At 41.9% G+C, this 141,278-nt stretch overlaps 11 protein-coding genes across 26 annotated transcripts in view; 6 read left to right on the plus strand and 5 right to left on the minus strand.

Annotated features, from left to right (window-relative positions):
- Positions 1–5,576: 5,576 nt before the first annotated feature.
- Positions 5,577–10,232, minus strand: nek12 (NIMA-related kinase 12). Its single transcript, XM_072664090.1, has 3 exons — positions 8,679–10,232; positions 6,882–7,070; positions 5,577–6,702 (listed from the first exon to the last, which is right to left on the minus strand). The coding sequence occupies exons 1-3, from the start codon at positions 9,826–9,828 to the stop codon at positions 6,545–6,547; spliced, it is 1,497 nt and encodes a 498-aa protein (XP_072520191.1). The 5' UTR covers positions 9,829–10,232; the 3' UTR covers positions 5,577–6,544.
- Positions 10,233–11,039: 807 nt separating this feature from the next.
- pin4 (protein (peptidylprolyl cis/trans isomerase) NIMA-interacting, 4 (parvulin)) lies at positions 11,040–14,327 on the plus strand. Its single transcript, XM_072663567.1, has 4 exons — positions 11,040–11,165; positions 11,582–11,652; positions 12,705–12,824; positions 14,000–14,327. Exons 1-4 carry the CDS (start codon positions 11,129–11,131, stop codon positions 14,156–14,158), a joined length of 387 nt encoding a protein of 128 aa, XP_072519668.1. The 5' UTR covers positions 11,040–11,128; the 3' UTR covers positions 14,159–14,327.
- An 85-nt stretch (positions 14,328–14,412) lies between these two features.
- Positions 14,413–29,175, plus strand: acsl4a (acyl-CoA synthetase long chain family member 4a). Of its 2 annotated transcripts, none has more exons than XM_072663012.1 (15): positions 14,413–14,527; positions 19,919–20,424; positions 20,588–20,765; positions 22,637–22,746; positions 22,934–23,072; positions 23,281–23,431; positions 23,532–23,655; positions 23,793–23,864; positions 23,969–24,108; positions 24,694–24,863; positions 25,482–25,556; positions 25,760–25,951; positions 26,194–26,308; positions 26,414–26,571; positions 27,256–29,175. In XM_072663012.1, the coding sequence occupies exons 2-15, from the start codon at positions 20,074–20,076 to the stop codon at positions 27,411–27,413; spliced, it is 2,133 nt and encodes a 710-aa protein (XP_072519113.1). In that variant the 5' UTR covers positions 14,413–14,527; positions 19,919–20,073; the 3' UTR covers positions 27,414–29,175. The 2 variants fall into 2 exon arrangements, with proteins under 2 accessions (XP_072519113.1, XP_072519112.1); XM_072663011.1 differs by lacking the exon at positions 14,413–14,527 and adding an exon at positions 15,655–15,715.
- nxt2 (nuclear transport factor 2-like export factor 2) lies at positions 29,078–32,165 on the minus strand. 2 transcript variants are annotated; one of them, XM_072663013.1, is made up of 5 exons: positions 32,089–32,165; positions 31,741–31,824; positions 31,562–31,648; positions 29,735–29,879; positions 29,078–29,564 (listed from the first exon to the last, which is right to left on the minus strand). In XM_072663013.1, the coding sequence occupies exons 2-5, from the start codon at positions 31,753–31,755 to the stop codon at positions 29,380–29,382; spliced, it is 432 nt and encodes a 143-aa protein (XP_072519114.1). In that variant the 5' UTR covers positions 31,756–31,824; positions 32,089–32,165; the 3' UTR covers positions 29,078–29,379. The 2 variants fall into 2 exon arrangements, with proteins under 2 accessions (XP_072519114.1, XP_072519115.1); XM_072663014.1 differs by having other exon boundaries at positions 32,113–32,131.
- Positions 32,166–35,533: 3,368 nt separating this feature from the next.
- On the plus strand, positions 35,534–37,538 carry psmd10 (proteasome 26S subunit, non-ATPase 10). The gene is made up of 5 exons (XM_072663617.1): positions 35,534–35,791; positions 35,942–36,040; positions 36,389–36,535; positions 36,681–36,847; positions 36,961–37,538. Exons 1-5 carry the CDS (start codon positions 35,678–35,680, stop codon positions 37,112–37,114), a joined length of 681 nt encoding a protein of 226 aa, XP_072519718.1. The 5' UTR covers positions 35,534–35,677; the 3' UTR covers positions 37,115–37,538.
- Positions 37,539–39,875: 2,337 nt separating this feature from the next.
- On the minus strand, positions 39,876–40,571 carry LOC140541554 (uncharacterized protein C21orf140-like). Its single transcript, XM_072664242.1, has one exon. It carries the CDS (start codon positions 40,569–40,571, stop codon positions 39,876–39,878), a length of 696 nt encoding a protein of 231 aa, XP_072520343.1.
- Positions 40,572–43,647: 3,076 nt separating this feature from the next.
- Positions 43,648–48,653, plus strand: xiap (X-linked inhibitor of apoptosis). Of its 2 annotated transcripts, none has more exons than XM_072664020.1 (7): positions 43,648–43,764; positions 45,010–45,828; positions 45,933–46,032; positions 46,263–46,341; positions 46,831–46,870; positions 46,988–47,164; positions 47,396–48,653. In XM_072664020.1, the coding sequence occupies exons 2-7, from the start codon at positions 45,030–45,032 to the stop codon at positions 47,587–47,589; spliced, it is 1,389 nt and encodes a 462-aa protein (XP_072520121.1). In that variant the 5' UTR covers positions 43,648–43,764; positions 45,010–45,029; the 3' UTR covers positions 47,590–48,653. The 2 variants fall into 2 exon arrangements, with proteins under 2 accessions (XP_072520121.1, XP_072520122.1); XM_072664021.1 differs by having other exon boundaries at positions 45,013–45,828.
- Positions 48,654–51,860: 3,207 nt separating this feature from the next.
- Positions 51,861–73,075, plus strand: stag2b (STAG2 cohesin complex component b). 5 transcript variants are annotated; one of them, XM_072663610.1, is made up of 35 exons: positions 52,235–54,272; positions 54,374–54,666; positions 54,756–54,903; positions 57,540–57,676; positions 58,267–58,345; positions 58,641–58,784; positions 58,902–58,998; positions 59,126–59,202; positions 59,321–59,525; positions 59,833–59,984; positions 61,211–61,284; positions 61,561–61,684; positions 61,789–61,887; positions 62,252–62,331; positions 62,450–62,557; positions 63,485–63,596; positions 63,787–63,904; positions 64,082–64,185; positions 64,345–64,437; positions 64,586–64,675; positions 64,805–65,008; positions 65,280–65,350; positions 65,444–65,531; positions 65,625–65,705; positions 65,787–65,879; positions 65,981–66,155; positions 67,166–67,305; positions 67,403–67,504; positions 67,611–67,759; positions 67,871–67,999; positions 68,169–68,374; positions 68,608–68,869; positions 69,091–69,204; positions 70,588–70,714; positions 70,816–73,075. In XM_072663610.1, the coding sequence occupies exons 4-35, from the start codon at positions 57,633–57,635 to the stop codon at positions 70,936–70,938; spliced, it is 3,864 nt and encodes a 1,287-aa protein (XP_072519711.1). In that variant the 5' UTR covers positions 52,235–54,272; positions 54,374–54,666; positions 54,756–54,903; positions 57,540–57,632; the 3' UTR covers positions 70,939–73,075. The 5 variants fall into 5 exon arrangements, with proteins under 5 accessions (XP_072519713.1, XP_072519709.1, XP_072519711.1 ...); XM_072663612.1 differs by lacking the exons at positions 52,235–54,272; positions 54,374–54,666; positions 54,756–54,903 and adding an exon at positions 51,861–52,057 and having other exon boundaries at positions 70,816–70,893; positions 71,180–73,075; XM_072663609.1 differs by having other exon boundaries at positions 52,235–54,666; positions 54,756–54,842.
- An 814-nt stretch (positions 73,076–73,889) lies between these two features.
- tcerg1a (transcription elongation regulator 1a (CA150)) lies at positions 73,890–93,365 on the plus strand. Of its 6 annotated transcripts, none has more exons than XM_072663103.1 (21): positions 73,890–73,944; positions 74,567–74,780; positions 75,910–76,068; positions 76,413–76,713; positions 77,867–78,103; positions 78,673–78,735; positions 81,274–81,462; positions 81,651–81,757; positions 81,877–81,965; positions 82,435–82,595; positions 83,951–84,029; positions 84,912–85,050; positions 85,977–86,066; positions 86,315–86,433; positions 87,294–87,444; positions 89,177–89,341; positions 89,572–89,754; positions 90,297–90,476; positions 90,591–90,674; positions 92,009–92,109; positions 92,199–93,365. In XM_072663103.1, the coding sequence occupies exons 1-21, from the start codon at positions 73,898–73,900 to the stop codon at positions 92,398–92,400; spliced, it is 3,060 nt and encodes a 1,019-aa protein (XP_072519204.1). In that variant the 5' UTR covers positions 73,890–73,897; the 3' UTR covers positions 92,401–93,365. The 6 variants fall into 6 exon arrangements, with proteins under 6 accessions (XP_072519204.1, XP_072519207.1, XP_072519206.1 ...); XM_072663105.1 differs by having other exon boundaries at positions 73,894–73,961; XM_072663104.1 differs by having other exon boundaries at positions 73,898–73,944; positions 74,570–74,780.
- Positions 93,366–93,806: 441 nt separating this feature from the next.
- Positions 93,807–96,655, minus strand: gpr151 (G protein-coupled receptor 151). The gene has a single exon (XM_072663639.1). It carries the CDS (start codon positions 96,570–96,572, stop codon positions 95,247–95,249), a length of 1,326 nt encoding a protein of 441 aa, XP_072519740.1. The 5' UTR covers positions 96,573–96,655; the 3' UTR covers positions 93,807–95,246.
- A 2,268-nt stretch (positions 96,656–98,923) lies between these two features.
- The window catches only part of LOC140540721 (serine/threonine-protein phosphatase 2A 55 kDa regulatory subunit B beta isoform-like), a 60,171-nt gene continuing 17,816 nt past the window's right edge, over positions 98,924–141,278 (minus strand). For 2 of the 4 annotated variants that reach the window (XM_072663138.1, XM_072663139.1), the window contains 8 exons: positions 113,182–113,279; positions 111,600–111,765; positions 110,072–110,184; positions 106,284–106,461; positions 105,376–105,540; positions 101,737–101,906; positions 100,768–100,859; positions 98,924–100,013 (listed from right to left, as the gene is read on the minus strand). In XM_072663138.1, the coding sequence (XP_072519239.1) occupies positions 99,734–100,013; positions 100,768–100,859; positions 101,737–101,906; positions 105,376–105,540; positions 106,284–106,461; positions 110,072–110,184; positions 111,600–111,765; positions 113,182–113,279 (1,262 nt within the window). In that variant the 3' untranslated portion in view covers positions 98,924–99,733. Of the gene's footprint in view, positions 100,014–100,767; positions 100,860–101,736; positions 101,907–105,375; positions 105,541–106,283; positions 106,462–110,071; positions 110,185–111,599; positions 111,766–113,181; positions 113,280–114,956; positions 115,213–129,121; positions 129,763–141,278 lie in introns of those variants that run through there. The other 2 variants (XM_072663140.1, XM_072663141.1) reach the window with 2 other exon arrangements.

Genomic DNA, 141,278 nt, shown 5'->3' on the forward strand with positions numbered 1-141,278 from the left:
AGTGCAACAGTTTAATAGCTGTTCAGTCTATAGCAGTGCAACAGTTTATTAGGTGTTCAGTCTATAGCAGTGCAACAGTTCATTAGCTGTTAGGTCTATAGCAGTGCAGCAGTTTATTAGGTGTTCAGTCTATAGCAGTGCAACAGTTTAATAGCTGTTCAGTCTATAGCAGTGCAACAGTTTAATAGCTGTTCAGTCTATAGACTATAGAAGTGCAACAGTTTAATAGCTCTTCAGTCTATAGCAGTGCAACAGTTTAATAGCTGTTCAGTCTATAGTCTATAGCAGTGCAACAGTTAATTAAGTGTTCAGTCAATAGCAGTGCAACAGTTTATTAGCTTTTCAGTCTATAGCAGTGCAGCAGTTTATTAGGTGTTCAGTCTATAGCAGTGCAACAGTTTATTAGGTGTTCAGTCTATAATAGTGCAACAGTTCATTAGCTGTTAGGTCTATAGCAGTGCAGCAGTTTATTAGGTGTTCAGTCTATAGCAGTGCAACAGTTTATTAGCTGTTCAGTCTATTGCAGTGCAATAGTTTATTAGGTGTTCAGTCTATAGCAGTGCAACAGTTTAATAGCTGTTCAGTCTATAGCAGTGCAACAGTTTATTAGGTGTTCAGTCTATAGCAGTGCAGCAGTTTATTAGGTGTTCAGTCTATAGCAGTGCAACAGTTTATTAGCTGTTCAGTCTATAGCAGTGCAACAGTTTATTAGCTGTTCAGTCTATGGCAGTGCAACAGTTTATTAGATCTTCAGTCTATAGCAGTGCAACAGTTTATTAGGTGTTCAGTCTATAACAGTGCAACAGTTCATTAGCTGTTAGGTCTATAGCAGTACAGCAGTTTATTAGGTGTTCAGTCTATAGCAGTGCAACAGTTTATTAGGTGTTCAGTCTATAGCAGTGCAACAGTTTATTAGCTGTTCAGTCTATAGCAGTGCAACAGTTTAATAGCTGTTCAGTCTATAGCAGTGCAACAGTTTATTAGCTGTTCAGTCTATGGCAGTGCAACAGTTTATTAGATGTTCAGTCTTTAGTGCAACAGTTTATTAGATGTGCAGTCTATAGCAGTGCAAAAGTGAATTAGGTGTTCAGTCCATAGTAGTGCAACAGTTTATTAGGCATATAGTAGTGCTGACTTCTATTCAAACAGCAATTTAGCTTTGGCTAATACACAACCAAAGTCAACAACAAGGCAATGCAAATTTATTTGTATAGCATGATTCACACACAAATGTTGTTTAAAGTGATATACATTAAGACCAAACAAAACAGAAAACTAGAGATGACCTAGAACATAAAATACAATACATAAAATAAGCTTACATAATATTTTATTTATAGGACAACATTAAAAGTAAAGTGCAGGAGAAACAAAAAAAACAAAAGCCCAAGTTCTACAGTTGTAGGCATGGGTAAAAGGTGCAGGCCTGTGTAAAACCTGCTACATCTGGTGCAAATCTTAGATGTTGTGGTTGTTAGTTCCAATTGCGTGTAGCACAGACTTGGCTTAGACTCTTAAAGCAGTTTACACATGTATTCTGGAGCCAAGACACTGAGTGATTTATAGACTAGTAGCAGAATGTTAAAATCTACTTCAAAGCTCACTGGACGCCAGTGTAAAGATTTTAGAACGGGGGTAATCTGCTCTGTACTCTTGGTTCTAGTTAAAACAGAAATGTTTTAAGTCAGTTGGACCTGTTTAATCCGCTTTTCATGAAGTCCAGTTAAAACAGTGCTACAGTAATCAATCTCTGTCAACTGTATCAACTGTATTTGGACAAAAGTATTGGGACACTTGCTCATTCATTGTTTGTTTTCTTTCTCAAAATAAAGGGTATTAAAAAGAGTTTAGTAGAGTTGGAGTAACTGTCTCTATTGCACAGGGGAAGGCTTTCCACTAGATTTTGGAGCATTGCTGTGAGGATCTGATTGCATATGGCGACAAAGGCGTCAGTAAAGTCAGGATGTTGGATGATCACCACCTTCCCAAAAGTGTCCCAAAAGTATCCCAAAAGTATTAGATGGAGCACCAACCATCACTCCAGAGAACACAGTTCCACTGCTTCACAGCTCAGGTTCATGTTTATCTGCTCCAGAGAGTCCTATTCCATTGGTAATACTTGCATACTTTCTCCACAAGGACTAGACAAGCTGTGTGTCTGTGCACATTTGCACAGCTGTGTCAGCAATGAGTTAATGACTTAAAGTAGCTGAATGCATTCGTTAGAAGTGGTGTCCACAAACATTTGGACATATAGTATAGATCTTGTTGGCACATTGAACCTTATGGATTATGGATTACATTCATCTGCCTTTGCCATCTTCTACAAGTTGTCTGACTACCTCAGAATCACTCTCTGTTCTAGGATTGAATAGTCTCAACACTATAGCCTCACTGGTCCAGCATGGCATCTACTGTTTAGTACACATCTGTCTTCCTGCAGTCTTGCAAATGTGAAGCTTTCACAGAATAACTGGGCTGCTCGCCTGAACAACCCTGCTTATTTTTTATTTGCGGCAAAGGATCGCATTTAGCAGCATTCTCTATACTTCGTGACTGTTATATAATGTTGATGGATGATGGAATATAAGTGATAGAACTGTTGCAGTTTCATTTTTGTTTCCCTTTGATCTGTTTAAACCCACAAGTCTTCAAACTGCCTTCATTTACTCCCCTGATGTTTCTACTTCATGAACTGTATATATAAAGCATTTAATACATGGACTTTGAAACTGGGAAAAAAAAGTCTCTTTAATCATAAAACTGTTCTCGGTACCAGCAAGCTTTAAGAGCTTTACATAACTGAAAGTAAAATTCGTACTTGAGAACAGAAAGATACAGAAACTGCCCAGCAGCTCAGGGTGAAGGAGATATTTTTCAGCTTGGTAAAAGAGAAGAAGAACTGCACGGCGTGTCGACAGCGGGCTGTTATGTATTCACCGCTCTGGAGCGACTGGGTCTGACTGAGTGTGAGTGAGGAGAGCTGATGGAGAAAACAATGGCGTGGAAGTGTTGGGCACTCATGCAGAGATCAGTCGATGGCACATCACATTTAGCACGTTGCTTTCGAAGCCCAGAGAAACGAGCGAAGGGCTTTCTAAGTCATTAGCCTCACGATGGACGAAGTATTGACCAACCTGGAAGTGTCATACACCAGGCCATCGAGTGATAACATGGCTGATGGGAATGGAAACAGTTTCACACCAACCTCCCTTTGCAGCACCATCCCACTCTTCCAGCTCAACAAACCGAAATGCACACAGGGATGAATAACGCAGAGTGGACCCTCCATCAGGCTCATGCATTTTTTTTTTTAAAGGCTCTATCCTGAACTAGTCCTCAACTGCTGTTTCAACCTTTCTCCTCCCGCGAGAGTGTAACCTGGAGAAAAGAGCTGTGTTTCGTGGGATTGCGTTTGAATTTTTTATGGGGGGGAGTTGTTTTTCTCTTTAGTCGTGACCCGCTCTTCTTCAGTTCAAGTGAAGTGCAAATTTTCGTATTTGTTCTGTGGGACTTTATCTAGGCCCCGGGGCATTCTACGTCTATTTCTTCATTTCATTCTCTTTCAAATACAGATTGGATGGGGCACCAACACAGAAGACTAAACTTCTGAAGTCATTTTCAGAGTTTCTCTTGCTTGCTTTCAATGCATTTATAAAGAGTCTCATTGCTTGCAATGGAAAGGCACTCTAACCATTACAGCTGCCCTATAGAAATATACACTACATGACCAGAAGTGTCCAGGAACTGCTACTAATTAGTGAATGCTCAGCTACTATGGTGCACCCATTGCTGACACAGGAGTTCAATTGTGCACACATAGCTTATACAGTAGAATCTCCATAGAACAGCATTACCAATGGAATGGGACACTCTGAGCCTAAGGGCACCATTTTCCGTGCCAAGCACTGGCCAAGAGGGGTATAAAACCTCCACTGAGATGTGGAGCAGTTTAACTGGGTTCTCTGGAGTGACGGAGCACCATTTCAATCCCTTTGTGATGGGTTGGATTGGCCTTTATGATCCAGCACTAAACATTTGACATCAGTACCTGTTCTCACTAATGCTATCAATTTCTCACAGTCATGTTCAAATATCTACTGTAAATCCCAGAAGAATTTGCTGTTGCTGCAGCAAATAAAATGGGATTTTGGAAGAAAGGCTGGATGAGTATGCATATACTAACTTTTTGATCTATATATATGGATATGCATATATCTGCTCAATATATTAAAAAATCATAATATCATCAATTATGGAGCATCTTGTAGAGTTAAATTATAAAAGAGAAAGGTCATTCGTTGCTCGTCAGAAGACGTTTTGTGACCAGTAATCCACTGTTGGGAAGGCCCTGCAGTGCTGTGAGGACACATGGCACCATTACGAGAAAGCATTTAGAGGAATGCCAATTAAATACACCCCTAGTGTTTCCAGTCTGTTAGCAAGAAAACACAATGCTCGGTTACCTCACATTCTTGCTCCTGCCGCTAAGGTCATAAATGACTGTTCTGTTGGGCAAAGCACTTGCTGCTAGACGTGACCATTTTCACTCACAGCTCATTGCTTCATCTGAGACGATGAGATCGAATATTACTCCTTCATTTTTAAATGTCCATCGCACTTTGTTGTTTGTCTATGAGGACCTATGATATGCTGATTATTTTGTTTTCAAACCAGACTATGAGCTTATATGGTCTTTTTTTCTTATTTCATTAACCAACCTTTCTTTAACCTTTCCTAAGAAAAAAACAAGATGTTTTTGTTACTGTGCCTTTAAGACTGCTATAAGTAGACTTGTGGTCAAAGGTTTAATTCTGAGGAGTTTCTAAAACCAACATAGGGTTAGGATTATGCATACAGGGTCAACAAATATACATACAGCAGCATTTTGCTAAATGACTATTAATAAGTTCAAGTATAGCCATCAATAAGCTTTTGAACAATATTTAACGAATTCAGGTGGAATATTTGACCACTCTTAGAGAGTGTGAGAGTAGAGTCCAATTTAATTAGTTGGTTTTAAGCACAGTCCATGTGTTTTTGATAGGACAAGTCAGCATTTTTTTAGGAAGCCTTTCCAAAAGCTTAATGTTAGCGAACCAATTTCCTCTCAGCTGAGGGTGACAGTTTGGGTCTTGGCAAAGTGGCTACAACTACCCAACATCTTGTACATCTTATGTTGGAGTAACTGTTTCTACTGTCCAGGGAAGGCTTTCTACTAGATTTTGGAGCATTGCTGTGAGGATCTGATTGCATTTGGTGACAAGAGTATAATGGTGAGGTCAGGATATTGGCTGATCGCCACCCCACCTCATCCCCAACTTATCCCCAAAGTATTGGATGGATCACCATCATTCCAGAGGACACGGTTCAACTGCGAGCCATGGAGCCATGGAGTCCTATTCCACTGGCAAGGCAAGCTGTGTGTGTGCATTTGCACATTTGTGTCAGCAATGGGTGCAACTTGAAGAAGCTGAATTCCTTCATTCAAAGGGGTGTCCACAAACATTTGGACATATAGTGCATGTTGACTGCTTGAACAAGGTAAGAAACAGTACATTTTGACACTAGGTTAACAAATACTACCAAAACTCTCTTAAGGAAATTTAGGGGAAAAAATTTTATGATGATACAGGACCTTTAAACGAACTGCAATGTACAGTGCTCACATGTGCGACACCTTTTTCCCATCTATTGATGTCATTTCCCTTTGGGACGAGTGAGGAGGAGGAAATGTATGTGGGAAGGATCAGCAGCTGTAGCCCATCAATTTACAAATGCACAAACCGTGCTCTCGTTCCTGCTTTATATTACAGCTCAAAGGAGGGAGACATGGCCAGACATCTGGTGCACTTTCGTCTGATGTACAGTATTTACTCAGCCGTACTCAGATGATATGACCATTCCCAGATCAAGGGAACTATGTGGAGCTTGTCAGTTAACAACATGTATATTTCTCTTGTCTTGTTGTGTTGTTTTCTTTTATTAAAAACTCATAATTGTTGTTACAAATTTCCTCGTTGTAACCCTATCTGGCAGTATTTCATTTACGTTCTCTCTCTGTCCCCACCACTACTAATCATCATCATCTTAATTACAATCATTAAATCACCACCATCTGCAAATCATCTTAATGTATGATTGTCATTACACCAACACAATGAAAGTACTAAAAAGAAATATATAATATAATAAGAATAATTAAGAGCAGCACACAATAAAAAAAAGCCTGCATAATTCCCTTATTTTCTTTCTACTTCATTTTCTAACTGTAGACTGCCATCTACTGGTAATGCAGTGTAGTGCATAGGAGGAGGAGCTGTCATTCTAATAAAAGCACACATAATTACTTAAATGAAAATATTAATCCTTGAAATATCCCACTTCTTCACAAGCATGAATCATGATACATTACAAAAAAGCATGCAATAAATGATACAGCAGAAGGACTGGTCTTCACTAAAACGCTTTGATCAAATTTATTAGCATGGTCTGCCAAAGTGACCTAAAACAGATGTGTATATGGCGTAAGAATTACGCCTGTTCAGCACGTAGCCTCCTGGTCAATGTTGAATATAAGATAGCAGGTCTCCAGATGGTCCGTCCCTACCGTGTGCTGGAACTGAGGCTGCAGGTCTTCTGGTCTCAGGCCGTTCAGAAAGTGCCCACTGATCTCCTCATATAGCAAGGGCCCAACATCCTCTGCAAAAGTCAGGATCATACCATTTAAGTATGTTGTTATTCATAAGTTTTTTTTTTTTTCAAAGTAATAATAATTACTTGGAATGTAACTAATAATCAATATGCTTAAAATTAGATACTTATTACTACTAAAAAAAGGGCTATAGGCATGTTTTATGAACAAAAATCTGCATACTGACCAATGTACTTCTCTTTCAGAGTTCTCATGGTGATTGACAGGCCACCAGAATCTTTCAGTTCCAGGGAATCATCTTCTGAGAGGGACTGAATGACATTTCGAGCACAGCTCACCACTTCAGCCAGCTCCTCCTCCTCAGCATCCTCAAAGTCATCTGGGTACTCCATAACATCCACATCATCCGGAGGAACTGCAACCACAATATGTACCACAACATGTACCACACATGTGTTTACAGGCAAAACATGCTCTTCATCCCAAAGAAAATTTTGATGAAGGTGAGTGTTGATGTAGTTCGTTTCCCACTTACACCAGAAGCAGTTGATCATCTAAGACATGTCTGGTATGTCTGGTTTAGAAGCTGCTAGACTAACATTGAATATGTACTTTTATATACAATTTATTGGTTTTCAGCACAGTCCATATATTTTTAACCCATTTCCTCTCAGCTGAGGATGACAAGTTGGGTCTTCTGCCCGACCATGCCAAAGTGGCTACAACTTCCAATACCCAGTACTTGCGTATAGTTGTTTGAAGTGATGATCTTAGAATCACAACATTTCTGATTTGTGTTAATCGATGATCATGTCTCAGATCTGCACTAGGCTAACACTGGAGCTACACTGTCACTAATCCCATCTCTGTAAGACTCTAAAACATGTCTCAACCCTATTCAAAAGCCTCCAAATCTTCATTTCAGAAAAATCGATGTGGTTTAGAACACGGTACGACTTACTTCAGTCTCTGAACTAAACAAAAAAGATGGCAGTCTATGACCGCAATCACTCAAGCTGCATTTCTAAGCCCAGGCTAGTATGTATGAAGTATTCCCTTCATATACAGTCTAGAAATGCAGCCTCTTCGTTCTAAGCGATTTTGAGGACTCGACTGATGTATCCTTCCTGGTTCTTGGTTACCCACAGTTCGCTGTGCACATATACAAAGCTTAGAACCACTGAACCACAAAAATGGTAGAAAACACGGCCTCCGGAGAAGAGTTTGTCCCAAAACATTCATTTCCATAAAGAAATGAAAAAGCAAGAGGCCGCAATTGAAGGAGCAGGACCTTTCTGGTGATTCCACCACACTGCCTCCTTAGACTGTTCCAGTTGTGTGACTAACAAGCTACTAAGAAGAAGGAGTCTTTTTAGGACAGTCCTTCCAGGGAACCACCCTGCCGGGGCCGCAGCCTAGGCTTTGGAACACAGCTATTCTGGCTTTCGCCTAGTTTCTTCTCAGGGGTGGAGCAAAATCAGACGATGGTTGGAGCTCCTGATTGGAGAAATGTAGTCATAGTCATTCAGTGAGCAGCTCACATGAACTATTTGGCTAGCTAATTTGGCTTTTGCAGCAGCAATTAGCAGATCATCTGCTGTGTTTGTGTTGTTTCCTGTGTTACCATGATATTTTCCATTCAAGCCAACCAGCTCTTCACTTACATTTGGTGGGACTGTATCTTAAACCCAGTGTTTGGTAGCAATGTTAATCTAGGATGTCCCATTATAATCTCTAGATGAGCAAGATTAGCATCTAAAAAGTAGGCTATCATGCTCAGCTATTCAAACACTCTATTACCTACACAGCTAACAACATTACAGCATAACAATCAGACAGTGTGTGTGCTGTTTCAGATCACATTTGTTTTAGAATTTGAGTCATTTATTCTTTCCCTTGAATACCCATTCCAGCATTTCCTGCTGATTTCCCCATACCTGGTATCTGATCTGTGTCATTTCTAGTGGCATGACGAGCCTGTCAGTGCATATCAGATGATACGTATCTCATCTTCTTGGCTTACCATGAGTCTCCTCAAATGGACGCTCAGGACTGAAGGAGGCATCCTTCTTTGAAGTACCTTCAACAGATGACACGCTTTCATTTTCTTCAAAGTCTTCGGAATAATCAGACTCCGTTGTAGCGTGGGCCATCTCCTCATCCACTACAAGAGGCGCCTGATCGTCTCCTTCCACACTTGGTGCTTCTTGCAGAGTGGGCATTTCCACATAAACAACAGTGTCCTTCCAGGTCAGTGTTGCTTCTTCATTCTTTACAGCAGATGTGACCTCTGTAACACATTCCTCTCTTGTCTGAGGCCTGGGCTCTGCATTAACCTTGGTCAGTTCTGTCTCTTGATGCTCAATGAACTGGCCCAGATGTTCTTGCACATAGAACATGCCCAGGATGCTGCTAGCACTCGGCCTGTTCTCAGGAACCAAGCACAGCATTTTCTCGATGAGTGAGTGAAGGTCATCTGAGTACTGTCCTGGCACTGGGCTGTATTCACCCTTTATAATCTTGTAAAACAAATTCAGCAGATTTTTTGCCCAAAAAGCTGGCCTGAGTGCGCAAAGTTCATACAGTAAGCAGCCAAGAGCCCATATGTCGGATTTTGTGCTGTATGGGATGTCCTGGCACAACTCAGGGCTGAGGTAGCAGGGTGTTCCTACGCAGGTGGAAGCCATATCCAGAGTGTGGTTCATTATCTTTGATATTCCGAAATCTCCAAGCTTGATGGTTCCCCTCTTGGTTAACAGCACATTGGAGGTTTTAATGTCTCTGTGAAGGATTTTTGTACTGTGAATGTAGCTGACTGCCATGAGCACTTGCACGAACCAGTTCATAATCACATGTTCGGAGAAGTACTCCTCCGCCTTTCTCTCTTTAACCTGGTCATCCAGTGTTCCCCCGTCACAGTAGTCCATAGCAATGTAAATGTGCTCGTTTGCAGCGTCATAGAAAGTGTCACTCCACGTCACAATGTGGGGGTGCTTGAGAGTCCTCAGAATTTCAGCCTCTTGCAGGACAGCTTCTTTGGTCTTTGTCTTTCGAGAGTTGTCAACCTGGATTCTTTTGACAGCATAAAGCTTCTTTGTGTCTTTGTGTCTCATCAGCAGGACGACACCTGCTCCTCCACTACCAAGTGGTAGAATTTGGTCGTATTTGTCCATGTTGTTCTCCTCACCTAATAGTTAACTGGCTAGCTGACTTATTATAGCCTAAACTGACCTGCAAAGCTCATTCATCCACCCTACTGTGTATTTCAGTCTAATTTTCCTAATTCCTACGTAGTGATAAATTCACAACCCATTGCCACTTTCCTGTCGTTTAACACCCCCCTGATTTATTGGCACTACATACAGAAACCTTCGTGAAAATAGACAAATGCGTCGGCTTACTAGCACATTTTCACGTTGGTTTTATTTTCGAATAGCACAAACATAGCGTTGGATTTGAAATATAATTAGCTGAATATAGCAGAAGCTGTTTGTAAATTAAATGTCTGCACAAAACGATCTATCTATCTATCTGTCTGGTTTTCTTACTTATTCAGCTGCTAAAACTGTCATCTCCGTCCTCGGTTTGTTGTGGTCTAACCAAGTCATTTCCATGGCAACACAGACGTGCTTGAAGAAGCGGGCTTCTGATTGGCTAAGAGGACGAACCGCTCCAGACATGCTCCCCATCCCTCTGCAGCTCTACGCTTTTCACACTGACAGAAGCTCAGGGCTCAAACTGTAACGTTGCCATTATTTCTAGACACATCAGCCACTGCTTGCAAAGGAGCAAAAATGCAGATTATAGATAATTATACCATCGTTAGCATTATAGATTATAGATCATCATCTCGTACATTCCTTAATGCGTATTTTAATTATTTAAAATTAATTATTTCATATATTTATCTTTGTGTTTATAATTCTATTGTTAATGTTTTTTATATTTCTTGATATTTTTTGTTTTTTTGTTTTTTTTTTTGTATTTCTTCTTAAATTTCCATGTGACCGGACAACCATGCAAGCATTTTACTGCTGATGTTACTGTGTTTGACTGTAAAATATATATATATTTATATATAATAGTGGTAATAATCAATAAGTAATCTCAAATAGTCTTAAATAAATAAATCATATTATTATAATTTACTATAATTTACATTAACTATATCTAAATTTTAATAGAATTGTTTAGTAAAGTTTGTAAAGTTTTTGTAAGGTTTTGGCCATTGCATGTAATGCCTCGTTTTAATGTAGTGGTTCCTTTTTTGTTATTGTATATATACCTTTTGCCTGTTTTCATTTCTAAATATATTATCAATGTCTTGTGAGAGAACACATTTATCAATCTGAAAAATAAGGTCCTCCAACACGGAGCAGGGGGAGCTGGAGAGAAACACTTGGCAACTTGGGTGCTGTGTGTAGTCGCGCTGGTGCAGGGCAGGAAGCTAGCTTTAGCTAACTGCTAACAGAAATGCCACCAAAAGGGAAGGGTGGCAAGGGTGCAAAGGGTGAGCGATGTGTTTTAATCGCAACTGATTATTTCTAGTAATAAACTGCATTTATTTCCGTACTTTAGTGAAATATCTTGCACAGAAGGCTAGCATGCTAAACGACTCTTGACAGTGGATTTGGGTTAGCTTGAAGCTAGCTAGCATTAGCAAACCTGTCATCGTATTTGTGCATTAAGTATTATTAGCACTAACTAACCATCGCTGCAGCTGAGTTTACCTACTAAGCAGTTGTTGGGTACGAATTTACTAGCTAGCTAGTGCTAGATCATTTGTGTCAACTTGAGCTGAAGTAAGCAGATGTTGCTAAGCTATTGCTAAGTATGCTAGCAAGCAGAGCAGTCATGTGGTAAGTTTGCAGATGTTAAGCTTGTATCGGGTCTGTTCTCTTTTAATGATTACGGATTTGTCTGCAGGAGCTGGTGCCTCCGGCAGTGGAGACACCGATAAGAAGGAAAAGGCCCAGAAAGGAGGTACAGCAGTGAAGGTAAATAAAGCACATGCCTATTTGCTTCAATGTTAATAACTGGTACATATTCTGACCTGTACATTTGTCTTCACAGTTAGAGGCTCTGACCCTGTTAGTGATATTGGAAGCCCCTGCAACCATTTATGCTGTCTGTATGCTGTCTATTTTTACTGTAGTTTTCATCATAAAGCCACCAGACACATAAAGTATTGCATATTCAAAATTGTGTACTGATCTTTATCGCTACACTTTTTGTCGAAAGGTTTGTGACCACCTTCTAATCCAAGGTGTCATCTCAAATGAAGGGTTTTAATAGTAAGTTTCTCCCACATTTCATCCCGCAAAACAGTCTCCACTTTGTTGGTATGGCTTTACTCTCGAAAGTTTCTGTAAGACCTTGACTGCAGTAGCAGAACACTGGATAGTTCAGGATCTCCTACGGCATGCCATCCCAACCCAAAGATATATAATAGAGCTCGATCACTGTAGTTTCACTGCTCCCTGGCACACTGCTGGAGGGAGCTCTATACCCATCCTGGATGACACTTGCTATTGTCCATGGTGAACTGGCAGATGGACCAAAGCGGCTCATTCTATTGAAATTCTGTTACTAGAACAGAGATCTACACATTTGGACGTAGCTTTTATATATATATATATATATATATATATATATATATATATATATATATATATATATAGCTTAGTTTAGAGCTTATATTCCATCACAAAATACAAAAGTGGAGCTGTCTTTGACTTCACTAGAATATTCTGAACTGAACCAGGTATATTTGTCTTGAGTGGTCACCCAATCTATGTATACAGAAGTTAATAAAAGGATTGCTTCACTGTAGTCAAATTTACACAATTTTCACCTTCCCCGGAATCTGGTCAACTGGTGTCCAAAGTTTTGCTCCTTTACTTCTGCACTGAACCATTCTCTCAATAAATAAGTATTCTGTTCAAGCTGCATGCTGACTCGACACATTCTTCATCTCTACCTGTGAGTTAAATGATGTTAAATTGTAAATTGTCACTTGAATTGATGTTCTTGGATTTCAACCTCACAGGTTCGTCATATACTTTGTGAAAAGCATGGGAAGTGCATGGAGGCGATGGAGAAACTGAAGTCTGGAGTGCGGTTTAGCGAAGTAGCATCACAGTACAGCGAAGACAAAGCTAGACAAGGAGTAAGCAATACTTTTATGACATCCGTTCCATAAATAATGTGAACTAGAAACACAGGCTACAGCCTGGACCCCCACTCATTACTTTTGCCTTTAGTATAGGTAAAACCACATCAGCAGTACAGTACAGCTCTGTGCCTTTCCTGTTCAAGCACCTGATTGTACACATAAGGCGGTTTAGAATCAATCTGTAGGTTGACTAGGGTATGTTGTATCAGTTGAAAGTGCTAAATGCAGTGATCAGGACCTGTAGTAGATATTGGTGGATCAATCCTGACAGATCAATTCTTCTGATGCTGATGTTTTAAAGAATTGATTCTCAGATGAAAATATTGATACTGGGTGTTATCTGTAGACAGTACACTGAATGTGCTGGAGTTGCATGGACTCCACAAGTTTGTACTAAAGTCTCTGATAAGTAGATGAAATCCACATGCCCTGGGGGTCGTCTGGACACGAGCTTCAGTGAAAGAGATAAGACTGATTGATTTATTGAGGTTTTTCTTGTTATTTCCAGCTTGAAAAACAAATGTGTTTTTCAGTATGGTTTCAGACCTCAGAGACCTTTGTAATGCCCATATTTAGTAGCTTTCGCTGCCCTTTTTTGCACAATAAGACTTTTAGAAGTATTAGCAGTGGATTTGGGATATTAGTTTGGGTCTTGGAGAATCCCTTTATCTCTACCCTCTAGGACTACAGTTAAAAACCTATATTGTGTGTTGAAGTTTCAGTTGTTCCTGTTCTTCACCAGTAGATGGCAGAATCACACCTGCTTTGATGCACCTTATTGGAAAACGCTCTCGGACAGAATAGAGAGGAATCTTGTCTCATTTGTGGTATAGATTTCTAAATTAGGTCTCTAATGTGAGCGTAAACGAGTGTGTCAGTATTTAAGCTTGGCTTCATCTTTGTCATATTAAAATGTTAACCTTAAAATGTGGTATTTTTGTAGAGTTTTTAACACATTAGGTTCCATGTATTGCTTCCAGACACCATTTAATGATTGCAATTATCTTCCATCTATGTATATATGATTAAACATTTTGTTGGTATGAATGAAATATGAGTTTTTAGATTGATTAGATTAAAAGACCAAATAAATGTCATCTGGGCAGGGATCAGATTTCATTGCTGACCTGCCAAAACAAGCCTAAGAAAGTTTGCTTTGCATTTGGCAGGGTGACCTGGGCTGGATGACTCGAGGATCAATGGTGGGACCATTTCAGGATGCTGCGTTTGCACTACCTGTCAGCACAATGGATAAGCCAGTGTACACGGATCCTCCAGTGAAAACAAAGTTCGGATACCACATCATCATGGTTGAAGGCAAAAAGTGACCCCTGATCCGATCATGCCACATCATGTGGGTTTGCTGATGGCTTTTGTTTTTTTCCAGTTGCTTTGCTGTAACGTGAGCAGCAAATTATTTTGTAACACTGGCTGATTTTTTTTTTTTTAAACCATGTATATATCAGTTAATAAACACTGAAAAAGGTGAACTTTTAATGTGAGTGTCTTGCGTTCTTGTCTGTGTGAGACACAATGCTGCAGTGACTTGTCCACAGAGTGGGCAGTGTTGAGTCAGCCTTGTGGCACCATGTGGGAATTCATGACTTCCCTTCGCCATGATAGAGAAGACAAAGGCTGAATATTTCAGACCAAAGGAGGCCATGAAACGAGGTTAAGAGAAAGCGTTTGATCACGTGGTCAGTAATAACCCCTTTGTGTTCCCTCTATGATCAGGAACAGTGCCGCTGCTCTGGATGTCCTAACGTGATTAAGTCATAGCCTGTAGTCTTTGATGAACATCTATCAGCCTATCTTCACACATCATGTTCTGTGACTAACTTAATTTACCATAAAATATAGATTCAAGCTTGTTGCGGTAGAATGCGCAGTGACCACGTGACCAAAATAATCAGCTTCATATTAGTGTAATAAAATGTTTTATAAAATATTGCGTTTGACAAGATTATTTATGTTCACAGAAAAGTGGGAAGACAAAGACATTAAAAAAAACATTAATATTAACATTAACTTTAACATAAGCCTTAAAGCCGGTCTGGTTGCCCGCGTGTATAAACCTGTAGAACTGAGGCCAATGAGAGGCCAGCAGGCGCTCGAGCTCATGAATATCTACCACCAATCTGACGTTCACTCGTCATTGTCTGTGGCGTATTTGCTTATTCGCCATTAAAATGGGTTGTTTTGTGCTACGTTAAAAATACTTAGTGGCCGCGTGAGCATAATAATCAATTAAATGTGACTCCGGATCAGGAGGTATGAGTCAGAGGTGAGTTAAAAAAAGGGTTTCATCCCCTCAGCTTTGCCCCATCTGACGTTCATACACGTCATTTTTCTAGAACTCATTGGTTCGCCATCAAACATGACGTTATGACTTTTTTAGATTTAGCCAAATGCCGACTTGTCATCAGCAGTCCCTCCCTGGGCAGGTCGATGTTTCGTTAAAATTGTGGTAAACTGTGGTCACGTGCGTGACCAAAAGAGTCCGCTTGACACTTGAACTTTATTAAAACATTAAAAATACGTTTTAGGCTTGAATTATGTTGGCTAGCACGTTCACGGGGACACGTGCACCACATAAGGACACGTAGGCAGTCGTGAATGTCTTCAGACAAGGACATTAAGAGTCGAGGAAGTCGTGGAGCTACATCTGCCTCCGAGGCAGGTTCTGTTGTTAGTGGGTTTAAAACGGAAGAACTGAGGCAAATGAGAAAGGCCACCAGGGGCTCGAGCTTCTTCTCTGCGCTGATTGGCTGAAAAATATGGAGTCAGATGACGCAGAGGGTTCCGGGTTTTCTCCGGCTGATGAAGGTAACTATCGGTCAGACTGAAGGGAGCGAGGCGGCGGGCAGGTTGGAGCTTTACCGGAGGTAAGGATGTCGTTTATGTAGCCTTTCAGATAAGCTGGGTATCGCTCTCCAGCCACATACAGTAAGCCTGTTAGCGGAGTAATCTGTAACGAGATAAGGGGAACGGCTTTACTCCAGTATTTACACGCCGTTTGCGCGGTTGTGTGGACGGGGACTGGAGGGACGTCTCATGTTAGCTAGCTAACCCGGCTAGCGCTGATGCGTACCGGGCGAGAATTTCACAAAGTCTTCGTGGACAGAGCGAGCTAAAATAACGGGCTGAAAAAAACGTGCTTAGGGCTAAATGTGTCAAGTTCAAATATGATCCAGTGGATTTTTACACCCGCACCACAGTGCAGTGTTTTTACGCACGGTGTTGAGGAAATGATGCGGGACGCGTGTTCAGGCGCTCGTGATGGTAATGATGCTGTACCGACATAAAGAGAGGCGTCATGGCGAAGGGGGGTTCACTTCAGTTCAGGGCGGGTTTTTAGGAGCCGGCCTGCTTCACTGAGGCGACTTGGGGCCACTAACACACGGTTTATCAGTCGGTACCGGCAGCTGTTCTCGGCTTTCTCTAGGTGATAAGACTCTGAGGCGACGTCTTTACGCAGCGTCCGGAAAACATCACCAGCCACGATGCGGGTCACTGATCCTTTTTATGATGGTTTAATTATTCATTCGTTTTAGGGGACATGTGAGTGGGCAACAGTTAGTCGATTAATTAATTAACTTTTATTTTCACTCAGTTTGGCCTTTTAGCATTCACAGTAAAAATGGATTCATAGAAAAAATATTATGGAAACAATCATGAAAAAAAATCCAGAAATATAATCGAGATAATTGAAGTTGAGTATAAAATAACCAAATTAAGACTGAAACAAAAAAAAAAAACTAACAAATTATGGTGATAAATAAGCAAATAAAACATAAAAGACATAATAATAAAATATAACTAAAAGGTAAAATAATTAAAAATGAGGTAAAGCAGTTACAGGCAGAGTGGAGGTGGATGGAAATGTAAAATTTAATAAGTTTAAAATTCATAATGCGAATATATAAATATGTACATTTCTATAACTATGATTCTGTCAAACCCAGCTGAAGAGCTATGATGACAGGGAGTGATTGAACCCATTGATGAAATATCTGATATCTGAAATTGACTTATGTTTTGTATGTTTTCTTAGCTTAACATATCACAAAGACTTTCTTTCCTCTAAATATGAATAAAACTGACACTTATTACTGATTTTCTCATTAAATTCAAGTCTTTTGGTCGCGACTGTAACAAAACAATGGACAAAACAACCCTAACCTTAGCAAGCCATATTTGCATGCATGAAAATGACATGTAACAAACATTCAAATGGTTCATTTGGCCACTCCATCCATGGTATATCTATATGAATTATAAGTACTATAGACATACTAACAACAAGACGACACCCTGAGGAAACTAATATACCATGTGTTTGACATGACTGGGATAACTGGTTTGGACTCCATTATATCGTTGTCGGCAGTGGGTCAACAGTGGCACGTTTCTACGTCACTCATTCAGTAGTAAACGGATCACGGGGATTGTGTTAAATGATAAAGCCAGTAACCCTCCAGTGCCTGGATAATGGGATCACTTTCCCGGTTCGTTCAAGCCCGTCCCAGCTCTATGTATAGTAAAGCTGTGTGTCCACCTGGACTGGCTGAGGATGTGGTCAGTGTGTGGGGTGAGCTGAGGGGCTTGTCATTGGCTCTCACTGTCACCCTTTTATACTGACCACTCCAAGGACGCAGGGCTCGGATTCTCCCAGATCAGGGCAAATACAGAAACGACTACACCTTTAGATCGTCATAACCTCTCCTACACACACAGACTTGTTTGTACTAGTTTATGTCTGTGAGGTGATATCTAAACAGTATGATATGATATGATCGTAATACCGTCAACACACTCACAGGATCTGATAAAGGATGATGGTATGTGTCTTGCATATAGCATAGCTCTTGTCTTTTTGTAATGGTGTCTCTGTGATGGAGGATTTTATAAGGTAAGCTAGATTTTGAAGAGTTTTTTTTATGTGGAACAAAAAGTTTGTGTTGTCTGCTTAGGACATATTTCTGTAGGGACACTGGACCCCTATTTTGTGTCAGTGTCATAGTGTTCTGTAAACAGGGTGGAGTGTTTCATAGCCATAGCGATCGCAGCAATGACTTAATTGACCTCAGGACGTCATCCAGAGCAGTTGGAGAAGAACAATATAACTGCTGGAGTCAGTAGAGTAGGGTGATTCTGACCTACTATCCCTAGGACACTTCATGCCTGTGCATGCTGAAACTAAGGCGTGACCTTGATTAACCTCAGACTACAGGAAGCATTGGTTTCCTTCTTCTAGAGTGGTTGAGGACAAGTTTATGAGGAAGTATTTCAATATCAAAGTCTAGGCGCAGTGTATTGCCATTGGCATATGCAAAAAATATGAAAATACTTTCGTGCGATTTTGAGTGAGCTTAAAGAGCTTGAATTATTCTACTCCAGTAGGGGTAAATTTGTGAATGATCAGTGAAGATACTGTATGTTGTGGATTTCATGTGAAAAAACGTTTTCCGTATTTTTGTTTTTTGACATCACCTGATTTTTTTTGTTTGTTTGTTTTTTTTACATTGTGTCATTTTCATAATGGATGGACAATTCGAAATGCCTTAAAAGCGCTGCCACTATGATCCGAGAATCACTGGTTGTGCTGCTTGCTATTAGCAGCCAGAGTCCGAGAAAGCACAATTGGCCTTGAGGCCTTGAGTGGGTAGATGGCACTTCCTCCCTACATCACTCCTAGTGTGTTGTTGGTCAGCACAGGGGTCTGTTGGAGAATGTTAGATCAGAACTGAGGAGTCACGCTTTCCTCAGAGTATGCTGGCTACCTAGCGATGCCTGCTGCATCAGTGGCAGTTTGAAAAAGAGGCAGAGGCTGATTTCACATCGGAGTCTTCAGACTCGTAGTGTTGGGACGTTGCTAGTAATAGGAGGAGTTCACATGTACAGGGATTGCATAATTGGTGTAGAAAATGTGGTAATATTAGAAATAAATAATAATAATAGAAATGCTCCAAAAATGACCTGGAATTATATTCTATCCTATTCTATTAAAAGTTTTTTTCCTTCTTCTATAAAGTTGCCAAGGTTTTGCCTGACACCGCAGCAGTGTGTCTTTCCTCTCCTCATGTTATTAGGCATAGACATGTGATTAGAAACAGCTCTTGCTTAAGCAGACAGGCGTCATCACTCAACAAGGTGGAGAACCCAGAACATCTGCATAGGTTATTATAGGGCGACAGCTTTCAACATAATTTTAATAAATAATAATAATTTTTATTGCCTAAATCAAAGTCTCATTCAGAAAGTCTTTGCTCATTGTTGGGCGGTTTTAGGAGTTCACTGGTGGGTTTTTTTTTTTTTTTTAAAGCTGGTTCAGGTTTATCTAATCCTGCACACTCACAATGTCATGGTGCATGTGACTAGATGTGGTCTCTGTTCAGTGATCTGGAATGCATCTTATAGCAGGCACACCTGTGACTGCTAATAAGCCCTGCTGGTATCGCTCATGCAGAGGGAATGAATGCCCACTCTGTGACTTTCCATGAAAACGTGGGAGCTTTAATCATACCACTGCTAAGAGAAGATGACCTTGCTTCAGTGGATCTGCTCTAGGCATGTACTTTGTACATCTTGATTATGTACAAAGGAGTCTCTTCCTTAAGCTACATGTGTCTCTTAGAGTGTGTGTTTGTTTCTGAGGATGACAGGCATCCTCTTTTAGTGGCACTGAATAACTGCCTGTATTATGAAGGTTTAAACAAATGATAAAGAAGCAACAACAACTGGTCTATATCTATAGCAATAACTGGATCTATAAGCATATGTAGGCATAGGCATGGTAGTTTATGCAAACACTTAATAAAAAAAAATCATGGCCTACTTTTTTTTTTTTTTTATGTCATCATGTATTGGAAACAAGGGCGCTGAGAGAAATTTTAGGCCCTATGAAAAGATATTACACTGGATTCCACAATTTAAACAAATTTAAGTTCTGCCAACGTACTTGTTATATTTTAGGGACCCTCTTTTAAACCCTTACAATCGTCCTAACACCACCCCTCTCACCATCCATCACTGATTGTGAATGTGTGTATCTTAATGTTATTTTCCTTCTTTTCGCCCATCTTTAGGTTACACATTCTGGAGAGGAGCAGTCAATCAAGCACTACCTAATTTGCACCATTTGAACTTTGAACCCACATAGAAGAGTACCACAGAAGAGTCTTTCCTCAGGCCTGGCCTGAGCTCTTCATCTCACAGTCCCCACCTCAGCCTCTCTGCAAATATGATTCTGAACATGGATCTCAGCACCCTTCTCCTGCTCCCAGTCCATGTGTTCGTGTGGCTCTACTCAGTCCTGAGCTTTCTACCGTGGTACTTCCTGACTGAAGCCAGCAGCAAGAAAGCCCTGGCTAAGCGAATCAAGGCCAAATCCATCAAAGGTCAGCCAGAAGGGCCCTATCGCTCCGTGGACCACCTCGACACTCTGGCCTACATGGACTTCCCAGGAAAAGACACACTGGACAAGCTGTTTGATTATGCTGTACAACGCTTCGGCAAAGAGCAGTGTCTAGGAACACGGGCTGTTCTGAGTGAAGAGAATGAAACCCAGCCTAATGGGAAGGTCTTTAAAAAGGTAGCTGTCAACACACATGCATGTTTTATCTCAATCAAGTTCACAGTACTTAAAACACACAGCTTATTTAGTTTTACTTGTGAACTGACAAACTGCCACAATATGTTTCCGGTAACTGACCAGTAATCTGTGTTTGACTGACGAGGAACTTCTTTTATTGTAGTTGATTCTTGGTGATTACAAGTGGTCTACATATGAGGAGCTGGACGTTGAAGTGAATCTGTTTGGAAGTGGCCTGGCTGCGCTGGGCCAGCAGCCCAGAAACACCATCGCTGTCTTCTGTGAGACACGGGCTGAGTGGATGATCACAGCCCAGTCTTGCTTCAGACGCAATTTTCCATGTATGCTATTTTTATTTTTCCTTCTGCCCTAGTTGAGCTTTTTAAAACACAAAAAAACCAAATTCTTTCTCATGTATGTAACCCTCCTATCATATCAGGTGCAAAATTGACCCTTTCTCTAAAATACCACATTTTTCATGAGACTCATCAAAAGCAGCGGTTGAAATGAAGAAGTGAAAAATGATGACGACCAACTTGGCGAGGATTGGCAGTTGAGAATGTGGCAGATTGGGAAAACAGAGTGTACATGCACAGTTCATGCCCCTTTTTTGTACTGCATGTGCACGCAGTGTTTCTCTTTCACACACAGACACACTGTCTTGAACTACCATCACTCAGAAACCTTGTATCTCCAAAATGGCAACTACTGGAGAAGAAAAAAGCTTCTTAACTTTCAGTGGAAGTTGATATAAAAATATTTAAGTCATTGTGGATCAAGCATTTCTGTTGGTCCATTCATCATGAAACCCTGCCCTAATAAAAAGAACATCTGCCAGATTCAAATTACTCCAAAAAGAGGAAAACAGCAAAAAGTGGAGAGACGAGGTTTTTGCCTGAAGGTGACGATATATAAAGCATAATCTAGGCCGATCGTTAGAAGGGCATTTTATAGTGCCGTTGAAGACTATAACCTGTTGTATTTTGCGTACACAAACAGCCCAGATAAAAAATAAATAAATAAAAAATCCATGCTGGTCTAATCAGGTTTATGCTGATGATCAGCATATGAGCTTCCATTGCTCTTGACCAGCATACCAGCAGTCCCAAAACAACATGTTCTGGCTTATGCTGGTCTTGTGTTGGTTGACAAGCAAACCAGTGTTTTAACACAAGATATTCTGGTTTTTGCTGTTTTGGTGATGGTTGACCGAAATATCGTTGTTCAAAACACAACATATGCTGCTTTTTACTGGTGACTAGCTGTGCTGGGTTTCTTATTTCAGCAGAAGCAGGCAACAGAATCACACACAAACACAGGGGCTCTGTTTTGTTTCAAGGGGGAACAAAGCAAGTGCATGAATACTCTAAATTTGGCACCTACATCCAAAATGGTATCTGCAGAAACCAATACCATCCTTTTTCCTTTCTTAACCCTTAGACCCTTTTCAATTATCAATTATGTGTGTTTTAAATTTTATTTATTTATTTATTTAGTTAGTTTGATAGTTTGACGTAACTTTATTCGCTTAATATTCCAAAGAAGTTATAAGAGACAATCACACATGCCATGTTATTTTCAGGAGATTCCAGGCTACTAATTTAAAATATTTTGGATATTTGTACAAATTGGACCATGTTTTGATCATAACTTTACTGCACGCCTGCAATTGGAATTGTTACTTGTAAATATGCATGTAAAACCATGGTTATATAGGGCAAGGATTGCTGCTTGTTATGATATGTATATCTGTCTGTAAGTTCCACTGATCCTGAGTTATGAAACCTAGAATACCAGCATGTACGTTTGAGCTATGTAACGTGATCGTTTAGGGTTGTTGTTGACATGTCAAATGAACATTAGTAACAGATGTTTTAGGACATTTACATTTATGGCATTTAGCTGACGCTCTTATCCAGAGCGACTTACATGGTTACTCATATTACAGAGGTGGGCCAATGGAGTCTTGCCCAAGGACTCTTATTGGTGTAGCGCAGCATAGTCACCCAGACTGGGAATCGAACCCCAGTCTCCCACATGGTGTGGTAGCTCAGTGGCAGGTAGTGGTGTTATCTGTTGCGCCACACCAACCACAGTTTTGAGGTGATGTTGCCAGATTTACAGGGTTAAAATTTGGGACGTTATAGGAGGGTTAATGAGTAAGAATGATTGTTATGTGTTGTAATATGTTTACGTCATGTGTCTGTTTCAGTGGTCACATTTTACGCAACTCTTGGAGAGGATGCTGTGGCCTTTGGACTGAATGAGTGTGGTGTGACTCACTTGGTTACTAGTGCAGAACTTCTGGAAACTAAGTTAAAGGTGAGGTCAGATCATCCCGGATAGTTGTGTATCAAGTAGAGTGTAGTCATTAATCATTAATAATGTCATTAGTAAGCTCTGCTTAGTTACACTTTGAACCCTTTCGTTTTTCTAACACACTTTTTTATTATTATTTTCTTTTTATAATATTCCATTATATTAATATATATAATATGAATGTGTCCAGAGCGTTCTTCTCCAAATCCCCAACCTGAAGCATATCATCTATGTGGACAACAAGAGCATCAACACTGCAGGATATCCAGAATCCATTCAGATTCACAGCATGCAGTCTGTAAAGGAGCTGGGAGCTAAGCCTGAAAACTGTAAGTGCAATCTGAGCACCAAAATACCTGTTTGGGCTGCAGCTTTTTTATTTATGTGTATATATATTTGAGTATTTATCTAAACAATGTCTTTGGTTCACTCTCAGACCTTTTGATTCGCTTTCAATAGCGATTTGTGCTAAAGAAACTGTAAATCAAGCCTTTTACTGTCACTGGAGAAGAAAACAATGTGTGTTTTGTGTTTCAGTGAATAGGGAGATAGTGAGACCCATCCCGTCAGACCTTGCCGTCATCATGTACACCAGTGGCTCCACAGGCCGCCCAAAAGGGGTCGTCATTGTTCATAGCAATCTCATTGCAGGCATGACGGGCCAGTGTGAGAGGATCCCGGGCCTGGGGTGAGCGTGGGCAAAGAAATGTGCCTTAAGTTAAATGGCCTTGCATGTATTTATATTGAAATTAAAAACAAAACTTGACTGTAGCTCTGTGTTGTTCTAGCCCCAAGGACACATATATAGCTTATCTGCCCTTGGCCCATGTGCTGGAGATGACTGCTGAGATCTCTTGTGTAACCTACGGCTGCAGGATTGGCTACTCCTCCCCACAAACACTCTCTGATCAGGTAAAGAACTTGTAGGTTATTTACTGACTGTGAATGGACTTTAATTGTGAATGGATTTTTTATTTATTTTATTTTTTTTATTTTAACGCCATGTTTGTTTGTTTTTTTTTGTTGTTGTTGTTTTTGTTTTTTTTAAGTCCACTAAAATCAAAAAAGGCAGCAAGGGTGACAGCTCCGTGCTAAAGCCTACCCTGATGGCAGCTGTACCGGTAAGTTGACTTCACTAGCAATTTACCCTTAACATTACTTATAGTGTTAACACCATTTTTGAAGTTATTTTATTTTATTTATTTATTTATTTTCAACCCACCAGGAAATTATGGACCGCATCAATAAAAATGTAATGAGCAAAGTGCAGGAGATGAATTGTGTGCAGAGGACCCTATTCAGACTGGCCTACAACTACAAGCTGGAGCAGATCAAGAAGGGTTACGATGCTCCCCTTTGCAACATGTAAGAGCAGATGTATCACTGCAGTGTTACTGATGTAGTAATTTGTATATGTATCTACAAGCTAATGCTACTTAATTGTGTGGATTTTGTGTGGGGAAGAGAAGGTCTGCAGCAGTTAAGGCCACATTTTTGCTACTTGAAAAAGTTTTTCTCATATTTAGAATTCCTTCTCCAGTCACTTTATTTTTTTGATGGTGGGTAAAAAAAGGTTAGTTTTTGTGAACAATCAGCAAACAAGCTTTTTTTGTCTGGAATATATGTAGAGCACTCTAATTGAGATGAACTGCTAAATGTTAGTCACATTGTCACATCGAAAATGGCAATCGTCTGGGACCAAGCACCCCATGCCATTGTGGAGCCAGTAGTGACTGGTCTCTAATAGCCACTAATTATAATGTATGTGGGTCTCAAAAGGAGACATGGGCATGACTTGAATTTGCAAAGATTCCACAGCAGTTACCCCCAGAGTGCACCAGCATTGCAATGTTAAAATCACAAATGTTTTACTCTTAAGAACAATGCTGTCAGACCCTGTTTTTTCCCCTTTTTCCACTATTTATGTGTTTCATGTCTGTGTGGTTTTAGACTGTTTAAGAAAGTGAGGGCTTTGCTGGGAGGAAATGTACGCATGATGCTATCTGGAGGAGCTCCTCTGTCCTCTGCCACGCAGCGCTTCATGAACATTTGCTTCTGCTGCCCTGTTGGTCAGGGCTATGGCTTGACTGAGACCTGTGGAGCAGGAACCATCACAGAGGGTGAGAAGATCATGATCTCTAGTGAGACTGAATATATACATCAAGTAGGGCTGGGCAATTATGGTTAAAAATACCATATCACAATATTTTTCATGATACACAATATTTATCATGATGCATGTCATCATAATAATCACAGACTGAATACATCAGTAGCAACAACTATGTCAGAGACTCTCCTGTACTGAACACAGTGATTTTTATTCAACATCTGCTGAACATCTAATTACACTGTTTGCAATGAAATGTGCAGTTGATCCATATTTATTAAACACAAACAATATCCTCCATCTGTCTAGAAAAGCATATTGTGTATCTTGGTAACATTTTTTAATAATACGATTTTATACAATAAAATATTCATCATTCGTCATTTTGCCCAGCTCTAATAACAAGCCATGCAGAAATGAAAAGTTCACTCCAAGTGTGTGTTTATTGCATTTGTTTGGATTTAGGTTTTTAATCAGTGGTAGTTGTAACAAAAATATGTTTTACAAAACAATGTTGAACATATCTGTGAAAGGTTTGGACCACAAGTAACGCCTGCTTTCCAAGCTTGATATTAAACTATTTTTAGCTTGTGGTGATGCTCACATATCCTGTTCTTTTGGCATACAGTGGCAGACTACAGTACTGGACGAGTGGGGGCTCCCCTCATCTGCTGTGAGGTCAAACTCAGAGACTGGGCAGAAGGTCAGTGGGTATGATCTAAATGGCAAGAGTGAACTGAAGTACATTTAGCCTCTTATTACGGTGTACAATGCTATATTCGTCAGTGCTGGTCGTGGGAACACATTTGTTATGAAGTTCTTTTGTAAGGGCCTTGAAGAGAAAAATAACATGAAAACTTAAATAAATATCCAGTAGAGACCATAAATGCAATCGTTTTTCAACAGGTGGATATACAAAGCAGGACAAGCCTCATCCTCGGGGTGAGATCCTAATTGGTGGTCCCAATGTGACCAGGGGCTACTACAAGACTGACTACAGTAACAGTAGTGAGTTCTTTGTGGATGAGAATGGACAGCAGTGGTTCTGCACTGGGGACGTAGGAGAGATCCATCCAGATGGTTGTCTCCAAATTGTGGGTATGTGTCTGAACCAGCCATTACAATAGATGCAGTGGTAATCAACTGATTATTTCTCAGCTATGTAATTGATGCTAACAATGAACTATTAGAGGCCAGAAATGCACATACAATCTTAAAATTTTCAGTATCAGTAAGCCATGCTAGTATTTATATATTTATATATATTTTTTATTTTATCTTTAAGACTTTTTGCAATTATCTTGCTATTTATTGGTTTTTGTTCTCTTTTTCATTTATAGATCGCAAGAAGGACCTTGTCAAACTGCAAGCTGGGGAATATGTGTCTTTGGGAAAAGTGGAATCTGCACTGAAGAACTGCTCCCTGATAGACAACATCTGCGCATATGCAAACAGGTGTGTTGGCGTCACATTGCCAAATAGAAATGAGAAACCAGGCATAGTCAGCTAACCACAGTAGAACTGCAGTTGCTCGAGTGTTCTCCTCTCTTTCCTCAACAGTGATCAGAACTATGTGATCAGCTTTGTGGTGCCTAACCCAAAAAAGCTGACAGCTATGGCCAATCAGAAGGGCATTAATGGTACATGGGAAGAGATTTGCAACCACCCTGTTATGGAGATGGAAGTTTTGAGGGAGATCAAAGATGTTGCAAAAACAAGTAAGTTCTACCTCCCCCAACCCCACCACTGAAACAAAGATGAAGTAAATTATATGCTGATTTATTTATTTATTTATTTATTTATTTATTTATTTTTGTTATGCTTGCATGTACAAGTGCTGTGCAAAAGTCTTGAAAAAGCACCTGTGGTAGTTATACTGTGTATTACCACGAAGAGTGGGACCTTTTCTGTTGCAGTATAGGATTATTTGGTTTTTGAAGGGTATTTAAAGAATTATATAGTTATAAAGAATTATAAAGATTGTATATAAAGTACAATCATCTACGTATTACAGAGCCATTTCCACCTTGAAGGATCCCTTTATTAAGCTTGGAGTTGTTAGAAATATTACATTTAAGGCATTTAGCAGATGCGACGTGCAAAGAAAATGCAGAAAGAGGTGGGTCCAATGTTGAGAACAAAGTTTTAGTTCCTGACTATTTCTCCTCAGTGCCCCCATGTTCAAAAATGATTAACCAAGCATACTGTAGCTCAGCAAAAAAATATGATTTACGTTAATATTATTTGTGTTTTTCTAAGCAAGTAAGCACCTACTGTCCTAAATAAAATTCTCAGCTGCCTGAAACCTTTTGCACAGTACTGGATAGAATTGTTTACTGAATAATTGTCTATGCGGCCTTTGGATGTATGCTATTACTGACATCAGTTTTGTGTAATTGAAGTTAAACTGCAGCGCTTCGAGATACCGGTCAAGGTTCACTTGAGCCCTGAGCCGTGGACCCCTGAAACCGGCCTGGTCACAGACGCGTTTAAACTGAAGAGGAAGGAGCTGAAAAACCACTATCTCCACGACATCGAGCGAATGTATGGTCGCAAATAGAAGCACTGTCGTAGCCAAATACATCACCACCATCACCAGATAGTGCTGCATATGTATAAATGTTTTGCTTTGACTTGACCACACTTCATTGCTTAGTGTGGTGCATACACACACACACACACACACACGCACATGTATCAGAGACCTACTGTGCTGTTTTGTTTTGTATATTATTGGTCATACTACTGTGGATAATGTAGACAATTTGTATAGGTCTGTCCAGTCTGGGCTTTACAGTCTCTTTGCTGTGGAATAGTTTACTGTCGAGGTTTAACTGGTTGGTGTGAGACACTTGGCGAAGGGACTAGATTCACCATGACACAACAGGGGGTGCCCTTATTATTATTATTATTATTATTAATTATTATTTTCTTCCACCTGTTAGCAAAAGAAAACCTCCTGCCTTTGTGAAAGGATTTCAGCTATGTAACAGCGTTAAACTGCCATCACCTTCAGCTATTTGTATTTTTGTAAACTGTGTGACCTGTTGTATTTTTCATCTTTGTAATACTTTTATTACAAATGAAACCTAGTGATGGCTTGGTTTGCTTAGAGTTTGAAGGCCAAAGCCGTTCGTTAAGATGAGGCCGTCACTGTACCGCCAGGCTGTACTTTCTCGCAGAGGCAAGCGAGCAACGTATGGGTGATTTCTTTGTGCCTTCTGAGTGGTCTCTTTTTCAATGTCGATGCCCTACTGTTAGTAAAATTAGGAACTGCGCACATTCAGTGTCATTTGTTTAATGTGTTCTGAGATAATGGTTTTACAAAGGCTTCACGGCCCACTTTGTGTGTTGTTTTTTTTTCCCTTTCCAATTTGTTTATTTCATGCATTGTTATGTAATGAATTGTGGTTTACAGTGTTGTTACTTTGTTAATTTATTAGGTTGTTGTGTTAACAGAAGGACTCAGGACTGTAGGACGGTTGGCTTTGTGCCGACATATGATATAAAAGAGCAATCGGTCATAATCTCAATGAAGGGAAAACAAACGTTAGGTTAACTTTTCATCCATAAAAGCAAACATTGTTGAAGTTGAAAACATTTCATCAGTTGCCATTGTAGTCAAGAGCGCTGCAGATTATAGAGCACATTTCTCAGTATGTTCTAGTGCTTAAAAGCTGCTTAAATTGTAACTTATCATCCATACTACTGTATCATACTAATCCAAAACCACACCAGAACTTCCTTATGGTTAGTCTTCAGAAAACCAGATCAATTTCTTCTCTTACCACCATTACAATATTTTGCCATTTTAGATTGCTCTGCTTACATTTTTTGCACTATAATTTATTTCATTTTTAAAATCAGTTGTTTTTGTTTGTTTTTACCTTACAGCCTCAGAAAACATGGAATAATTTCACTTTAAAGACAATAACTTAACCATCTGAGCACAAAAATGTTTTTACCAACTATTTAATCTTTGAGGCTAGAGTATTGTTTATTTGCACTGTGTTCATTTCGTCAGGGACGTAGACATTTTTTTAATAACTAGCCATTGAACCAAGAAAGAGGCATTTGAATTTGATTGGGATTGGTGTTCTCCCTCATGGAAGGAAAAATATGATCAAAAAAAAAATTATCATATTTATCAGTCCTTAGGGTCTCATCCCAAATCTACAATATGGACTCTTATCAAATGTGAACACTTAAAACTGCACATTTGCTTGTAGAATGTTTCATGATGCTTTTATTTAATCAGTTTTGTGAATCACATACTATATGTAATATATGTTGTGATAATAAACGGTTTTCTACTCAGCAAATTGTCCTTTTTGAATGACTTTTGTAACAAATCATTTATTTACAGTACATGTACAAGCATGAACTGCTGAAAAGCTCAGACAGTTTTGGAAGTAAAAAGTAAAAAAAATAAAATAAGTCACGTGGGCCTTGCTTAGTGGCTGCTTTTGGTGAAATCCTGGCCATTTACTTCAAAAGGAACATGGAAAGCAGTGAAGCATGATCATTCAGCTCGCCCAATCTTGGAAGCGAAAACAGTCACTTGCAATTTTCCAGACAGGCTGGTCGCTGTGTGGAGACGGCTGGGCAGTTAATAAGAAATTCTGGTTGAAATATCTCTGTTTGTTTCCATCAAACTTGACTGAGCCTGCAGTAACCACCAGCAACGTCGTCTGGCCTTGAGTTGCTTGTTCTGTCAAAAAGGAAAAATAAAGCACCCTGAACACCCTGGTTTCACAATCATCATAAGAATAAGAAGGAACAGTTTACACCCAGGGACAGGGTGGCCACAAAGAGGTACTGAAGAACTGCAAGTATATAAGCCTATCAGATTATCAAGAAACCCTTGCGCTGGTCACATACCATGTACAGGTTGGCAGTCCAGTGTGTGCACTTGAAATTCACTGGAAGGAAGAGACTCAAAAAACTCCCCCAGGGCATCCTGACCAGAAACAGCATTACCGTTCCATACCAGTGTTGCTTTATCCAGATAGAGCCTGGTCAGGTTCTGAAACACAATTCCCATATTAGTTTACACATTTAAACACTTTCCCTCCAAGCTCAATAATAATAATAATAATAATAATAATAAAGAACCTCTAATCATATCATCCATCTAATCATTAGTAGGATTATAATTCGCTATGTGCCAATTCTTGTAGACACCTGCTTATCCAATGGTGTTTGTTTTTGTCCCCTTTGTGCTAAAGTAACATCCTCCAACACCACCTTCTGGGAAGGTGGTACACTGCACCTATGTTGGAGCATTAGTGAGGTGAAATATTATTGCTGGATGATTAATTCTGGATTATGAACAGCACTCCAACTCATCAAAAAGTATTCAATCACTCCATGCCGCCTGAGAACATAATTCCACAGTGCTGAGGGGCTTTATTCACATTTAGCTGAACCCTGGAATTGGGCATGGGGACCTTACACAAGTATATACTGCGACCCCTTTAAATCATCCCAGGTTGAACAGGCTGTGTGTTTAACTGAACCCAGGGCAGCAATAAGTGCACTTAAAAAGAACCAAATTCATTCATTTGAATGAGTTTCTGGACACTTCGACACATTGTGTGCACGACAGATACTATGAACAGTAACTACTATTAAAACTAAGGTCTCTGTAATGCAGTTTTCCCTGGTGGCAATTCTAACTTAAGATATTAGTAATGAAATATTTAACAGTGATAACCTCAGATCTAAAGATCTATTAAAGACATTCTGATTAGTCATACTGTCAGGACGACATATCTTTCATGTAATGTTAACTGGTCATGTTCTCGCATTTACCATGCCATTCACACTATAATAAATTCAATCTATAATAAACAACTATATCTCTACAATAATTATTTATTCTCTTATCTATAACTACAAATTAAAGATGGTCATTTTCTTTACTATTAAACATTGTTTGTGATGTATCTACTCTGAAGTTCTGAGATCTAAAACTACAATTTTAGCAGTCAGAATTAGTGCAGCTAATACTACTATTACTACTTTTCTACTAATAGAATTTATGTTCATATTTTTAATGAGACTTTTTTTTTTTTACAAAAAAAGAAGTTATAGATAAGAGAGAATAATATTCCACATAAATCAATGATAACATGACTAGATAAAATCGTACTAAGGATATCATCTTGATAATGACACGTAGTAGAAATTTCACTTGCTTGTGTTGCTTGTGGCCTTTTAAGATAAAACAGCTTCCAATGATTTTATAATATAATATATATGTCATGCCCACAGCGTGTAAAAGCTACCTATTTTATCGCTGACCTGCATTCAGCTGATCGCACACAGCCTGTTCAGTCTCCATAGAAAAGCCTTACCACTAGAATGGGATGATCTGGAGGGGCCACACACAAGTACAAGGCCACCATGCCCAATGTCAGGTGTCATTTGGAGGGGTATAAAACCCCTCAGTGTAATTATGTTCTCAGGTGGAGTAGTAAGTAAGTAAGTAAGTATGTATGTTGTGCTTGCAATAGGACTAAAGTCCTCATGGCTTTATAGATCTGAAACTTAGGCCTTAACAGATATGAAATCAGCATTTCAACTAGGGAAAACTGCATTACAGATCCCAGTAAATGTTTGAGTTAACATAAGCTTGCATCACTGGAGGCAGTGTAGGCTGAAACGGCTCGGCCTATGGAAATACACCAATACAAGTATACCTACTCTTCTTTTCTTGTCCATGCAGTCATAATAAATAGTGACAAATTCCTCCGAGTATCTGCAGGACTGATCGACGTGAGTTCTGAAGTCCTAATGAGGAGAAACAAGCACAGGTTAGCTAGTGAACCAGTTCAGCGCTAACTTCATAAAGATGTTCAGCCACAGAGGATAACTGCGCTTACAACTGACGAGGCCATGATGGTCGGTCTCGCTGTTTTACAACCCCGCAGAGACTCTCTTCTCGTTTGCAGAACTGCAGATTACACCTGCTCAAAAAAACACCACCTTTTTACCGAAACGCGTGAAAAGTGAACGACAACAACCCGAGCGCTGAACTACAGAGCGGTCTGTACTGTGGAAACAGGGTAGCGCTGGGGCCGCTGGCTAACAGCGAAGGCTAACTCGGCTAACTGAGCTCCCCCTAATAGCATTTGCTGGAATAGTGAAGATACAGGACACACACAGATAACACTAAACTGAACTCAGGCCCGACAGGAGTCCATTCTAATAATATAAACATAGAAACTTACTCTGAAAACACTAAAAACACTCACTAACACCCGCGCCTCATTTAACAAACACCGCGACTCTGTGCTTCAGAAAACACTGTCCGTGAAAGCGTGCAACCCCAACTGTTAGTTCCCATGTCGGTCCGTCCATTCTCAGCCACTCGAACTGTTCAGTACAATCGACAAATAAACAAAAATGAAATAATGAAATGTTACGTTTAATCGATTTATTGATTGAGTTGATTAGAAACGTAAAAAACCCAGGCTTGCTTTATCTATGTTTGTACTTAACTCGAGTATTATTTTAAATGACATAAAACACCTAGCTACGTTTACTAGCTACATTTATCTGTGAAAGTACCATGATTTTTTTCTTTTTCTGATTTTTTTCTATATTTCTTTTATAAATGAGTCGAATTTCTGTGCAGCTTTAATTAACTTTACCACCAAGCACATCCTACAGCAACCGACACACCACCTGGCACATTCTAGCTAAACCAGGCAGCTCTTCATCCGGCACACCCTAAAATAGCCGGCACACCAACAGACACATCATACAGCAGCCAGCACACCTTCAGCCCGCACACAACCTCTTCGTTAAGGAAAGGATCATTGTTCTCACAAACTGCTACTGTGAATGCCATGGCGCATCTGTGGTTAAAGTAGCGGGTTAGTGGGAAAACGTAGTGGTTACAGTTCACAAGGTTGTGGATTCGAGACTCGGGCCTGCGTAAAGATCACGGTTGGGTCTTGAGCAAGGATTTTGTTTATTGCGCTGAGGTGCTGTCTGAAACAGTAAAGGGTGAAATGCGGATAAAATCAGTTTAATCAGTTGTGCATGTGTGTGCCAAAAGGGCCTCGCGTTATCCTGAACTGCCCAGATCCAATAATCCTATTAGTGTAGTGTAATTAATATACATCAGTGATGATGTGGCGTGTTTGCTGTTCTGTATAACCGTTGCGTTTCGTGCGTTTTTACGCATTTTGTGCGTTTTTACGCGTTCCATGCGTTTTTACGCGTTCTGTGCGTTTTTACGCGTGTCGTGCGTTTTTACGCGTTCCATGCGTTTTTACGCGTCTCGTGCGTTTTTACGCGTTCCATGCGTTTTTACGCGTTCTGTGCGTTTTTACGCGTCTCGTGCGTTTTTACGCATCTTGTACGTTTTTACGCCTCTCGTGCGTCGTTGCGCATTTTGTGCGTTCATCTGGTGAACACGATTCTGTTTCATTCATAGACACTAAACCCCAAATGGAAATTTACCACAGTGTAGAACAAGCAGTGCAATGCTGTCTGGTTTTGCTGGTCAGAATTTTCCTTTACATGCCCATACATGTCCATGTACTACAAGCTCCACAAATATCTGAACACATGTAACTCAATGTAACAATTTTAGATATGCAGGTTGGTGTGCTGGCTACATTAGATTAGATGCCAGTTGTTGTGCCAGGTGCTGTAAGATGTGCCAGATAGAGTGCTGACTGCTGTAAGATGTGCCAGATGGTGTGATGGCTGGATTAAAATGTGCTGGTTGGTGTGCCAGCTGCTGTAAAATGTGCCCATTGATGTGCCGCTTGGTTCAGGGAGTACCAGTTGGTTTGCCAGTTGTTTTAGGATGTTCCATTTGGGGTGCTGGCCGTTTAAGATGTGCCGCTTGGTGTGCTGGCTGCTGTAAGATGTGCCGGATGGTGTGCTGGCTGCTGTAAGATGTGCCAGATGGTGTGCTGGCCGGTTTAAAATGTGCCGGCTGCTGTAAGATGTGTCGGATGGTGTGCCGGCTGGTTTAAAATGTGCCGCTTGGTGTGCCGGCTGCTGTAAGATGTGCCGGATAGAGTGCCAACTGCTGTAAGATGTGCCAGGTGGTGTGCTGGCTTATTTTAAATGTGCCGATTGGTGTGCCGGCTGCTGTAAGATGTGCCGGATAGAGTGCTGGCTGCTGTAAGATGTGCCAGATGGTGTGCTGGCCGGTTTAAAATGTGCCGGCTGCTGTAAGATGTGTCGGATGGTGTGCCGGCTGGTTTAAAATGTGCCGCTTGGTGTGCTGGCTGCTGTAAGATGTGCCGGATAGAGTGCCAACTGCTGTAAGATGTGCCAGGTGGTGTGCTGGCTTATTTTAAATGTGCCGATTGGTGTGCCGGCTGCTGTAAGATGTGCCGGATAGAGTGCTGGCTGCTGTAAGATGTGCCAGATGGTGTGCTGGCCGGTTTAAAATGTGCCGCTTGGTGTGCCGGCTGCTGTAAGATGTGCCGGATAGAGTGCCAACTGCTGTAAGATGTGCCAGGTGGTGTGCTGGCTTATTTTAAATGTGCCGATTGGTGTGCCGGCTGCTGTAAGATGTGCCGGATAGAGTGCTGGCTGCTGTAAGATGTGTCGGATGGTGTGCTGGCTGGTTTAAAATGTGCCGCTTGGTGTGCCGGCTGCTGTAAGATGTGCCGGATAGAGTGCTGGCTGCTGTAAGATGTGCCGGATGGTGTGCTGGCTGGTTCAAAATGTGCCGGCTGCTGTAAGATGTGCCAGATGGTGTGCTGGCTGGTTTAAAATGTGCCGCTTGGTGTGCCGGCTGCTGTAAGATGTGCCGGATGGTGTGCTGGCCGGTTTAAAGTGTGCCGGCTGCTGTAAGATGTGCCGGTTGGTGTGCTGGCAGGGTTAAAATGTGCCAGTTGATGTGCCGGCTGCTATAAGATGTGCCAGTTGTTATGCCGGCTGCTTTAAGATGTGCCTGTTGGTTCACGAAGTACCAGTTGGTGTGCCAGCCGTTTTATGATGTGCCTGTATATAGGGTGTGCCGGCTGCTGTAAGATGTGCCGGTTGGTTCAGGGAGTACCAGTTGGTTTGCCAGTTGTTTTATGATGTGCCATTTAGGGTGCCGGCTGATTTAAGATGTACTGGTTAGTATAGGGTGCGCTGGTTGGTTTAGCATGTGCCATTTGGTGTGTCGGCTGCTTAAAGAGTTGCCAGTTGGTGTGTAGACTTATGTACAATGTACCGGTAGGTGTGCCAGCCTCTTTTGGATGTGCCGAGCAGTGTGCCAGCTGGTTGATGTGCTGGCTGCTTTAGGACGTGCCGGTCGATGAGGTAGCTACTTTAAGATGTCCGGGTTGGGAGGCTGATTTAAGATATGCCATTTGGTGTGTCGGCTGTTTTAGGATGTGCAGATAGAAGACGTTTTGCTGCTGGTGTGCCAGAACAAATCAGCTGGTGTGCTGGCTGGTTTAAGAAGTGCTGGTTGAAGTGTCAGTCGGCACCGGGCATGCAGGGATACTCCAACTCCAATTGGCGTTATATAGTAGTATATATTGTCCTTGTGCAGTAGATTGTACATGACGTTCTTTGCGTGATAGCAATGATATAATTCTGTTTCATATTATTTAATTAATATGACTAAATTTAATTGAATTACGTATATAAGAAATCAATAACAAATTATGATTTAATTAACATTTATATAATAAAAGCTCGTTATTGCGGCGAACCCTGATATATATTTCAATAGTTTAAACGTTTAACCGGACCTTTATTTTGAAATTTGGACCACACCGGATACCGGAGTTTAGCGTCTGTTGTTTAGGCTGGCAGGGAGAGCGGGACTGGGTAGTTTTGTGTGAAGTTGGGATGGAGGCTTCAGTGTCTAATCTAGAGATCTGTAATTTAGCCTACACGGGCGAACTCGAGGAGCTGAAGAAATGTGTTCTGGCTGACAGATCTCTCGCCACGAAAACAGACCAGGTGTGTGACTCAGCGCGCCGGGGCTAACTCAGCTAAGCAGCTGTCTGCTGCAGTTCGTTACTGGGGAGTAGCTAGCTGACCAGTTTAGCAGGTATTTAGATACTGCCTTACTGGTTTATCTTACTGGCTTATCATTCCCGTTCCATTTAGGACCACAGGACGGCTCTGCACTGGGCGTGTTCAGCTGGACATGTGGACGTTGTCCAGTTTCTCCTGGATGTTGGAGTTGAAGTGGATCTTAAGGATGATGTGAGTCAGCAGCTTTCCCCAGATTCTCGGTCAGCCCTGCATGCCAGATGCTGTCAGTGTGTGGGTTATCAGAACAGTGTTGGAGAAAATGGTGGTTTACACTGCAAAGCTTCTATAATACTGGTGTGTGTCTCCCAAAAATGTTGTGTGGCTTCTATTACCTCCAGTTGTGGATGACGTCCAGTGTAGTAGCTTTTGTGCAGAAGTGAAGAAGCAAGTTTCAGATCCCATTTGTCTTTACCAATTGACTGAACTTGGTTTAAGGGGGGGGGAACCGTGTTCATTTGATTTTTCGGTGAACCGTTCCTTAAACCCCGTCCATATTTCATATGCATGGTATGATTTCAGGCCTCCTGGACCCCTCTACATATTGCAGCTTCAGCTGGGAGAGAGGAAATTGTGAGATCCTTAATAGCAAAAGGAGCACAGCTGAATTCAGTTAACCAGAATGGTTGCACCCCTTTACATTATGCTGCTTCAAAGGACCGATATGAGGTATTCTCTTTTTTTCCTTTTAAGATGTAGTTTCATGTTATTTGTGTCTTTTGCCAGTTAAAAAAGTGAAAATTTAATATTATTTAGTGTTATTTAGAATGTAGACATGTATGACCCTTTACCAATCAAATCTATACCTTTACAGATAGCATTGCTTTTGTTGGAGAATGGTGCAGACCCTAATGCCACAGATAAGCTAGAGTCCACCCCTCTGCATAGAGCATCAGCAAAGGGCAACTATCGTCTCATCCAGCTCCTTTTAAAACAGAGTGCTTCCACCAATATTCAGGACTCTGAGGGTAACACCCCTCTGTGAGTGCCGTTGCTTTATTCATACAGATACTGCGTCCGTTTGTGTTGTACTTAACATTATAGCATATTTCTATTGTCCCTGATATTATCTTTAACTCTGTCTGTTTTTCCAGCCATCTGGCCTGTGATGAAGAGCGAGTGGAGGCCGCAAAGCTCTTAGTTGAACATGGCGCCAGCATCTACATTGAGAATAAGGAGGAGAAGACACCTTTACAGATTGCCAAAGGTGGGCTTGGAACTTTGCTGCAGAGGATTGTGGAGGGCTGAAATAACCACTGACCAGCGCCCAGCTGGGGAATGCACTTGCGGCTTTCTGCTGAACGGCTCTGCGCAGATTCAGTGAGTAAGTATTGTACTGAAAGGATGGTGGACAGCGAAAAACATGGATAATAAAAGGAGAAGAGAACGCGTGCATTAGTGAAAGGACTTGCTGTGTGAAGCCTGAAGAGAAAAGTGTTTAGAAACATTTTCAGTTTTGTACTTGGAAGAGAATTATTTTAGATTTCATTCGTCTAGACCTAAAACATACAGTATACAGTATTTTTTTGTTGGTGTTGTCTCTAATCCGTTTGTTGGTTAAAGCTGACTGTATGGATCTCTTCCGTAACACAACTACAGTCATTTAGTTCAACATGCATACATGGTTTTAAAGAATAATAAAATAATAGGGTAATAAAAGATGAAATCCAAATGATATGATTGTGACTTTGATTTCCAGATAACTTTATATATAACATTATATATTCATATCACACCCAGGGATTAAACTGGGCTGAAGTGTGCTGGCACAGAGCTCCACCACCTGTTGTTCATGTGAATTGCAAGCGGAAGCTGGGAGTCTTAAGACCAGAGCACACCAAGCACATTCTTAGACAAACCCCAACCCTGTAATGTTGGCTGCTGTTTTAGACACCGGTCAAACCCCACTGAACAAAACAGCAGATCTTCATTATTAAGATGTATTACTATTAAAAATTGGGGAAGGATGAAGACTTATATGTTGTAAGCCCTTTTCAGACCGAATTCAATTTATTTGGGGTCCTGGGATAAATCTTTTTTGTGTGTGTTTTTAGGTTGTTTTTTTTTGTGGTATTTTGCCACTGCTGCGCTTCTATGTACAAGGTTTTTCTCCCCTTGCCCAAATACACTTATATACGCTAAAGGGACACTCGCATGTGCTGATCTATTCAGACTTGAATAACTGCAAAAAAAATATATAGTTGAACACTCAATATTTTCTGGTAATGGTTTATATACCAGACTGAATAGCAGACGATGCTGTCACACTGACATGAAGCATAAATAATTAAGTGAGAGTTTTTTTTGTTTTGTTTTGTTTGTTTTTGCCATTTCAGCAGTAAATTGAAGGCATATGGACTCATTCTGCTGATCAGAAACACATGATGTTCTTTTACAAAACCACTAAAGTTATCTAGTTTTTTTTTTTTTTTTTGGGGGGGGGGCGTTAGGAAATAATAATTCTTACCGTCTGGCCATGCACAATCAGACGGAAAAATCAATGAATTACCTGGTCAATAACAATCCCTTTCTGGGTCAGTGTGTGTGTGTGGAAGGGGGGGGATATATATAAATTCCAGTAATGTAGGTATTATATTTGTGGGGTGATTGAAGTATTAAGTTCTAGAAATGACTCCAAAGAACTTGCTGGCTTGGACTTTTAAGAGAAACCTGGTGACTTCATAATGAAACTGACTCATTCAGGGTTTTTTTTTTTTTTTTTTTACTTTCACATTGTTTGATTTGGTCTCTCTAGAAGATAGCGCTAGCAATAACAGCAGTGCAGTGTTGTTGGGGGTTTTTTGTTAATGTTTTTGCAGGGTGCCAGTAATTCCTGGAGGAAGTTTGAGCGTAATTCAGTCTCACTGTTTACGGAAGAATGGATTCCACAGTAAAAGATTTAGCCAGTATCAAATTCTCTATCATTTTACATTTGTTAGGTTTGGTGTTGTAAATAAATATACTCTGAATATATTCTGAATATACTCTTCACAGTCCACATATGGACATTATGAGAAATAAACAGGTTTGCATTTGTAAAAATGCCTTATCTAGTCCCTGTAGAGAAGTGTTGCCAAAAGAATAGAGGACTCTCTGGAGAAGAAAAACATTAACATAATGGCACCATGCTTAATGCCAGTCGTGGGCTAGAGAGGGAGCATTGAGCTGTGGAGTGGGGGAGCTGTGTTCTGTGGAATGACAGTTGGCGCTGTCATACTTTTGGGATGGGTTGGGGAGGTTGTGGGACGGTGAACATACAACATCTTGACCTCACTAACGCTCTTGTCACTGAAGGCAATCAAATCCTCACAGCAATGCTCCAAAATTGAGTAGGATGCCTTCCCTGATCAGTAGAGACAGTTATTCTGACTAAAGCAGGATCAAACTTTTTTATTTATTTTTTTATAAATACCCTTGATTTTGGAAGAGACGGTGAATGAGCAGGTGTCCCAATACTTTTGTGCATGTAGTGCACAATTGTACAGCATTTTGCACTAATACTATAAGGTATAGACTATATATTAATCTCAATGTAGGGATAATAGTGTCCATAGAAACCACCCTGAAAAAAAAAACAACCAGTTCCAAGTATGCATTATAAATATGTGTATACTCAACTTTGACCCTTTTCTCTATATAACATACTATGTACTCAAAAACTAGTTAGTATTACTAATTAGTCCACAGTTGGGACACACCCTAAGCTTTAAGTATTTCAGATTTGCTGCTTTTTAAATGAGGCACAGTACAAGGCAGCCAATCAAAACGGAAGTAATTTACATATTCCGGCCTTGAACACACAGGATATTTTGAAATGACAGTGTGTTTAATGTGAAGGTATAAAGACTAACTAACTATGGCTGTTTACAACACAGATAAACCCTACATCAATGTCACAAGTGGCCCTCAGGATAAAAAGGGTTGTATAATCAATAAACAAAATCCATAAACAATCATCAGGTAATAATTACCTCGTATTTATGTTTTTGTACGACGTCTTCATAGAAAATCATTGGTATTGATTCAGGTAGAGGTTTTCATTCTCCAACACTCTTGCTGTTGCACACTCCCATTTCTGCCTGGTCATCGTTTTCAGAGCATCATCTATTAGTTCTGGCAGGAAGATGCATTTATGTGAGCTGTATCTGTCACAGGCCTCCTCTGAGTAGTCTGATCTGTGATTGCTTATAAATCCCTTGACGGTTGACCATGCACTGTTGAGGGGGCTTAGATTTGCACAGTAGTATGGTATCTGTAGTAGTGCATGGCCATAGGATTGGGCCTCTTCTGGAGAACAACTCATTGATAGAAGCTGTACAGGCGCCATAGGGAAGTGGTGAGGAATCCTTCCACAACGCATTTGTGGGTTGACAATAATGGCACATTTCCCATAGTGAGCACTCAGCTCAGAGCACAGTTCCTGAAACGTGTCCTTTTTTGGCTTCGGAAATGAGTCAGTCGAATGAAGGAACAGCTTATAGTTCCATGGAACCCAACCTCTTTCTCGTCCTGCATGGATGACGTTCCAGGTGTGACGGTCTCTCAGCGCAGCCAATGGACTAGATGTTTCTCCTGTGATGAGGCTCTCTGATATTTTTGTTTCACCCACATAAACAAATCGAGAGAAACCGCTGTCTTGTAATTTTTGGAGGCTCTTGATGTATGCTGCGCACTGTGAGCCACCTTTGAATTTCTTCCACCACATTTGTTGCAACATATGATGTACTTTTCAGCACATGCCTGAACCCTGATAGGAATTCCTTTCACTTGCAGATGATGTCGGGCTTGGTTACGCTTAGAATATTTAAATGCTTAAGAATCTTATGTCACAATGCGCTTGTGTCACAATTGTACCTGCTCTACCACAATGAACCGTAGTTCCAGGAGATATTTGAGACCTGGTATTGTGTCACTTATCACGTACTTAATCTCATTAGGATAAGGATAGGATTCTGTACAATGTCTTCACAGAGATGTGTGTGCAACTCTTCACGCTAGAGAGCAAAAATAAACCAACCGCAGAGGAGATGGATGGATGGAAAAAGTTTAATATTGTGGATCATATCCTGCAACAATCAAAACAAATAAAAAACAAACAAACAGATCCAACAAGTCTGTTTTGATTATAGCCGCTGATTAACGTTGCAGTCTAGTGACCCGCTATGTTCCCAAAGTGCTTTTGCCGTCTGACTTTGTGCACACCCAGCAATGCTTGAAACCAGGAAACCCTATCTATAGAAATTTGCTCACTCCTTTCATGAAAAGCATTCCAAGTGGGTGTGAAGTAATCTTTCATTTATTTACAGGATTGTGGCCCAAATTGCTACAAGTGATGTAACCCAAATTTTAGTAAAGTTCCAATTCTTTTGTTTTTGTGATGCACTGAAAACATTTGGGTTTGAAATCAAAAGCTAAATTGGAGATGATGGATCAGAAGTTCACATCTTAAATGTACTATCTTTTATCAAGTGCGTAGTGACACATCTGCTCACGTAAACACGGCTTTATTTATATTGACTGATCTGACTGATTCTACTAGAACTCTGCATTTCTACTCAAACTCAAATAAAGAAATGTGGCTGGACCCTGTTCACACCTGGTCACTTCTTGTGACGAGTATCTAGACTGTATCCCGATAAAGTTTTAGCTACAGGCATTAAAACTGGTTGGTCAAGTGTGTTTCTGGTTTGTGAGGCTAAAATCTGAGTGCTGCAGGAGACGGCATATGCCACTCCACTCGTCGTCAATCGGCAATCAGTTGTTTATCCATTCAACCTTTTCATGTCCTGTGCTAAAGATGGTGATGATCTCGAAATTCACAATTTTAAATGCCATCGCCATCCATGATTATCTTCCTCACACACATGGGAAGGTGTTTCGGTTGTACTGGAAGCAGTTTTGGTTGTTGAATGTGTTTACACTGCTGTAACATGTGGCTTAAATGTGTCTCGGACCACCTCCTGAAGTGGTTTGAGTGATTGAATTTGTATCATTTGTGTCTTGGGTGTGTTTATACTTGCATTTTTATGTAGTTTGGTCTCATCCAAATTTAATTCTGACCCTGAAGAGACCAGGTGGAAACGATTTGGCCAACTACATGAGGTAATCAGATCTGGCGTTACAGAACACAGGAACAACCACGCCTGACACAGCCAGTCGTACAGCAGTTCATCACAAAGCAGCCACACCCGACACAGACAGTCGTACTGGAGTTCATCACAAAGCAGCCACACCCGACACAGACAGTCGTACTGGAGTTGGATAAATGACTTGATGTGACTTGAAATGAATTTTTAGAAACATCCATTAAACAGTTAAACATGAATGTCTACATTCATAGAGTAAAACAACAATGACTAAAAAACACGCTGCCAGTATGACAGGGGGCTTCATCAGGGGAAAATGTTTAGACTGGGGAAAATGTTCCACCTTTTAACTATGACTAGACTTGGTAGTGAAATGCGTCTCCAGTTAGTCAGACCGAAATCCGATTGCTATGTGTGACTGAATGTGAAAATTTGCTTGTTGCGCAGCAATTATAATTATTATTATTATTATTACTGGTGTTTTGGTTGTAGTGGGAGGGGTTTTGGTTGTTGGATGTGTTGGATGTGTTTACCCTGCTATAACGTGGCTCAAATGCGTTTTAGGTGAAGTCAAAGGTTTGGTGATGTCCCTGGGTCGCTGAGGTCATCAGGCTGGTATTGCATCAGCAAGTTATATGCAACCAAATACAAAAGTGTTTTATACCTAAAATGACTTAATTACTGTTCCTATGATTTTACATTGTGGAATTCACAGTTCTACACTTACCAACACTTGCATCCCCACAAAAGTCCACTGATAAAAGGGGAGCCAAAAGAGGATGTGGGTGGTTGTAGGTTTCTCTGTGCATCACAAGGGTTGCAAATGGGAAAATGAACCTTTACCACAATTTCCACTGTTTTTAAGGAACTTATAAACCACCCACTTTTAAGGAAAATAAAACCACTGATGCACTTTTCTTTGCTCTAAGTACAAAACAGTGTTTACATTTAGGCAGATAATCCCCTGCTCATCGAATGACCTAAAGCAGCGAGACACCTAACATGTACTGGCCAATCCAACAGTTTCAGGAATTCAGGAAAATTCAGTTTTGGGGGGGAAAGAAAAAGACATGTTATTTGATTACTTAAAAGGTTTCAGGCTTACACCGATCAGCCATAACATTAAAACACCCTGTCTAATACTGTGTAGGTATTCGACATCTCTTCACAAGACCGAGCCAGCATGAACCTTTCCAGCAGTTTGTGCAACAGCAGATCTTCTGTGTGATCAGACTGGACGGAAGTGCTCTCGCCTTTGCGCACCCATGACCCTGTCACCTGTTCTCTTAGGCCAACTCAGAAAATCTGCCCAGTCAAATCGTCCATATTTATAGATATATCTGTTGAATCGTGCTAAAGAATCGTGTCGAGTTGTCCTGCCTGTAATCCACGAGGCAAGATTGGCCTTTTTCCCCATTTCCAAAAAGCAAAAAAAAAAAAAAAAGGACTAGGAGTGATGTGCGCATGCGCAGTACTGTACATACCTGCAATACCTGCAAAAAGTCTAGTCTAGTCTTTACAGGTCCTTATCAAAGGCACTCAGATCTTAAAAATAATTAATCAATTGTAAACAGACCTGAGCAAGTGACACTAATGTGAGTCCCCGATTTTACTTAGATAGGTGGAAACAGGGAATGTGCCAAAAAAAAGCGACGGTGGGCGTTTCCATGCAGTGTCACTTCCGCTTCGTCCTTCTTCTTCAACGTTCACGGAGGAGCCATAGCAGTACAGTCTTTCAGACCAGCAGCCCAGTACACAACACAACACAGCACAACAGGACAGGACTGGATTCATCTACCTGACCCGCAGAAGGTAAGATAACGCTAGCTAACGCCGGTGGTTCTGCCTCTGTACAGTGCAGCTGGCTGGTCCGCTCAAGCTAGCGCTAGTTAGCAGCAGTGCGAGCCGTCCGCGCAGCTCCAACAACACTGCTGACAGACCGAGGGTCGACACTCTTCACCGGGCAATGGGCACACCTCGACCGACTGCTTTTAGAGAGACTAATCCTGCTGACCAGGCGCGAAAGAGCTGGCTTTTGTTGTATTGTATTGTTTTTGTTTTTTTTCTAGGGGTGTAGCTCATCTCTACCTAATCCAATTAGCTATATCCACTAATTAAGAGCTTATGTGTGATCAATAAAAAAAAAAAATGGCTATAGATCATTAACTTTTACACATCAGCTATCTGACTGACTGTGTAGGGAAATGAGCGGGGAAAGGGAAAAGGAGAGGGAGGAGGGGGGTGTCCCAAAACTAAACTGCAAGCTAAAAAGCGAAACAGGTGCTTTTTATGTGTAGGTGTGTGTTAGTCATTATCCACATTTATGTTAATAATATCACGTTGGGAAAATACTACTTTTCGGAATTTTTTTTTTTTTTTTTTTTTTTTTTTTTTTTTTTTTTTTACACATGACTTTTCCCCTCAACGTTTTGTTATTTAGAGAAATGGATCTATAGATATGCCTCAGTTTTATCCTTCTTAGATAGCTTGGTTTAATCGCTAGGCTGTTTTTGCCTGGCTTCAGATAAAGGTTCATTCTCGTTTAGGTGTGAACCTGCCCTGCGGTGTTTTAGACCTCTCAGCACATGCTGGGGGCGCGGTGTGCATGTGACTCCACACTTCTCCAGGATTTAAAGGAACACTATTCCACAGTAGAGCGAGTTCAGCTTTAGGATGTCTGAAATATGTGCCTAGTTCTGTGCATCGATTGCTGAAAGCACTATTTTGTGCCTTAAAGCTAATCTACTTCATTTACTGTGAAGTGTGAAGCTTTCCCTGCTGAAAGTGAAAGTGAGACCTAGATTTCTAGGTCCATTGTTCATTCAAGCAGACATTTTTGAGGGTCTTACCAGGAAATGCCCTTCCTAATGCAGTTTCGTTCTCCCCCAGCCCCCAGTCTGTTTAGCCCTCCTAATAAAAAAGACATATTTATCAAATCATTTATTGGATCATTTGGTCACTTCAAATACAGGTTCATTCAGGAGGTGAATGTTTTTTCACAACCAGTGCGGTGATTGTTTTTTTTCTTTCTTCTTCTTCCTCTTCTTCTCGTTTCAGCAGACACACTCACATTTATAATGGCTAATTTTAGTTTTGCTGGCACACTCGAAACGGATGATGGATCGCAGGACTGGTCAGCAATGAGAACGAGGCTAAACTCCTTCCAGGCCTTTCCCCATGCTCAAAAGCTTTCTGCTGAGAGGTTGGCCCGGGCCGGGTTCTATTTCACGGGACAGTCTGACCGGGTGCGCTGCTTCAGCTGCCAGAAGACTGTGGAGAACTGGCACCAAGGGGACACCCCAGTAGAGAGACACCGCGAGGTCTCGCCTGCCTGCAGGTTCCTCAGCTGTGCTCATAGGAGGAACCTCTCCAATGGTCATTCCTCTGAGACCAGCGGCTCCGCCTACGACGAAGAAGCGGAAGACATCGAATTCAGACTACGCACAGGAGAGGTTGTGGACGAGTCCCCGTACCCGATGGTGCCGCATATGAAGAGCGAAGAAGCACGACTCAGGACATTCAACAACTGGCCTTCTTGGTCCCCGGTCCAGCCCAATGATCTGGTGCAGGCTGGGCTGTTTTATGTGCCTGAGACAGACAGGGAAAACGACCTGGTGCAGTGCTTCTGCTGTGGAGGCATGCTGTCAGGCTGGGAGGAAGGTGACGATCCCTGGTCTGAACATGCCAAGTTCTATCGGAATTGCTTCTTCATCTTGGGGCATGATGTGGGGAACATCCCTTCTGAGTTGGTCAGACAGGGGGGTAGTGGCAATCGAAGCTCAATGGAAACCTTCGAGGGCCGCCTTGACAGCTTCAGAGACAGACAGCATCCCATCAGCCATGAAAGGCTGGCTAGAGCTGGCTTTTACAGTACAGGTACCTTCTGCTGTTTGGCCCTTTCATTCCTTCCTTCTTTTTTTTTAATTCTTTCCTTCTTTTTGTTCATCCAGCAGCTGTTTTACTTTTTCTGTATTATCCAGGGGAGCGTGACCGTGTGATTTGCTTTAAATGTGGAGGAGGTCTGAAGGACTGGCAGCCAAATGAAGATCCTTGGGAGGAGCATGCCAGGCACTATCCAGGGTAACTGGCTAGCTCATCAATATTTACAAGCACATGCTGAGTAGTTCTGTTTTGACTGCTTCAAAATTGTTAGTTTGATATACAAGCACTATATATTAGGTTTGTAAGTTAGCATCCTACCTAAAACGCTCACAGTGGTCCTGTGTTGTGGATCTGCCTAAAGATGAGTTGAATGTTTCTGAATAATTTCCATTTGGTAACAAAAGCATGTGCTTTTTTTCCACGCACAGGTGCAGTTTCTTGCTTGCAGAGAAAGGACAAGAGTTTGTCAACAGTGTGCAACTGAGTAACCCTAGAGGCCACCATCCAGTAAGTGTAACACTAAACACTCAGCAAAGTGTGACTGTAATATGCAATTTGCAGTTGACCTACACTTATACAGACAAAATTATTGGGACACCTACACAATACACCATACAGGAGCCCCTTTGTAGCTCTAACAGCAGTTGTGGAACTCGGCGAACCCACTCTGTAACGTTACTGTAAGTGAGTTGCTGTTCCTGAACTTGAGTTGCTGTTCTGCTTTTCAATAAAACCACTCTCAGTCGATCATGGAATATCTAGGAGGGAAGAAATGACAGTACCACGCTGGAATTCAATGAGCTCTTAAACACCCATTCTTTCACTAATGTTTGTAAAGACAGACTGCATGGCTGTGGGTAATGGGACTGAATCAAACACTTGAATTCAGTGATTAAAAGGTGTGTCCCAATACTTTTGTCCATATAGTGAACTTTATTATAAGCAGGCATTGTATGTTAATTCTGATTATTCATAATTGTATTCTTTTCTCCCTAGAATGCAAGTAATGAGAATGGATTCTCCAGTCATGAGAGAGGCAAGTACATCTTATTTTAATGTTACAACTGAAAATCAGCATATATATTTTATATGTATATATGTTTTGGATTTGTTGGATATGTCTGACATCTTATTTTGACTTTCTCCTTAACAGCATCAAATGTAATGCAGTCAGAAATTGCTCAGAAAGCTGTTGAAATGGGTTTTGACCCGACAAAAGTGGAACGTACCATCTTAGAAAAGATTCGTCAGAGCAGTAAAGGGTACTCAAAAGTGGAAGATCTCATTCAGGACATCACCAGCAATGTGTTTGATAGTGAAGAAGCTAAAAGTACGTGCATTAGTCCACTAAGGTTTCTTATACAAGTGTCTTTCTGATCTGTGGTTGCTGTGCAATAAATCAAACTGTAATAAAGGTAAATACAATCTGTTCAGTACTTGACATTTTTATACATGGACTCTATGAAAGTCATACAGTCACACTTACATTTTTCTGTGTAGGGCTCCTTACTAATCCAATTTCTGTTGTGTAAATGGTGTTATTTTTCTTAATCCTTTTCAGTTGAGGACCCTTTGAAGAAGCTGGAGAAGCTCCAACGGGAAAAGCTCTGCAAAGTTTGCATGGATAACGACATTTCCATTGTCTTTATCCCATGTGGACACTTGGTCACCTGCCAGAGGTGCTCCGAATCTGTTGAGAAGTGCCCTATCTGTTGTGCTGTCATCACTCAGAAAATTAAAACCTATAGCTCCTGAATCCTAGATTTCAACTCTAAGTCAAACTCTAACAGAAAAGCTGCATTCACAATCAGTTAGTAATAAGCATTCCGCAAAAGTGCACATATGAGTATATTTCATTAAAGACTTGTAAATGGATAAGTAGAGATAACAATTATATTGTTATATATTATATTATGATGAGTAATTTTGTTTGTTTGCCATTAAATACAGCAAAGATGCACAAGAGATGGAAAAAAACTAATTATGCTGAAAGGGAATCATAAGACATTTTTACTCACTATTCCTACTTTGTGTTCAGCCCACATAAACATAGGGCTGTTTACTAGAGTGTCCTGTGAGTAGGAGTACTTTATAGAGTAGGTACTTTATGATGGTAATTACTGTCTTCTGTCTGTGGGCAAGTGGGCCTCAGAGCAAACCTGGCCTATGCACACAACGAGAACATGGCATTCTTTACGTGGACTCCCAATAATGAGCGGCATTGCCAGGAATTAAACTGCAGCCAAACTCTGCATCTGCAGAAAAGCAGTAGACTGCAATCAGGTGATCTTAACTGGTTGAGCTTTCATGGAGCTGCTGTAAAAGGGATTTCATTGGAGAATCCCAGCTGACAGTGAAATTTACTGTCTAAAAGCACGGCCATGGAAATGCATATTTACGGCACAGTGAAGTTTAATCTCCACTCCTGTAGACATAGTGTTTTGTTAACAAAGTGCATTTCTCCAAAATGTAATTATTCTATATTTTTAATAACTCTGTTCATTGAATAACTTATTTGAATGCTGTTTTGTATTATGCTTTGTTCTCTTTGTATATAATGTGAGTAGTGCTAAAATAACTTCTTATTGATTATTTATGCAAATAGCTGTAATGCTAGGGGAGGTTTTGTGGACACAGATAAAATCTAAACCTACATGAAAGGAGATTTTCAAGGTGAAAAAAAAATCCATTGCAGTTTAGATTAAGGCTGAGCTTAATTCGTGTCCACAAAACCTGCCATATAAAGACTTTTATGTTTTTTCAGTTTAATCATGTGAATTATATCTGGACAATAAAAGTATAATATATATTTTACCTCATGCTGGTTCAAATTCATTTCTGTCTTTGTTGGGTGAGCCTCAATGGGAATCACAAAATCAGCAAACATTTGTCTCTGTACCAATACTGCAGTTTTTAGGAACAAACAAACATTGGCTGAAAAATATCTGCCAATATCAGGGGAAGGGGGGCTGACAAAGTTTTGAATATTGAATATTGAATATGTGATGAAACCAGCTTAGTAAATAGGTAAGAGGAAGAAGGTTCCTGTGAAAGTGTTTGTGCATGCAGTGAAAGCTGCTTGTATGCTAATGAGACGGGCAAATCAAAATGCCATATGATCATAGGCCGAGAACTGAGCAGAGTCAAGAGGGTGGTGTATAGTTCCACTGTGCAACCCCAGATAAAAATGTTTGATTAGTGGAACGTTACAAATTTGGATCTCAGAACGTTTAATGTTTCTATTTTATCTATTTATTTTTACGTTAAATATTTGTTTATTCTTATTTGAATTTGGGCGCTTCACAGTAGTTAGGCATATTTCAAAAAGTAATGCAAGTTCACGATTCAACTTTTTTATTATTCATGTAAATACAGAACCAATTTGATTATAGGTTTAAATAAATGCTTCAGTTCTTAAGTTTGGAAAAGATTTGATGTCACATTTGGTTAAATAGATCAGAGTGAATTCAGTGTGATTCTGTAGCAGTTTTATCAGCGTTTTTGTTGTGTTTTTGTATTTTTGGTTTTGGGAAAGATACTTCAGATGTTTTTGTAAAGCTTGTTTTTGTCTAACCTAGAATTCTGAGAAACTAATTATAACGTAGTGATGCAAACCATTACTACGTTACACATTTTCAGAACGTTCCTTGAACAGTACTTCTGCAACGTTACAAACTAACCCATCTGTAACTTTTTAAAAACACTGCTGAACCCCTATAACGCTCTCTGCTAGCCAGGGCATTGCTTGCACAAACTTAATCTTCATGGAAGAGTCACAAGAAGGAAACTTTACCCGCGACCTACTCATGAAACGTGATGTTAGAAGTACGCTACAGAACGTCTAGAGAAGGCAGATGAGTTTTGCGAACAAGTGCTGTGAACTGATGGACCCTAAATAGGACACATTTGCTTAAACCAGCAACTGTGCTTTTAAAGAAAAAAGGAAAACTGCATTTCATGAAAAGAACACCTTACCCACTGTGAAGCATTGAGTTGCTTTGGAGTTGTGTTGCTGCCAGTGGCACTGGCATTATTGCACAGGTGGAGGTGGATTCCACAAAATAACAGCAACTCCTGGATGCAAATGTCAAGCCATCTGTTGAAAGGCTGAAGCTGAGAGAATGAAGGTGTCTACAACAGGATACGGATCCCAAACACACCTCCAAATCCATCACAGACTACCTGAGGAGACACAAACAGGAGCTTTTGGAAAGACTGGCACAGTCCCCTGACCCAAACATCACAGACGCTTTGTAACAGACCTTGATCTTGCAGCTGTTCCTGCAAGACAACCTAAGAAAATAGAAGTAAAGCATTTTGCAAAGCAGAGGAGATCAAATCCAACTACATTAACTGAAAGACTTTAATGGGCTACAGAAAGTGTTTGCAAGCTCTGATAATTTCTGCCAAAGGGGTGTTATGAAGTACTTCTAGGACATTCTGGAGATTGATTCCAGATTCCCTGTTTACATGATGTGGAATGGTTTCAGGTCCAGTGCTATATGGTATTCCACTTCAAATGCAAGCCTCCTGCACTTTGGCAAAAGGATGGTGCACTAAATTCAGGGTTGTTGTAAATTGACACTATTTTCCATGGAACAAAATCAGCAGTATCAGTATCTGATTACACCGCTTCCTAATGGTACCGAGCACAGAAATCCTTCTGTAAGGAGTACAGTGAACGTTATCTGATTTTGTGTTAGGGGGAAAAGGCTTCTATTTCCTACAATGCAAAAAGTGTAAAGAAATAGAACCTCATTTGCTTAAAGTATAGTTTAAGGCCTTACTAAGAGTGCTGGTGAGGTCTTGAGGAAAGGACATTTATCTAGGTTCAGCATGGGGGGGGGGGGATGCCTCTTCCTAGGCCTACATTCATGTGAAGAAAATCCTGAATTTCTGGTCATTGTCCAGGTGTACTCTGGCAAACTTTAGTCCTGCCCTGAAGTTCTTTGACGGCGAAGGATTCAACCAGAGGTCCCATGGTGACATTTTAAGACTGTCAGAGTATCCTCTGGTCTGCTCTTGGGCTGAACTTTCTGAGACTGCCTGACCTGACCATATTGTTGGCAGTTGTTTCACTTGTAAAATATTTTTTGGACATTGGAATTGTCCTGAGATCTTTTTTAAATCCACTCTCAGACTCTGTAGATATGAGCGTCTACAGCCTACAGCCTCAAGAGCTCTATGGTTCTGGCCATAGTGATCCCACTTACTTCACTACAACAATCAAGAGTAAACCAAACTAAATGTCTGAGGTTTAAATAAGACAGGCTCCTCTAAAATCCCTCTTGAACAATGTTTTAATCATTTGCTGCAGATGTGGTGAACCCGATTCTAATTGTAGGAATCTTTAAGTAGTAGTAAATAACTTCTCCATCACATTTTACAATAGTGTGTACATTTACTACCTTCATCTCTCAAAATTGCTACAATTAAGATCAAATACCATATGTTTTTTACTGCACAGGTGGAGATGGAGGTGGATTCCACAAAATAACAGCAACTCCTGGATGCAAATGTCAAACCATCTGTTGAAAGGCTGAAGCTGAGAGAATGAAGGTGTCTACAACAGGATACGGATCCAAAACACACCTCCAAATCCATCACAGACTACCTGAGGAGACACAAACAGGAGCTTTTGGAAAGACTGGCACAGTCCCCTGACCCAAACATCACAGACGCTTCGTAACAGACCTTGATCTTGAAGCTGTTCCTGCAAGACAACCTAAGAAAAGCAGAGCAGAGGAGAGGAGATCACATTCATAAGCAGTAATAAATGATTGTGCCTTTTTTGTGCAATAAGTGCATTTTTGTATCTCTCAATACTGATACAATTACAAGCAGTAATCCATGTGTTTAAATAAGACAGCTTTTTATGGGGTGTCCTAATTTTTCACATCATTCTACACTGTGAATCTGACTTGACCATTAGATGTCACCCCTTATCCGCTCCAGAGGGTCACAGCCATCTAACCACCAGGTGGCAGCTTCGTACTGTTTCCCATCTCAATCATCGAAACAACAAACCAAACGGAGCAAGCGGGGTGAGAGAGAGAGAGAGAGCGAGAGAGAGAGAGAGAGAGAGAGAGTCTCTAAAACAGCTTCTGACCGCCACTTTCAAACTACGTCCATGAATCAGTCTCGGATATTCGTTCAGAGCAAGCAGCGCTGATCGAACTCGCCCAGAAGCCGCGCAGTCGCCGGATCCAACCCTGGCAAATAGGTAAGTTGTAAAATGGCGGAAAACGTTTATAGAAGTTGGTCGGGTTAGCGATATTTCGTGCTGGTGCGCCGAGCTGCAGCTAGCGCTGGTTTAGCTGGGCGGTCAAATACGCGGGGACTGGTTCCGACAGGAGAGAGGGGTCGGTCTAGCCTGCTAAAACAGAGGCTATCTTAACCACGTAGCACAAACTGGGTAGACCGCGCCGTATAAAGCTCGTATTGTGTGTTAGCTAGCTATAAAGGTTGGAGAATCCCAGCCATTTTTTTTTCCATCGTCGGTCACTTCCGCGGTATTTCTGTGAACTGTTTTGTTGACGTGCCTGGCTAGCCTGCTAACTCAACACGGCGAGCTAACCAGCAGCCACCATGGCGAAACTGGAACACACACATTCAGAAGCAAGATGGAGGACGGGGATGCGATGTTTTCCCCCCTCACGTGAAAAGGGAAATTTTGTTGTCGGCTGAGCGAAAAAATATCAGGCGTTTGATGGCTCGTGTTGAACTCACATGGTTGGCAGATGCATTTAGGGGGGGATAAACGCGAGTTAATCGTAACGTGACTTGGGCGGCTTGCGTTTACAATGACTGAATGTGCGCTGAGAGCCAAAATGGAGAATCCCGAAAACAGCTGCTGGATTGGTTTCAAGATGGAGATTTTTTTCCCTCTCTCTCTTTCTCTCCGAGTCCCCTCGAAAACTTGTTTATCCCAGCGAATTGATTTCTTCTTTCTCTGCGAAATGGACTGAAATCAAGTTATTTGCGACATCAAGAGTGCGAAGTCGGTGTTATGCTTCACAGCAAGGAAGAAACCAACTGAAATTGCTGTGTGAAACATGATGATTGATCAGGGGGAGTTTGTGTCCATCCGTTGTTTCCGTCCCACTACAGCAGCGCTAACACGCTAACCCTGACCGGGCTTCGCTCGACTCGGTGTCGGGCTGCTGTGTGTAGTCGGCTGGCTGGCTGGCTGGCTGGCTGGCTGGCTGGCTGGCTGGCTGGCTGGCTGGCTGGCTGTCTCTGTGCAGCTGGTGTCGGGGATTGTATCCTAACTGGCTAATTGCGTGCACAGCACTTCAGATGTGACCTGTGTTAACTCCTGAACGTTGGCTAACTAGCTATACCTATTTATCTAGCTATCTATCTAGTTAGGTCGGGGGACATGGCCAGTCTTGCTGACGCTAGCTATAGCTAACTTTGCAGAGGATGTCCAGGCCGAGCGAGTGCGTAGACTCAACAAATGTTTTGACAGTCGCCGGTAACAAAGCTAATAGCTAGCTAACGTTGCTAAGCTATTAAAAAACCCCTCCTCCGGGCTTTGCTGTTACCTGTTCACTCCACAGACCTCCCCCGATTAAATTAGCCGAGCGTTTGCGAAAGCCCGTCTACTTGTCTAGCTACATTTCTGCTGTGGAGGTAGAGGTAGCGACCTTTGCCGTAGCCGAGCCGGACTGTCACGGCGGCCGTGTCGTAATTGTTGTTAGCTTAATTTGGCGCCACTTTTCGAGGAGTGCGTTTTTTCCAATTTCCCTGACCGAAGTGTTTCCTAATGTCACAGCTGTGGCTCATTTTTCGCAGTGACCTTCTTCCTCACGGTTTCCCTCGCTCCGTGCTCGGAGGTTACAGCCTCTTTTAGTGTTACAGTGTTACTCTGTGGACGTTACATAACCGCAGCAGTGCTGCGCCGCAGATACAGCTTGCTACTAGCAATCTAGCTATGGGTTTTAGGACACTAGCTCCAGCTCCAGGTTGCTTCGTAAGTGCGTGTGAGATCGTAGTGCTAGTTGTGGCCAGAGAGATGTCCTAGAGTTTATCCATCCGCGCATCTGCTGAAGTTTGGAGTCTTGATGGCTAGCTACGAGGTTCGGCACAGCATCCATTAACGTTGTTCGTCTTACAAACTGTAGTTACCATATTCAGCCCCATTCAACTAAATGGGGAAGAAATCCCAAGTGGTCATTGGTGTTACTGTGTTAATGTCTGTGTATAGTTTTATTATCTAACGTTAATTCATAATGATGATAAAGTCTTATGCTGTACTCGCAGTTTCTCCTTCCTCGGAGGTAGCTATCTAGCTAGCGCTGGCTAGCTAAACGTTGCACAAGTACCGTACGCCACACCCAGTTTACACTCCAGTACTGCGCTGAAGTTTTGGTGTGGCTTGTGAATCTCACTGTAGCCGCTACCGTTACCCCTAAACCCTCACCGTTTTGTTGAAGGTGATTTAGGATGGCACTAAATCCAGAGAGAATTATACACCCTTGTTTTATATGTAAATATGCTTGAGTGCTCCCCCTCTCTCGCTCTCTCTCTCTTTCAGCCTTGACTTGTTTCCTTTTCCCAGTTATTCGTGTTTACGTCCACGGACGCGAATACTGATCTCTGATTGGGCGCGGTAAGCCGAGGGGCGGGACGATTAGCGCCTTATTTGGGCGTCAGAGGCAGACAGCTCCCATGCATGTTTCCTGGAAACCGTGGAGACGGAATGTCCAATGAGCTCTCCGCGAAGTGGGCGCGGACACGCCCCCTTGTTTTCATCTCCGTCGGCGAGCACATTTCCAGGCATATGGCTTTCACAGCACGGCGAGGAGCTGTGCTCAACCGCGGTCCACGGTGCCCTACTCTAGTTATGCAATACGCAGCCATTCTCTGTTTTCTTTTTTCTGCTGTGTAGTAACATTTCCCTCCACGTTTCACTGTAGATGGTCAGTTCGTACTCCAGTTGGTCTATCCCAGTCCGGACCTAACGGGCGGTGCATTGTTTTGGATGCTGTGACACATCCACTCAAGTGTGTTTTATTTATGTGATTACTTTTTGGGAATTAGGTGATTGCAAATTTTGAAAAAAAGGTGATTCAAGACTTTATCACACTTCCTATTTATATTTTACCATGACAAATAAAAGGTGCAGTCAATGTTTTCAGCTGTATAAAACCATTTGGCTGCAGGGGAAATAAAATGATTCAGGTTTCCATTTATGCAGACAAATAAACAAAATGACACATGCTTCTAATTATAACTACTTATATTATAAAGTGGACATCTCACCACAGATAACTTAATAAAGTAATGTAATGTAATAAATGGCTGCAGCGTATGTCATTTCATTCACTTGTTAACTGAATTCCTGAAGTATTGAGTAAAGCATCTAGTAATTGTGTGTGTGTGTGTGTATGTGTATATATATATATATATATATATATATATATATATATATATATATATATATATATATATATATATATATATATTAGTACACACACACACACACGTTACTAATAAAATTATGTCCGCTTATGTGTGAGAGTTAAATAACTAATTGCATACTTGGGCTGGACAAAAAGGTAAAAATGTGAGATTACAGTATTCAGACATTTTCATGATGCATAATATTAATTGCGATGCACGTGATTGCAGAAAACAATGCGCTGGTAGCAACAGATTTGTCAATTGTAAATATGTTGATAGAGGTCTCTTTTTTCTGGTTTGCTAAAGTGCAGCTTAGTATACAAAGAAGGTCGTCTCACCTCTATACTTTAGTGGCTGACAGACTAAAATCTGTTTTCTGTCAATAGGGCTCTCAGTGTCTACTAACTACATTGTTTCTGCAGAGTGAATGCCAAAGATTGCAGATTTCACATTTGGCTCATTCTCCAGTCTTAATCATATACTATGTGGTTGGCCTCACGCGGCTGCAGTTTTTTGTTGAGATGCTGTATGGATTGCTGTGTTTATGTTCAGCAAGGGGTAGTTCTGGGCTGCAACATAGACTGCGTATATCAGTAGAGCTGCTTAAGTAATGGTTCAGCAGAAAATGGAAATATTCTGATGAGCACTAGGGATGCAACGATCCATCTTTTTCTGTTCAGATACCGATACATGAACTTTGCATGCCGATCTGAGACAGTTGTTGAAATAATAAACCATATACCTGAACATCTGGGAGAGACTTGAGACATCAGGATTGACCATCATTACTATAACAAATGATGACTGATACAAATTAACCCAATTTCTGTTTATTGGTCACTAAAATTAGTAACTGTGCTGAACCTCGACACTGTTGTCTGGGCTCAGGAATTTTTTTTATTCTGAAATCTGTGGGACTAAAGATGAGCAAGCAGCTCCTCCCTTCTCAGTTCTCCTTATATGGATGACAAGCGGGATTACTCGCTGATAGATGACCGGTTGAGGGCAGATGGGGGAGTCTTGCTCTTTGCTATGATATGTGTATGAGGTCTGTAGGTTGCTCTGGTCCTGGGTTATAAAGCCGGGTTCTGTGAATCAATCTGTCCTTTGGATCAGACTAATTATCCGATACCTGGTCACCCAAGATATGTTTGATTACTAATGCTTCTTTAGTTTAGTTTGTTTAGTGTAAGAGATGGTAGGCGAACATTGCTAACAGACACTCACCACATTTTCAGTCAATCTCATTAAAAAAAAAAAACAGATTTTTTTAACAAATTACTTATCAGAGCTACATAAGCAAGTAAAAGACAGATTATTTAACAGTGTGGATGGGCCTTATTTAAACATTTAAGCTAAAATTAAACATTTGTTCCAGAGCTGTCTCACCATTCGACTGTGAAGTTTTCTTATTTTAGACTAAAGTAAATCCTAAACCACATTTGTCTACTAACTAAACTAATCAGGATGTATTTGGAAAGTGGGGGGGGGGGGGGGGGGGTGAGGGATTGGTGACAGTGCACTGTTTGCAATGATGGCCATGCATTTCTGGTTCAACACAAAAGAATTAGATACCAAACATGGCTGATCAACTAAATTTGAAGTAAATGAGACATTATGTTAAGGCATGTAAGGCTGAAACCAGCATTATGGTATATAATGAAATTTGAAGGCCTTACTTTGAAGATTTTCATGAAGGAAAAAATCTGCTTTTTCTCCTTCTCTACTTTAATGTTTTTTTTTTTGTTTTTTTTTTTTTTTTTTTTTTTTTTTTTTTTTTTTTGTCCATAAAGTCTTTTTTCCCCTTCTCTTTGTAAAGTAGCAACTTTAGCGGTGGAATCTGCTGTAAGGGAAATTGGACTTATCTTTAAAGCCACAGCACATTCTCATATCCCTGTTTCTTCCTGTTAAATAGTTTCTCTCTCAGTCAGGGATGCAGCTCCCACATGGTCCAGCACTCACAAAGTGCAGGGACTCAAAAGTAGTGCAACATTGCTCCCCTACTGGCCGTAATGTGACCAGGGCTTCAGTAGAAATTATATTTTGAAGCGTTTTGAAATTGCTCCCTGTATAATTTAGGGTTTTTTCCCTTCCTTTTCATTCCCCACATTTCACAAGATCTTTACAGCATTGTCGGTGCACTGAAGTCAATTATGTGTTGACTATTTATGTATTTATTTATTTGTTTGTTTGTTTTAATTTATTTATTTGTTTGTTTAAGCTTTACAGTCCTCTTGTTAATCATGAGTATTCTTTCTGGTGCTGTGTCTCATGTGGAGCTATGTCTTGGGTTTTAGGTCGTATAACCCAAAGGTACCCACTGCTTGTGTTAACTCAAGATTAACTGAAGTCTTTGACGAGGGGAAGGTGGTCCAGAAGATGTTAAAGAAATGATAGCAGCACCAGAATTACCAACGGATTTCCATTATCCTCAGTAAGTGGATCTTAATCTGTTCATTTGCACTTTGGAGTGGAACTTGTGGTGAAACTGGTGGTTTGCCCACATGTCAAATTTGCACCCTCTTCCACTTGCCCAAGTGTAATCAGCCAAGACATGCTTGGTGTCTGATGCCTTTTTTATGATTTATTTATTTATTTATTTATTTATTTATTTTTTTTGTGCACTGGACCTGTGAGGCTACAAGTAACAAAAGCTTAAAGCCGAATCTTCACACCTTTGCCTCAAACCATGTCTAGTTGTAAAGTAATCTTGGTTGTGTGGTTTCCTGCATTGTATCATCTACCAGTATCTAAAAATCAATCTTTTTGCAGCATTGCAAAGCTCTTCAACTGTGTAGTGCATTTCCTCTTTCTATGTTTTATTGCTTAAATGTGTGTAATTCAGGTTTGACCAGACAACCAGTGTATGAATCCTCTCGTTGTAAAGGTCTTTCTGGTTAGCAATCAATTTAAGGAGTACAATGTTGAGTTGCAAGAATTGCACGGTTCATATTTTACAGATTAGGCTGGTCTTAAATAACAGTTTATTTGCAGGATTAATTGAATTGCTTTTGTGTAAAACAGGGACACAGACACTCGTTTCTCATCAGATACCGACTTTGATGATCCTGATGGGAGAATTGCAGCCCAGGGGAAAGGGAAGGTATGCTCCTTTTTGACTCCGCTTCATCTGTAGACCCTGACCTTATTGATGAGCAAACGGCTTTTACAAAGTCCATGTAGATAACCTTATCTGAAGACCGCATTATGCCCATTGATTCGCCATTGTGATCAATGGTCTTGTGCCATACAAAAACAATGGTCAAATCAGTTCTTCTTTTATATCACAAATATAATTTCCTTAAAGTTGGAAATCTGCTTACATTTATCATTTATTCATGAAGTTGGTCACATAAGTTTGCCTCTGTTTGTTGACATATAATGACACTGTGTTTTAGGTGAAGAAGGGGAAGAAGGCCCCCGGGGAGAAGGGAAAAGGAGTGGGTAAAGGTGCCGGCCGCTTAAATGGACACCACCAGGAAAATGGCATGGAGAATGTCATGCTTTTTGAAGTGGTCAAGCTGGGGAAGAGTGCCATGCAGGTCAGTGGACATGTTACAGAGCACAGCCGTGCTCATGGTTTCATGTATAAAGTTGCACGGTCTAGTGTCTTGTGGTCTAGCAGATGTTAAGCTTTCTCTCTACCTCCAATCCCTCAGTCTGTCGTGGATGACTGGATTGAGTCATACAAGCACGACAGAGACACAGCACTCCTCGACTTGATCAACTTCTTTATCCAGTGTTCAGGCTGCAAAGGTAAGATGGCTTTAGCAGAGTGTAATGATGGTTTATTCAAGGTGCTTGGAGTTAACAATGACTAAACAATGACCTTGTTATAAGCTTGTATTACGTTCAGGAATGTTCCAACCGATTATTATTTTAGGTGTTGTGAGTGGCGAGATGTTTCGGCACATGCAAAACTCTGAGATCATCAGGAAGATGACCGAAGAGTTTGATGAGGTAACATTTTGGGTTTTTGTAAAGCATCCTTTAGTGGTGATCTCATGCACTTCATGATTTTTATTTTTTTTACCTTACTCTCCAGTGCTAAATAGGCACATTGTATATGTCCCCATAGGACAGTGGAGATTACCCTCTCACCATGGCCGGACCACAGTGGAAGAAGTTCAAGTCTAGTTTCTGCGAGTTCATCGGTGTACTGGTGCGACAGTGTCAGTACAGCATCATCTATGACGAGTATATGATGGACACAGTCATTTCTCTACTCACGGGTCTCTCGGATTCCCAAGTGCGAGCCTTCAGGCACACCAGCACTCTTGCAGGTCTGATATGGACAAAAGTATTGGGACACTTGATCATTTATTGTGTCTTCCGAAATCAAGAGTGTTTATCCTGCATTTGTACCCCTCTAGGTTTGTGCTTATCTGCTCCAGAGAGCCCTATTCTGTTGCTTCTCTGTGTGTCTGTGTGCGCTCGTGTATTTGTACATTTGTGTCAGCAATAGGTACAGCTTAAAGTAGCAGAGTTCTTTTATTTGAAGGACGTTAATGTGTCTCGCTGATATGAGCTGGTGCTCGTGGTCAGCAACTAACCCTTGTTCCTATGTGCATCTAACCCTTGTTCGCACAGCCATGAAGCTGATGACCGCTCTGGTGAATGTAGCGCTGAACCTCAGCATTAACATGGACAACACGCAGCGCCAGTACGAAGCCGAGAGGAATAAGATAATTGGCAAGCGGGCAAACGACAGGTTGGAGCTGCTCCTGCAGAAACGCAAGGAGGTAAGCCTGACATTGGGCCTCCTTGTTTAGCTCTTGCCCCATGCTCGAACATATTGAATAACAGCATAATGGCATGGTGTTTCCATTCCTCATCTTAATTGACAATCAAAGGACAATCACATCATTTTTTTTTTTTTTTTTAGAATTATTATTATTATTATTATTATAAAGCCACAGAGAACAGGTGGCTTCAACTTAGTCAGGATGGTTGCAAGTAGCAGAGCTATCTTTGGTTGGCATTCTAATAGTAATTAACTCTTCAGTTACGTAAGGATAGTCCTGCTGGGGTGCCATCTGTGTGATTTATGCTCAGGCGGATGGGTGAGAGATATTGGGGGAACTGACCATTGACTGTCATCTCCAGAACCACACAGAGTAGTGTTATTTAATACGTAGTGAGATTCTGATCCTGATTATCCCAGAGCACTTAAGAAGCCTAACAAACCTGCTGTTCTGTTTTGATTTTTTTTTTTTTTTTTTTTTTTTGCTATTATTGACTTTCCTTTTTGAAATTACAAATCTGTGAGAGTGAATGTAGACAGTGACACCATATATGGTGCAGAAGTTAAACTGCTTTGTTGAATAATTCGAATTAGAACTTCATCTTGAAGTAAAGCCCTCCACCGTTTTCACTACTGTCTCTAAACTGTTGCTGCGTTCCAAAGCCAAGGTAGGGCTGGTCCTGAGTAGAACTACCCTATAAAAACTCCTCCTTGGTAGTCATTCGGTCACACAAATGGAACAGTCTAACCAGCCTGACGTCACTGGAAAGGGCTGGCCTCTTGCTTTTAAATTTATTCACAGAAATAATACTCTGCTCTGGAGGCGTCAGTTTTCACTGTCATCGTGGTGCAGTTTCCCCCCGTGTGTGTGTGTGTGTGTGTGTGTGTGTGTGTGTGTGTGTGTGTGTGTGTGTGTGTGTGTGTGTGTGTGTGTGTGTGTGTGTGTGTGTAACTGAGGGCTGAGAAATATACATTCTTTGTGTCCTCCAAATCACTCAGGATTGTGGGCTGCGCTTCCTTCACTTTGGATTAGCCTTCAATGCTGTAGTGGCCACAAAGTGCAGCATAGGCTTTGAAACGCAGCTCATGTGTATGAGAGAAAATGGGCTTCGTTTGTGCTCTTCGTTTGTGAGATCAGAGGCCTCAGTGCTCCTTGTCAAAAAGCTAAATCTAGAACCCTGTGTAATATAATGGTGATATAGTGTTGTCTTCGTTTCTTTGCAGCTTCAAGAAAACCAGGATGAAATAGAAAATATGATGAATGCAATTTTCAAGGGTGTCTTCGTTCATCGATACCGGTATGCCCTCCTGACAACTGCATTTGAAATTATAACAGCAGTAATCAGTAAAGATTAGAGCAAGTCTTAGACATCATAGACATGACCAAAGTGTTGCATAAAGAGGACACTGGTCAAAAATTGTCAAAAGTGTGTTTTGAGGGGACAGCATGAATAACCCTCTTCAGTGGCAGGTCTGTAAGATTTTGAAATCTGCAACACCAGTAGTGATGATCATGTTAATCACTGGGCTGTATGTAGACTTCAGTTACTGATTGTGTCTTGTTTCCACTACAGAGATGCAATAGCAGAGATCCGAGCGATCTGCATAGAAGAAATCGGAGTGTGGATGAAAATGTATAGCGACGCCTTTCTCAACGACAGCTACCTAAAGTATGTGGGCTGGACCATGCATGACAAGGTGAGGCTGAGTAGCTGTTTACTGAGCCATGTGACTTGTATTACAGCGAGACCTGTCTGTATAGTGAGTGTAGAGCCTCAGCTTGTCTCTGCTCTCTCCTACAGCAAGGTGAAGTGCGGCTTAAATGCCTGACTGCTCTACAGGGCCTCTACTACAACCGTGAGCTCAATGCCAAGCTGGAGCTGTTCACCAGCCGCTTCAAGGTGAGGGCCATCTGCAGCACATTTCCATCCCAAATAAGCAGCAAATCAAATTAATTAATAAATAAAATTACTTCAGCAAATGTGGATATAATTGTTTTGATTGATATTATTAAGAACATTAAATATCTGAATAGAAATATATAACTGGTGGAAAGATGAACATAGTAGTGTAATATGTGGACATATTTAATAATTAGTCATAATCAGTCATTAGACATAATTAGTATTTTTCTTTGGACACTTAATTAGTGCTTGAAACCTGGTTCAAGTTGATGCATTATTAATTAATTAGCCCAATATGTAGATATTTTATTAATGTCATTATTTTATTATTTTTATAGTAACTGTTAACTGTCTGTTTCAGGACCGCATTGTGTCTATGACCCTGGACAAGGAGTATGATGTCGCTGTCCAAGCAATAAAACTGCTCACACTCGTGTTACAGTAAGTACAGTAAGGTCAGATGGGGCCTGACGTTCCCCCCCCCCATACTCCCCTATGTACAGATGGCGCATGTAATTAAGGCCATGAGCTGACGTGATTCTGGTGTTTGGGTTTTCAGTAGCAGTGATGAGGTCCTGACTGCGGAGGACTGTGAGAGCGTCTACCACCTGGTGTACTCTGCCCACCGGCCGGTTGCCGTGGCGGCGGGAGAGTTCCTCTTCAAGAAGTGAGCCCAGCTTTCGGTTCTCTTTTCTCTGACGAGACAAGGTGATGAGTTGTAGTAGTGCTGAGTTGTAGAACAATTATTTAAGCTCCTCGAGTTACTCAGTTGGCTCTGTGTTTGAGTTCTCCTCAAGTCACATGGCTTTAGTATGTTTTTAGTATGACAGTACATGAACACACAGTACTACCAGAATACAAAACGTCTTCAACAGAAGTTTAGTTTTAGTAAATTTTTGATTAATTGCCTGACCCTAAGTTGTAGGGTAGCTGTCATAATTGAGGTTCACGTTTTTAAAAGTGGGTTTTATCCTTCCTTGTTCATCAAGTATTTGTTCAATCTTGCTGATTCTCTGATGTCAATGTGGGTCTGGAATGTACACAGCGAACCACAGTCACGACCCCCCATGACTGAAGGCTTGGCAACAGTTTACAACTAGCCTAAGGGGCAGTTGGCAGTGTTTTAAAATAGATGCGGGGTCCGCTCTGGACACCTCTTTTGTTTTTGCTCCTCAATTCCTTTGAGCACATTTATAAAAAAAAATCATACGTCCTTGAAGATGACAGACTTCGACCGATTTCTGGGGCACAGGCTGAAGTGAGGGTGGAGAGAAATCGAGGAAACCTCAATTAGATTTGTAATATTTACCTGTAGAGTAGAGAAAAGGGGGCATAGTAAAACATACTGATCACAAGGAGGTACGCTTTCCTAATATGTGCAAACATGGCACTCTTGAGGCCCTGCGTGTTTAAGTGTTCCAGTGTATTTTAGTGTAGGGTTATGATTGCAACCTCTGGAATGAAGGGAAAACCAACATGTTTTGGACACAAATGTAGATTGTAGATTGTAGATTGTTCTCCATTTTCAGTATACAAGCATTGCTTTTCCACAGTAGAAGAATTCCTTGAATATTACTTGTCATGTCCTTTGCAGGCTTTTCAGCCATCGAGACGTAGAGGATGACAGCATGCCTAAGAGACGAGGCAGACAGTCTCTGAATGCCAACCTCATCAAAACCACAGTTTTCTTCTTCCTGGAAAGTGAAGTGAGTCTCAGTAACATACTAAACTTCATTTAGCTTCTGCCCTGTGTGTTGTCAGATTGATTACTGGTCAGAATAAGCTAGCTCTTATTTGTCCTTTTGTTTCTGGACTTGCTAGAATAGATAAATACAAGCCAAACGGAAGGCCTACGTGCTTAGTGGTAACAATGATTTTCCTCTGTGTTCTGCTCAGCTGCATGAACATGCTGCATACCTGGTGGACAGCATGTGGGAGTGTGCTTCTGAGCTACTGAAGGACTGGGAGTGCATGATCAGCCTCCTGCTGGACGAGCCTCTGCCTGGAGAGGAAGGTTTGTACAAACAAATGTTAGTAGAAAGGACAGTTTCCAGATGAGGCATGCTTTGCTGTTCTACACAACAAGAACGGAAGTGTAGATGTTTCCTGAACCATGCAGCTCCTCATTTCTACATGCACCACTGTTGCCGTTCTGTTGTACACTACTAATAAAAAGTTGTATGATGTTTAGCTCTGTCAGACAGGCAGGAGACTGCCCTCATCGAGATCATGCTCTGTACCATCCGGCAGGCTGCTGAGTGCCATCCTCCTGTGGGTAGAGGCACTGGCAAGAGGGTAAGAGAACTATCTGTATAAAACGTCAATGGTGGTGGTCCATCTAAGAAAAGAAACGTAAAGAGAAACCTATTATAAATGAATGAATTCTGATCATCTCCATGTCCTGTTTGTGAGCTATGTGTATACATACGGATTAGCAAACTCCTTTTGTTCCAGGTACTGACGGCTAAAGAAAAGAAAACTCAGCTCGATGACCGGACGAGAATGACTGAGCTCTTTGCAGTAGCACTTCCACCTTTACTTGCAAAGGTAAACAGTAATGTTTTGTATTGTTTTTTTGTTTTTTAATAAAAAGGGTCAAATGAATTTTGTAATTCTGTAGCAATTAATTTGAACATGTTTTTTTTGTTTGTTTTGTTTTTGTAAATATCTAAATTATTATTTTTTTGCTCCACAGTACTCAGTGGATGCAGAAAAGGTCACCAACCTGTTGCAGCTGCCGCAGTACTTTGATCTGGAGATATATACAACAGGACGTTTGGAAAAGGTGAGCCATACCACCAATTGGTTTGAGTTTGTGCATAGGTACTGACAGAATTCTCGAATGTTTCGAGACATGTAAACCAGGCCTTATGCAGCATTTAATGCAGTGCTGTTTGTGTCTTCTCTCCCTCAGCATCTAGAATCACTTCTAAGACAAATCAGGGATGTTGTGGAAAAGCACACGGACACTGATGTGCTGGAGGCTTGCTCCAAGACCTACCATGCTCTCTGCAACGAAGAGTTCACAATTTTCAACAGGGTGGACATTGCCCGCAGCCAGCTCCTGGATGAACTGGTGGACAAGTTCAACAGGCTACTAGAAGACTTTCTCCAGGAGGTGAGCAAAAAAAGGGCAGATAGCTACAGCACAAGTTTCAGGCAAGACTGCAGTGTTTGTAATTACAAAAGGGGAAGGGGAGATATTCTGTGAATCTTTGTTTTCTACACCAATGTGATTAGGATGCCAACAAGCTTATTACACTAAGGTTACAGTTATGTATGTTCATAGTGAAAATAAGACTTGAAAAATGGGATGAATTGTACTGCAGTAAAGCCGAAGAGCATATGTGAAATTATTCTAGTTATTTAAAAATGAACATCTTCCTTAGGGAGAAGATCCAGACGAAGATGATGCTTATCAGGTCTTATCTACGCTAAAGAGGATCACTGCATTTCATAAGTAAGTACCTTTCTTTTCTTTTCTTTTTCTTCCAATACAGTTGTTTGGTGTATCATTTAAGTAATTTCCCATGCTCTCTACCTCTCTTCTCAGTGCTCATGACCTTTCCAAATGGGACCTGTTCACCAGCAACTATAAGTTACTCAACACCGGCATTGAGAACGGGGACATGCCTGAGCAGGTGCCAAGTTTGAATTGCTGTTGTGATTGTGTTGAAAGTACAATGCCACTTGAATTAGAGTAACCGAGTCTTTGTCTCTCTGGGTCATTTCAGATCGTCATCCACGCACTGCAGTGTACACACTATGTGATCCTCTGGCACTTAGCCAAAGTCTCAGAGGGAAGCTGCAGAAAGGTAAAACTGCATTTCTGGTTTTTTTTTATTTCTTTATTTTCCCCCCTGTGTTAGTTTTTAATCTATATTGGTTCTATTTAGGAGGACATGGTGACTCTGAGGAAGCAAATGCGAGCGTTCTGTCTCATGTGCCAGCGTTATTTGGCTAGTGTCAACACCGCTGTCAAAGAACAGGTCAGTGCAAGAGATCGGAGAACAGAGGTCCGCTGGTACATGCTTGCGTCCTCAAGCCCCATTATAAAGACACTTCTACTTTACTGGCTCTTCTGCTGCAGGCCTTCACCATCCTGTGTGACCTGCTGATGATCTTCAGTCACCAGATCATCTCTGGAGGGAGAGAGATTCTGGAACCTCTGGTCTACACGCCGGAGGCTTCCCTGCAATCTGAACTGCTCAGCTTCATCCTGGATCATGTCTTCATTGACCAGGACGAGGACAACAACAGCACAGGTTTGGCCTGTTACCCTCTTCACACTAATTTCAGTGTGGCAGATCCTGTGAAGTGTGGGCAAAGGCTACCATGGGTGGTTTCTGCTCTGTACGTTTTGATGCTTTTGGCTGCTGGATGAAACTGGCTTTAGGTCATTTGTAATAGTTACAGACAGAATAGCAGTTCCAATCCAATGTACACACCCAGCTGACCCCTGTGTGTCTGCTCAGCTGGTCTGACAAGTTGGCAATGAGAATGCATGTGTACAATAAGAAGTTCTGTTGGTAGCTGAAATTTGAGAATGCTGGAATGCCAATATGAACCCTTTTGAATAAGCTTTGCAATTGCAGTTTGGAGGAAGGGTTATAAAAATGCACTGCTATTAGAGAGAATTCCAGGCTAGTTGTTTATTCATTTTGAAAGTGATTTGAAAGTGATTTGCCCTGTCCTGTTTAAGATGCATGTCTTGTATATTTATATATTTTAGAGTTAGTCTATGACTGCTTTTATCTGGCCAGGAAAATTAAGAATGAAGATCTTACTTCACACTCTGGCATCAGTGTGTACAGTGTTAGGAGCGATGTAAATATGGGTCACAGTTTGTAACTCTGTCACCACAAGGGGGAGACGGTGCTCTTTTTTTAAATATATATTGGTAATTCAGAAACTCACTAAGGGCTGGTTTTCCCAAGTACTCTTTGCTGAAGAAAAACGGACGTTTAGAGGGTGAAATTGGCTCCCGTTTCATTGGTGTAAGAACTTGCTTTGTACAGTAGTTGAAACCTACTGTAATTGAAAGACAAGACTTGGAATTTTGGGTAATGTTGGTTTGTTTGTTTTTAGTTAGCTGGCATGTTGTTAAATTTTAACATGACATGATTTGAGGACCATCTTGGTTTCCCAGATATAAATTATGGCATAATTGTAGTGCTAATGGTATATCACCTGGGCTTAATCTGAGTCTGCGGAAACTTCTCCTGCCTGTTTAGGGTTACTCAGATGTTTTTCCTTACATGTCTTGTTTGAACAGACGGACAGCAGGACGACGAAGCCGGAAAAATAGAAGCTTTGCACAAAAGACGCAACCTGCTCGCAGCTTACTGCAAGCTCATCATCTACAACGTGGTGGAGATGAAGACTGGGGCTGACATATTTAAGCAGTATATGAGGGTGAGTGCTACATTTTATTTTCTATTCCTTGAACATTAATAAGGCCTGGTACAGATAGTGGAGTTGCTCACATTGTACTGTTCTTTTCTCTTAACAGTATTACAATGACTATGGAGACATCATCAAAGAAACCATGAGTAAAACGAGGCAGATTGACAAAATACAGTGTGCTAAAACGCTCATTCTGAGCTTGCAGCAGGTAAGTGGATGATGTCAGCTGTACAATTGCAGAATGAATGGGCTTTGTTATGCTAGAAGACATGGATGTTCACAAAATACCTTTCTCCTGCTTTTTCCCTGTTTAGTTGTTCAATGAGATGCTCTCAGACCTGGGTCCAGGTTTTGACCGCTCGTCGTCGGCCTTCTGTGGCATTAAGGAGCTGGCTCGCCGTTTCTCGTTGACCTTTGGCCTGGATCAGCTGAAAACCAGAGAGGCCATCGCCATGTTACACAAGTATGGTTCTCTCCTAAATTAGTGCGGTCTTGGATTGTGCTGTCCTGTTGGTCTGGGGTGTAACTTTGCTGTGACTGAATCCGTCTGTGTTACTCTGTGCTTGACCTGTAGGGATGGGATCGAGTTTGCTTTCAAGGAGCAGAATCCTCAGGGAGAAGGATATCCTCCCTTAAACCTGGCTTTCCTGGACATCCTTAGCGAGTTCTCATCTAAGCTCATGAGACAGGACAAGCGCACTGTGTAGGCTCCCCTTTTTTTTTCCAACTTCATGTTTGTGATGTTAAGGAATATTTTTATTTGTTCATAATTAGTTAGTCCAGAATAGCTACTCTTAGCTGTAGTGGTTGAATAGTAATAAACTATAAAAAGTAAGTGTGTGTTGTCTGATTTGTTTCCTTTCTTTCCTCAGACACATGTATCTGGAGCGCTTTATGACGTTTCAGATGGCTCTGCAGAGGGAGGACTGCTGGCTGCCGCTGATCTCCTACAGGAACTCGCTGCAGGCTGGTGGTGATGACGACACCATGTCTGTGGTGAGTGGCATCAGCAGTCGTGGCTCCACCATCCGCAGTAAGAAGCCCAAGCCTGTCACTGGCAAGAGGAAACTGTCTGAAGGTACCACCCCAATTACTACTGCAGTTCAGCACTTCTTACTGTAACAGATTGTCCTGTCAGCTCAGCTTTGACGCTTCTTAATGAACTATCTGATCTGATTTTTCTTATGCCTTCTTTGGTTCCTCTTCCTTTGCCGCCATCATACATTATCAATTGTTTTAAATCAGCCCTAAACTGAACCCCCAGGTCTTCTGAAGCAGAGCCTGATTAACCCTTGTTTGTGCGTCTTGCAGCAGAGGAGAGTAGCAGTAGCAGCGATATGTGGCTGAATCGAGAGCAGAGCATGCAGACCCCCGTCATGATGCCTTCGCCCCACCTCACGTCCACGGTCATGCGAGACCCGAAGCGATTACGGCCCGAGGACAGCTACATGGGCGTGTACACCATGCCACCTGAGCAGCAGCAGCAGCAACAGCAGCAGCCGCCACCACCACAGCACCACACGCACCCACAGACGCCCCAGCCTCACCACCACCAAACCCCCATGGACTACAAGTAAGGACAGCTTTGATATGGGTTTCTGGATGGCGTGCAATGTAGGTGTATATGGTTTTGGACAGGGTCAGCTGCTGACAGGGTCATTAGAAATGCTGCGAGAAATGAATTAGAAATGCTGGAGAGGCACCAGAACTGGATCCGAAAGTAGATGAGGCTTTCTTACCTACTCAGTCCTGCGTGATAGATACTGTAAAGTGTGGCGCTCTTGTGTTTTGCAGCACGCAGGTCACTTGGATGCTAGCACAGAGGCAGCAGCAGGAGGAAGCGGCCAGGCAACAGCACGAGAGAGCGATGAACTACGCCAAACTGAGGAGCAACCTGCAGCATGCCATGTGAGAAAACCTAAGACTAATTATTGTTTGCATGTTTCATTCTACAAATTGCTTGTAGGTCTGAATGGCCCTACTCAACTTGCATTCTCCCTCTGAATTGTTGTAATATTAGTTGTTGCTATCTCTGGATTGATCTCTTTACTTTTGTGATTCACTGGATGTCCTTTTGATGATAAACTTTATACTAAAATTGTCTTTTGACACTCACCTAGGCATGCCCCTGAAACTCTTATTTTTCAGTTTTGCGGCAACATTTCTGTTCTGCTCTTTCTGATCATATTTAGCTTATTCTGATCATGGTGTTTCTCCCCCCAAAGTAGCTGTAAGTAAAAACCAATTTGTCAGTTTGTACCTCAGCTTTATGCTGAGGGAAGGTAGTCACAGACACACTGGAATTGGAAGAAAACCGCCATCTTTACTGTAAACGGTTGAAATAACTGCTATGTAGGTTTGGGCGATGTGATAATACTATATCATGATATACTACTTTTCAGATACACTCATATTGAATAGGGATTTTTCTATTCAACATCTGCTGCACTTTATCTAATTCAACCAGTCTAATTACACTGTTTGTAATGAAAGGTGCAGCTGATCAGTGTTTATTAAGCATTAACGTGCCCAATATGTCTAGAAAAGCATATTGTGTATACGTTAAGAAAATGTATTGTGAAAATTTTAAATATTGTCATATTGTCCAGCTCAACTACAGTGGCCTTTAAAACTGTGTTTTACCGTAGGAATACTAACCTAATGTTGGAGTTGGAGATCAGGAATAAATTTGTCTTTTGTGGAGCATCAGTCTATTATTATTATTATTATTATTATTATTATTATTATTATACTGGTAACCTATAGAACTATACCAATTCTGTGGCATTCCCCTCAGATGATCTTTGTTTTATAGTCGAATGTAGTTTATTTGTTATGGTGTGATTTGTATAGGCTGTGTTTCCACTGTTGGAATAATCCAAGAGATCTGCTTGAAACTCCTGTAGAAGATAATACAAAATCTCATTCTTACTAAAAGATGCCAGTGAAGGTACATGTAGCAACGGTCAGCCTAAGTGGCAAATTGCCTAAATCATTCAGCAAGCTGTGTTTGTTTTGGCAACAGAAAGCACTGGGGTCTGGCCACATGCAGTGTTAGTCTAAGTGATCTCCTGAATATTTAATATGGCACCCACGCAATCCTTCAAAAGTAAAGTGATTTTAAGCAAAAGCCAAAGAAATGCCATTAATTTAAGTCTGGACTGAGTTGTCTTTAGTGCGCTTTTCGATATGGGCTCGTACATAGAATCTCAAACTGATTTGAAATGCTTTGTTTCTGTATTATGAAAAGCTTAAGGCCATGTTGTTTGACAGCTGTTTGCCTTTTTTCAGCCGTCGAGGATCAGGTCTAATGGAAGATGATGAGGAACCGATTGTAGAGGATGTGATGATGTCATCAGAAGGCAGAATTGAAGATCTTAATGAAGGCATGGACTTTGACACGATGGATATTGATCTGGTAAGGAGGTCTCTTAAACTGTCATTGTAAATTTGAATCTTTTCCCTGTACTTGCTCATTCCTTCACAGCATGTCTTACTGTGTCCTTCCTTGCCTCGTAGCCTGCGTCAAAGAATCGGCGGGAGAGATCGGAACTGAAGCCAGACTTTTTCGACCCAGCCTCGATCATGGACGAGTCTGTAAGGACCACTCATTTCCTGGGTTATGATGCTTTTCAGCGGTAATGTGGGGGGCACACTAACTCTCCACTGAAAGGCCATGAGAGATCACCACTAGATGGCACTAATAGGAGTGATTTTCTAATAGACAGCTCTGTTCCACAGTTTACTCCAGGCTGTGGAAGAGAGACAGCCTCAAGCTAAGAAATGTTCAAGCCCTCCTGGACTTAAAATTAACAGAGAGAATCAAGGGTTGTTTATTTGGTAACACTAACCTCACACTGAATTTAAAACTTTTCTTTTGTAGGTCCTTGGAGTACCCATGTTTTAAGATATCAAAAAAAGACTCGTTTTTTGAAGAAAACCAACATTTTTCTGTAAGGTCAGACTGATTTTTGTAAAGATGATACACAAATTCTGTGTAGTAACTGGTAAACGATTACTCTTGTTCACTAGAGACTTAAAGATAAATATAGTGACTTCAGCAGTCATCGAGTAAGCTTTCCCTCTTCATGCGAAATGCTGGGGGCAGATTGTGAATGCCATGGAATGTTGGACTGTTCTTAGCCATGTATAAATATATAAAATATTTCGAAGTTGAACGTCATCTTGTGTGAAGAAATTTATGTGAGCTCTCTTAGAGTTGTGGTATTTCTTGAAAAACTGGGGTGAATGCATCTTCTTTTTTTAACTTAAAAGATAACTATGTTCTGTATAGCCCTTTTGTAATAGTGAGTAATCAGGTGTAAAGTAGTAATTTATAAGCAGGTTATTGCTCATCATAGTGAGTGATGTGATATATTTTATTCTTCTTAACTATCTAATATGTCAAATGGAGGAGATCCTCCAGGTCTTTATATTTAGTGTTTAGTTTGGTTTTTTCTCCTTTGGAAAAAGACGATAACAAGGCCTACAGCTCCTACTATCCTGTCGAGGGCAGTGAGGGTCCTCACTGTAGCTCTGTTCAAGAATTCGAGGTTTGAAGCTGTGATTCCGCTTCTCCCAAATCACCTCACCCAAAGATTAGATAACTGCTCGCATATCCCTCCAAAGAGCAACACCAACGAAGCAAAAGGAAATCTCTCCAGTAGTGCCATTGTGTTTGTCTCTAACAAAAGCAAAGCTTAACTACAGTGCGTCTGCTGCAAAACCATTGTCTCCTTCCCGACGTTCAGCCGATTAGAGTGACGTAGACATTTACTTTTAAATAAAGTTATATAAAATATATATATAAATTGGTGCTGATTTTATAACTGTGCATTTAGGGTTTTTTGTCTTATTTTTAAGCTCCAATTTAAAGTTTAAAGGAAATGGAAATGTATTAAAATGTCAAAAGATGAGAGCATGTAGCCATGCAGCAAGGACTTTTTTAAAATTTGTATTTTATATAGGTTTTTTTGTTTGTTTTTGTTGTTTTTGGTCAGTCTTAAGGTCTTCAGGTTATTACATTTTCCTCAATGTAAATTAGGTTGGTTAAGCTTCATGGTCAGAGCTATTACATTCAGCTTTAAGTTGTTTTTATTTTGTGTTTTTGTTTTTTCTCCTGTATCAAACCTTCACTGTAACACAACGTAACATCCATTCAAACACGAACGTTATTTGTGTTGCTTTGGGCAGCTCTATAAAGTAAAACTAATACATCTAGCTTGTACTGAAATATTTGTATATCTAAACATGTTTTGTCAGAGGTATACTTTTTAATCATTCCATGCCTTGGCCTTAAACATGCTTGTACAAAAGAAATGTTCTCAATTTTTCTTTTTCTTTTTACGTTTCCTTTCCTTTTTTCCCCTGTTTTGTGCAGTGTTCCCATTTTTCCTTTAGATGATAGTCTGTTCCTAAATGGCATGATTGTAATTATTAAGTTAGGAAAGTGCAGTAGCACTTGAGGAAATATGAAAACGAAGAGGCTCTGCGGCTCTATTCTGTCCCCTGTTGGTCACTCACCACTGCATCGGCAAAACTGCTGAATAGATTGTGTAAATATACATGTGTTTTAACAGAAACTTTAATTTTTCTAGTGGTTTTTTTTTTTCCTGTTAATGTTTATAAGCATATATGATCTTTTTTTTTCCCTGTTCAAAGATTTCCACTCATACCTAATTGTTTCCCTGTCCTGCCATCCACTGTACTATTTCTGATTTGTATCTTATCTGGAGACAGTAAGTTTTTGAATAAAAGTAAACAAATCTTTTTTGTGTGATTTTACCCTCTCGTGTCTTTGTTTGTGTTCTGAACTTTAGCGAAGATGCTCAAGAACAGTTTATACTTTATGAAAAGGTAAACCTATCGTAACATGGCACATATTGACAGCTTTGGGTCTACCACTGAACTAAACGTAGGACTTTTGGTCCTAAAAATTTGGTGTAGTGATTTAATTGGTCTATTTTTATTATTATTTTTATACTTAATAGAAAATATTATTTAATAAGAGTATTTTAGCTAGATAATTTCAATGGATGGGGGAGATTAAACTTTAGCATCTACCAGAATTATTGACAAATGTCAATAATTATCAATATCAGAAATCTATATGATAAATATGGAATGTATCTGAATGCGGTGAAGCTGGTTAATGTGTTGTAATTAACTTCTGTGATTAGTAACGTTGATGTGAATCACAGGACTATTTTAACCGCATCTACCTGAAGAGCTGGTGAGGAAGTTGGGGAACGTAGCTTAGCTAGCTGAAAGGACTCGTATCTCCAAAACAGAATCTTTACAGAATAAACCTCATTTATTTTATTTTATTTCTGTCATTTCATTTGGGAACATTTCTGTTAGTCAATTAATACGAAATTCTGCTGCAATGCAAACACCAACTGTCAGAAAAACTACAAAAGTTTTTTTTGTGTGTGTGCTACAGAGACGATATTAGATAACTGTATATGCTGCTGAATGCTGAATTATAATTGTAATTATAATTGTAAATCAGAAGTAGTAAATATGCGAGGCTTGGTTGTGATGTGTTAATTCTGCTTTGTGCCGGAAAAGCGTCACTGTAGCTCTTTGTTGTTTTCCTGTAATGGCGGAACACACGGAGGGAGAGAGCCTTGCTTTCAGCGCTAACGGGTGAGACCTTAAATCTGGTCAGTTCACTACTGCTGTATCGCTACAGACAATTCACCGGAGTGTTTGCTCTTTATATGCTCTAACTTACTTTTCCTGCTGACCTGTTTTTAATTTTCCCTCCGAAACTGCATCATTTTGATTTGGTGAGGGGCTAGTCGGCTAACCGTTAGCCAATTGACAAATCCGGGTCATGAGAGTAAGAATCCGCTCCAGGATTTCAGGTGTTCAGCCGCCTGGGTATAGATGCTCAGCTGCTCGGGCGGTTGAAGCGAAACCCCGGAGTGGATCTTTACTTTGTGGACCCGGATTTGCTACCAATCCCGTTAACTGCTGAGACAATAAGGAGATACCGCTGTTTGACAGGACAGTACAGTTTGGAGTACAGAGGATCGCTCTACATGTAACCCGTGCCTGACTTTCAGTGGTTTAAAGCTGGTCATTGTTCCAAATGTTCAGATCCGCTCCTCACTCAGGCGTGTCGTAAACATGCGGTGCAGAAAGGGGGCTGTGGCTCGGGTCCCTGCATCTAACTGCACTTTTCTTTTCTGTAACTCTTAGCTAGTTCACTTAGCTACTTCCCGTGCTTTTGGGTCTCCCTGGCTAACTGAAGCTCTGTCTGCAGTAGCAGAATGGCGCAGCAGTCTGCACCCCGATTCCCCGCTGCTGCACCCCCAGCCACCGCAGGCATGCAGCGAAGACAGCCGCTTCTCAGCACCCCCGCTACGCCGCCGTTCGCTGCCGTGATGCGGGGCCCACCGCCTCCAGCCAGACCTCCTTTTGGGCGCCTGCCCTTTGATCCAAGCGTCCCGCCGCCCATAGCAACTCCTCATTTACAGGTACCACCCACAAAACCTCACAGGACACGTCTATGTTGTTCTTAATCAGTGTTATTGATCTCATATGGTCTTGTTCTGCATACTGTATTGGAGTGTGTTTTGTTTGTTCTTAGGCCTTTAAACTCTGTAAAATGTCAATCACAGCGAAATGTGTACTCTGCATTTGACCCATCTGTGAACACATGCACAGTAGGAAACTAGGGGCAGTGAGCACACACACCCAATGCGATGGGCAGCCAACTCCAGCGCCCGGGAAGCAGAGAGGGTGAAGGGCCTTGCTCAAGGGCAGTGGCAGCTTGCCGATCCCGGGTATTGAACCCACAACCCTGTCATCAATAGCCCAGAGCTCCAACCGCTGAGCCACCACTGCCCCACTTCATACTATCAAAAAATCAGTTCTGTAAGCCCTAACATAGAACCATGTGGGACACAAAATCTGGTAAGCTAAGTGACTAAATGATGGTTTTTACTTTAGGACTAATAACCACATAACTAACCAAGGTTTTAAGTGCTTTAAATACAACAGTGGTCTTACTTTTTCCCACGGACTCTGGATCCAACCCTAATTAACACGTCCTGATCAAACCAATTACTGCCTCCAGTCTCTGACTGGCTGAATGGGGTGTGTTAGATTTGGATTGGATCTGCAGGAAGGTAGCTCTTCAAGAGGACTGTTGTAAACCCCAGAGCTAGAGGCCTGTAAAGCTCCCCAGCATTGTTCTGTGGAGCAGTGGATCGCATGCTCTTGTGGCTGGAATTGAATCAAGCCCTCTGTAAAAGCCACTAATAAAGGCAGTTACACTATGGAGGTCCCACCAGGGGTTCAGTGCTGCAGTACCAAAAAGGGCTAGTACCTACAGAACAGCACAGATTGAAAGCATGGCTCACATAGACATAGTTATCTTCAATGCTTTACATTTCAGGCAGCTATAAGTACAATTAAACACATAAGCAGGACAAAACAGTATGAGTGTAATGTATACACGTGTGTAGAGCAGAAAAGTAAAAACCTTAGGAAATTAACTGTGCTAATTGTATGGAAAGCATAACGCTAGCATAGCACGGTGCAAGTGAACTCCCTCAAACCGTCTACCTGGTTTCAATGTCTTCTTGTTTTCTGTTCTTTAAGAGACCACCATTTATACCACCACCAGTAGGCAGCATGCCTCCCCCTCCCGGCATCATCTTCCCCCCTGGAATCCCACCTACGGCCTCGGCCACGCCTGCTGCACCTACACTGACCACTACAGAGGAGATCTGGGTGGAAAACAAGAGTCCAGAAGGAAAGGTATGGAGCAAAAAAGCAGTTTAACTAGACAGCTTTACATGATGTTAGGATGAAAAAACGCTGACTTGGCTGTCTTGCTGGAAAGGCAAGTTTCTGTTCCTTCACTGGATTTTCTCATGCCTTTGCTGTTTATTCCGTTTATGTCTTTGGTCTAGAGCAGGGGTGTTTAATTCAGTAGGGTCCAGTTTGAATACAAATGAATACAGAGCAACATATGTAAGATCATTAAATCTCAGTCTGATCTGTTCTGTTTAAAATTAAAACCTAACTTCATGCTCCACTTGTGATGCCTTGTCATTACACCAGTCCTTGTTGCAGCCCTGAACTCTTTGTTGTTGTGCCAGGTATACTACTACAACGCACGCACGCGGGAGTCAGCCTGGTCGAAGCCAGAGGGTGTGAAGGTGATCCAGCAGGCTGAACTCACCCCTCTTATGCTGGGCCAGGCTGCGGCTGCGGCTGCTGCAGCAGCCACGGCTACAGGACGGCTACAGGACGGCACCCCCAGCCCTTCTCCCAGTGTTCCAGCTGCAGGCTCCAGCATCACGACTCCGCACACTACCCAGGCTTCTTCAGCAGCCATGAACTCCGCCTCCACTCCCAGCACCGCTTCTGTCTCACCTCTCCTGCCCACACCTGGAGCAGGTAAATGTCACACACATGTTAAAGTCGATTTGTCAGCGCCAGTACTCATGCTCACCAGCTCAGTGAAGGAAGATGCTTTGATTTTGTTGGAGGTCATTTTTACACTGCACTTGTTTGGTTGCAAACAAGGTAGATGTTTCTCGCTGCACTGTCAGAATAATCCTGGCTGCTGCTAATGATGACAGATGAGCTATAAAATAATAGAGAAGCAGTTCATTAACGTTTGGCACATGGGCTGCGTAATGTTTTTTTTGGCCAGCCATCGGCAACCTCATCCATTCAGATGAACAAAGTACTACATAATAAATAAGTAGACATTAACTAAGCTATTATTTGTTGTATTGATTTAAATAAGTGTAGACACTCAGCACCTGTTTTGTGAGTATGGTTTGTCTAAAGGATGTAAGGGAGGTATAGAGCTAGATGATTAACTAGTGGGGGGAAAAAAAACATACAACAAACCAAAGATGCTGTGTCACAAAAACTGGAGTCTAGTGCATTTCTTTCCTTAACATGACTAAAAAATGTCTACTTTGACAGGAAAGGCAAATTTGACTGACATGCAAAACAACCGACCATAGGCCATTAAGGGTGGGGGTTAGTACAGTCCTGTGCACAACAAATTGGTATGCATTGATCTTCATAATCATATGCTATTATGGAAAAAAAAATGAGTTGGTGTAGGGTAGTGAGTAACGGCACTGCCATCCAAGTAGCATGCGCACCATGCTACACCAATAAAGTTCTATGGGCAAGACTCCTAAAACTACTTTCACCTGTATATGTAACATGATTCAAATGTAAGCACCTCTGGATCAGAACATCAGACAAGTGCAGTACATGTAAAGGTGTGGTCACAGTGTGGAGCAGCCAGTCGCTTTCACAATTTAGTTTCCCATCAAATTAATAAAACCTGCGGAAGCGCATACAGATAATAACTGACAAAATCTCAATAGTTTTTGGCAGTTTAACATGGTGACATCAGACACTTCATGTATATGTGGGTTGACTAAGTTACCATGTTCACATACGCAAAAGGTTCAGAGCCTGGATTTAAGAAGGATTGATTTAAACAAACTCTGAAAATTAATTTTCAATGTTTTTTTTGTTTGTTTGTTTGTTTGTTTTTTTCTTTTTGACTCCTCTTTTGCAGCTCCTGAAGGTGCTGATCTGTCATCAGCAGTGGTTGCACCGCACAGTGTAGCAGTGACCCCCATAGCTGCTGTGAATCCTCCAGCAGTAGCAGTCACTGTGACCACAGGTCCACAGCATCTCCCTGTGGGTTTGTCCCACACGGTCCCACAGCCGGCTGCCGCCATTCCAGCTTTCCCCCCAGTGATGGTGCCACCTTTCAGAGTGCCGCTGCCTGGCCTACCTATTCCTCTGCCTGGTAGGTTGGATCACTCTCCTGCACTCTTCTCTGCCTTGACTCACACCCTCTTCGGATGCCTCCCCTCTACTCTTTTGATTTGGTTTTAAATTTGCGTCTCTCTGTGCTTTTCTTCCTTTCAGAACTTGAAGTGTTTTACTAACAAGTGAATTAGAGTTTGTTTCAAGCCAGGGTTTGTTGACAGTGAATCTTTTAAACTTGCGGTGCTTTAGGGCCATGTAAACTCACCCCTGTAAAGCAGTACTTTGTGACTTTGAGCTGTAGATGGCAGTATTGGTCCCCTTCACGTTATGTATTAGTTTATCAAAGCAAATGGGTACATCTACTAGTTGTCATTTACCATTTTTGTACACAAAGTGAGCTTGACATCAACTCTTGCTATCATGTTAAGTAGTCTCATTTTACATACTAGTATATAGTAGAGCCACATTTTAACATCACAGCAATCTGTCTAGTTAATCTGCACAGCAGACCAATGCAGAGGCTGTGGGTAGTTGCACTGCACTGGACCACTGTAGTTGACATCTGTCTTTCTCTTCAATCGCTCTGTGCTTGCTTGATTCTTTTAGGTGTAGCAATGATGCAGATAGTCAGCTGTCCCTATATAAAGACAATCTCACCCAGCAAGAACGGTAATTCCCTCTCCATCTCCAGTCGCTATTCTCTGCTACTTGGCATGTTGGTGACTGTTGTGCATCTATGCTTTATGTATTGTATTTACTTATAGTCAAACGCCCCATAATTTACACAAAGTGCACACAATTCTGGGACTTCATATCAATTTGGAAGGAGATCAATATTTAGAGACTCAGTTGCATCACTTCCAGATACAAATTTGAAATGAAAGTTGCTGCATCAGTAAAATATTTTTGAATAATACTGTAGTTATTTTAGAGTGATTTCAAATACAACAGAGAGCCCAGATTACAAATGTTAGTTTACTAATCTCAGCATCTCATGAGCTTGTATTTCTCTTGTGGATGTGAATTGCTGTTCTTGTGTCCTCTTATCGTGCTTCTCTGTTTTCCATAGTGATTTATTTGTGGTATTAGTGTGTCTTTGCTGTGGCATGTATTGGTGTGTTGCCAACATCAAACGGAATGCATAATGTGGCATTTGAAGCTGTAATTTGACAGTTCGGGTTAATAAATGAGCACGCTACATCTTTGAGCGCATCCATCAAAAATAATGATTATATGAAGAGTAATTTTTTTGGGACCAGATTAAAACCCTTAAAACCCTTTTAAGCACTTTCAAACCAGTCATAACTTATTATGACCATCTTACCTTTTTTTTTTATTCTGAGTCGCATCTCTCTGCTGCAGTGATTCTCACCACATTCGGGCACCTTGTAGTCATGTTAGTGGTCTTCTCTGTGGACCAACAGAGCAGTAGCAGAATAAGACCAGAATCTCTTAATAGCGTGAGCAGATTCTCCCAGTTGTTGTAAGCTGCACTGATCTCAAAACATAAAAAAACATGTTATTTATGTTGACAAAGAACAATATTTGTATTTAGAACAGGAGAAATGTTTTATATGTATAATTGAAGACCTGTTGATAAATTTTATGGATTAATACATTGATGTAATACCACTAGCTATTTAAAGTTGAACCACTTCACCGCTAGCAATAATTTCCACTCGAAACATCACATTTCACTTGAAAATGCGCCACCTTAAAGAAGATTTCCAACGTTAAGATTATGGCATCTTATAACTCTGATTTCCGAGTTATAAGATTATGGCAGCTGTCATTTCATATTCATGAAGCTTTGAGAAGCCTGCCTCTGATAAGTAAAAGTGCTTAGAAAGCCCCTGTTAGGACTTCCTGAAAACAGCACCATATTTAGCTATGAGTTGTAATGGAAATTGCAGTTACGATCAGAAGTCTACCTGCAATCTTCAAAATCCAAAATTGACACCTTCATGCACAGCCTAAGTAGGAGGAAAAAAAGGATACAGGATAAAAGCATAAAAGAGACTTTATTGTCATTCACATCACATGTTTTACATGGGATGAAATGAAATTGTGATCTCAATGTCACAGTTGCACCCAAAGCAATTATTGAATGAATAAAATAATAGAATATAAACAAGCCTTCTGGAGGAAAGTTTTATGATCAGATGAGACAAAGGTTGAAATATTTGAGGCATTCAACCCCAAAAACACTCTACCAACTGTTAAGCATGCATCCTCTGGGGTTGTTTTGCTACAATTAGACCGAATAATGAAGAAGATGGACTGCCTCAAAATTCTTTAGCATAACCTCAAACCATCAGCTTGATAGCAGAGATAATTGTGATAAACGATATTGTTTTTTTAAGAATATTTTATGCCACTGATATAATGGTCATTACACCCTTTTAAAAAGCAGCAACTTTTGATAATTAAAAAATATTCCTACATAAATATTTATGACAGATCAGCACCTATATAAAGAATGTGTAAATATCATAAATAAAACCACCTTTTTAAAACCGCATGGACATATCGGCCTGTCACATTAATGGGTTCCGTTTGCTCATTCTGTTTAAAGCCTAAAGTTTCCCACATCGGCGCTGTGTGAATACGACTTTAAAACCAAGTCCATTTGGACTTACTCTTCCAAACCTCTTCAAACGTCACTATGGATGTAACAGGTCACATAACTCACAGTTCGGACTTGAATGCTTAAGTATGTTCTGATTGGTAGATGCTGTTCGCTAGTTTCTTGCATGGTGTATTTGTGTATATTTGTGCCTTTTAAAATAGGCAAGGAAATAAAATACTGTTAGAAGATTTATTAAGTGGTGCAGGACAGTGTTAAATGGGTCTCTAAAAGGCATGGAATAATTTTTCTTAAAATAGGACGTGCTGTTTTATTTGTTTCGCATTATGCCGTGCTGCCAGGCCATAATATCCCAAATTGTCATTCATCCTGACTGCAGCAGAGTTGAAGGACTCTTCCAGTCTCCATACACTACAAAGCTTAATGGTCTTCCTGTCCTTACACAAGATTCACTTCATAAAGGATTCATGCTAATATAATCGCTATTCAGCACACCGCATGATGCAGGTGTGTTTAGAACTGGGAAAATTTGTTCATGTATGTTTTCTTTTGTTTTGCTGTTTTATTAAAAAAAAAACTCCTGTGTATTACATATGTACCTGTCTGTGTGTGTTCTCCAGGTATGCTTCCTGGAATGGCACCTCCCTTGTTACCCATGATGCCTCCTCAGATGACAGTAGCGGCAGCCTCCTCCCCGCTGGCCCTTTCTGAATGGTCTGAGTTTAAAACTGCGGAAGGGAAATCCTACTACTACAACAAACGCACGCTGGAGACCACCTGGGACAAGCCGGAGGAGCTCAAAGAGAAAGGTCTGGGAGCTTAGAGAGGCAGGATCACTACTGCTGCAGTCAGAAAACTGCCCTGACTTTTCTTACCTAAATCTAAACTAAACCACCACAACAGAGAGCACATAATTTTTGGTCTTAGATTGAATGCCTTGTGCATGATTTTGGAACCACATCCTTAGCTGTTATCCCTTTGTGATATTTCCTAACAGAAAAGGAACTGGAGAAAGCCAAGGAAGCTGTAGTGGATTTTGAGGACTCTATTATGGAGATGGAAGAAGGAAGCCCAAAAATTGATCCACCTAAAGAGCTGAAGGAGGTAAAAACACCTTATTTTGGTTGATCATGCCTGATCTGTTAAATTGCATTCACACCTAAATCCATGTTGAATAAATTAAGAAAATACTAGATTATTGTTTGATTTTGTCTTTTTTTAAGGAGATGAAGGATGTAGAGCTGACTGAAGAAGAGAAAGTTGCCAAGAAAGCCAAGCCTGTAGCGACCACCCCTATTCCTGGAACTCCATGGTAGGCAACAGTGGGAAACACTACATACATTGATGGGGTTCCTGTTCACTTGTACTGGTTTCTCAACGTTGAAATAGAACCTATGACTACTATACTATGGGAAAAGTTTTCGGTCTCAGGTTCTGTATTAGATCTCTTACTCTGCTCTAAATACATATTCATTTGAACTGTAGATAGATAATAGATAACTACTAATTATAAATATTATAATTCAATTTAACTTTGCCATTCTACAAATACATGGTTGTACAGTACAGCAGACCACAGTTGGGCTAGGTTTCTGGTGCTGTAATAGGTAGAATATGGTGCAGTAATGCAAGGCCAATGGACAAAACATGAGATGGGACGTAGACAAAAAATACAATAAATAACAAATACACAAGACCGGCTGAATAAGGTGCCTAAATATTTGTGCATATAGAGGTCCGTTGTTTTTAATTTATCTTGCGTTTCTTTTTTTCTTTCTCAGGTGTGTGGTGTGGACCGGTGATGAACGCGTGTTCTTCTACAACCCCACCACGCGCATGTCCATGTGGGAGCGTCCGGAGGAGCTAGTGGGGCGTGCGGATGTGGACAAGAGCATCCAGGAGCCGCCACACAAGAGAGGCCTGGACAACGGCCCCAAACTGGGTTAGACTCCTCTTCATCACAACACATTGTGTCTCACCTGCCCATCAGGTCTGCAATTAATCAGCTAATGTGACCATTATGCCTTGTGCACTTATCTCTTACTTTGCTTCATCGCAGTTCCGACTGTGAGACAAGCAGTTTCTTCTTTCTTGGTGACAAAAAATAGACGCTGCATTACCCCTGCATTTCTGGAACATATCATCATACAACGCTGCAGTGCAAAGGATGTTTGAGTGTAAAACAGCATTATGTAGCATTTTTACCTTAAATGACCGCTTAAAAATCAAAAGACCTGTAATAGGAAAAATAGCACCTGTGTCACTGCTAGCCCCGGCTCCGGTTACTGCACTGTATAACTGGTAGAAGGGAGCAGGACCATGCTTTTGAGAACTGTGTGACGCTGTGTAACCCGCGTCACATTAGTGTAATACTACTGTACGGTGTCAGTCCACATTCCTTTCACTTCAGATGCTAGTTCTTTAAATTTCTTGCTCCTGGGCTCCCCTTACAGGCGAGAAGTACAATTCATGCTTTGAGCCACTCCTCATGAAGGACCCTCTTCCATGCATTTCTGGATGAGCTGAGAGATACAGAACTGTTATTGAAAGTGAAAGATTCATGTGGATTGAGACGGTCTAGTAATATTACAGGATTTTACAAAAATATGACTTGGGTTACACATGCTACAATGTTCTTGCAAACATTTTCCTTTAGTGCAGTTAGTAGCGTGCTGAACCTGAAGACCAACATAAGAGATGCTACACTAGTGGGAAAATCTTATTTAAAAATATTTTATCTTATTATTAGTTATGGTAAACTTTCTACTTAATATTGCTTTAAAGAAATGCATGTCTTTGTCATCATTGTAGCCCTACTTTTCATACATGAATCTTAACACTGAAATAGGAGTGAGGGCACATATCAGGGCTGACAGATTACAAATGACTTAACCGTACAGGGTCCAGGGTGTTGTAGCCTGACCAGTTTACATTGTTTATACATTTAAAGCATACTGTGTTATTGATGTAGTTTACATTTGAAAATGTCTTGTAGTTGAATGAACAGCACTTCATTGATGACTGATGCAGGGATTTAGACAATTCACTGCGAGCAGCTCTTTTTCCCCCATTGATGCCCGGGCTTTTTAATGAGTAGTATTGGTGGAGACCCAAGTGTCATCTGTTTTGAGTGACCTGCTGGTTTTCCACCCTTCTGTCCAAACCTTCTGTTGCTTCAGAGCTCTTTCTCTCTCTCTCTCTCTCTCTCTCTCTCTCTCTGTGTGTGTGTGTGTGTGTGTGTGTGTGTGTGTGTGTGTGTGTGTGTGTGTGTGTGTGTGTGTGTGTGTGTGAAAACAGTAATTGGCAAGCCAGAACAAGAGCCTGCAGCTATAGAGGACATGCCGGAGGATGAGCCCAGCAGGGCCAAGAAGAGAAAGTGAGGCTCTGTTTTCTTTACTGAATCAGATATGCATATATTGTTTTGCTGCTAATTGCACTATGTAACTTTAATCCTGTAATTACTTGACTGCCTATGTCCACATGCTTCTTTCACTTCAGAAGCCGGTTCTGTATCTCTCAGCTTGTCAGTAAATAGGAGCACATAATGTGATTTGCATTTGGAACAGTGGTGTAAAAGTGAATTACAGTCTCCAGCTGTAGGGGGAGCCCAAGAGCAGAAAATACCAGTTCTTACATAATCATGTGTTAGCATTTAAATGTTAACATCACAAATCTTGAGTAAAAGTAGACGGTCATGCTGGAACTGCTTAAACATGCTACTACCGCACAGGAAGAAATGCACCACTACCCATACACTAAGACCGGTTAATGCTACTGCGTTGAGTCATGTGTCTTGGCCTGCGCAAGTGGCATACGCCATTTAGAGCATCTATACTTGTGCATAGATGCGTCTTTGTCGTTTTGCAGCCAAAACAGTAGTCTCACAAGGGGGGGGGGGGGGGGGGATGTGTTTACAAATGATGACAAAAACTGGGTCAATTATGTTGTAGTTGAAACAAAATAGCTATTTTCCTTTACGAAGATTTCTGCAACGAAAGGGCGTTTATTAGAAGGCTTAAAAGTTTGTCTAAAGTTTATTAGACGTTTATAGAAAATACTTGGTGGCCATTGAAGGAGGCAGAAGGAGGGTGAATTTTGAGAAAGCATTCCACGGTTATGAATTAGTGAATTACTGTTCTCATGGGGTGGGTTTACACTGTTACTAAGTTCCATTAACAACTGAAATCCGTTATGGATCTTAATCTGTGTGACTTATGACTTGTTCTAAGTTTTAAAATCTGGTTTTACGATGTGATAGAGTGGAAGAGAGGAAGGACGCAGACTCCTCCGAGAAGGAGGCAGCGATGGAGGCCGAATTGAGAGCAGCAAGGGAGCGAGCTGTGGTTCCACAGGAGACTCGAATGGGCCAGTTTAAAGACATGCTGCTGGAGAGAGGGGTAAAGTACATCAGTCAATCCATGTGATTATTGTTATGTATTGTTATGCTTATTGTTAATTCAGAACACACCAAGTTAAATCAGAACACACCAAGTATAGCGAAGTCTAGCATACAACAGAACTTATACTGAATATTTAAAGTAAAATTCAGGTCAGCATGGCTTTTTTTTATTGTTGTTTTCTGTTCTTAAAAGGTTAAACTTATTGCCCTCTCTTTAAACCCCAGTGTCTCATTAAGATACTCTCCTGACCTTTCAACTTATCATAGCCACATTGATCAGCCTTGTCTCATCTGCTCATCAAATATGAGCGTCTCATATCCCCATGCCGCGCTCACTGGCAACAGATTTGATGTGTCTCGCATTAAAAAGTAAACCACTATGTTGAGGATGGGCCCGAGAGCTCTTTAAGGTGCTAGCCAAGAGCTATTTGCCCTTTGCCCATGTGTTCCGTGCCACAGATGAAAGGCAGCTTTAGCGCAGTCAAAAGGGCCAGACATCAAGGCGACCCCCTCCTCCCATCCCATTAGCTCCTGTGTGCTTAAGAGAAGCCATACTGTAGCATCTACAGCATGCACTAGAAAAGGGTGGAGGGGCACCTACCACTCCCCCCGCCGTCCCCGGCTAATTACACTAGGCTTGTCCATGCCAATTAGCGTGGGGAGAGCGCCGGAGGGAGGTGCGGGGGCTACCCTGCTGCGTGTGTGTCATTCATTAGAGATGCTGGTGTGGGGTGGATGAAACGCGACGGGTGCACACCCTGACTCCGGCACCATGGGAGGGCGGGACACACTCAGAAGAGCTCACCTGCTGATCACTCTGCTTGTTAGAATGGGGCTAATTAAGATGGGGGAGTGGTTTTAAATAGCTCCTATTTCCCCCTCATTTGTCTCTCACTTCATCTCTTTTTTTTCTGTTTGCACCAGGTTTCAGCTTTCTCCACCTGGGAGAAGGAACTGCATAAGATTGTGTTTGATCCCCGGTATCTGCTGTTGAACCCGAAGGAACGGAAGCAGGTGCACTTTACTGCCTCTTTACTGTGTGTAAATTTAGCATGCAGAATTATCACGCGACTCCTTGATTGAACAGTGACTCAGTATTAAAGTAAGAAGTGCAGCTCTCTCCCAAACCATCCTCTGTGTTTATAGCTGTGAACGCATGAAGCATTAGCTCAAGTGACACTCTAGCTTCTCCATTCTTGATGGCTCTTCAGTGAAGGCTCCTTAGCTTAAGGCGTGTCTACATCTTGCTTCTCTCCCTGCAGGTGTTTGATCAGTATGTGAAGACTCGTGCTGAGGAAGAGAGGAAAGAGAAGAGGAACAAAATCATGCAGGCCAAAGATGACTTCAGGAAGATGATGGAGGAAGCCAGACTTGGAGTCAGGTAAAGACCAGGACCCCTTCAAAAATTCTGCTCACTAAGGAACTTCGTGAGGAACATCTGTTTAGATTAAGCCAGTCAAGTTTTGACTTATAAGCCATAACATTAACACCACCTCTTTGCTTGAACATTCATTGTCCATTATATCAGCTCCACCTTACATATTGGAGCACTTCATAGTTCAATTATTACAGAATGTAATCTAGCTGTTTCTCTGCATACTTTGTTGGCCATGACCCTGTTGGTCAGTGGTTATGACCCCACAGGACCACCACAGAGCAGGTATTATTTGGGTGGTGGGTCCTTCACCTCACTGCAGTGACACTAACATGCTGGTGGCATGTTGGTGTGTGTTGAGCTTGGATGAGTGGATCAAACACAGCAGTGCTGCTGGAGTTTTTAAACACCTCAGTATCACTGCAGGATTGAAAATAGTCACATAAATATTCATCCAAGAGCATCCTGTGACCACTGATAAAGGACTAGAGGATGACCAACACAAACTGTGCAGCAACAGATGAGCTTCAGTCTCTGACTTTACATCTACAAGATCGACCAAGAGCAACACACACTATTAACACACCCCCACCATGTCAATGTCACTACAGTGCTGAGAATGACCCACCCAAATACTAACTACTCTGTGGCAATCCTGTGGGGTCTTGTACATTGAAGAACAGGGTTTAAGGAGGCTAACAAAGTATACAGAGAAACAGATAGACTACAGTCTGTAATTATAGAACTACAAAGTGCTCCTGTATGGTAAGTAAAGCTGATGTAATGGACAATGAGGTTGTATTAATGTCATGGCTGATCTGTGATCTTGTATTCACAGATTGCTCTCTCTTGTTTTCTCCTTGCAGAACTACATTTAGCGAATTTGCGACCAAGCACGCCAAGGATGCCCGGTTCAAAGCTATTGACAAGATGAAGGATAGAGAGGCCATCTTTATTGAGTTTATGACCTCTCTCAGGAAGAAAGAGAAGGATAACTCAAAGAATCGGGGAGAGAAGGTGAGCATAATGCTTTTGAAAATCTGACCATTCAAAGCCAAAGAACAGTGACGCAACATCACATCATAAGGAAAACATGGATAATTACTTCTGAGTTTTTCTGACCGTGATGTAAGTAAGACTGAAAACAAGCTTTCATGTGTCAACAAACAGATTCACATTATTGCTGAATTATGGGTTTAGGAATTATAAGAAGACCAGCCTGTGTGGCCATTGTTGCTCGGCAGGCTGTGCTTGCGACGTGTAGTAGTTAGGGTTAAGTACTGGGAGACTGCGCTGATTGCCTTTGGCAGCTAAAGGTCAGCCATCAAACATTAATAGCAGTGAAATGTCACCTGTTGAGGGAGGGGTGATAGGTGATGAGGTGTGGAAGGGGGTCTGCACAGAGTGGGGTTCACCAGAGGACGCCAATCTACAGCAACTTCTTTAACAACAGCGCCAACGCAGAGCCTAATGACCAGTGCGCTGTCAGTCTCGGCCAGCAGGAACCAGCGGGTAGGAGAAATCTCCTTTGAGCAAATATGTCAGCTCTCTTTTACTCAGACTGAATGGATGCTTTTTTTTCACATTTATAAACAAGAAACATGTGACTGCATCATCTCCACACTTTATTAAGTCTTGAAGCCGTGTGATGGATGTCAACGAGTTGCGAGGGTACCTCCGTGGCATGCTGGGCAATTAGCTTAGGATGTGTGCACAGCAGGGGAGCTCTGGGAAGTTTGTGTAGTACTGCACTGTGACCGTTTAGATCAACACTGATTAGCAGGCTTGGCAGAGACAGACAAAGAAGCTAACTGACTGTGAGCCGTCTCTACCACACAATGGATTAGTCCCCCTCTACCCAATTCATCAATCCATACAGGGACAAGAGTATTGGGACACCTGTTCATTCATTGATTCTTCCAAAGTCAAAGGTATTAAAATAGAAAGTATCATGCTTTTGTTGGAGTAACTATCTTAGAGCGTTGCTGTGAGGATTTGATTGCAATCTGCGACAAGAGCATTATTGAGGTCAGGATGTTGGATGGTCACCACCCCACCTCATCCCCAGCTCTTTCCAAAAGTATTGGATGGAGCACCTCTATTCCAGAGAAGGGGGTGGGTTATACTCCTCTTGCCCACACCTGGCCTTAGGCAGCATGATATCAATAGGTTCAAGTTTATCTGCTCCAGAAAGTATTCTGTTGGCAGTACTTCTCCACAGAGACTAGACAAGATGTGTGTCCATTTGCACATCTGTAACTTAATCTGTAACTATGGAGGAACCTCGTAAGGTGCTTTTGAGGAACCTTCAAGAAAAGTGGTGTGGGATTTTTTTTTTTTTTTTTTTTATTATTGAAGAAAAGGGTCCTTGAAGGTTTCTCAAAGCATCTTACGAGGTTCCTTCACAGTTTCAAACTGAAGAACCTCCAAAAGTTCCTCAGTGTTCATATGTTTTTAACAGTCAAGGTCTCCCTTGTGCCCTCAAAATGGACATGAACTCCAAGACTTATGAAGATGTCCTGTGGTATCTGCCACCAATATGTTATTGGTGAGCCTAGGGCACCCGTGACCCTGTCGCAGGTTCACTGATTATGCTTCCTTTGGCTACGTTTAGTAGGTACTGACCGCTGTATACCAGGAACGCCCCACAAGACCTGCCAGATGTTTTGGAGATGCTATGTCATTCGGTTCAGTGGTTTTAATGTAATGGCTGATCATTTCACATATGTTTTATAATGTTTTTTCCCAGGTGAAGCAGGACTTCTTTGAGCTGCTCTCTGACTATCATGTGGATGGCCAACAGCGTTGGAGCAAAGTGAAGGAGAAGATGGAGACGGATCCTCGATACAAAGCGGTGGAGACGTCAGCAGTGCGAGAGGAACTGTTCAAGAGTTTTGTGGAGAAGCTCTCCAAGGTAGAGGAGTCCTCCTACACAGTTTAGCTTACCAGGTGTACAGAACTAGGCCAATGTTCTGAGCAGTTGACTGTTGAACCTGTTCAGTTCTGTTCAGCTGGTTTGGTGTTTTAATGGCTTTGGCTTATTTACGTTAGTCATCTTCCCAGATTGCAAGAGCAATAGTTGTCAGTTCTAATCCATTATTGAATCTTACTTCAGCATGATTTCTGCCCTCTTTCCAACGCAAGAACTCAAACTCTGAAAAAGAGAAGGAACTGGAGAAGCAGGCCAGGATTGAGGCCAGCCTGAGGGAGAGAGAGCGGACGGTGCAGCGCTTCCGCTCTGAGCAGACCAAAGAGATTGACCGGGAACGAGAGCAGCACAAGCGAGAGGAAGCCGTGCAGCATTTCAAAGCCCTCATGTCTGATATGGTACGACACTGATCGTCACGCTCTGTGTGCAGAGCCAGCGTTGTTAATAAACACGCTGAGAATGATACACATTGATGGGTGTAAAGAGGGTGCCAGACTGCATGTGTGAAGGACCTCAGCAGTATAGTTTACCTTTTAGCTCATCACCTCATTATCAAGCTCTTTATGAGCTGAATCAGGTGTGTTAGATGCCGTGTTACCTTTTCCCCCCCTCCCTGCTTTGACACACTTAATGCAGCTCCTCATCTAATTACCAAGCCTTTGAGAATCAGGTGTTTTCATACCTAATTCAGCCTGTCAGTTAATTATCCAGAGAATTACAAGCCGAATCAAGTGCATAAGATCAAGCAAAGCACTAAGTATTAGAATATTAGAGCACAAAAGTATTAGATATTTAGAAAATATAATTGTCAGAAGAAATGTTAGCATTACAACATTATGCCTTAACAGAAGGTAACCATGATGGCTGTGATCCATATGCCACTCGTACATACGTGCAGCTGTTTTGAGATCGCTTCATCTGCCATGTTCCTAAACTGCAGGTGAGGTCATCAGATGCTACCTGGTCTGATACTCGACGTTCCCTAAGGAAGGACCACCGCTGGGAGTCCTCCTCACTGCTGGAGCGGGAGGAGAAGGAGAGGCTCTTCAACGAGCACATCGAGGCCTTGGCCAAGAAGAAGAAGGAGCTCTTCCGGCAGCTTTTGGACGAGGCGTCTATTGTACGGCTGCGGTTATTTATTCTCTTTCTCTGAGACATTTATCGTTACAAGTGGTTGAATTTGCAGTTCTACTCAGCCTACAATGGCACTGACCTTGGTGTTCCTCTCCAACAGGTCACATTGACATCAACATGGAAGGAGGTCAAAAAGAGCATCAAAGACGATCCCAGATGTATAAAGTTCTCTAGCAGTGATCGGGTAGGAACAGTCATTACCTCATATTAGTACAGCGGGGGAGAATAGGTCACAATCTAACTTTTATAAAAATAAAAAGAAGATGATGATGTGAAAATATGAACTTTTTTTAACAATATTGGGAGATTTAGGTAATCTTTTTATTCTGAAGGTGTCGGAAAGTTTAGCGAGACTGGCCCGATCAGCAGTGTAACCAGGACACTGATTTGAGCTGTTGAGGGGGGGGATCTTTATCTGTAAACAGACATGTTGAGTGTTATGAGAACTCCCATGCGTATTTCAAACAGTGCCCAGTTTCTTTTTTATACGTCTATGTTCAAACTCTGGGGCAGAGTAAATCAGAATCTTTATTTCGGGGTGCGGCGAGATTCCCAGTAAGTGAACTTGGTGCAAACCGCTACAGCTCGATACAGTTTTCTGTTCAGATGTACAAACTGACACCAAGCGTACAAATATCAGTTTGTGTTCCACAGTGTGTGGAATTGCCAGAAATGTCAGTCGTAGTGTTTATTTCTTTGTTTGTTTGTTTTTTTCTCTTGCATCATTAGACTACTGTGTGAATTCTATCGGTTAAAACAAACACTGAATGCAGACACTTGTCATGAGAATGCTTATTGGGACATTGTTATAAATAATTTTATAGTTCGGACAGGGGCTGTTTGTAGAGGGTTAAGATAAGATGCACACAGTGTTCCAATAGAAATCAGTCTGACCCCCTTGACATTGGACTGTAACTCAGCCCATTTCCTCAAATGTGTTTAGCACACCTGTTTCATCTACAGCTTATGTGCTTTTTTTCATTATTATTTTTAGGCAGTAATAAATGACAGGGTGTCCAAACTTTTTTCCTAAGAAAACAACTGCCTTTCTATGAATTACTTTTGCAAATAATTTTGAACCGTATGTACGAAACAAGTGGCAGAAAGTATGGGATGAGCAGGGCAGTAAAAAAATGCACAAAATTAATGCATTCATTTACATAAGACCGACTCCGACTCCTGTGATTCACTCATTGCTGCTCAAGGAAGCTGAAGCTCCAAGATGTACTGGCATCTTGTTGGATTGCCCCACAGCCGATATTTCCAGGCCGAGAGGGTTCCCAATCAGGAAGCTTCCTGAGATTTTTAATAAGTGATCGTTGCTGGAATTCTTGTCTCACACCAATTACCAACACCTGATTGAAGGCACTTGCACCAAACTACAATTATAAGATACTGACTAAATGGACAGTGATGACCTAAACTCTGCAACTGTAGATAAAGATAATAAATCCTGCTACCCTTCTAAAACACCACTCAGAAACCTGTCCTGCTGTTTTTTTTTTGTTTTTCACCCAGAAACGACAAAGGGAGTTTGAAGACTACATCAAAGACAAGCACATCACAGCTAAAGCAGACTTCAGAACTCTGCTGAAGGAGACCAAGTTCATCACATACAAGTGAGAGAGACCTTGGATGTCGAATGACGTTTAACCATTGAATAAAGCTTTGAAATAATGACCAAAATGACCCGTCTCGATTTTCCCAGGTCCCGTAAGTTAATGCAGGAGTCCGAGCAACACCTGATAGACATAGAGAAGATCCTACAGAATGATAAACGCTATCTGGTCCTGGACTGTGTACCGGATGAAAGACACAAACTCATCATGGCATACGTAGAGGAACTGGACCGCAGAGGACCCCCTCCACCTCCCACCGCCTTTGAGCCTACTCGTCGCTCCACTAAATGATCCATGGGCAAGTACACCTGCCAGACCTCCAGCTTCTGTCCACCAGTAGCCTTCAGACTGCCATCCATTCCTCCAGCTCAGTCAGAAACCTTAAATTTTACCACGTTCCATGACTCTGGTTCTCCCCCCTTTTCTTTTTTATTTTTTTTTAATTTTTTTATTTTTTAAATTGTTCCATCCTCACCTGTTTCACGTCTGATGTTCCACCCTGTGCACATGTGAAATGCAGGACTTTTGGACTGAATGACAAGTGGAAGCAAGCATGCTGATACTTTCGTCATGGCGTGACTGGCTGCTGAGAACAAATGTCAAAACCGGTTAAAGGGCGGTAATGTAAGCAGGGATTGGTTCCATGCCCAAACAAACCCACCTGATCCCTCTAGCATGGTGGAAGTGTGCATTAGCACCGCAGGGACAGCTGGGTTTGTGCTGTGCCAGAGGGAACGCCCAGTTGTGGGGTTGGCAGAAGAACAGTGACCACCTGAACCCCCCCCCCCTTTCATCTGCTCCATCCACATCCTTCATCCTTAGTTACTCTCTTAGGCTACCTGTGGCTTCATTGTGGCCCTCTACATCCCAACCCCTGATCATCATGCTTTCTCTTTGTTTAGCTTTTGTATAAATGCTTCTGTTCTAGAAATTGGGAAGATTCCCAGTTTCGGTGTCATCTCTGGTGACTGTGGTCATCTGACTGGGTGTTCAGCTACCGGGACCCCTCTGTTCATCTGTCATTTTAACTGACAACGGTTCAAATGTAAGATATTTTTTAAACAATGGATGAGTGTGTTATTGCTTATGTCATTAACCGTATGTGACGTTGGTCTGTGCAAGCAGTGATGGTTGACAGTCAGCTCATAGTAAGGTTTAATTTAATTGTTCCCATGTTTTTGAGAAGATGACAACTTTTTGGAGTTGCTGTATTTCTGTACAAGTTGACTGGAATAAAAGCGACCTACTTTTTTACATATTCATCTCTGACTCATTTTTCACTTACCAATTTTCAGCTGTAAGCCATTAGCAGGTTATCAACATGCCATGCAAAGATTAGCTCAAGATGATTGGTGTCTGACTATGGCAAAATCCAAAGGCCAAATCCCACACAAGAGCTAGAAGACCCACCAGCTTCTTTTGAATCAGCAAGAGTGTCTTGCTTTAGAGTCTCTAGGAGGGTTAATCCTAAGCTTTGAATGCTTTTATGCAGCAAAACATATATATAATAAATAATATATATATAATATAAATTGTGTACATGCATATAGTATGTCTATCTTACTGTAAAGATTTCAGCCTATTAGGATTTCCAACCCAAGTGCTGGTGCAGAACTACACACTGATGAATCAGCTCACTCGGAGAACATCATGAAATTTATTTAGAACAAGTGCATTTACAAAACATTTTCCTCATATTTTACATCTTGAGTTCTATTTGTTGTGAATATGAAACATTTTATATGATCAATTTACAGGAAACATATGAAATTTCTCTTCCTAAATAGACATGTTTTAATATGCATTTATTCATAAAGCACATTAATAGCCTAAGCTTTTCTCACATTTTAAAGTGTCTTTGAAAATTGATTATTAGAACAGCAGAGCCGTAACCATTTCTGTGGTCATGTTTTTTGTATTTGACAATTTTAATGGCCATCCTGTCTTTTGCTTTTTGGGTATATTTCCTATCCATGTTTTTTTTTTTCCGTTTTTTTTTTTTTCGTTTTTTTAAGGATCTTTGTATGATGTCAGTTTTTCTCAAACTGATTTCTCAGCTGCAGAAGGTAGAGAGTTTTTTGCACCGACCCAACTCTTGATACACAGGGGGTAGAGCCCAAAAAAAAAACTGTACTCTGTACTGTCCAGGGGTCCTTGAGAACCAGTGCTCTAGCTAGCACATCTAGAGTGAAAGGACTGCAAAGTGAAGGTGCTTGATAACCAATAACAGAAAAACAGCTCCACAAATATCCAATAAAGCATGAGATCACATTGCGACAGTGTAGTCTGAGCTTGTGAAACCACTGCTACTCAGGTCTGAAACAAGCTGTTTGCAAGATGATTTGGTTGCATTCAGCAATGAGCGTTAGTGAGGTCGGGACGTTCGATGATCACCACCCCAACTCATCCAAGAAGTGTTGGATGGAGCACTATCATCATTCCACAGCAGCAGTAGTTCCACTGCTCTTTCCCACACCTGGCAGTAGGCATGGTGCCAATAGGTTCAATAGGCTTATCTACTCCAGAGAGTCCTGTTCTATTGGCAGTACTTCTCTCCAGGGACTAGACAAGCTGTATGTGTATGTGTGTGTGTGTGTGTGTGTGCAATGGGTGCAACTTAAAGTAGCTGAATGCATTCTTTAGAAGGGGTGTCCACAAACATATGAACATTATTTATTATATAACTTAATCTTAAATATTGGCACAGGCCTGTTGCTAAGTCAGCGTTCCTGCCAGGAGCAGCTATTTACAGGCGTTTAATCTCAGCGCACATTAATATAGACTATATATATATAGAATATATAGAATTTTAGAGCATAATGTCTCTCTATATATTTGGAGCACGAGGAATATACAAAATATGACACTTTTATAATATAACGTTTCTCTATACTCCTACCCAATATCAAACCAGGTTACTCACATTAATTCAAACGATACATACAACATGAATGGAGTAATACAGTCCAGCACGGGTACTGGTTTGATGCCCCCTTGTGAGCTGAGACTGGGTTCAGTTCAAGTTCAGGTGAGTCTCTTTGGAGCTGCTGATGGTTCCTTCCTTGTGTGTGTGTGTGTGTGTGTGTGTGTGTATGTGTGTGTGTGTGTGTCTTGCTTCTGCTCTGCTCGGGACCCTTTCATTGCTTCTCCTCTTTGGGGTTCTGGTGCTCCCAGGGCACGGGGTCGTTCTCCTGCGTGAGGGATCCGCCCTCGCGCTCGTTCCAGAACTGCTCCACGTCTGGCAGCACCATTCCCTCTTTATTCCCCGGGCTGTCCTTCTCCTCCTCCTTCTCCTGGTCCTGCTGCTCCTCTTGCTTCTGCTGCTCCTGCTTCTTCTTGTCGTCCTCCTCGTCCTCCTGTCCCGGTCTGCTCAGGGGCGGCAGGTGGGCGGATGTCTCTGGCCTCGGTGTGGGCGACTTGGGGGCGGTGGGCGCGTGCGGCCCGGGCTTCTGCTGCTGCTTGGGTGGCTGCTTGCGGAGCGTGAGGCGACGCCACAGGCCCTTGTAGCCCTCGCGGAACTCCTCGGAGAGCGCGAGCACGACGAGCGGGTTCACGAGCGAGATGGCGAACATGAGCAGCTGCGCGCACAAGGCGAAGTGCGCGGGCGGCAGCGGGCCGCCGCTCTCCAGGCCGTGCCGCGTCCACACCCACCATACCCAGTGCGGAAGCCACATGGCCGCCGTGGCCACGGTCAGGCCGAAGAGCGTGAGCGTGAGGCGGCGCGAGCGGATCTGCGCGCGCAGGTTCTGCGCCTTGTTGCTGCAGCGCCGCCGGCAGCGGCCGTACGCGCGCCAGAAGTAGAACAGCGCGAAGGCCAGCGGCGCGCAGAAGGTCGCGAGGGGGTACGCCTTGGCGTAACCGGACGCGAAGCCGCGAGCTCGCGGCGGCACCAGCTGGACGCACGCCAGGGCGCCGTCGCCTTCCCTCTGGAGCGTGGCGAAGAGCCAGTGCGGCACGGGCAACACGCAGGCCAGCAGCCACGCGGTCAGCAGCAGCACCACGATGGTCTTCAGGCGGATGCTGACCTGCTTGGCGGGGTTGCTTGCGTAGCGGTGGCATGCCTTAGCCAGGACGGCCACGGTGAAGCTTTTGGCGGCTATGCACGCGTGCACGAACCAGTCGCACGTCTTGCACACCAGCGGGCCCAAGGTCCAGTCGGCGCGCGCGTACGCGACCACTTTGAATGGCACGGCGAAAGCCAGCAGGAGCGCGTCGGCCAGCATGAGGTTGAGGAGGAGCGCGTTGATCAGTGAAAGCTTGGCTTTGCGCGCGTTGCTGATCAGGACCCCCATGGCCGTGGCGTTGGCGACGAAGCCCAGCACGCAGATGACGCCCAGCAACGCGGGCACGAGCACCCTCAGCTCGCCGGACTCCAGATGCTGGTAGGCGCCGCGCGGGAGCACCGAGCGTCTGTCCACCGTCCCGTTCCACGCGCTCGTGTTGGATCTCGGTGAGGTGTCCATGTCCACGAGCAGACTTGGGGTAAATAAAAAAAACTCAAATACTGACTCGCGAGACAGTTGTGGAGTGCAGAGGCACGCGCTCCTCCACATACACACACTCAGGGTCGTGAGTGGGCTGCGCGACTTTATAAAAGTGCGTTTGATTGACAGGTGCCCCTCCCCTTGTCTCCAGCTGACCGGAGCGCAGCATCCTCTCGAGGCCAATTAGAATGATTACAGGTACAAACACGCGCCGCGAGACTCCGCGCCTTCATCACTGCAGAATCAGAGCCCTGATTCAGAGCTTGATTAAGACACACACACACACACACACACACACACACACATACACACACTATTCGACTATTAGTGGTGGTGTTTTTCTATCATTAGGACTTTGAATACAGAGCTTGTACCTGACTGGTATTTACACAGGTCATGTCATATTAACTACTAGATTCTGGAGCATTGCTGTGAGGATTTGATTGGATTCAGCCACAAGAGTGTTAGTGGGGGTTCGGGGGGGGGGGGGGGGGTTCTTTGTACCCCTCTAACCTATGCCTGTGCATTAACACATCTGTGTCAGTAATGGGTCCAAATTAAAGTAACTGTATGTATTCATTAGTGTCTATAAACATTTGGACATATAGTGAAAATTCACAGCTGGCAAACACTTGTTGTAGCAGTTAGAAGTCTTTCAGGTCTTGTAGTTCTTGTAGTCTTCTTTGCAAAAGCCCCCTAGTTCTGAGATGTTCATGGGTCGCTTGCTGCACCTGCTATGAGTATGCACTGCACACTGCAGCCTTGCAGACATGAAATAGTGGTGTCTGGATTTGGCATTTCCCTTCTTACTCACTCACTCACTCACTCACATTCTCACTGACACTGTTTCCCATGACGTTGCCAGTTCTGGGTGGTCTGATGCTGCATCCTAACGTGAGCCTTGAGTATATATGAGTTAATAAGCTCCTCTGAGTGTCCACATGAGGGCGCTCTCGCTCCAGTGTTGTAGAACCTGCGCGTCAAACCTGGTCTTTTTGTGGCCTTCTGCTGCAGCATACACAGATCAGCCATAACATTAGTGCCTAACACTGAGCAGGTCCCCCTTGTGCCACCACAACAGCTCTCTGACCATTCGAGGCATGGACTTCACAAGACCTCTGAAGGTGTCCTGTGGTATCTGGCACCAAGGCGTCGTCTGCCTACGACTCGGTTGCCAGTTCATCGCTTGTCCTTTCTTGGAGCACTTTTGGTAGGTACTGGCCACTGCATACCACGGAAAAAAAACCACAAGACCTGCCTGATGTTTAGGAGATGTTCTGACCCAGTCGTCTAGACAGATGTTCTGACCCAGTCGTCTAGCCATTATGCTTTGTCTTATGTCTTATGCTTTTTTTTGTAACACATCATCACCTTCATACACTGACTGATCACTTGCTTCCTAAAATATCCCACCTCCTGACAGATACCACTGTATATTATTTAATTAATAATCAATGTTTTTCATTACACCTGGTGCTAATGTTATGGCTAATTGGTGTATGCTGCCCTGCCAGCTGAAAAAATGACCAAACTAAGATTGTTTTAACTTGCACATCTTTTCATTTTTTATTTCAACAAATTCCATTAAGCATAAAGACTGCATGTCAATTCATTGCATTTAAATACATTCTCAGCTATAAAACTTTGTTTTCATTAAGAAGTTCACAACTGAAGTTGTTTTAGAAGACATTACATTTCTTTTTTTTTCTTTTTTTTTCTAAAGGACTTGTACCTAAAATTCCCTGATATCACATAACCTTCATGTCTAGTTAGGCTACATCAAGATACCGGTCTTTCTTTCCCCATTCCAGGTCATGAAACTTACTAGAAGTTGGACGGCGGTGCATTATGTGTCTCTGAGAAATGCACAAGTATCTCATGTTGCAGACTGTGTTCGCACCCTGCAGAGCAAGACATTCTTAATAATTACAGTGGTTCGTTACAGGGAATGCAAGGACAGCTCTCGCCCAACACTGCATTGAAGGAAGTGGAATCCAGGGGGTATACACTTCATAAATCGTAAGCATTCGCAGCCAGCGCCTTCGAATGACTGCACACTTCGATTGGGTTTCATTCATTGTTTTTTTTTTTTCTTGTTACACAAAGCTATTCAGTCCACAGTTCTTCAAAAACAGTCACACTCCACGAACCAATATATCCACCCCACCCCAAAAACAGCGGCCCACCAATCCCCTCCCGACCCACTCTCAAGCCCACATACCAAAAAGAAGGCACCACAGCGTATTAACTGTAACATTAAAATTAGAAGGACGAATAAAACAGCGACATGAAATGAAACGGCATGTCAGAAGTCACTTTCAACCGGCGTGGATCTGCTTGATGTTCTCCAAGAACCAATCAGGTAGCAAAGAAGGAATAGTCTGTGTGAATGGCCGTCTACGGCCTAGGCATGGCGGTCAACGCGGCCGCATCCATACTCCACAGCCGTTCCACGTGTCATTGACAGCTCTGTGGTGGCTGAAGGGCATTTATGTGAAGGGTGCCGCGTCCTTTATGTCAAAGAGAGTAGAACATCCATCAAGTTCGTTAGAAAGGCGCCCTTCTGTTTCACGTGCCAGAGCATCGACAACAAAGGCAACGGGGAAACACGCGTTGCCTCACATAGCTTCAGTTCACAGAACAGGTTTGCTGTTTTCCATCGCCCACAGCTTCACTGCTGCCTTCTGTTCCAGTTTCCAAGCGTCAGGCGTTTCCCTCAAGTGAAGAACGAAATAAATAGAATAAATAAAAGACTCGTTAAAGGGAAGTGAGAGGAAACGTGGAGGCGATGAAAAGTAGGAGAGGAGAACGGGCCGCCGCTTCTTATTCACACACGTCTGGCAGCATTAGTTTGTGTGTGTGTGTTTGTGTGAGAGAGAGAGAAGCTCTTTATGTCTGCAGTCTGGCCCTGCTCTCAGCTTCCCACTCCATTTCATATTCACAGCTTCTAGCCCTCAGTACACAAACGCGTGTCCCCAGTGCCTCCAGATCCAGCTAGACGAACGCCAGGCCCCATACAGCAACAACTGGCTCCGTCTATGCCTCTGTATGTGTGTGTGTGTGTCTGTGTTTGTTTGTGTGTGTGTGTTTGTTTGTGTGTGTGTGTTTGTTTGTGTATGGGGGCGTCCCGGGTGGCCACGCTAGTTGACCTTATCCTGGAAGATGTAGAGGTTGTTGGTGGCTGCCACAGCGATGATGTTCTCCGAGGGGTGCCAGGTGGTGTGGAGGATTTTCTTGCTGAAGTCCAGGCTGTCCACGCTGATCTCGTCCTTGCGCCGCTTGCCACCCACACACACCTTGCGCGGCTTTAGGATGGCCCTCGGCTTGCTGTTCTCCCGCGACGCCTCCAGGGTCACATCGCGTTTCGTATTGCGGTCGAACATCCGGAAGAAGTTGTTGTAGGAGCCGGTCATGATCACGCTGGAAGAATAACGCAGAACGCAAGACAATAAGGCAAAAATAAATCAGGCAAAAAGGGAATAAATAAAGATGCTAATTATACTGTACAAAAATGGCAAGGCTGACATTCAGGCTTCTACACAATAAGACACTGGTATTTAGAAGTTATTTTCCTGTGTTGTCAAAGTACACTTATACGTTTACTGAGTTGGGATGTGGATATCGCAATGCAAAAAAACTTTTTATTATAAAAAGACTTTTTATTACTTATATCTAAGGCCACTGCATTGTTTAAACACCAAATTTACAAACAAACAGTACTGATCAACAACCCACTCATGCCACCTTGCAGCTCTATCTCAGTGGATTATGCAACAACTAAATACCGCAATCATTTAAATACAGTACATTACATGCAGTACATGACTAAGCTACAACGGAAAAAAGCAACAACCCATCCCATCCCAAAGTAACCAAAGTGATACTTGTAAATGCACTACAATTCCCATAATACCATGCAAATACCATGCAAATCCAGCTTACACTTTTGGTTCTGCACTGCATTCACCAATCACGAGCCAATATATATATATATATATATATATATATATATATATATATATATATACTAAATAAATAAATAAATCTAATATATATATATATATATTTCATTTCTTTGATTTGATGTTCTGTTTAACATGTCACATCATAAAGATCTACATAATTCCTGAGATATGCTAATGTGATTCTCAGCTGCCCTAACCCTAGAACTGACCTGTCCGATCCATTCCACACACACTCGAACTTGTCGAAGATGCAGTCGTTCTCGTACAGCGAGCAGAGTTTACTCCTCAGATAGTCATGCACCTGTAAGAATCAGCCAGGAACACACGCAGCATTAGGAAAAAACTTCATTCACTTCATTAGAGCAGCAGTGCCAGTCTCAAGGGCATACAGCTCTGTGTTTTCCTGCCCTAACACATCTGATGAAGAGGCTGATAACTAGCTGACATGTGCCATTAGGTGTGGAACATCAGGGACTGTACAATGCAAGGGTCCCCGGGGAGTGATATTAAAAATTTCTGCGTTACAGTGTTTATTACATCACTACCCAATATGTGTTTATAACATTACTACATGTCATGAGTCTTGTGTGTGTTGGTAGCAACTGACAGATGATTGAAAACAAGGCTACTGGGTTTCCATTATCACGCAGGGATGAAGAGACAGAATTGACTGTGCTAATGACGGTGCATTGCTTGTGTTTGTTTGTGTGTGTCTACACAATGGTCAGGTTAGGCATGATACCTCTGTACCCACTGTAGCAGGTTTAAGGTGCTACATAGTCTTAAAATAATGGTTTCTAAATGGTTCTTGGCTTGAACATAAGGTTTTACAAAAAGTTTAATTGGCACAGAAGAGTGGATCTCTATCTAGCTCTAGAGTGCTCCCGCCATGGATACTGTAGTGTTTTCACACAACAGTGGGAGTTAGGACACCCACTTTCCCTCCTGAATGGTTTCTTTATTAGTTCATCAGTTGGCCCAGGTATGCTGGGAGTAGGAGAAATATATATTTATATATATATATATATATATATATATTTTTTTTAATATATTTTTTTATCTATATGTTATGCCTCTACTATATACAGCATATAAATGTGTCTAGATTTAAACATATCTAACACTGTTTTTTTAGGATGTGGTTAAAGAAGTCTATGTAATGTCACTGAATGCTGTACCTGATAGGTCTCCAGAGGTTTGCTCTCCATGTTGAGGTCCCACACCTTTACTGTCAGGTAATCCCGCGTCATCAGGTAACGCCCACTGTGGCTAAACTTGACGTCTGAGATGGAAGAGATGATTTCTGAGAAGAAGGAGCGGTTGCTTGGATCTTCTGGCTCTTCAAAGACTAAATGAATAGGAAGAGAGAGAAAGAGAGAGAGAGAAAGAGAGAGAGATGTAAAGCAAGCTGTAGTAAATTCCAGTAAATTCTCTGCAGATTTGAGATCTCAGATCTTCATAAGAGTAGCAGGTGGGTGATCTACAGTGTTGTCACTGTTTTCTGAACCATATTTATGTTGCTCAATTTCCAACAGAGGACATGGCGTCCCCAAACTTATGACAGGCAGTGTACTCCCCCAGACAAGGAAAACAAACTGGTGTAGGATTTGTGAGGTCCAATGTTTATGTCATCTGCTGTCAAATTGGCCCCTGGCAGCTTTACTGGCTCTGTTGTGTACTGGCCTATGCTGTCTCAGCAGGACGTCTCCCAGGCAGATAAAACAGCAGCAGAGGGAAAGCGGACACGGGTCGATGCGGAGGCATGGGGACCTGGACTGCAAGTGTGTGTCCCAGGCGAGCGGTGTCATGTTGTGAGCTTGTCCACCTGCAGCTTAGCTAAGTGTCACTCACTGCAGGATAATGAGTCCTCCAGAGAGGAGCCACGCTACAGACGATGGAGGTCTGTTGTGGCTGGGTCTTGCTGAGGCCCATTACATGCCACAGTACAGATTGATATTTCACAATATGCTTCAGGACAGCGGTAAGATTTATGAGTGTGGGAGGAGCTGAAGGAGGAGGAGGCGAGAGAAAAATAACGCAGACCCACCATCAAGTGGTTTGGGGAACCTAGCTTTTTCGAATGTTTTTAAAGCCTCTGAGACGTTGCTGGTTTCCTTCAAAAAGCTACAAATCTATTGAAATCAGCAATTAGTGCAATATCAGTGCACTGGTATTAGTGAGTTTAAGCTATAGTAACAGCCAGTAATGTTTAAGGAAATGGATAAGGATCCATTTAGTGACTTTTTAAAGAGGAATCCCACCAATTATTCACAATTACTCCAGTTGATGAGAGGTAAACAATGTAATCCAGAGCAGTTTGATGTGAAATGGTGCATGGTGCTTAATTTCTTTACCGTGGTGTTGTCAGGAACAAAGAAGTTCCTAATACCACCACTATGTTAAACACATAATTCTGCTGACTTTACAAATTGGTTGACCTCACCTTTCAGAGAGGCAGAGCAGAACAACACATTCCATCTTAAACAAGGCATTTTATAATGTATATCATAAGACACTGTGAAGTGAATAAAAACATTGATTATTTTCATATAAAGCGGCATCTGTCAAGGGGGGGATATATTAGACAGCAAGCAAACAGTCAGTTCAAGGTAATGTGTTAAAAACAGGAAAAATGGGTGAGTGTAAGAATATGAGTCATTTTAACAAGGGCAAATTGTGATGGCTGGACAACTGGGTCAGAACGTCTCCAAAATCTTAGGAGGGTTTCGTGGGGTGTTTCTAGAATGCAGTGGTCAGTACCTCAAAAATTCAAAAGTGCTTGAAAATAGGACAACCGCTGAAAAGGCAACAGGGTCATGAGCACCTTAGGCTTACTGATGTGATTCATGGAGGCCGCACTTTACAGCTTATAGGACTTAAAGGATCTGCTGCTAACAGCTTGGTGCCAGATACCACAGGACACATTCAGTCTTAAAATACCTTAGATATACCTTAAATATTACCCCTCAACATCTTGATGGGCATTATATCCACACACAAACGTCACAACCCCCCCTCTCCCCAAACAAAACCCACCTCCTCCAGACAAAGGTACCAGATGAGCATCTGTATTGAACGACATGTCCCCAGGCGAAGTAGTGTGTGTGCCCGCTGTGTGCCGGCACACCAGGTGAAAAACAGCAGCTGTGTGTAAAATGCAAGGCCATGCGGAACCATCTCCGCAGATGCCAGGCAGGTCTTCAGAAGCAGAAGCACTCCCCCAAGGCCTGCCTGTGCTTTAAATTTACTAGAAATAATGCAAATGGCCCATTCAACAGGGTGTGTATGTGCATGGAACGACGAGCATGTCAATAAAGCTCAGGAAATGACTGAATTCTTCCAGTGCTGAGATTTCTGTAGACACTGCACAGCACCTTACCACATTGATTTTTTTTTACGTTTTCATACCGGTTCTTAAATGTCAATGTATTCAATCTGATTGTGAAATGTGTGCTGCTGGCCACAGTCTGGAAAGAAGCTCAGTGGAGATCTAAAGCCCAGAGGAGATCTAATGGAAATTTATCAGTGTCCGGTTATCAATGCAACCATGTGCAGGCTGGGGGGACGCTACTGTATGCAGACTGTATGGATTTATCAGCCTCTCCAAATGAAATTAGCAGGTTAAGCCAAAGCAGACACAATCACATTAAATATTAGCATAAGCTTCACCTCCTCCATCCCTCGCCCAAGGTGGGAGGCAGGCTAATCCCTGTCACGGCTGACATGCTGTTTGGTCTCTCGGGGAAGGGCAGGAGTGGAGGGAGCTTGGGGCTGCTCTATGCATTCGTAATGTTCGCTTCTGTGGAGGCTGGTTATATCTTGTGAGCAGTGAGACTTCCACTGAGCTACTGAGGCTCTCACAAGATATATTTAGGATGCATTAAATTGAAAGCCTGTCAATAATTTAGTACCCACGGAAATTAAACAGACTAAAAGAGAAATCATCAGCACAGCATGGCTTTGTTGTTACCTACAAATGCTCCACTGTTGAAATAAACATTTATCATTTGTAGTCCCTAGTGATGAAAGTAAAAAAATCCACTATTTTCCAAATGTTTGTGGACACCCCTTCTAATGAATGCATTTAGCTACTTTTGCCTAATGCCAGGTATGGGCTTAAGGGTTACAACAGGGAGTTGACAATGAGGTGGGGTGGTGTTCATCCAACATCCTGACCTCAATAACACTTTTGTGACTGATTGCAATCCTCACAGCAATGCTCCAAAATCCAGTAGAAAGCCTTCCCTGGACAGGATACACTTACTCCAACAAAAGCAGGACAAACTCTTTTAATACCCTTGATTTAGAAAGAAACAACGAATTAACTGGTGTCCAAATACTTTTGTCTATTTATTCTAAGTAATCAGCAGCATTTCTAGGGTATAGGAGTTCTAATCTTATTAACCCCTAATTTTGTCAGGATTCTTTTTCCATGGGGACTCTCCCTTTTGGCTAGGGCTTCAGGAGCTGGACTGAAGGTCCAGCATAATTAGAAAGGGACAGCGGAAAATCAAAATTTTTGAGACCAATTTTGAGAGAAACATCATCACACCTTCTGAAAATCCTAGATACATCACAGACTGTGAGAACGAGCAGCTGTAAATATCCCTGTTTAATCCTGAGCATCTAAAATTGCTTATGTGCACCAGCATGAGCATAGAACTTACAGGACTTTGCACAGATCAGGATTCTCCTTACATCTTACCAAACTTCATTATTATTACAAAGTAGGGAATACGTGTCTTATTTACACCCTTCCCATTAATACATTTCTGTCTGATTAGAATATGAAGTCCTGTGATTCCCTGAACACTTACATTTGGAGTGGTTGTCGCAGAGTGCAGCTGCCCTCATATCACACAGTCGGATTGAGCCTTTACTGCTGCTGTAGACGAACGTGTTGCACTGGTGAGGATGGAACTCTGCCGCTGTTATCACCTCCGTCAGCTCCTCCATATTGGCTGGCTTAATGTCCACAATGTCTAGAAAGGGCGCTCAGGAAACACTTTAGAAAATAGCAAAATATCAGTCCAGCTTTCCCTCAAAGCCTTTATGGTGGACCCATACGGTCAAAAACCATTTTAATCCACTGACTTTGTGCTCCAAGCATTGGACATTGACAATCCCACTTTCCAGGATGTCAGCTGTAGGGTATCTGTGTGACTGGCTCAACAAACAAGATTGGGCACTGAGTCACTTTGACTAACCAGCAAAATCAGTATAGACCTCAAGCTCAATTCTCAATTTGGAACAGCCACCTTATAAACCTTCACAATCTTCTGGATTATTTTCTTTGCTTCTGTGTGGCTCTTTCCAAATAGCTGCGGCTCCACCCTATCACTGCCCACCCACAATCGACCATCTCTGATCGATGATAATCATCTACTCCTGATATCATTATGACCGCTGTATGTACTCCAGTGATGGCTTCTGCTACTTTCTGCAAAGATCTTGCTATAAGTAAGCCAATTCTGAACAGTGTTCTCAGTGTTTATTTGCACGTAAATTCATAGTCTGGTAGTCTCTAAGTGCAGAAGTGCCAATGTTTTGGTTTGCTCATCATGTTTATCCATTTGTCCCCAGTGTGAATTCACTCAGCGAAACTGAAATCTCTAAAAAGGTGATTTGCTGCCTACTACCACCGGCTCTCAATTGTTACACAACTTATAGTACCGATAGTGTCCCAAAGCTAATTCAGCTCATAACAAATCATTCAGAAGGATACTGAAGCTCCTGTTGGTGATCTCCAAGTGCCACAGGTTGATCCTCAGGTCGTCCGTGGACATGTACGTCTCGTAATCACTGTTGACAGAGATGGAGTTGATGTGGTACGTGTGGCCATTGGAGAACACTCTTCTAGGTGTGGCCTCCACCATGAGGTCCATGGGCTGCAGCACTGGCACCTGGGCAAACAAGAAAAGAGAAGAGAGGAGACAATCAGAATGCGTTTAGATCCATGCATGGAACCATCCAACAACCTACTTGGCCAAAGGACTGCAAACAAAAAGGAAATACAGTGAAATGTATACACTGTAGAACTGTAGAAGTACCATGGCATGTCTACTTCTTTATAGACCACGACATGGGAACAGTTTTAGTCCTCCGTCCATATTTAGCCCTTCATTATCCCCTAACTGGAGGCTGAATCCACCATAATGGCTATTCAGTCTGAGTTTGACATTTGTGAACAGGGCCACGCAAAAGGCCTGGACCACTGTACTGTTGTTCTTACTGCGGCACATCTATTCTTTGCAGGTCCTAATTGCACTGTGCAGATGCTAAGCACACTTAAAACCAAAAAGACGCGTGTTTAGAAGCAGCAGGCGGTCTCTCCTGGAGTGATTTCCTCCTAAATGCTTGGCGCTCTGGAGTGCTTCTCCACACCGTGTGAGAGGCATTCAGATCAGCTTTTACTGCCGATCTGACAATACTACTCATTATCTTTAATGTGCTTAAAAGTGCCTAAGTGAGTTTTTAGATATGAATATGAATTGAATATGAGCTGTCTCTGCTTAAAGTGCCACTCCAAAACCATTCAATCCCAAATTGCACCATTAATTCTGATGACTATGACCAGGTAAGGTGATGACGGCTGGACATTGTCAGGCGTGTCTATATGTGCATTTTTTTTTGGTAGTACGGGGCAGATAACTAATTCTTAGTTAAAACAGCTAAAATCAATAATTAATTGTGCACTTTTACATTATGATTTACATTTGTATTGCAGGGTGCATGATGATAGATCACCAGTTAACTTTACACGAATATAATGTGAACAATGGCTGTAATTATTACCCGCCAAATCTTCTATAATGTCAAATGTATACAGCAATATTGTATTTTTTGGACACTCTTTTCCACTATGCTATCCATTCAGTGAAAAGAAAATGCCTGATTCAAAACTGAGTTTAGTGGTGGTAAATACTGGTTTTACTTCCAACAGACCAATGAAAATTCATTTTTCCCATTTTTCAGCAGATAATATATTGGTAACCCAACTAAGCAGGGCTTCTGGTTGCAGCTCTGCTCAACTGAGGGATGATATCTTTCTATTCTTAGCTCAGATGGATCAGGGAAGCAGATCTCTCACTGCTTCTAAGAATTTCGCTTGCAATCTATCTTTTGCTTCCTCTCCATTGTCTGGCAAGCATTGGGTTATTAGGCTATTTTCACCAGTTTTTTACTCACCCTTACACCTGTGTAATGTGACGTGACAATAAACTTGATTTGATTTTGATTTTAAATTATATACATATATACATACACAAACTAGCTCACCAAAGGCCTAGGGGGTTAAACGTGCACAGGGAGGAGGGGTTGCAGGAATATGGCACTGGCGAGGAGCAGTGCCAAAACACATGACATGAGTGCTCATCTCGCCCCACAGAGTCTTTCCTCTGCTCCCTCCCTCTTCACCCGCACCTTTGCACACTCCTCTGCCTGTGCCCACCGATAAATCCTTTGCTCCATCTTCAGCACACATACATTTCACGCTCCAAATGGGATTGCCACCCTCTCTCTGCCATCAGCCCTGTGTCGGGCTAATCTTCCGCACCAGCCAGACAATGGCAGAGGAGTAGGACGCTTTAATCCATTAGGCCATGGAGGCGAAAAACAGACACCACACCAAACATTAATGGATACACTGAGTCGCGCCCCCCTTTTGTATATGGATTCAATTTGGAGGGATGGGTGAAAGAGCACGAGAGAGAGAGAGAGAGAGAGAGAGAGAGAAATGATCACGTCTTCTTCACTGCACACACTCATCACTCTTCGCAGCTGCCTTTTGATTAAGAGAGAGACGCTGTCTATTGATGATAGAAGATCATTAATCAGTGCTGGCCCTGAGCACACAAAATGCGATTTTCACATGGGAATGGACTTCAATAGTGGCTGCTCCATGTAGCATTAACAACAGAATGCACCACCAAGCTTTTGATGAACTGCTGACTGCTGTGAGGGCCTGGGCTTAGTTTCAATTCAGAGACTCTCAAATCTTCCCTCTGCAATCTGCCACCCTGAAGCTACATTTAGGAGTATACTGAGTAGAACTGAACACATTTAGCCTCTAATTACATGCAAAGCCAGCCACCGCCTCTTTTCGAACTGCTGTTGATGTGGCATCGCTGGTTAGCCATCTCCGCCACACCAGCTAACAGACGCCTGTGTCTTCAAGTGATGAGGAGGAGAAAGTGCCATCTACCAAGAAGGAGCAAGGCCAATTGTGCTCTCTGGCATGGTACAAAGTCCCCCCAGCTTTGAGCTGTGGAGCAGTAGACCTGTGTCATTTGGAATGATGATGCTCTGTCTTATATCTTTGGGATGAGACAGGGAGGAGGGATGAGGTGAAGTGCTGATCATCCAACATTCTGACCTTACTAATACCCGTGCAATCAAATCCTCACAGCAATGCTCCTAGATCTAGTAGAAAGCCTTCCCTGTACAGTAGAGGCAGTTACTCAAAAAAACACAGGATCAACTCCTTTTTAATACCCTTGATTTGTAAAGAAACAATGAATGAGCAGTGTCCCAATACTTGTGCCTATATAGTCCTGAGTCCTCCCTGAATGCTGTCAGCATCAAAAGAACTCCTTCGTGCTGGTTCACCACCACACCAGTGTCAGTGGCATAGTTAATGTTTTTTTCGCTTCTGATGTGCAGTGATGTTTTATGGACCATAATCATCAGTGAAAATATCCAACCTCACATTGATTCGATTCTATTAGGATTACTTAGGAAATGATTCAAAATACTCAATTTAACATGATCCAATTTTAACACTTTAATAGGATTGTTGGTAAAAATGTGATGTGATATATGAAAATATGGTGGAAATAATAAAAATAGAAATATTCATATAAATAAAAATATACATAAATATACATAATAGGGATGTCTCAACACATCCTACTGTACTGAAGTGTATCATAGTGTATCATAGTTGTCTCATATTGTATTGTAGTTTTGTATCAGAATTGGCAAGACTAGATCTGGCCAGATGGGCTAGCCTTCACTCATCACATGCATCAATGAGCCTTGGGCACCCATGACCCTGTCACAGGTTGTCCTTTCGTGAGCCACTTTTGGTAGGTACTAAACGCTACATAATGCGTAGATCCCACCCATTCACAGGTGCCATTGTAACAAGATAATCAGTGTTACTCATTTCACTTTACATTGTGGTTTTAATGTTATGGATGTTGAGGATCAGTGTAATGCTGAATGTTGTAATAAACTTGAACGCAATTAAATGACAATCCTTATTTCTGTTGATCAAATTGAGTCACCACTGTATCGTATTTTACATCAAATCCAGATTTTTTTGAACCACTACACTCCATTAAATACCCCATGAATCTTATTTAGTCCCAAAAATGAGCACATATGTTACTCAATATTATTATAATTAATTGTTATTGATTATAACATTCCAAAAATCAATACAGCTGAACACCCTCCCTCGGATTAATGCATCACACCACACTGATGCACTTCTACTCTTCTCGTACTGACCCGTAATGAGGTGATGGTGGAAGGGTCTCGAATCCTCCCATCCTCGTCCTTCAAATTGTAGCCTTCTGGTCTTTTATCTCGCTCACTGATCTTCCATAGCTTCACAGTTTTATCTGCAGACACACACACACACACACACACATTAACACGAAAGAGCATGAGAGTGCGAGTGAGCAAAGACAGAGAGAGCGAGAGACTGCACAATCTGGCACAATGCTGGCAGCTCTCCAGCTCAGTGGAGGATATAAGATGAAGTCATAGCGTCTGAAAGAAGATGCACACTTCCCCCGTGATGAATTACTTACTTGACAGCTACAACACATTTCACATTACATGTTGGGCCAACAGACTTTATGGATATAATTTAGTCTGTATCAGAATTTTAATCATGGCTTTTATATCCCAGTTATGGAATAAAATCTGCTGTCACAGTTGGTTCAGATTATGTTGTATGTTTAGTTGAGAGTGCCAGTACGTCCCTATTTTAGAAATGTATAACATATACAAGACTAATTTTATTTAATCCCAACATGCAGAACATTTAAATGCCCCCAATCCCACATTTTATTGTATTTGTGTGGGTTTATGCATCAAAAACATTCACACTGGCCATTTTGAATTTTTTTTTGTTCTTTCAAAATAACAGAGTGTGATTGTTAGTGTGCCTTTAAGACTGATGCATACAAATGACCTTTGTTCTGAATGGATGCCCTTATAACTGCAGACTGATTAGTCAGATATATGCAAAGGCCTTCGTTTTTGGGACATCATATATCAAAATACTCTGTTTTTGCATATGTGGACCATATGAATTATGGGGTGGAACGTTACACGTATGCAATCATACGGAGGATACATGGAACATAGTAAGTTATAGATGCAGTGTTAATGCGTTCGACAAAGACTGATGAACATAGTGCGGAACCAATTTCACAAGCGCTCTGAAGCCTTAAGCTGTAGTCATTAACAAGTAAGTCAAAGTAAAGTTAGGATTTGCACGGTATTGTGGGAATTGTAGTGGGTTTAGGAGAGTCGCTTTAGTAATGGTAGTTTTGTAGAGAGAATGGCTTACACCCATTCAGCTTTTTTCTTTTCCTTTATTCTTTATCACTCACTGTTCTGTCTGCAAGTGACTAGAAATGAACAAGTATTTTACTGAAATTCTGGCGTCTTTCTATTTTATTGCAACCCATGAAATCGTGATGGACGTAGATGGTGAGTCAGCATTGACAATTCCCAGGTATGTGTGCAGTAACATATCAAACATGTTAATGTTCACATTTTACTTCTTAACAGACTGTAGCAACTTCTTCAGGGTGAGGGTAGGGGCCAGACTTACTACTTACTACTACAAACTTACTACTACTGTTTCGGGGTGAGGCACCATCACACCCTTATTTTGGACTGGGGAGTGCCTTAGGAAACTTTCCTACTTTCTACATCAAAATCCTTTACTTCCAAGAAGTGACTAATTGTTTTGTCTATGATTAACAGAACCCATTAATAGAACATCTGACTGTTCACTCACCATTGGTGGACAGCAGGAAGTAGGCAGCATTCTGCTGGGGCAGCCATCGGATCTTGTTGATTTTCTCCTCGATCTCCAGACTCTTCAGGTAATCAAACTCGGGCTCGTGGCTCTGGAACGTGCTGTAAACATTATACTCCCCTCTCCTGTGAGGCTGGTTCTTACTCTGGATCAGAAAACAGAGACAGAGAAAGTCTAAAACACTACCCATAACTATTCCAGACTGTTTTTAGTTTCTGCAAACGCACTCGCTACAGGGTATAACTATAACTACAGCTTACCGATTGGATGCGTGACGAGTCTAACAGTGAGTAGTTACCTACTGAATTAAACATAATACAGTATTGATCTGCTGTTTCTTCTGCATTGCTGGTGGTAACCCAACACATGCATGTATATACAATCAATAAGCACATGGAAATAAGGGCGGGTTCATGTCAGCTATCCAAATCAATAACTGGGGAGATTTCCAAAGCAATCTATTAAGGCAAACACAGAGCTGGATTCCCTGCCTTTTGTGTAAGTGTGTGTGTTTCAGAGGCTTGTTGTGTGCTAAACAGGAGGCTTATATTGGCCTTCTGTGACTAGATTAACTGCAGCATGTAGTCTGACATCAACCCCACGGCTCAGCTAGGGCTGTCCTCAATGCAGAAGTAATATGAACGGTTTATATTGGCCTATTATTCACTATCATCTTGCTTTGAAGATTTATTTGGTCTGCATTCAAAAGCACACCACAGGCCAATAGACTGTAATGTTATTCTAGTCTAGTCTAGCCTGAACTAGTGAGAGGTGCTATGTGACCAGCAGCACATAGCAACACTAAAACATAAATATCTGCCACCCTAGCAGCAGTTTATAGAACACCTTAAGATGGTGTTTTCAATTCGTCAGACAGTTTTTACATTCATAGTTGTTCAGAATTGGCTCTCAGTGTTGCTACTTTTATTTCTTGTTTCTAGATTTCACATGCATTAGTAGTAATTGACAAATACGTATCTCTATGCATTCTTACGTGGGTAAAATTGCTGTAATAAGGTAAAATAATATTGGAAGATGACAAAATAATGTACCTAAAAACTGGGGTTATTCAACAGACCCAGCCTATTTCCTTCCCCTATACTCTAATCAGCCACTGAATCAAAGCACTATCACGTAGGCATCTCCCTTTGTCAGTATTCGGCTAAATTATCTTGCCTCTCTAATGTTGCTCTTCTTATTGCAATCCAAGGTCAGTTTCGAAGCATTGCATGTTAGCATTATAAAGACCACACTCCCAGGTGGAAATACATTTATTATTTTTTTTGTCACGTTCAGTTGGTGATGTTGTTTATTGGCATGGCCTTTAGTGCAGTCTTTGGCCCGAGACTGATGCATGCAAATTCTGATGCGTTCCTAGTGGTTTTCTACTATGTTTCTGGTAAAAGAGTTCTGACTTCTAAAAAAAAAATAAGCAATCTGTCCCCTAAACACTCCAGTCTCATAGAGAAAATGCTTATGTTGAAAGGGTTCCAAGAAATGTGCTGTAGTGCAGTGTTGGCAGGAGAATGGTGAAGACGGCTTGTGCTCTTTCTTGCTTTACCTCCTGTTCCCTCTGGAAAACCACCACTCGTCCTCCCTTGTCTCCAGTGGCCAGGAGCTCCCCTGTTGAGTTGAACTCAACCGTAGAGATGATGTCGGCTGTAGTAGAGCACAACAGAGAGAGAAGGAGAGAGGGAGAGTTAAAAACACTACCCCCACTGCCTCGCAGAGAGTCTGCAGATAGAATTACTCATCACAGCGCTGAATTTGACAGCCTTTTGAACTCTCAGCATTTTCCATCAAATTAAATTACAGTATTGTGGGTGGAGGAATAATATTTTAACCCTTTACTGCATGAATTATTATGAAATTTACATGCACAAATGAAGCATGCATTTTTAATTTTTAAATAATAATAAATAATAGAAATATGTTTAATGAAAAAAAAGGGGGGGGGGCACAATTTAGCATTTTTTTGCCATATGGTAACAGCATGCGACAATAGAACTGCAATCTGTATACAATCAGAGGGAGAAAACCAATGCATTGCCGCAGGACACAGCCACATTCATCATCCAGGCATGGGAAGAGCATGAGCATAACAGCCATGTACGCATAAGTGCTTTAAATTGATCATATTAACAAAACCATCAACTAGGAGGGTTAAAAAGCTAGCAATGTTTAACAGCAGCGTATTACTTTCCTTCCATTGCATGCACTGCACTGCCACATGCTGTTGCCATATGGCAACAATACTATTTGAACATTTCTAATTATGTAGTTCAGTTGCATTTAATAGACATTTGACTGAACATTAGCTACTTAAAGATTAGCTGAGCATCTACAAAGCATCTACAAAGCATCTACAAAGACCTCTTATGGCAATATCATGCAGCAAAGGGTTACAATGCTCTCAACATGCTCTAAAACCCTCAGTGCCTCTTCATAAGCAGTGTTAAGATGCAGCACACACCCCGTCAAGGACGATGTGCACTCAACTGTCTTCCCAAACCTAATTAATACAAGACAGGCCTCCCGAAAACAGCATGAAGACTGCAAATTGGCTTCAGTGATAATGTATAATACTGTCCTAATGACCCACATTCTGCAGCAAATGGGTTAAAGCAGACTTATAAAGGGAAAAGCCAAGAGTTGAGGAGTATGTGATGTAATCCCCAAAATCATCTACCAAAAGCCGAGGTAGACTGTAATTCTCCTGTTTGATCACGGCGCTGTCTGTGAGCGGGAGGACAGATCCGAGGCTGCTGCTTCAGCAGGATTTCCCCGCCTGCTTCTCTGGAGAGTGGGTTCATTCCACTAGAGAGTGGCAGTGTTTTCTGTCCATTCATCACCACACGGTGAAGACATTCAGCGTGCCTACACAGCCTCCAGGGTTTCAGATTCAGTTCATAAGCATGTTTCAATCTCATCTCTATCTCCTATGCCTGTGCCTCACACTGTTGACAGACACAGCATCGGCCCAGTTGGCTTCTATTGTAAACACGTTTTTGGCGTTTTTTACAGATACTAAAGACATGACTGGTAATTGATGTTTTGCAACAGATGCAACAGATAGAGACAAGGAACAACTATTCCTGTAACAAATAGATATAAAATCTCACTGTTGTGAGCTCATATAAACAGAATTAATAGCAATAACCAAGGAGGAATTACTGCTTTATATACAGCACCAAGAAAGAACCAGCTAAAATCAAGGTGAAAAGAAACCCTTTAAAAAATGTATAACCTTCAACCTTCAATAACATCCAACCAGCATCCTAATGTAGAGTCCGTGCAAGGTCCGTGCAACAGTCAACTACAGCAGCCTGATCCTACCTTTCAGATATCTCCTTTTATCCTCTGTAAAAAGATGCATCTGCTTTAGAAGCCCTGCCTTCGTCGAAGGGGGGGTGGGGGTGTTGCTTTAAAAGTATCTAAGAAGAATATGGCAACATTCCTGCCATTTTCACCTGTTTACAACAGCCTGCAGACGAAGAGAGGTTATTAAAAATCCGCAGGCAACTCAAAGAGAGGCCAACAATTTCGCTCAGGGTGGATGTGTCGTCAGGAACATGCTCTTATGAAAAATGGAGAGGCACAAATCTAATGAAGTGAGAGAGAGAAAGACAGAGAGAGAGAGAGAGAGAGAGAAAGAGAGAAGAGCTTCGATTTCTCACCCACACCCCCGCCGCAGATTTAAAGCTAGCTGAATGGGAAACGGGAGGAAGCGGTTTCCATGGAGACCACTTCCATCATGGACAGGAGTGGTGCATTACAGCTCACTGAGTGATCCGGGTGCACTGAGAGTGCCACAGCGATACTGAACGAGTGGCCGCCGCCCGGGCTTTTAATGCAGGAATGCATTGGGAGGAATGGAAGCTAAGAGGGCTTTAATTCTGACCATGCTCTCCCAGGAGCACCTCAAAGCCCTTTCTCGAATGCTTACACCGGTTATGAAAGAACTGGGTTGTGCTGACCTTTGCCATGTTAAGGGGCTTATTTCGTCCCCACATTGCTGCAGTCACTAAACACAATATTCCAGAAATCCGGTTATTTTCCCTGGATCAATCTGTGGTTTAGAGCTACTGCAAAAATCGAACAGACCATCCGCACATGAGCTCCTCGCCAAGCAGCTTTTTCTAAGAGTACCTTTGCAATGGGCTTTTTTTGGTAAGCAGGGTTACTCTAAGTTGGGGCGTGCTTTAGGGGTATAATGGAATATCAGCATGTGTGGCAGTGGGGGTGAAATTGTGAGGATTATAATAGAAGGCCCTGCTGTTTTCATGGGCATATTTGTGAATATCTAAGTGGGTATTAAAGGAACACTCCAGTGTATTCTCCAGTGTTTTTCAACCTAATTCTGTCTGCTGTATCTGTGCTGAATAGTCAATCATCCCGGATAAATATTCCATTAGCAACTGTCCAATAGTCCAGTGTACATGGTAATCAACTATACAGTGTAGATGCTGGGGTATTGCTAGGGTGACCATATTTTGTTTTTCAAAAAAGTGGACCATGTGGATGCTGTGGCTGGGGGCTTCTTGTAGGACTATGGCAGTGTGTATGTATGAGGGTAGAAGGGAGTTAAATATCTCTAAAATCTGAGTGTCTCACAAATAAAAGAACAAAAAAGCAAAGTTTGAGTTTTCACCACGATTACATTACATTACAATGTTATTTTCATGCCAATGAAACAAAAATATATTGACAAATATTATATATATATATATATATATATATATATATATATATATATATATATATATATATATATAAAGTCAGATGAAGTCAAACTGATCTGTGTTTATTTACATCTGCGTTTAGGTATTTTAGGCTGTAGCCAATCGGCTGTGGTGGAAAGCAGTTTGACCGATGATTAATGTAGCTGCAGGTACATGTAGACCAATAGGGACATCGAGAAGACGGGGCTAAAACCAACTTGTTTAAAGCTGTGTGTAAATGTGTGATGACTGACATTTCACACATTTTTCACAATCTGGAAAGAAGAGGGCACCTGGTTACCCCAGCATTTCTTTAACAAGCTTGATGGAAATAGGACATCCAGTTATTAGGGCAATAACCTAAACCCTTACACACAAACATACAAGCCTAATCCTCTCAATCCTGTTATCTATGTGAATCTGTTATCTATGACCTCCTCACTTCAGTCAGGCGAGAGAGAAAGAGACAAAGACACAGACTACAAGATGGCTCATACATCAGACAGCATGTTCTAGTAGAAGCCCAAAGCAGCAAGGCAAGGCAAGACAGAGAATACATTCATCATAATTGCACTCCCCTTAGCTTTGAAATTCAGCATGTAAGGCAGCAAGTGACGTGATACGGCCCCTGGAGCCTTCCTTCTTTGTGCTTTTTTGGCATCCTTCATCTAGCATGAAAGCTACATATTATGCCAGTCAGGTAGCACAGGGTCTTTCCGCCTTCCACAGCATAAGCATAGACATAGATGTGCATCAGTCATTGGGGACAAGGCTAATGTAGCTGCTTAGCAGCGTCAGCCTCATTATGAACACATTAGCTAGCTCAAGAAACTAAGAGCAGATAAGAACTAAAGATAGAGCTGTAATGAGTTTGCTCTCACCGGTGCATTACCTTCATGTTCTTCTTAAAGTGATAGCTCAGCAAAAAAAAAAAACATATGACTTGATGACTCAGTTGCTCTAAGTTCTAGTTTTGCACTGGAGCTACAGAGGTAATGGGCCAATAACAAATCCCCTACTGGAAGCTTGCGGCTAAATTACTGCACCATCACCCAGTACATTTCATTAGTTCACCTCAAATAGACTTGCTTATGTCAAATACAGGCTAAATTCAAGTTTCATGATCACAGTTATATTACATAACATATTGTTGCTGTCATGCAAAATCCTTGTATCTCCAAAATTGCTTTTTAACTTTTAATAGACGTCTATGTAAAGTTTATTTCAAGTCAACAGCAACTGCCAGATTCAGATTAGTCCGAATTAAGACTTACTTATTTAAAGTTTGTGACAGATCAGAACCATTCTGTGTAATCAATTGCACAAGACTGGTGGATTTAAATTTCTTTTTTTATTAATCAAAGGCAACCCAGTGTGTAAATAATGATTAAGACATCCCATACAGTCTTTTTTGCCCATCCATGGCAGTAAACACACAAGACACACCTGGAGCCCACCTCAGGGAGCAATTGGGGGTTAGTTGCCTTAGTCAAGGGCACCTTGGCTGTAAATGTTGAGGGACTAGAAAGCTCTGATACTTCACTGCCCCCATCCATACTTCCTGCCGCCAGTACTGGCAAGTTTAGGTCCTAAGCCTGCTTCTCTAACCATTAGGCCACAACTGCCCCGTACAACCATACATAAATCATAAATCTAAAATTTACTAACAGCCCATAATCAAACATTCAGTAATTGGGTATAAAGTAAGTGTGATTTGCTGTGACTGGAGCCTTTTTGTATATTCCAGCCTTTTATATCAGTCTCAGAACTGTTGAGGCTGATAGGCAATAGAAATCAACAAATTATATAGTGTGCATTTTCACAATTACGTGACAAACTAAGGCCAACATTCAAAAGAAAAGACTATTTAAATGAACATTTTCGGGAAGCCTGTTTTTAATGTGAAGATGGAAGAGAACAAGAGAGCAGACTCGAATTTAAGCTTTGTAGGCCCACAGCTTCCATCCTAGCCTTTTGCCACTTGAGGAGCATGTGTCCTGAAGTGGCCTGTTTTCTACTGCAGCCTGAGACTGACAGAAAGAGTACTGTATTGTTGCACAGAGTGAATAAATCCTTCAGGCAGCCAGGTCAAAGGTTTGCGAGTCACATGACGGCAGGCTGCCTCGGCAACCAGTGATCCATCCTACACCCAAACAGCTTCCTCTCATCACTCACACGCCATAAAGTAGGTTATTGTGCCAAGCTGTCCTATCCCAGCATCCCTCGTGGCCGTGAAACATGAAGTATGATAGGTGCATCCCCATCCCTATCCCCAATTCAACGACTGAAATGAGACAGAACATCCTCCCGCCCCGAGCGCACTAATAACACTGCTACAACAGACTGCAATTCAGTCGTTTCCCTTTTATTGTATTTACAGATTGAGTTTCCTCACCTTTGAGCAGACACAATAAGCATCTGATTGAATCAGGGAGGTCTCAACGGGAAAACATGGACCTGGAAAGACAATGAGCGCTAGCAGAGAGTGGGAGTGTAACAGTACACATATTATTGTTCTGTTGTTATATACAGGGGCAGCAAGACAATCACTCTGAATCGAGTGCAGCTATGACATCAGACATACTGACACAAACTCCATTGGTTTCCACTGTTCTATATAACCTCTATAAAACCCAGAAACTTATATATTACACTTCAAGGTGTATTACACAGTAACTACAAGGACTTCTGTACAAACTGGTGGGGCTATTCTTTGGTAACAGAAGTTTGTAATAACATTTTCGGCCCACTAGCGAGCCATAGGTGTATGCATTTGCCATATGGACACTCGGTCATTTGTTGTATCTATAGGAGCAGTGGTCATTTCTCACTTGAAGTACTGGCTACACTGTCCCTACGATTTCCAGTGGTACTGCTTTGCTCCGCCCGCATCTGTAAGATTTCACAGAATGTGCACAAATAAGCACAAAATGAACTATTTGTTTGAAATTTTTCCATTTTTCCATCCAATTTTAAAATCTTCTGTTATTTATTCTTCTATTATTTAAACTTCAAGACCTGTAGTAAACAAGAATATGTAAGAATGATCTAAATGGATGGACTGTGTAGTAGCATGGCTACTGTCAGCTCTGAAGAAACTCAAAGAGCAATGTGGAGCTCCACCACATCAATGTGTAGCATGACAGAGGAGCTGGTACTGCAGTATGTAGGTCACTGTGTGTCTGCTGACGCTGAAGCACAGCAGCAACATCAATGCTGCAGTCAGTGCATTGAGAGAAATAAGCAGACCAGGGTGTTTTTTTGATGTAAAGCTAGTTGTGTAAACGGAATTGTAAGTCTTAAGTAGTGAGCTGGCAGGGTGGTGGGTGGCGGAATGTGTTATTAAACCTCCGGCATGACTACTGAGATTAGAGCACTTCTGCTGAGCTCTGCATGTCAAAGGATCAGGCTGCAAGGACAATTCCACACACACACACACACACACACACACAATGGGAGACACGAACATCTAACATGCGTTCATATCAACATATGGCTTTCCTTTCAAGATTCTACATCTGCCATGTGTTCAACAACAAAGACTCACCGACATCTACGCCTCTGCACACCATCAGCTGTGGAGCAGACACACTAGATTTACCCACAAAATGAGGGTCTGGTCAAGGGTGGCTTCCTGCCACGAGGTGTGAAATCACTTTGGGCCTGCCATCATATCACCGGAACACAGGGTCAGTACACAGAAAGTCCCCACGTCTGATCTCCATGTATTGCTACTCTTTACATTGTGGTATGCTTTTCTGACCATAATGTAGCTATGAGGCTTTTCCAGTACCTTTAGTACACTGAACTAGCAAACTATAGTATAGTACTTTGTAGGCTGATGGGTAGGACTAACATATGCATGCATGTGAAAGCAGAGCACTGACACTGAGAAGCCAAAATTAAATTAAATTGTCTGACGGGGCTCAAAGGACAGGGGCCGATAATGGCCGATCCTGCTCATGCACCCCTGATTTTATCCCCATCAGGAGGCAAAGAGCCTTTGTGCTGCATCTGCTCTGTGAGAAGAACATCCCAGCAGAGTTTTAACAATCATTCAAGTACAATAACATCATTTTGACAAAGCTGTTCGAAGGTCAAGCCGAGATAGCAGGGCCTCCTCTTGTCTCTGGCCTCCTCAGAAGATTTCACAATGTAAAATGACACTAAATTGATCAGTCAATCTCATCCTTTCAATCCCTCCAAACAACAAACATGTGCTGAAGCAGTGGGACTGCTGTGCAGCCGGCCTGCAGTTTTGTAACATGCGTCAGCTGTATCGACTCTCTGAGTCCGGGCCTGATTGTTTCAGAGTGAGCCCGGTGGACGCAGCAGGTCTGAACGCAGTACAGCCGGCACGGGCCATGATCTGAGAGCAGAGCATGCTGGGGTAATCAGACATACCACCTGCTGATCACAAACACTGCGACTGCTACCTCACTACTGCACTGTCTCAGAGTGCTGCCCCTGTCTCCACTGAGCTCTGTTCTGAGGAGAGGAGAGGGAGAAAAAAAAACTAATTAACCTTATTCCTTGGAAAAATGCCCTGTGGAAATGGGAGAATGGAGCACGAATCGCAGCCGAGAGGTGCAACGCGTCTCCAGGGACAACAAAGGGGAGTGAATGAGTGTGCGTGTTTTGGGGGGGTAGTCAGAGAGCTGATATTGGGCTTCTTTTCACACATCATTAACAGATTCATAATTTAACCACACATGTGCTGAACTGCCCAGACAGAGAGAGAAAGAGAGAGAGAGAGAGAGAGAGAGAGAGAGAGAGAGAAAGAGAGAGAGAGAGAGAGAGAGAGAGAGAGAGAGAGAGAGGAGAATGAGAAAGGTATATATGTATATGAGGCAAAAATGGTGGAAAAACAAAAAAAGGAACAGGGTGGTTAAGATAGAGAGCAAGCAGGAGAAACACAAATTATGAGAGAGATAAATAGGGAGGGGGAGAGAGAGAGAAAAAGCACACAGGAAGCAAGAGAAAGAGATACAAGAGAGGGACAGAAGATGGGAAAGAGATTGAGAGAGAGCAAGCAAGAAAGAAGAGAGATAGAGAAAGAAAAAATGAGAAAGAGAGAGAGGGGGGGGGGATAATAAAACAGAAACAGAATGAAAGTGGAGAGAGAGCGAAACGAAAGAGAGAGCGAGCAAGAAAAGAAGCAAGAGAGATAAAGAAAGAGAGGGACAGAGGATTGGAAAGAGATTCAGAGAGAGAAAGCAAGAAAGGAGAGAGATAGTGAAAGAAAGTAGACAAAGAAAGAAAAAATGAGAAAGAGAGAGAGGGTTATTATTAATGATTAGTAGTGTGCGTATAGCAATTAGTATGTATATAAAGTATAAGTACATATTTTATATATATATATATTTATATATTTTTATTCTCTACCATTGTCACCTATTTTGTAAGTATTGTTACTTTTATTGCACTGTAATTTTGTTGTCATTATTGTAAGAGAAATTAGCTAGATTTAATAAATTAATTGTATTTTTTACTCATATACATTTACAAACTGTAACATTTAGTTCACACAAGCCAGTGTGTGTATATGTGTGAGTGTGTGTGCATTCTTGTGGTTGTGCTTGCCATGCTGTTCCTGCTCAAAAATAGGTTTCTCATTCCCCAGAACTCCGCTCAGTACAATGCTGAAACGATGCTGAGGCATGATGAAACACGCTCTTGAATTTTTCCCATTCGCTCCCCCCTTGTCCCATATTGGGCAGATCCCTCAATAAAACAGCCTGTGTGCACCAAGCAGGTGGTAAATCTTTAATGTGTCCAAATCCTCTCCCCATGTCCTCCCACCACTCTCAGCCTCCCTGAGTCGCAGCATTTGCGCCTCACTGTTTTCTACTGAATAATAAATGCAGCCCTTTGGGTTTGGGAGATATTTCTTTTTATGATTAAAATCCCAAACTGTAGCCCGGGGCCGTTTGTGTTGGCAGCCTCGTTTGCTGCAGTTCGTCCCTAACAATAACCCTCCACCCCCGCCCCCTCTCCTCCAAAAACCATCCTGTAATAATAACACCCGCCCGCTCTGTACAGTGCGGGGCATTAACCCCGGGTGTAAATTGCGCTTCCAGGGCTGGGTGTATTAGGGTCAGCCCCCCTTGGGCTGCGCTCAGACAGCATGTCTAGGCCATGTCCTCAGTGCTGAGGGAACACTTTGCTATTTTTACCAGATCCTCTGCTGTCTCACAGTCTCAGAGCGAACACAATACCGTTTACAGTGTAGGCAAAAAACGAGGCTAGTGACTGAACATGGTGTTTTTTCTTCAGAAAGAAAATCAACACAGGTGATGGTAAGGAAGTAAAAAAACACAGCTTGTCAGGTTTGATGGATTCCAGGATTTACGTCATGGTTTGACTAGATTCTCATCTAAAATATCGACTCTCTAACACACAGATCGGTTTTGCCTTAGAAATACACCAATTTCAGAAACTGTGACCTATTCACTATATAGTCCACTAATTTGGGGTTCTGTCATTTTATAGTCACGGCCGAAAGCATAGTGCCACATTTCTGTGCACTGTAACAATCCCACAATGCACCATAAGATATAGTATACAAATTATCTACATTCAACTAAAATGGAATACCCATAATCCGTCGTGTTGTTTGGTCTGAAGATTTGCACACAGCTTCTCTAAGGAAAAGCAACATTCAGATTGCTTACGTGAGGCAATCTAGTGTTGCACAGCAATGAGCTCAGGCATGTATCCGAACGTGTCTGAAATCATTCACTACCTTGTGGAATTCTGCCCCTATGACAGTGTGCTCTGTAAGGATGTGGATTTTGGCAGGTAAGGGATAGTGAATAGGGCACAGTTTGGGACACCGCTTGTGAAGTACTAGAACAGTTCAACTGAGCTACAAACAACACAAATATGGACATCATACTGTACATTTTTCAACAGTGAACCTTGAAATTGCTATTCAAGTCAGACTTGTTCACAATAGTGGTAATAAGAACCAGGTGTCTCAGGTCTCTGAAAGCTCTGTCACAGAGCTATAAATGCATTCCCTGATGCCTAAGACTTTGTTTTAGAGGTACACTAAATGGACAAAAGTATTGGGACACTCATTCATTCATTGTTATTCCCCAAATCAAGGGTGTTAAACAAAAAGTCTATCCTGCTTTTGTTGGAGTAACTGTCTCTACTCTCCAGGTAAGGAGTTTGGAGCATTGCAGTGACAAGAACATTTGTGAGATCAGGATGCTGCACTTAATCCCCAAATTCCCAACTCATCCCCAAAAGTACTGGATAGGGCATCATCCATCATTCCAGAGAACACACGTCCACTGCTCCGCAACTCAATGCCTATGCTTGTCTGTTCTAGAGAGTCATATTCTATTGGCAATACTTCTCTACAGGCACTAGACAAGCTAAACACTCTAATCTCTGTTAGCAATGGGTGCGTAGCATAGCTGTTTGTGTTGTGTCTGGGACTTTCCTGCGGAGCTGGGCTGGGTTCTGCTGTAGAGCCCTGTCTCTGCAGTGCAGACAGAGCTGCTGCTGCACTGCAAAGCCTTCTCTCTGCCAGGCAATATATCACATCCAGAAAATGCTGGAGGTGGCACTTTTTCTTCCAGCTTTTGGCAACGGCGTCTGCTGAACTGCACTAGTAAAGAGTCAGAGTCACAGCTCAAGGCAAGGTAGATGAGTGCATGGGTAGCTACTGCAGCTGCAGAGACTTTTCACGGCGCAAGTTGTTCAGCTCGTGTGCTGGAATGGGGAGACGTTATAAACATGTGAGGGGAAACGTTCTGGCCAATTAAACCCGCCGAGCCAAATGAAGATGGAGGCCGAGCCTCCTCTACAGCAGCGCAACATCTATCCTCCTGCTGTTAGAGAACTGTCATTCTGCTAGCATCTGTGTTATGCTAATGAAACACACAGACTCTGTACTGTCGTCCCATTCTCTGGGCCAGCACTCCGGAGAAAAAGTGATCCAGACATGTCTATCAATTCAACTGCCACTCTGTCCTCATTACTGGCAAGGTATAAAACTCCATGATTGCTTATGCATATGAAATGCAGAAGAGTGCATATGCTGTGAAAGCGCTGTGAAAGCTAACACGGCTCCCTTGACTACCATTTTGGAGGGCGTAATATGGCAGGCTCTATTAAAAAAGCTAATATTGAGATCAGTTGAGCGTAATACAAATCGGCACAGCTTTTATACCTCGTTCATTAAATATTAACACTGAGATAATATGTAAAGCCGTTATGAACATTATGAAGCCTTAGTAATCACATGTGATCATTTTATGTGGTTCTTTACTGTAATATAAGGAAAGGAAGGACAAGCTAATAAGGGCCGCACTGGTAATTTAAGGCATATACCCCACTCTTACACCCCCCCCGCCAAACCGCCTCCCTGCCTATGCCTATGGGAGGCTTGTCAGTGCTTTATTAGGTCAGGGACTAAAGAAACCACATCTGGGGTAACAAAGTTGCCTCCTGAAATCCAATTACAAGTACCATGCCACTTTAGTAAATTAGACAAATTGGTATGTGTTGGGGGTGCTTCTCGCAAGGTCACCTCTCTAGGTCAAAGGGCCATTCACACTGACCACATACAGAGAGTGGTCTATTGAACTGTGATGATCATACTCCGCCATTTTAAAGAGCAATACAAGCAATTATATGTGTGTATAACCAAACCTCTTGTGCATTACACTGAATTAAGTTGAGCTATGAGTGATCCCACTGGAGAATTCCACCACCATCCCAATCTAGGCCATCCCCCTAAAAACCCAGTGGTGTCTGTGTGTGTATTTCTGTAACAGGGAGGATGGTCAAAGTGACCACGTCATTACAGATGCTCCCCACAGCCTGAGGGACAGGACAGTCACTTTGGAAACCAATTCCACCTCTGAGAATGACCACACTGGGCAGACGCCATCAGCACCGTCTGTGTTGTCCAGTCAGTGAATTATTGTGGGCTGGGGCTGATATTAAGCTGCAGGAGGAAGGGATGGGAAGGACACATAGCCGGTCACTATCTAAGCTCACAGACTGTAATAATGCGAGTGACACATTTGAGGGTGGAATATTAAACCCAGACACCCAGCATGGACAATGAAACACGAGGCAAACGGTCGTAAATTAGAGCCATCAGGAGACACAGGACGAAGAAAGGGAGTGGCTGTATGCTTCCAAAGCAAGCACAGATATGCAATCTTTGACATCTCCACTGCTTGTGGCAGTGTAATTATCCTGTTCATGCTCTGCCCACAAATGCATTCTCTCTTAGCATCTGCTGCAAGATTGCTCAAGCTTTACAGAATGACATCTAAGTGACCTACTGGGAAACTGTAGCGTTTCTCAATATAACTACATTTGTTTTGTATGCACCTGAATTGTCGAGTATGTCACTGTTAGATACAGTTTATGGACAAAAGTATTGGGACACCTGCTCATTCACTGTTTCTTCCCAAATCAAGGGTATTTAAATCAAGGCTACCAGATTTGATTGCATTCAGCGACAAGAGCATTAGTGAAGTCAGGATGTTGAATGCTCACCACCCCAACTCCCCAACCTCACAACTCATCCCAAAAGTATTGGATGAAGCACTATTGTTCCAGCTTTATACCCCTTTAGCCCATGCCAGGAGTGGTACCAACAGGTTCATGCCTATCTACTCAGAGAGTCCTACTCTATTGGCAAAACTTCTTTACAGTGACTAGACAAGCTGTGTCTGTAATAGGTGAAGGTATCTGCAGCTGAGTGCATTCATTAGAAGGGATGTCTACAAACATTTGGACATATACTGTAGTTGTGAATCCTGACTATTAGAGTTATGCCCAATGTTATTTAATGTTAGGCAGTGGCAACACTAGTGGATGTTAACCAGTGATGATCCCTGAACATTAGTGTTAGACACTAATGTGTTGGGCACATTAATACTTATGTTCCCTCAGTAAAGAGCCCTGGCACAGAGGGCTCATTTCGTACAACAGACTCAAACCTGGTTAGGCTGCTCATCATCACATTCTCAGGCATCAACGTATCAAGGACATCCTGAAGGTCCCATCTCACAGAATTGATCCCATTCATTAGAAATCAAATTTGACTGTATAATTCCACTGTCACTTGCGACTTTATTGGACGTTAATTTAACCCATTTAGTCAAATTCCCAAGGGTTTAAACAACGGGGCAGCTAGCTTTCCTGTATCTATGTAGACACCCTCAGAGAAAGAAAAATCATGACTGGACAGGCTTCCATTTGCAGTTTCAACAGTTTAAGCCTTTTGTTTCCAACCAAACCTACACAAGAGTAGTACTATAATACCTGTAATACCAGCAGAGTCTAAATACAATCCAGTTGCATTGAAAGACTGCATTTCTGGGTGGAGCATGGATAGGTTGACTGAAAATGTTTGTAGAGGACCATTAGCATCCAGACAACTGAACAAACTACTGAGAATGATGCAAGGCGTTCATCTGATGGCTGATCTTCCTTATACGATCTGCAGTTTCACACAAAGCCCACTGTATTCTGCTTACATCTTACTGAATGAAGCCAACGTTTAACGGGTATCCAATGCACTCAACGCCCCCTAAAACCACCTCTCTGTGAGAGGAGTACCTGCATACATATGCATGAGAAAAACAGTGCCAGGGCATTTAGAGCCAAGAGGGTGTGGGTTGCTCACGTTGTGTGTGTGTATGTATGTGTATGAGGCAGAGAGTCTGTCTCCAGACAGAGTTACAGTGTGATTTACACACTGGCCTGGGGGCCTTCAAGGCAGGTCATAAACCAAGGGCCTCTGAGCTTGCATGCTGCTGATTGCATCTCTCCACTGGGTCCGTTTTAGAGAGGCTCCCAAAGCTATAGATCATTGCCCAGGAAGGTGCCCTCTGCTGGGAGAAGGTCCAGGGATCTGCCCCCATTAGAGCTCCATTCATGGTGAGAAGAGCATCACGCACAAATGTGCTGGACTGTGTCCATTGTCATGCGTCCACTCACCAGGTCACAATAATTATGAAAATAATTAGTAAAAGCACGTCGCTTGTCAAGTCAAGACCTTTTAAAGCATCAGCTGTCCTTTACATTGTCCAAGCATTTCATGATGAATGGACCAATATAAATGGCCTTAATGTTCTCTGAATAAAAGCTCTTTTTATACTGACATACATTAGAGTGCAAATGCGCATCTATGTCTAGCACTCGCCACAGGCCATGCTGTAGAACAGCAAGGTGCACTACAAGGCACAATCTGCCAGACAGAGCTCTGCATTTTCTTCTGAATTTTGAATCAATAAATCATGTTATTTATAGCACGCTTGATCCACTGCAGGGCAACTATTCACAAAGAAACCTGGCATCAGTGTTCACATCACTGCTCTAAAAAAGAACAGAGCATCTGAAGGTGATTTTGCTGAACATCGAGCACTAATCACACGAGACACGTGTCATGTGTAACGCTCTAAAAATTTTGGGCGAGTCACTCAGCACGTCATAAGATCACCCAAAACCAGAACATGGTTTTAAAAAGGCCACATGCGCAGCAAAATGTCCAATGTTGAATCCACCCTTACAGCGCTCCACCAGTCTGACACGAACACTGTGGGTATTAACACGGCAAGTGTTGATTCAACACTGTGGTTGTGGAGGTAAAATAAAGATTACGGCCTATTTTGTACACAGCAAACACAAAGTATAAGCACATTATTACATATTATTATGTTTCTGAGCACACAATCATTGCTTTGCCACCAAATGATCTGGCCTTTAGTAAAGGCACTGATTGTGCAGCCCTTTACTACAGCATGTTTGAGCAAACGTATGAACAAGGCGGGGTCCTGTAAGCAACATGTACAGCACAGTGGTCTACCTAGCGAAAATAATCCCCCCTTTCAAACCTATCAATGGAACCTCCATCAAACCCTAACCACTCAAATAGACTGACGCAGACTATCTAACCTATATCACCCCCATTCAAATGCACTGTAGCAACCTACTTAACATATACCACCCCATTCAAAAAACCCATAGCAACCTACCTGACCTCTATCCCCCTGTATTCAAATACAACGTAATAGCCCATCTAACCTATATCACCGCCGTTCAGACATCCCATAGCTACCAACCTAACCTATATGGTCATAACCCCCCCCCCCCCAGTCAAATATACCATAGCAGCCTTCCTGACCTATATTATACCACAGCTGCTTATCTGACCAATATCACCCCATAGTAACCTACCCAACCTATATCACCACTCTATTCAAGCACACAATGTACTATCCTGTATAACCTTCCCCTTCAAATACACCATAGCAACCTTCCTGACCTATATCACCATTCTATTCAAGCACACTATTGCAGCCTATGTAACCTACTAGCCTGTATACCCCACCATTCAAATCCACCATAGCAACCCATGTCTAACCTATTTCACCACACTATTCAAATACACTACAGCTATGTCTATGTAATGTTCAGGTCTGTCTACCCCATTCAAACACACCATAGCAACCCATATCTAACCTATATCACCTCACTGTTCAAAGCCACAGTGTACAAGCCTACATAACGCCCCAATTCACAAACACCATAGCAACCCATATATAACTCATATCACCACACTATTCAAATACACTACAGCTATGTCTATGTAATGCACTAGCCCAATACACTAGACAAATAACCTAACTAACCCATATCACCCCCACCACCCATGCCAACCTCCCTACATTTAGTACACTCTATTCGAGTGCACCGCAACCTACACCCCTCAATTTAAATACACGACATCCATCTCCATACCTTCGGTTGCATAGTTGTGGTCCCGAAGGAAGCTGTTGTTGATTTTGCGGTTGTCAATCTCCTCCTCCATTTATGATCCCGTTAGATCGGCGACTTAAGGCGGACATGCAAGAACCCATCGTGTTCCTCCAGCATCAGCAGGCGGTGGGCGGCTCCATGGCGCTGCGTGTCAGCACGCCGGTAGCTCGTGCGCTATAGGTGAACGATCTTCTGCTGCTGCTGCTGCTGCTGTTGCTGTTGCTACTGTTTGTCCGGAGGCTCTTGTCCTTCCTCATCGACCGCCTGAAATCAGAGAGGCGTCCCAGGGCGAGCGGCAGAGAGAGAGAGAAAAAACTAGACCTTCAGCAATGCGCCTTCAGAGCGCGCGACCCACGACAGACGGATAGACGGATGCGTTGCCGTGCAGTCCTCTCTCGCGCTGTGAAACGAAGAAGAGTGGCGTAGGGATGGGGGGAGGAGGGGGGGGGCATGAATCGCCGTAAATGAGGATTTGAGTTAAGATCGGATTTAAAGGGGGAGGGGCTGAGCCCTGCGCGTTCGCTCCGTCTTCTCGGTCGCGCGCCTGATGGTGCTGCGCTGCTGCTGATCAGTCTATGAGGGTATTTTGTGGCTCATGACCGTCTTTTGCTTTCTCACCCGCTGCGTCTCAGAGCTACAGAGCCAGACCCCGCCCACAGAGATGACAGGACCCGCCCACTTCGGTTGGTGCTGTCCAGTGCTGAAATGACAGCGCTTGTCAATACGAGCTGAACGAGCTGGACACGAGGGCCGAGCAAGAGTGGGTAAATCTACTGGACCACCCACACTGAAAAGAGCACGATTCATCATTGAAAATTGAGTGTAGTGTGTCTTCCATTCACTGACACAGGACTGAAACCACTACAGGTCTCCACTGTCACAAAAAACTGCTACCATTATATGCAATGTAAAATGGAAACTGATAAGAACTGATGAATGTCTTACTATGAATATAGATTGTTCTAGTATACTGAGATTCAGTGAGTGGTTTCCTCGCCAGATACTATACATATACAAGTACTTCACAGGAGAAGTCAGTGTGGAAAGATTTTATACTGAGGAATTTTGGAGCATTTCTACTATGAAATTATGACACAATATAATGTCATTATATGTCAAAAACTAAAACAGCAAACAGCAAAATGAAGCTACAGGGTGTTTGTGTGACAGCGATGATAAGCATTTTTCAATCTCATCTCTGTATGCTTTGTCTATGGCTGCTGTCCAATGAAAAACATGTATCTCTCCATCGTTTTCTCCATCGTTTGAGCCCTGTAGCTACACCCTGTAACTGTGTAAACAACTTTGGTGAATAGACCAAACAATTCTCTTATTTTACATTAAATTCCATTCAAATGTACGGACATTTTTGCTTGCCATTTTGGAGATACATGTTTTTCACTGAACAGTGATGATATACACACAGTATCTGAATGTACTGCATTCTATTGAAAGTCAACAGATGTTCTGATCTTTAACAGACTAATGATCTTTAACCAGTTCTTTAATCAGTCTCATTGCCACTGGTGTATAAAAATGGGTGGTTCTAAAGAACTCGCTAAATTCCAGCGTGGTACTGTAATAGGTTGCCACCCTGGCAGGAAATCAGGTCATAAAATTTCTTCCTTCCTAAATATTCCACATTGTTATATTACAAATCACGCTCCTCTATCTGGAAGTCTGATGGACGAGTCAGGGTTTGGTGAATGCCAGGGAAATTTTCCCTGCCTGACTAGTTTGGTGGAGGAGGGATAATGTTATGGGGTTGTTTTTCCAGGGGTTGGCCTTTAGGCCCTTTATCTCAAGGGAAATCTTAATGCTTCAGCACACCTAGACATTTTGGACAACTGTATGCATTTAACTTTGTGGAAACAGTTTCAGGAAGGCCCTTATCTGTTCCAGCATGACTGTGCCCTAGTGAACGAAGCAAGGTCCATAAAGGCTGGTTGGGTGAATGGTTGGGTGAGTTTGCTGTGAAAGACCGTGACTGGTCCTCACAGAGCCCTGACCTCATCCCCATCAAACACCTTCGGGGTGAACTGAAATTAAGATTGTGTGCCAGGCCCTCTCATTCCACATAGGTGTCTGACCTCACAAATGCTCCTCTGGACAAATGGGCAAAATGTAAAAACTCTTGTAAAAAGCCATCCCATAAGCGCAGAAGCTGTTGTAGCTGCAAATTCTTATTTTTAATGCCTATGGATTTAAAATGAGATGTCATAAAAGCTGTAGGTGTAATGCAAAGGTGTCCCAATACTTTTGTCCATATAGTGTATGTTTATTGCGATATTAAAAAATACAGGAATCTTCACCAGAAGTCACCAGGAGTCAGCAGAAGTCAATGATGCAACATGACATGATATTAATAATGCACTCAGTGTATCCAAGATCGGAGTAAAATGAATGATATAGGGCAGGTATAATCTGCTTCTAGTAGATATGTCATTGAAACAGTGTAGAGTTTCATATTGGATCAAGTGGCAAAAATGTTGTAGACAAGACAAGACAACCATTTTCACTAGTAATGTTGGACATAGATGGAATTTGGCATCCGCCTCTGCCTTTAACCCATCCGTGCAAGTGAGCACACACACACACACACACACACACTAGTGATTAAATACACACAGTGACAGTGAGCACACGTGGCTAGAGCAGTGGGCAGCCATCATTGCAGCGTCCAGCGGAGCAGGGAGGGTGAAGCGCCTTGCTCAAGGGCCCAACAGTGGGAGCTTGCCAAGACTTAGTATTGAACCCACAACCCTGTTTAACCATTAAACCACTACTGTCCCAATATAGAATAACAAGTTTTATATAATTTGACATTGCACGTGATTTTACACATCCTGCGATGTGACTATTGCACATGAACACATTGGGATGGCACATATTGTTCAGCACTACAGCAAAAGCAGTCCTGTACACAAATGCAGCAGAAAAATAGAGCGAGTGAGAAAGAACACAAGAAAGGTGTCAGGTGTCTCGCAGGCAAAATCTCCAGATCCAGACTTCAGGCGGATCCTTTTGTGACAGCGAGTCTCCTTAAGTGATCGCAGACCAGACAATGATTAATTCGATTAGGAGCCTTGCTGTGGGCGCATTAACTCAGGGCAAATTTGATTTCCGTGCTGCTTTTAATATTAGACTCTGCAGGGACTTTCTCTGCTCCACTCCATCTCTGAAGACACCAAATTCCCCATCTTCTCCCCCATCTGCTTTATTGTGCTAATCCATCCCACAGCACTGTTAAAAAAAACCTGATCTGCAATTCATAGGTTCTCACACAGGGGTATTTTATATGTGTAGTTGAACGTCTTCCTGCTGAAGCCAATATTGATGCACATTTGCAGTATCAACTGACTCAACATAGCAGGCTGGTACTGCATTAGACACATACTGTGGCCGGGATATTCTGTTTCCTGGAGAGAGACCTGAGACCGCCATAATGAACTATGGTTTTATCATAAATCCACGAATCATAACATGTAACAGGTATAGACAGTTTTGCCAGTGCTTACCATTTGTTTGTGGCTATGCTTAGATCACAGTTTGGATAATCAGGGTGTTGTGCTGGTCATGCTATACCAGCTTGCTAGTTACCATCTTAAGAAACAGAGCACAGCGCTACGAGTCCTTTTTGGTAAATGAAAGCCTTGTTTCAGTCTGATCTGATTCTTCTGCTCCTCTTTGATGCATCTCTACTCCAACATGGCCCTGCTTTCACACCTCCTCATTCCCCTGAACACAGTGCTTATCATTATTTAAACACGGTGACAAAAAAATCAATGATTTTCTGTCAAGAGAGGGGGAGGCTGCAGCTGATGACAAATTCCACCTGGCATCTTTTAATGATCAACAGGGCAGCTTGGTGTCTGTCTGACGATGAAAAGAGGGAGGAAGGGAGGGAAGGGATTGGATGGGAAGGGAGACAGATTGCAAAAAGAGAGGGAAAAAAACAGAATGACCAAATGAGAGGAATAGAAAAGCAGTGAATGCCAGTGAAGAGGCAGGCTGCTGCACTGAGTAATTAGAAAGATATCTGAAAGGGCCCAGTAGAGGCAGCAGTCTGATCAGAGGTAGTGTCTTAATTATTACCTTCTTCAGACGCTATACCTTTACTACCACTTCTACGCTCTGTCTAAAATCTAATACCCTAATGCTTCTAAATCACATAAAAGAGTCTGCTGGTGTTTAATCTAGGGGTGTGACTATTGATTGTATTAGTAAAAGAGTAATCTATTATTTCTAATCTAATTCTTTTCATGATTAACTTAGTTTTTCTAACTTAGTAATTAACTTTTTTTTCAAAGCTATACATTAAAATAGGCAAAACCCAACCTCTAACAAATTAGGAAAATATGTGTATATATCTATATATTGACCAACTAATCATGACAGTCCTAGATTCTGCAGTTCAATAATGTGTAGTTTAGATGCAGAACAGACCCTCTATTATCACCAGCAATGCCACAGTCTGGGTAGATAGGATGGCTATCCCTCCTTCCAATTACTCACAATGCTAATCAGTGCTGGTGTCTGTTAGCTAAAGGGGGCGGCCAGAGAGCCCCCCCCCCCCCTTACTTTAATATACTTACTTTAATATTTAGCTGTGCCACAATTACTGGTCAGGCCTTAAAGATTGTTTGAAGGAGAGATGTTTATGTTATGATTGAGATGTTGAAGTCAGCTCAGCTCTACATGGCATAAGGTCACATACAGGCCAGAAGAACTTTCCCATTCACTTATTTCTTCTCCTTCACATCCTTTAGAGATTTTAGGATGCCATGGCTTATAGTCCAAGGCCTACTTAGACCTACTGGAAACCTCTCAGCCACAGCCTCCTATTAAAAGTATAAGATCCTTGAGGAACCTTTGTAGATTATTCAGTTTGAAACTGTGGAGAAAACTCTTAAGTTTCTTTACAGAATCTTTAAGAAAATGTTTTTAGAAGGTTCCTCAAAGCACCTTAAGAGTTTCCTCCACAGTTTCAAACTGAAGAACCAACAAATGTTCTCAAGGATCTTCTACTTTATTTAAAACAAAAATATGCTCACCCTAGCATTTGGATGAGATGTTTTTAAAAATGATGATCAGCGCACACTCAAACAAGTGTGAACCTGTATCTTTTTACTCTTTTTCATATTTGTCTTCTTTGTATTATCTCTGTAATGCAGAAACAATTAAAATCTTTTCATTTTAAACCTTGAGTCATGGTCATCTTTTCACCTTTTGAAATCATTAGGACTGTGAATTTTCATATAGTTGTCAGTTTTATCTCAGTCATTTTGTGGTAAATTCCCAGACGAAGTTAATCTTACAGATCATAACATAACATATCTGCTGTTGAGCTGTTCAGAAATGTTGTATTAGTGACAATTCAGAAAGATGTGGTGGAGCTTTACATGTCACATGCAACCCCCCCTCTTCCAGCTTGGTATTATTGTGTGATAAGGGGAGACCAAGCTAGCATTTGTAATTGGGCAGGGAGAGGGGGTTGGGCAAGATAATTCAATAAAATAAAGGTTCTTAGCTTGAATATGTGATTCTAGAACAACCTATAATTGATCTAGAACCTAGAGGTTAACTGAATATTAAAATGGTTCTTTAAAGCATGTAGGTTAACCAAAAGTGGTTCTTCTGTGGAATAGCCTCAAATAACCTTTATTTTTAATAGTGTATAAAGGAAGGCTACGTCATGGTCTTATGTTCCATTAATTAGAAAACAAAACATATATATATAAAATATAAAATATAAAAATAAAATAAAAACAAACAACAACAAAAAGTGAGGCCTTGGGGCTTTCTTTGTCTGCAGGTTAGCCCATGCAGTGATGTGCATCAAGGCTGCACCGTGAACATGGTGAACAATTATACCACCATGATATTTAAGTCATGGCTAATTGCTTGCATTGATGTGTAGTAATTGTCTGACCTGGGGGTGCCTCTCCGTACCTGCCTCTAGATGCACCATGCCTCCAAAACAAGTTCGTTATTATGGATCAGCAAATGAACTGGATCTTGACTGACGACAGCCATGGTGTTAGAGCATGATCCATTGATACCTCATTATTGATTTTCTTCTGAATGAAATGTTGTGCTAAATCGAGCACACATTGTGATTATTATTGTTGGACTTTTGCGTGGGATGGTTATTACCTTAACTAGTGGTCCAAAACAAGCAGCATTCAAAGAGCTTATTTGCTCATTGCCAGACGGCCTGCCTTCACATTAAGAGTAGAACCCTCTCCTTAAAGCATTCACAGTAATGGGATTTGCATGGGGGACCATCTGCAGGGTGTGCCAGAGAAAGACTAGCAAACATTCACTGACTGAGAAGGCTGAGAAAATCCCTTTTCAACCAGCTGTCTCTGCTGAATCCCAATGGAAGAACTTTACCAAGTCTGACTCTGGTGCTTGCCACCACCCAACACATAGAGAATCAATGCAATGTGTTTTACTATGACATTCATTAAACCTGGCAGTTCACACACCATTATGCAGGATGGAAATTGCTATGGAACAGCCAGGCTGTTGCACACAGAGCGAACATGAAAATCATAATGAGAGACATTACGAGGTGTGTGAGTGAGTGAATGAGAGAAAGAGAGAGAAAGAGAGAGAGAAAGAGAGCACAGCAGAACCAGATGGATGTGTAGTTTTGGTTGAGTGCTTTAAACCCAGCCCAGAGGCAAGCCTCTTTGTCAGCCAGGTTTACATGTGATGTCATTCCAATTAAAGAACTGAGCAGCTCGCTCCATCGCTCAGTTCCCCACTGGCATTTGCACTTATCATCTAATGAATGGACACACAACGCACAATGACAACTCATCAGTGCTGTGGTTCCTTCAATGAAAAGAGAGAGAGGCATGTGCTCATGCACTGCTCACGAGAGGCACTCCTGTAATACACCCACACACACACACCCCACACACACTGTATTTGCCTATGAAATTCAAATGCATGGTTATATGCCATCATAAATATTCCAAGACATAACAGCATATGCTCTGTATGTTGCTTTTTTGTATGGGTAGACCTACAATAAATATATGGGATAAACAAGCATACTCACACACATATTCCATAGTCATACATACATGCACAGACCCGCACATTTACCCTATCAAAATCAGTATATATTATTATATGCTTCCAATAAAATCCTTGAGTTGTATATTTCCAGAATATATTTTTTTTTGTTTGGACATAAGTATGTGCACAAGCATGCAAATAAACACACACATACACACTATTTCTGCAAATTAGCATACTACATAGAGACCTGCATAAAAAAAAAAAGACATAGACATTTTCCATTCAGCACTCTAAGCTGCCCCCCGCCTCCAGCTCTGACTGTATCGGGCATGGCACTTCTCTGGGGGAAATACTTTACCATCATACTGGTTGCTAGGAAACTGCTTGTGGTGCTGCATTGCTATGCAGTACAACAGCTGTCTCCATAATTGGATCATTAAAAATCTTAAACGTCATAATTCCCCTCATATTTATCCTAATGCAACTCGAGCACATCAGAACATCTTTTCCAACATAAAGGTTAATAGCCTGGACACCCAGAATTACTCCTGGAACGACTTGCTTATTTGCTTATTTGAGGAAGCATGTATGACCCTACACCTAGTATTTAGATGAGAATGCCATCCGTTCTTGTAAATAATGATTTTACCAACTGACCTAACTAAGGGCTACTATCCAGGAAGAGGAGGGGGATTTCCACATATGTGCATATGCATGTTTCATTCATGCCGTGTAGATGGGCTGAATTTTACCTTTATATCTCTGTGTAATTGTGGAGAATGTTCAAGCTGGGCTATTAGGCATTGTTGAGAGATAATGGCCTCTCCTCGTTTCAGCACTCCGGACAGCTCCATTTAGTTTGTCCAGCATAGTCAGCAGGTCATGGGATTCACCAGTAATATAATTGGGCTATCAGACTGGTAAAAATGTATGAGGAGACGGGACACAAAGTAAAACACATGAAGCTTCTCCCTATCTCTCTCGCTCCCTCTATCTCTCTTTTGTTGTTTTTCCCCACGCACTGTCTAAATTTCCACCATTCCATTCATTACGTGTAATCTTTTAATTGTGGCTACAGTCCTGGAGCAATTATCTGTAATTACACCCATCTCCTATTGCTATTTTGTATCCCCATAGAAGCGAGATCCTCCCCTCTTCTTTTTTTGGCTCTTCATGCTGGCAGTCAAAAGGACCCAGAGCCTGTCTGGGATCAGATGAGTGGAATAGCTCGACTCTAATGATGAATATTTCAACAGAATGAAGACGGAGGTGGAACAGAGGGAGAATATGCCCACAGCCATGTTAAAGCAGACTCTTAACAAGCACTACTATAGGACTACACATACTTTTTGTACCCACCCCAGCCCCCTGTCTCCCCTGCCCTGACACACACACACACACACAGTAATCTGCAGGACAATCCTATTTGGCCTAGCAGCTGCCAGTGGAGATCACAGGGAGGAAGGCTGCAGTAGCCGTACCCGCAGGGATGCCAAGCTGTCGACAGACAACCCGACATAGGCCACCCGCTCAAGTCCCGTCTCTCTCTCTATCTCTCTATCTGTCTCTGTCTTGCTTGCTGTTTGTCTTTCTAAATGATGCTGTCTTATTAAAACCTTGTAATCCTAGTGTGTGTGTTGTGTAAACACTTGGGCAACCATAAAGGGTCCAAAATTAATTGGAATAGAATCTTTTTAAAGATACTTTTAAAGTACTTGGAAAACATATGTAAACATTGAATAAGTTTCTAAATGTACTATTTATGCATTCATGTACATTAAAACACTGAATAGTTCTAAGGAGTTTCAGCATGGACTGCTTTTTTAATGCATCAGGCATACAGTAAGCTTTATCAAATAACACACTATAGGCATGACTGGGAAAAGCATGGGCTCAGTGTTCACCATGGCACTACTTAGGTTTCAATAATATATTGTCTATGCACATTCGATTGTATAAAGTGAGTAAAAAGTGATTCAGAAAGTGATGCACTGGATTCACTTGATTCAAAGGTGATTCAGAAAGTGATGCACTGGATTCACTTGATTCAAATATGAATTAAAAAAGTGATGCACTGAATTCACTTGATTCAAATATGAATTAAAAAAGTGAGGCACTGAATTCACTTGATTCAAATACGACTTAAATACTATGTATTAAATTTATCTGACGGAAACACGAATAAAAATGAATGCACATGACTCGAACGTCTGATCATCAAGAATGGTGGACCCCTCCAATAAAAAAACGACATATTGCGCCAGTGGAGTGTGAGGGAAATATTGGTGTTGTGAACAGTATCTCCACGCTATGCTGAGCATGAGTGACAGATAAGATGGGGCGGCGCCATATGGTGTTGATCATGTACTAGCCAGAGAGCCCATCCTGTCTTTTAGAGAGGAAACAATCTGACTAGAGGGGTCTGAAACAAAACTGAGCGTGTGGGTGTGTTTGCGTACGTGTGCGTGGGGGGTGTTCCTCAGTTGATGAGACATATAGGAAGTTGGTAGGTTGTTTTAGAGGCAGCCACCAGGTTACAAGTGAATCCTCCAACCTCTCATTAGTCTATGTCCTGAGGGGGTGTTTCACATAGCAGGATTCCTTAGTTTAGACAAATAACTTGATGCCAGAGCTGAGATACCTTCCTATTAGATACAGTCCTCACCTTTGGGCTTACATTGTCGAAAAAACCTTGAGTGATAGAATTGATATATTGATATATTTTAATGCATAATTAATCTACTATTACAGTGTAGGCAGTATTATTAACATACATTTGCATGTTACAATACAAGTTCTCTACATTGTCTATTGCAATATGTACAAATGTTCTAATATGCAGACAACCTATCATTATGTCCCACTGTCTTCCCACAGAGTAAGAGAGTATTATGGAGACATGAAAAAACACAAATGCTCTCCACAGGTAACTACGTGTATATGGAATATAATTCGAATCCACTTCTAGTTTTATTTACACAAATAAAACACAATTTGCCTTTAATGATTAACACAAAGCCTGTTTAGCACCGCCATCTGCTGGCTGGATGTAGCACTCACTGATCTCAGTGAGTGAATGAAGAGATTAGGTCAATGAATGAGTTCATCTGTAGAGGGCGCAGTATCCTCAACATTGTAATAAACAGTGGCTTGTTTCAGCGCACTGTCATCAGTGCCTTTTTGGAGCAGTGATAAATAAAAGTTCAGAGTGTACTGCTATATTTACTTTGTGGCCTATTTCCTCCTCCCTGTGTGTGTGTGTGTGTGTGTGTGTGTGTGTGTGTGTGAGAGAGAGAGAGAGAGAGAGAGAGAGAGAGAGAGAGAAGATCTAAAGACCACAGCAACAGAACAACTACAGGAAAATGCATGCATACACATGCACAGAGGTTTCTTTCTATACAAGGGCAGGACATGGAGCCATAAACACACCAATGAGCCAAAACATTAAGACATGTGAGGGTCTGGGATGTGCGCTCAGTGCCCAGATAACATGCCCATGAGGGGCCTGCATGGCTAGCCCAACTGGCAACCAGAAAGTTTTGTTCATGGGTTCCATGTTGGCCCCACATATGGATGCCCACCAGTGTTCCATCATGGCCAGTATTGGGGCTAGGAGGAGTTAAACATGGGCACCATCTGGGTTGTAAATTGCACATGGGGCCAAGATGGGACCCATGTGAGATTAGCTTGGGCTGTAACGTTGGAGCCCATTTGGGAAGCCCAAACGGGTTCCCGTAACAACAAATGGACAAACCCACTCAGAGCCCATGCCCATCCGGAACCAACCTAGTCCACATTCCACCCATGTGATCCTAGCCTCATTCATGTTCAGAAAAGTGCTGTCCTTGAATCGAGCCTTTAGAGGGAGCCTTAAATAGAAGCACACAGTGCTCTAGGCCTGCCCACTGAGTCAGCAACTCCACATATTGCATACCAGCCATGTCTCTCTCTCTCTCTATTTCTCACACACACATTCTCACACACATACACACATCCCTCTGGCTCCGACACTCCGTTTGACTCAAACTCACCCATGTCATGACACATTACACAACAAGCAAATCATGACACGGTTGAGGCTCCCTTTCCAGAGTTGCATAAGCAGTTGTGTGGAGCGGTCAAGCTGGACTGGGATCTGCTATTAATCAAAGCCCATGAAAAACACAGGCCTGGATCAATGATGCTCTGATGACCACGCTCAGAGGCTGCTGAGAGAGGACATAGAACACGTAGGCCTCGGACAGAGTGGAGCTGAGGCCACATCAACACTTTTCACTTCATCACCACAACTCCACAAACTCCACAAAAAAGCAAATATTTAAAGAGCCCCAGAATGTCAAACATCTTTGGCATAGTTGAATAATAAGAGTTTGGTACATATAAATTTAAGCAGTAATAAATGTGGCAGTGTCCTAACTTTTTCCTCACAAGAAAATTGCACTTCTATTACTCGCAGCTTACAAATATTTTTGAAGACATTTCCTCAGTGTAGGTGTAGTTTACACTACATGCTTTAAATGAATATCAAATGTCCATATGATTAAATAGAAAAGGTTTTCAGGGGGAATCATAATTCCTTCACATGACTGTAACCACTTTGCAGTATTCAACAATATGATACCTTTCCTGAATGTGTTTTTCTTATGTGAGAATTTCAGTGGGATTTCCGTCAATGCCTATGTCAGTGAATTTATCGGTCTTATGATTTACTGGTGGCCCCCTGAAGGCTTTAACTCAGGAAAAGTAGAGAAACTGCAGTGTTTGCATCCAAATAGTACCTTAATATAAACCTTAATCTGTACAATTCTTCTCATCTAAAGTTTTATTTCTCATATTACATTAAATCTTAGTCACTATGTGCAGGGGATCTAGACCAACCTGAACATGTTCATAAAAATAAGTGAAAGATCCGTTTCCAGATTAACAGATTTCAGTATAGCTGCTTCCCACTTTGCACTGTGCAGCTAAGAGCACATCAGAGTGAAATTCAAATCCACCCTCTTTCCTTATTCCAGTGTCTGACGTCTGGCAGGAAATTTATAGTTGCTGTTGGTTGTGTAGCTCTGATATCTTAGACCAGAAATGCATTCTTTCAAGGGCAGTT

This window comes from Salminus brasiliensis, chromosome 19, assembly GCF_030463535.1.
Source record: "Salminus brasiliensis chromosome 19, fSalBra1.hap2, whole genome shotgun sequence".
NCBI classification, from domain to species: Eukaryota; Metazoa; Chordata; class Actinopteri; order Characiformes; family Bryconidae; genus Salminus; species Salminus brasiliensis.

Bases quoted from the DNA above. Each gene is read 5' to 3' on its own strand.
- nek12 (XM_072664090.1), bottom strand. From the start codon at position 9,828: ATGGACAAATACGACCAAATTCTACCACTTGGTAGTGGAGGAGCAGGT. The intron at 7,071-8,678 runs GTAAGCCAAGAA...TTGTGGTTGCAG, and splicing joins TCCATTTGAGGAGACTCATG to TTCCTCCGGATGATGTGGAT. The intron at 6,703-6,881 runs GTCAGTATGCAG...TGACTTTTGCAG, and splicing joins TCTGAAAGAGAAGTACATTG to AGGATGTTGGGCCCTTGCTA.
- pin4 (XM_072663567.1), top strand. From the start codon at position 11,129: ATGCCACCAAAAGGGAAGGGTGGCAAGGGTGCAAAGG. The intron at 11,166-11,581 runs GTGAGCGATGTG...ATTTGTCTGCAG, and splicing joins GGGTGGCAAGGGTGCAAAGG to GAGCTGGTGCCTCCGGCAGT. The intron at 12,825-13,999 runs GTAAGCAATACT...TGCATTTGGCAG, and splicing joins AAGACAAAGCTAGACAAGGA to GGTGACCTGGGCTGGATGAC.
- acsl4a (XM_072663012.1), top strand. From the start codon at position 20,074: ATGATTCTGAACATGGATCTCAGCACCCTTCTCCTGCTCCCAGTCCAT. The intron at 20,425-20,587 runs GTAGCTGTCAAC...CTTTTATTGTAG, and splicing joins ATGGGAAGGTCTTTAAAAAG to TTGATTCTTGGTGATTACAA. The intron at 20,766-22,636 runs GTATGCTATTTT...TGTCTGTTTCAG, and splicing joins CTTCAGACGCAATTTTCCAT to TGGTCACATTTTACGCAACT.
- nxt2 (XM_072663013.1), bottom strand. The intron at 29,880-31,561 runs GTAGGTATACTT...ATTGTGTTTCAG, and splicing joins GCATGGACAAGAAAAGAAGA to AACCTGACCAGGCTCTATCT. The intron at 29,565-29,734 runs GTATGTGACCAG...CCTTTTTGACAG, and splicing joins GGACTGCCAACCTGTACATG to AACAAGCAACTCAAGGCCAG.
- psmd10 (XM_072663617.1), top strand. From the start codon at position 35,678: ATGGAGGCTTCAGTGTCTAATCTAGAGATCTGTAATTTAGCCTACACG. The intron at 36,041-36,388 runs GTGAGTCAGCAG...GTATGATTTCAG, and splicing joins AAGTGGATCTTAAGGATGAT to GCCTCCTGGACCCCTCTACA. The intron at 36,536-36,680 runs GTATTCTCTTTT...ATACCTTTACAG, and splicing joins CTTCAAAGGACCGATATGAG to ATAGCATTGCTTTTGTTGGA.
- LOC140541554 (XM_072664242.1), bottom strand. From the start codon at position 40,571: ATGTGGTGGAAGAAATTCAAAGGTGGCTCACAGTGCGCAGCATACATC.
- xiap (XM_072664020.1), top strand. From the start codon at position 45,030: ATGGCTAATTTTAGTTTTGCTGGCACACTCGAAACGGATGATGGATCG. The intron at 46,342-46,830 runs GTAAGTGTAACA...TTTTCTCCCTAG, and splicing joins ACCCTAGAGGCCACCATCCA to AATGCAAGTAATGAGAATGG. The intron at 46,871-46,987 runs GCAAGTACATCT...TCTCCTTAACAG, and splicing joins ATTCTCCAGTCATGAGAGAG to CATCAAATGTAATGCAGTCA.
- stag2b (XM_072663608.1), top strand. From the start codon at position 57,633: ATGATAGCAGCACCAGAATTACCAACGGATTTCCATTATCCTCA. The intron at 62,558-63,484 runs GTGAGCCCAGCT...TGTCCTTTGCAG, and splicing joins GGAGAGTTCCTCTTCAAGAA to GCTTTTCAGCCATCGAGACG. The intron at 64,438-64,585 runs GTAAACAGTAAT...TTTGCTCCACAG, and splicing joins TTCCACCTTTACTTGCAAAG to TACTCAGTGGATGCAGAAAA.
- tcerg1a (XM_072663103.1), top strand. From the start codon at position 73,898: ATGGCGGAACACACGGAGGGAGAGAGCCTTGCTTTCAGCGCTAACGG. The intron at 78,104-78,672 runs GTAGGTTGGATC...TGATTCTTTTAG, and splicing joins CCTACCTATTCCTCTGCCTG to GTGTAGCAATGATGCAGATA. The intron at 86,067-86,314 runs GTGCACTTTACT...CTCTCCCTGCAG, and splicing joins ACCCGAAGGAACGGAAGCAG to GTGTTTGATCAGTATGTGAA.
- gpr151 (XM_072663639.1), bottom strand. From the start codon at position 96,572: ATGGACACCTCACCGAGATCCAACACGAGCGCGTGGAACGGGACGGTG.